We start from the raw sequence: 144179 nt of genomic DNA on the forward strand, positions 1-144179 counted from the left end.
CATCATTATCATCCAGCTTTTACCGTTTAAAGTCGTTTATAGTTTTTGCTGATTCATCAGCATTTTTTCCATTTTCGGAGAACCAATTCGTAGTTCGGAGTGTTTTTCAGAAACTTCACATTCAAATTAAGTCCAGAAGATAGACGTTATATATACACATATAACTGTTGGCGTAGACATGCTGCGAGATTTCAAAATACTGATTGCTAATTTCCAATGATTCGTATGGCAATTCTCATTACAAGATGCGAATGAGTAAATGATGGGGTTTCAATAAATAATTATAATGACTTTTTGGAGAGGCTAAAGTCAAAGGGTAATGAAGTTGTTGGTACATCTGCTAATAATGTGGTGGAATGTAAAAGGTTCCCTGGTAATGATGGTGTATATCTCAAGGTTATAATAAGATTAGTCTGACTGAAAATTCGAAGTTGACTTGCTGGAGTTGTGACAAAACTGGCTACTTTGAATAGGAGTCACAAAGTTATTTTTGCTAATAATGCCAAAGAATCTGACGCGGATACGTTGTTTAAACTTTTACTTTGGTTTCAAGAGTTTTTCGGGTACATAATTGTGGGTAACATGTGGTTGGATCATCATCTCGATTGCTCATCATTCGAAGTGTCTTCAGAAATTTTCGAAGGGTTTGAACACAGATTGTAATCGTTAACATACATTTGATATTCTAACACAGTTTTGAAGTCAAAATATAGCTTGTGAAAGATGTAAGGATCTAAGAGTGATGATTTTGGTCATATCTCAAGTTGAATTTTGAGATTTCAAAATCAGAATATGTAATTAAATTTTGAATGAGTATGGTTGTTTTGATTTCTATAAAAGAATGTATATTGTTGTGAAAGTAGGGAGTATAATGGATGATTTGCTGAATCAGAATCGAAGAATGTAACATATTAATTGTGAATTTATATATCTCTCGGGTATTACCTACCCGTTAAAAAAAATTCACAATTAATATTTTGTACAAAAGAATTTTATTACAGTCTTTATGAAAATATATATATGTATATTTTCTTCAGATGTAACATAGATTTAATGAGTTAATGTTAAATTAAACTCATTTAATTTACGGTTGAAACTAGAATTGAATATTCCCTAAAGGCTTTAAAAAGTACATAACTTTTACGCAGTATTTCTTTAATGACATTGAAATTATGAATCAATACTTCGTTATTTGTTGATGTATGATGTTCGGTTCGTGAAATTCTTGTGAATTTTCGCAAAGTACGAATGATGTTATCTGAAAAGTTTCGGGTACATCGATGATGAAAGTGTAAAATCAAATATATACTTGATTTAATATGAATTGGAATTTGTTGAATTGCGACAGAGATTGTAGTTAACGCTAGTTAAGTTGCGGCAGAAGGACGTTCATTATTGCATATTTGTAATATGAATTAACCGAGTAGTTAAGATTCACACAAAATAGCCTAGCACGGAAAGATTTATTTCAAAATATATATATATATATATATATATATATATATATATATATATATATATATATATATATATATATATATATATATATATATATATAATATACATATAATTTCTTCAGAGGGAATGAGTTAATTCTTCATAACTCGTTGATACAATATACACGTTATTGATTTGTAATGATGTCCACAGTGATTCTTGAACTGGTGGAGTTTGTGATGTTATCGGTGTTGTTGATTCGGATGTTGACTGTACTGACGATGCTGGTAACGCTGACGGTACTGTTGATGCTGTTGGTAAAGCAAGTTTAGCTTGTTAATCACACACCATTTTTGTCAGGGTTTCTACTCTTCCTTCTATCATTTTGGTTCGCTTAACTGATTTATGGTTAGGGCTAGATTAGATAATATCTAAGACTTTAGAGATTACATAATCGCCACGGAATGTTTCTCCAATGAAGTTATGAATTAATACTTCGTCAGTTATTGTTCTTGGCACTCCTTGGTATCTATGATGCGTATGACGTTGATGCTCGTGGGACAGATTGTGAAGTTGAGGTTTACGACGCGGTTGTGGTTGGAGGTGGTAATGGTACTGTTGGCGTTGATGATGGTGGTACTGGTTATGCTGCTGATGCTGCTGCTGGTGTTTGTAATCTCTGCACCATATTCTCCAAAGCTACTACCCGAGCGCGAAGCTCGTTGACTTCTTCTATTACACCGGGGTGATTATCGGTTCGGACGAGCGGATAAATAAAATCTAAAATTTCATCTAATATATAATCATGATGAGATACTCTAGAAATGAGCAAGAACACGGTATTTCGGACAGGTTCGCTGGTAAGTGCTTCAGGTTCTTCGTCAAGAGGGCAATGTGGTGGATGGAAGGGATCACCTTCTTCTTGTCTCCAATGATTGAGGAGGCTACGAACCCATCCCCAATTCATCCAGAATAGGTGATGACTGATTGGTTGATCTATTCCGGTCACACTGCTTTCGGAGCTTGAATGGGATTCCATTTCGGAATCTGAGTGACTTGAACTGATGACGAATTCCATTTCGTACGATTGGATAAAGGATTTTTTTTATATGAAATGATTTTGGCTAACGGATGGTATTCTAATTACATAGAATATATATATATATATATATATATATATATATATATATATATATATATATATATATAGATCAAAAGATTTCCTAGATTACGGAGGACTTTGCGGGATATGTCAGGCAAAGTTTAAAGTAACAGATACGATAAGATATGATTTAGCAGATATGCTAAGATATGAATTTTTGTCTATAAACTATTCATGCAATCAATGCAGCAAGACGTGTCTTAGACTAAAAATGATAAGCAGGTAATTTCCTGAGGATGATAAGTAGTTAATTTTCGACACAAAATGATAAGCAAAACTTTTGACATGCAGACACGGTCGAAGTCCAGACTCACTAATGCATCCTATCGACTTATCAGTTAGACACACTAATGCAGACCTGGTTCGCTAAGACCACCGCTCTGATACCAACTGAAAGGACCCGTTCATATACATTATAAACGATTCACAATAGTTGATTACATTGCGAGGTATTTGACCTCTCTATGATACATTTTACAAACATTGCATTCGTTTTTAAAAGACAATCTTTCTATACATCGAAAATTGACAGGAATGCATACCATTTCATAATATCCACTATCTAATTATAAATTGATTTAATAATAATCTTTGATGAACTCAATGACTCGAATGCAACGTTCTTCGAAATATGCTATGAAAGACTCCAAGTAATATCTTTAAAATGAGCAAATGCACAGCGGAAGATTTCTTTAACACCTGAGAATAAACATGCTTTAAAGTGTCAACCAAAAGGTTGGTGAGTTCATTAGTTTATCATAATCATTTATTTCCATCATTTTAATAGACCACAAGAATTTCATTTCCAGTTCTCATAAATATACGTCCCATGCGTAGAGACAAAAATAATCATTCATATGGTGAACACCTGGTAACCGACATTAACTAGATACATATAAGAATATCCCCTATCATTCCGGGATCCTCCTTCGGACATGATATAAATTTCGAAGTACTAAAGCATCAGGTACTTTGGATGGAGTTTGTTAGGCCCAATAGATCTATCTTTAGGATTCGCGTCAATTAGGGTGGCTGTTCCCTAATTCTTAGATTATCAGACTTTAATAAAAAGGGGCATATTCGATTTCGATAATTCAACCATAGAATGTAGTTTCAATTACTTGTGTCTATTTCGTCAAACATTTATAAAAGCGCATGTATTCTCAGTCCCAAAAATATAAAGGGTAAAAAGGCAAATGAAACTCACCATACTGTATTTCGTAGTAAAAATACATATAACGTCATTGAACAAGTGCAAGGTTGGCCTCGGATTCACGAACCCAAATTAATTATATATATTTATGTGTTGGTCAATATTTGTCTAACAAATTAGGTCAAGTCATAGTGTACCACAATCCTAATGCTCGAGACTAATATGCAAAAGTCAACAAAAGTAAATTTGACTCAAAATAATTTCCAAAAATCTATACATGATTAATATATAGTTTAAATATCGTCATTTTATATTTTTAAATATTTTTAAAATATTTATTAGAGTAAATAATATAATTTATTTATTAATAAATAAAATTTTATATTAAATTTATATAATAAAATATACTTTTATATATATTAAGTAATAAAATTTATAGGGTTCATTTAATATTATAAAGATAATATGATAGGTATTATTAAAGTAAGTTATTACACGTAGTAAAATATGTTTGTATCACATATTTATTTGATAAAATAATATCTATAATGATAGTAAGTAAAAGTTGTATTATTTTGTAATAATAATAATTATTATAAAAATAACAATATTTATAATTACTAAGATGACATTATGATAAAACGATAATTCTAATTATGATAACTTTGATATTTACGATAATTTTTAATATTATCTTTAAAATAATAATTCTATTTAAAATAATAACAATAATGATATTTTATAGTAACAATGACATGTCTATTAAAATGATAATTTTTGTTAAAATGATAGTTTTAATACTAACGATACTTTTAATAATAATAGTAATGATAAAAATAATAAGAACGATAATTTTATCTAAATCAATATCTTATAATATTTAATTTCATCATGATACTCTTACCCATTATTTCCTAATCGTTTTGTTTAATAGCTTTTAATCGTCTTTTATATCGTGTTCATAATAATGATAATAATAGTAATCAAAATAATTAGGTGTTACAAATATTTGTTTTAATTACACTAATATTAATAATGATAGTTACTATAATATTATTAACAATAATACTATTAATTATCTTAATGATAATATAGTAATAATAATAACAATAACAATAACCATTTTTAAATAATGATATATATACCAATAATAATAATAATAATTGGATAATAATAATAATACTAATTATAACTTTAACGATAATAACGATAGTAATAATAAAAAAATAACAATTTTTAATGATAAATCCCTTTTATTGATAAAGATAATAATAATGATAATAATAAGATAAAACTAGAACGACGATAAAAATGACGATAATAATAATCATTTTTAATAAAAATATCGAAACCATTCGATATCGAAAGGAAAAGTTCTTAATTTTTCGCTAGCTTTCCAAGGACATGCATATCTTATACCTTATCTCAACCGCAAGTGTAACTAATTCAAGATTCAACCTAATCTGTCTAAGGGCAATATCAAAAGTACAAGCATTCATAATCCTAAATACTCGAGCACTAGTCAGGGATACACTATTAGTATGTAAAAGTTAAATTATGAGTACTCACGTATCAATATTGAGATTCAATATTGCAGGAAAGGTACGTAGACGCAACGGAAATGATAAACACTATATTGACCTCACGAGCATACCCATGAACCATACTCAATCACCTCCATAGCTATAACCCATAATTTCCTTAATCATATCCCACTCGAAAAACAATTTCGAAATCACTCGGACAGCACTCCGTAGTAATAGTTTATGTATACTAATAATATCTTGAAATAATACGGAGTAAATATATATATGTATATCGATTGAGAGAGTTTAGAGAAAAATATTTTCAAGTTTCTATGAAATAATGAAACCTATTGAATTCTATTTATAATAGATTTTTGAATTATTAAAGTGAATTATTAAAGTATGAATTATTAAAGTGAATTATTAAAGTATGAATTATTAAAGTGAATTATTTAAGTATAAATTATTAAAGTGAATTATTAAAGTGAATTATTAAAGTTAAAGTAAAGTAAAAATAAAGTAAAGGTAAAGTTTAAGTATAGTCAGAGTATAAAACTATGTACGTATAATACGTGTATAAATATATATAATATTAATTTAAATCGTTATATATATTTAATAAAATAAAATATAAATATCGTTATCTTTATCATACTAGTTAAGTAATGAGTTATCAAAGTGGTTCTAGATATTTATAAAAGTTATATACGTTTTAATAATAAAGTTCTTTTTAAACTAAAAACGTTTTTTGTACGTTTGAAACGAAATAGATCAATCGAGTCTTTATGAAATTCAATCTTCCACTATCCTTTGTCTAGTTCTCAATGATTGACAATTTGTTCTTAATAAATCACTTTACCATTTTTTGAATATTGTTAAAATGGAAAGATTTCTCAAATCAACGTGGGCCTTTCAACAGAGACTTGTAATCATAATTCAATATATATGATAATTCAATCATTTAATCTTATCTTCTAATTCCATTGATAAACATTTTGAAACAGATACAATCATATAAAGTATTTAATCTAATATTTTGTTTACGTTTCAAGTTATAATATATATACACATATACATATATAATCATATTCGTTTAATGGTTCGTGAATCGTTAGAACTTAGTCGAGGTTGAATGAATGTATGAACATAGTTTAAAATTCTTGAAATTTAACTTAACAAATATTGCTCAACGTGTCGAAAACATATAAAGATTAAAGTTTAAATTTGGTTGGAAATTTCCGGTGTCGGAAACATATAAAGATTAAAGTTTAAATTTGGTTAGAAATTTCCGGGTTGTCACAACTTCGAGTAGTAGTAGTATGAATGGCAACGTGGTTGTTTGGTGGTGTTTCATTGCAACAGAGAACAATAAAATATGGCGAAAGTGGTGGTGGTTTGTAGGTGGGGTGATCATAGATGGTTGTTGATTAAACCGAAGGTAGTGTTATTGAGTAAAAGCAGAAATGAAAATAGCGGGTATGATGCATCAGTTTAGTTTGGTTTTGGTGACTGTAGAATCAAAGTAGCAGAAGTGACGAGGTGTTAGTTGAAGTTTGTGGGTGATAAGTGTTTTACTTATTTGGATTGATGATAGAAGATGCCAGTTGTTTGTGTGGGTTCATCAAGCCTATCTAATCTTACATATATAGATGTAGATATGTGATAGTATTGATAATAGATTAATGATGGAAATAAAGATCGTGCTAATTGAAAAGGAAAAATATTAAGGCCACAGAAATAATCACATTCATAAAGTTAATCACGTATCAAATAAGTCACTTGTGTCCACATGCAAGTATCAATATATATATTCGAAAGTGATTAGAATTATAACAATGAAAAGGAAATGAATATAATAATAATAAATATAAATATCTTGACTCCATTAAACGTATGACAATGAAATCAATAGTCTCCATTTTATACTAACTGCCGACAGTTTTAACGCAAATGTTATATCGTACAGCGTTGTTAATCAGTGGCGGATAAAAGCTAAATAATTATATAACTCATCTTCAAATCACCGTTTATTTTAAAATCAAATAAGTTCGAATCAAACTTCTCTAAATAATAATCGAAACGTCCAAAGAGTATTACAATCATTAAGTAATTATATTTAATATACTATATACATATATTTATATTTATATGTATATGTATACACTTTTATTTACAAATAATAGTTCGTGAATCGTCAAGAATGGTCGAAGGTCAATTGAATATATGAAACAGTTCAAAAATTTTGAGACTCAGCTTTACAGACTTTGCTTATCGTGTCGAAATCATATTAAGATTAAAGTTTAAATTTGATCGGAAATTTACGGGTCATTACAGTACCTACCCGTTAAAGAAATTTCGTCCCCGAAATTTGATCGAGATCGTTCATAGCTAATAGTAAGAATGTTTTCCTGACAAATATGAGCTGATAAGTAGAGTTTTATTACTGTTGAGTAATAAGGATAAAACAATTTGATTTCTCGAAGCGTACGAATGAGGCTATCACTTAAAGAGTTAATCTAGAAAATAAATCTCGTCTTAACTTTTGACGTTGTCACGTTTGAATCTTCGGAATTCATGGAATTTTAAAGGAAATCTTCTAATCAGAAAGAAAATGAAATATCACGATTTGTTAACAATTTGTTGGAATTACGGAAGAACAGAAATATCATAGGAAATATTTTTGTGATATGCTTAGAGCTTAAGTAGAACGAAAGAGTTATGTAACATGGCGCATGATGACGGTATTGTCTGTGAATCATCACGTTCCATTTAGAAACTCAGCATGACTTACTGTGATATAATCACGTTGATCAAGTGTCATTATATTATACTAACTCATGTATCAGTTCCCAACATTACTTCAATAACATTCATATTTTAAGCTCGAAAGTTTACAGAATATAGAATCTAACAGTTTCTATATGATGTAACACCGATAGCACGAAGAGATTAATGAGTTCAAATAAGAATAGTTATGAAAATATTTTCAGAAATATGAAGGATATTTATAATGAAAGATATGATGATATCTTGGAATTTCTAATATCGAAGGATGGTGAAGAAAATTTATCCTCAAGAGTTTGGAGTCAGAAGCAAGGTATTCGCTAAAGATTTCATCAGGCTTTGAATTATTTGGATTCTTTGAAGTCAAACTTATTCTTTGTGATTTGTCCACGGCTTCCTTCATAGTTTCGCATAATCCGCTTTTCGATACTAAATTTTCTATTGAGTGTTTCTAACTTTCCATTCTTTATCATCAAACTCTTGGCCATCAAGACCATCTAAAACATGCTACTTCGTCAGCATTTTCAAAGTTAACGAATCTGGTTCATCGGTTATCAATTCAAGGTGTTTTCAGGTGTATTGTGTTTTGAGATGATTAAACGCTGATGGTAGTATGGTGGAATATAAAAGGGTTCTCTGGTATCAATAAATGAGCACGCAGATATATCAAGATTTTGATAAGGTTGTTTCGAACGAAAAGTTGAAGTTGACTTGCTGGAGCTGTGACAAAATTGGCCACTTTAAAGAGGGATGGTAAAGTTATTTTCGATAATATCAACGCCAAAGGGGCTAGCACAGATTCGTGTTTATCGTTTACTCAGGTTTCGAGGGTTTTTAGATGCATAGCTATATGCATCGATCTTTTCTTCTGTAAATGAAGTGCGGTTGGTTCATCCTCTAGATTGAGATGTTTTCAAGAATTATGAAAGGTTTGAACGCAGATTGTAATCGCCAAGATACAAATGAAGTTTAAAATGAAATCAAGTGGCAAACTTGAAGAAATGTTTAGTTTCATATGTTATAATCAATATTTTAATTCATTTTAATTGTCCAATATTATTAGTCCACAGTCGTTAGTCCACAGTTAACAGTCCAATAATTCATATATAGTTTAATATATACTATTCGAATTAATTAATACGTTTCGTGACCCGTATACGTCTCAGACTCGATCACAACTCAAACTATATATATTATTGTAGAATCAACCTCAATCCTGTATAGCTAACTCCCGCATTACTGCATATAGAGTGTCTATGGTTATTCCAAATAATATATATAGATGCGTCAATATGATATGTCAAAACCTTATATACGTGTCCCGATATTTAAAGTGCGTAAAAATAAATAACAAAAATTAAATGACGATAAATAAAGTGCGTAAAGTAAATAACAGAAATTAAATGACGATAAATAAAATTGCGAGAATGTAAATTGCGATAAATAAATTGCGATAAATAAAATGTAATCAGTTAGCTAGGAACAATTAGCTAGGAACAGTTAGCGTGGATTCTTAAAAACATTTTTCTCGTAGTTAATTTGTTTGTTTCTAACAAATTTTATTTTGTCCAGTGTTATCTTCATTATGCCACTTGTTTTTTTTTTTGATAAATCAAAATTCAAATATGAAATTGGATGAATATGATTATTCTGCGGTGCATGGATACGTATATCTGTAGATGTAAACAGGATAGTAAATGACTGTTGGATCAGATTTGAAAGAATGTACAGTGTAACTTATTAATGTGAAATCTAAATATTCCTCGGGTATTACCTACCCGTTAAAATATTTTCACCATTAACAGTTTGTACAAAAGAATTATTAATTACATTCTTTATGAAAACATATATACATATATATTTTCTTCAGATGTAATCATAGATTTAATGAGTCAATAAGATATTAAACCCATTTGATTTATCGTTAATACTAGATTACATTTTCTAAAACTTTAGGAATTACGTAATCGCCATGTCAAGTGAAGATAATCGATGTAGAACGATATGTAGAACGATGATAATACTCGAGGTACAGAATGAGATGTCAAAGCTGGTGACGCGGATATTGTTGTTGGTGGTACTAGTGCTGTTGGTGCTGAGGCTGGTGATGTTACTGGTGTTGGTGATACTGATGTTGGTGGTACTGTTAGTGCCGGTGATGCTGCTGGTGCTTGTGAGTTTTGAACCATATTCTCCAAGGTTAGCACTCGAGATCGAAGTTCTTTAACTTCTTCTACTAACCCTGGTTGGTTATCAGTGTGAGGTAGAGATCGGATATCCTCTTTAGTTCCGTTAATGGTAGTCTCAAGACGAAAAATTCTCGCAAAAAGGGTATATACGGTGTTGCGAACAGGTTCGCCGGTGAGCGGGTCGAGTACTCTAAGGTTAGGTGGTAGATTCGGTTCATGATATGGAGTACCTTCTTCCCTCATAGGGTGAGTATGTCGCGAACCCACCCCCATCTTCTCCAGTAATCACGGTAGTTGATTGGTTGGTGTGCTCCCGTCACACTGTCTTCAGAGTCAGAGGAACTTAGACGATTCGTAGAGGCCATCTTTCGCGATCACAGAAAAATATTTTTGGTATGAAACGTTTAGTGACAACAACTGATAGTTGGATGGTATTCTCAATGCATAATATGCATAGATATATATAGTACAAGGATTCCTTAAATTACGGAGAAATTTACGGGAGATATCAGGCAAACTTTAACGTAATAGATACGCTAAGATATGAATTAGCAGATACGCTAAGATATTGATTTGTCGCTACACTATCTATGCAATAAAGGCAGTAGGACGTTTCTAGACTTAGAATGATAAGCAGGTAATTTTTGACACGAAATGATAAGCAAACTTTTGACATGCAGACACGGTCGAAGTCCAGATCCGCTAATGCATCTAAACAACTATCAGCTAGACACACTAATGCAAGGCCTGGTTCGCTAAGACCAACGATCTGATACCAACTGAAACGACCCGTCCTTATCCACCTGGACGAAGTCATCAACATTTGGTCCCATTGCGATGATCGACTCCAAGTAATGTCCTTAAAAAGAGCTAATGCACAGCGGAAGACTTAATTCGTACCTGAGAATAAACATGCTTAAAAGTGTCAACCAAAAGGTTGGTGAGTTCATAGGTTTATCATAACAATAATTTCAATATATTAATAGACCACAAGATTCCATATTCATAAACGTTTTAATAAAAATATTCTAAGTGGTTGAGCACTTGGTAACCATACTTAACATTTAATCAACGTCACATATTCCCTTTATTATGAAATCTCACTACACCGTACCAAGTGAAGTCACGAAACGAAGTACTGTGCAACCGTTGAATACTGGTCGTCCAGTCCGGTTGGGGTTGTCAGGCCTGATAGATCTTGTAGTGACCCGAACTTTTCCATGTTTATATATATATTAAATGAAATTGTTATTTACATGATTAAGTGTTTCCAACATGTTAAGCAATCAAACTTGTTAAGACTTGATTAATTGAAATAGGTTTCATATAGACAATTGACCACCCAAGTTGACCGGTGATTCACGAACATTAAAACTTGTAAAAACTATACGATGACATATATATGGTTATATATATAGTTAACATGATTTTATTATAAGTATGTATCTCTTTAGGTATTTTAACAATGAGTTATATACATAAAAATGAGACTATTAATGTAAGAAACTCAAAAACGATATATATATAACGATTATCATTATAACAACGTCTTACTAGGTACATATGAATCATATTAAGATATTGATACACTTGGTTGATTATGTTAAATGATAAGTAAATATATTATTAAGTGTATTAACAATGAAATACATATGTAAAAATAAGACTATTAACTTAATGATTTCGAAACGAGACATATATGTAACGATTATCGTTGTAACGGCATTTAACTGTATATATATCATACTAAGATATATTATATATCATAATATCATGATAATATAACAATTTAACATCTCATTTGTTATAATAAACAATGGGTTAACAACATTCAACAAGATCGTTAACCTAAAGGTTTCAAAACAACGTTTACATGTAACGACTAACGATGACTTAACGACTCAGTTAAAATGTATATACATGTAGTGTTTTAATATGTATTCATACAATTTTGAAAGACTTCAAGACACTTATCAAAATACTTCTACTTAACAAAAATGCTTACAATTACATCCTCGTTCAGTTTCATCAACAATTCTACTCGTATGCACCCGTATACGTACTCGTACAATACACAGCTTTTAGATGTATGTACTATTGGTATATACACTCCAATGATCAACTCTTAGCAGCCCATGTGAGTCACCTAACACATGTGGGAACCATCATTTGGCAACTAGCATGAAATATCTCATAAAATTACAAAAATATGAGTAATCATTCATGACTTATTTACATGAAAACAAAATTACATATCCTTTATATCTAATCCATACACCAACGAGCAAAAACACCTATAAACACTTTCATTCTTCAATTTTCTTCATCTAATTAATCTCTCTCAAGTTCTATCTTCAAGTTCTAAGTGTTCTTCATAAATTCCAAAAGTTCTAGTTTCATAAAATCAAGAATACTTCCAAGATTGCAAGTTTACTTCCAAGTTTTCTAAATCCATTCCAAGTAATCATCCAAGATCAAGAAACCTTTGTTACTTACAGTAGGTTATCTTTCTAATACAAGATAATAATCATATTCAAACTTTAATTCAATTTCTATAACTATAACAATCTTATTTCGAGTGGAAATCTTACTTGAAATTGTTTTCTTGTCATGATTCTGCTTCAAGAACTTTCAAGCCATCCAAGGATCATTTGAAGCTAGATCTATTTTTCTCATTTCCAGTAGGTTTATCCAAGGAACTTGAGGTAGTAATGATGTTCATAACATCATTCGATTCATACATATAAAGCTATCTTATTCGAAGGTTTAAACTTGTAATCACTAGAACATAGTTTACTTAATTCTAAACTTGTTCACAAATAAAAGTTAATCCTTCTAACTTGACTTTTAAAATCAACTAAACACATGTTCTATATCTATATGATATGCTAACTTAATGATTTAAAACCTGGAAACACAAAAAACACCGTAAAACCGGATTTACGCCGTCGTAGTAACACCGCGGGCTGTTTTGGGTTAGTTAATTAAAAACTATGATAAACTTTGATTTAAAAGTTGTTATTCTGGGAAAATGATTTTTATTATGAACATGAAACTATATCCAAAAATTATGGTTAAACTCAAAGTGGAAGTATGTTTTCTAAAATGGTCATCTAGACGTCGTTCTTTCGACTGAAATGACTACCTTTACAAAAACGACTTGTAACTTATTTTTCCAACTATAAACCTATACTTTTTTTGTTTAGATTCATAAAATAGAGTTCAATATGAAACCATAGCAATTTGATTCACTCAAACCGGATTTAAAATGAAGAAGTTATGGGTAAAACAAGATTGGATAATTTTTCTCATTTTAGCTACGTGAAAATTGGTAACAAATCTATTCCAACCATAACTTAATCAACTTGTATAGTATATTATGTAATCTTGAGATACCATAGACACGTATACAATGTTTCGACATATCATGTCGATACATCTATATATATTTCGGAACAACCATAGACACTCTATATGTGAATGTTGGAGTTAGCTATACAGGGTTGAGGTTGATTCCAAAATATATATAGTTTGAGTTGTGATCAATACTGAGATACGTATACACTGGGTCGTGGATTGATTCAAGATAATATTTATCGATTTATTTCTGTACATCTAACTGTGGACAACTAGTTGTAGGTTACTAACGAGGACAGCTGACTTAATAAACTTAAAACATCAAAATATATTAAAAGTGTTGTAAATATATTTTGAACATACTTTGATATATATGTATATATTGTTATAGGTTCGTGAATCAACCAGTGGCCAAGTCTTACTTCCCGACGAAGTAAAAATCTGTGAACGTGAGTTATAGTCCCACTTTTAAAATCTAATATTTTTGGGATGAGAATACATGCAGGTTTTATAAATGATTTATAAAATAGACACAAGTACATGAAACTACATTCTATGGTTGAATTATCGAAATCAAATATGCCCCTTTTTATTAAGTCTGGTAATCTAAGAATTAGGGAACAGACACCCTAATTGACACGAATCCTAAAGATAGATCTATTGGGCCTAACAAACCCCATCCAAAGTACCGGATGCTTTAGTACTTCGAAATTTATATCATATCCGAAGGGTGTCCCGGAATGATGGGGATATTCTTATATATATGCATCTTGTTAATGTCGGTTACCAGGTGTTCACCATATGAATGATTTTTATCTCTATGTATGGGATGTGTATTGAAATATGAAATCTTGTGGTCTATTGTTACGATTTGATATATATAGGTTAAACCTATAACTCACCAACATTTTTGTTGACGTTTAAAGCATGTTTATTCTCAGGTGAATACTAAGAGCTTCCGCTGTTGCATACTAAAATAAGGACAAGATTTGGAGTCTATGTTTGTATGATATTGTGTAAAAACTGCATTCAAGAAACTGATTTCGATGTAACATATTTGTATTGTAAACCATTATGTAATGGTCGTGTGTAAACAAGATATTTTAGATTATCATTATTTGATAATCTACGTAAAGCTTTTTAAACCTTTATTTATGAAATAAAGGTTATGGTTTGTTTTAAAAATGAATGCAGTCTTTGAAAAACGTCTCATATAGAGGTCAAAACCTCGCAACGAAATCAATTAATATGGAACGTTTTTAATCAATAAGAACGGGACATTTCAGTTGGTATCAGAGCGTTGGTCTTAGAGAACCAGAATTTTTCATTAGTGTGTCTTATCGAGTTTGTTAGGATGCATTGAGTTTGTTAGGATGCATTAGTGAGTCTGGACTTCGACCGTGTTTACTTGAAAAATGATTGCTTAACAAATTTTGTTGGAAACTATATATTTTTAACATGTGAATATTATGTGATATATTAATCTCTTAACGCGTTTGATATTATGTGATAGATGTCTACCTCTAGAACAAGTCCCATTGACTCACCTAATAATAATGAAGAGTCAAATGTAAATTGAAATGATTCGTGGACTGATTCACAAGTTCCCGAAGAGGAACCGGAAGAAGAGTCAGAACCGGAAGAAGAATCAGAACCGGAAGAGGAGGAACCGGAGGAGGAAATAGAACCGGTGGGGGAAATAATAAAACGGTTAAGTAAAAGAAAATCCTCAACCAACCGACCAAGGTTAATTATGGTCAATGGTGTTTCCGCCAAGGAAGCAAAATATTGGGAGAATTACCAATTCTCCGAAGAATCGGATTCCGACGAGAATTCCGATGATGTTATAGAAATTACCCCAACTGAATTTAAAAAGGCAAAAGAAAATAATAAGAGAAAGGGCATAAAAATAGAGAAATCTAATTCCAACCCCGATGAACTTTATATGTATCGTCAACCCCCGAAGCCCTTAAGTTGTAACAATGACCCGGGAACCTCTAAACCACCAGGTTTTTCTAAACCAATGTGGAAAACGACGGCTCGTATTAGGGGAACATCATATATCCCTAGAAACTTGGCAAAACGAACCAAAATCGAAGAAGAAGAAGAAATGAGCGATTCGGAATAAGATAGTTGTATTCGTGTGGTGTAATATATGTAATATAGTGTGCTTATGCTTTATGATATATGTAAAAATTGCTTGTATTAATAAATAATTTGTTTTATGAATCTAACTCTTGTCTATTTTATAGCTTAAAAACACAAAATGGATAGACAACCCAATATTTTAAGAGACCTACCCAGAGACATGATTGATGAAATCTTGTCTAGAGTCGGTCAGAATTCCTCGGCACAACTATTTAAGGCGAAATCAGTTTGTAAGACATTCGAAGAACGTTCCAAGAATGTCTTGATTTATAAGAGACTTTCGTTTGAAAGATGGGGGATATCACATTGGGAAACCCATAAGTTACGATGTGTTTACTTTGACGCATATATTGCGGGGAACCCAAATGCTATTTTACGCAATGGGTTAAGAAATTATTTTGACTCATTGTATCCGAATATAAGACTTCATGATTTAGAAAAAGCGGCTAACATGCAACATAAAGAAGCATGCTATGCTTACGGGTGAGTAATGTTTGTTTCTCACCAAAGTGAGAACAAGAACATCGGGCTACAACTATTAAACAAAACGTTCCCACAAGTAACGGAGTTGGTAATTGGGGTAAGAAATGAGGTTTTTAGATTGTTACGGGACTGTTGGACATTACGTAACCCTCGTCCCTTTGACGACGTTACAACACGCTGTCTTATCAACGGCCATAACGGTTATGTTCCACAAGACCAAGGATGGGAAGTTGTCCTAGTAAAACCAGAATGCATGACTTGTTTCTGGACGTATGAATTACGTGTCTTTATTGCCTTTGCTGAACGACTTGTGTACTAGCTAGAATTATCTTCACAACTATCTTATATCAAAGTTATTGTGTGCTATATTTCATGCTTTATGTAAAATAAGCGGTATTGTAAGTTTGTAAAATATTGTATAAAAGTTTGAACGCAAAATATTATTATAATCAGTTTTTCATATAGAATTGTAGTAGTTGAATTGTATATTAGCTACTAAGTATGAACTTAACGGGTAGGTACTACCCGAATTTAAACTTATAAAATGCTAATATGAAGAAAAATCTTTTATAAATGAGTTCATATTATGCTACGAAATACTATTAACTACTCTTAATATTCTGTATGATTAACTTGTTCCATTTGTCTATTTTGAAGGAAATGGCACCGACTACTCGACAAACCGTGAATATGAATGAAGAGGAATTCCATACTTTTCTAGCTTCAAAGATAGCCGCAGTACACTCTGTGCTACATACCAACAATAACCTTGGATCTAGCAGTACAGGAAATCGTGTAGGATACACCTACAAAGAATTCACTGCCTGCAAACCTTTGGAATTTGATGAAACCGAAGGACCGATCGGATTGAAACGGTGGACCGAGAAGGTCGAATCGGTGTTTGCCATAAGTAAGTGTACTGAAGAGGACAAAGTGAAGTACGCTACGCATACCTTCACAGGTTCTGCGTTAACATGGTGGAATACCTATCTAGAGCAAGTGGGACAAGATGATGCGTACGCACTACCGTGGTCAGCATTCAAGCACTTGATGAACGAGAAGTACCGTCCCAGAACCGAGGTCAATAAGCTCAAGACAGAACTTAGAGGGTTACGAACCCAAGGATTTGATATTACCACGTACGAAAGACGATTCACAGAATTGTGCCTATTGTGTCTGGGAGCGTTCGAAGATGAGGAAGAGAAGATCGACGCATTTGTGAAAGGATTACCGGAAAGAATCCAAGAAGATATAAGTTCACACGAGGCCGCCTCCATACAACAGGCATGTAGAATGGCTCACAAACTAGTGAACCAGATTGAGGAAAGAATTAAAGAACAGACGGCTGAAGAGGCCAATGTGAAGCAAGTCAAAAGAAAGTGGGAGGAAAACGGTGATAAGAATCACCAATACAACAACAACAACAACAATTACAATAATAATCGCAGCAATTATCCCAACAATCGCAACATCAATCGCAACTACAGCAAACGGCCCAACAACAACAACAACAACAACAACAACAACAACAACAACAACAACAACAACAACAACAACAACAACAATAACAACAACAACAACAGCAACTACAATAATCATCCCAACAATAATAAAAACCGCAACAACAACAACAATCAGAAGCAGCTATGCCAAAGGTGTGAAAAGTATCACTCGGGGTTCTGCACCAAATTTTGCAACAAGTGTAAAAGAAATGGTCATAGCGCGGTGAAGTGTGAGGTCTACGGACCAGGGGTTAACAGAACGAAAGGAACAAATGGTGTCGGAACGAGTAATGGCGGAGCAAGTAGTGTCGGAGCAAGTTATGCCAATGTAGTTTGTTATAAATGTGGAAAACCGGGCTACATTATTAGAAATTGCCCGAACCGGGAGAACACGAATGGACAAGCCCGCGGAAGAGTTTTCAATATTAATGCGGCAGAGGCACAGGAAGACCCGGAGCTTGTTACGGGTACGTTTCTTATTGACAATAAATCTGCTTACGTTTTATTTGATTCGGGTGCGGATAGAAGCTATATGAGTAGAGATTTTTGTGCTAAATTAAGTTGTCCATTGACGCCGTTGGATAGTAAATTTTTACTCGAATTAGCAAACGGTAAATTAATTTCAGCAGATAATATATGCCGGAATCGAGAAATTAAACTGTGTAGTGAAATATTTAAGATTGATTTGATACCAGTAGAGTTAGGGAGTTTTGATGTAATAGCTAGCATGGACTGGCTGAAGAAGGTGAAAGCAGAGATCGTATGTTATAAAAATGCAATTCGCATTATACGAGAATAAGGAGAACCCTTAATGGTGTACGGAGAAAAGGGCAACATGAAGCTACATCTTATTAGTAATTTGAAGGCACAAAAACTAATAAGAAAAGGTTGCTATGCTGTTCTAGCACACGTCGAGAAAGTACAAACTGAAGAAAAGAGCATCAATGATGTTCCCGTCGCAAAAGAATTTCCCGATGTATTTCTGAAAGAATTACCAGGACTACCTCCACATCGATCTGTTGAATTTCAAATAGATCTTGTACCAGGAGCTGCACCAATAGCTCGTGCTCCTTATAGACTCGCACCTAGCGAGATGAAAGAACTGCAAAGGCAACTGCAAGAACTATTAGAACGTGGTTTCATTCGACCAAGCACATCACCATGGGGAGCTCCTGTTTTGTTTGTCAAGAAGAAGGATGGTATATTTAGGTTGTGTATTGACTACAGAGAGTTGAACAAACTTACCATCAAAAACCGTTATCCACTGCCGAGAATTGACGACTTATTTGATCAACTACAAGGCTCGTCGGTTTATTCGAAGATCGATTTACGTTCTGGATATCATCAAATGCGAGTAAAGGAGGATGATATTCCAAAAACTACTTTTAGGACGCGTTATGGTCATTACGAGTTTATGGTTATGCCGTTTGGATTGACTAACGCACCAGCTGTGTTCATGGACCATATGAACCGAGTGTGTGGGCCATATCTTGACAAGTTTGTCATTGTTTTCATCGATGACATACTTATTTACTCAAAGAATGATCAAGAGCACGAAGAACATTTGAGAAAAGTGCTAGAAGTATTAAGGAAAGAAAAACTGTACGCTAAGTTTTCAAAGTGTGCATTTTGGTTGGAAGAAGTTCAATTCCTCGGTCACATAGTGAACAAAGAAGGTATACAGGTGGACCCGGCAAAGATCGAAACCATTGAAAAGTGGGAAACCCCAAAAACTCTGAAGCATATACGTCAATTTTTAGGATTGGCTGGTTACTACAGAAGATTCATCCAAGATTTCTCCAAAATTGCAAAACCCTTGACTGCATTAACGCATAAAGGGAAGAAATTTGAATGGAAGGATGAACAAGAAAAGGCGTTTCAATTATTGAAAAAAAAAAGCTAACTACGGCACCTATATTGTCATTGCCTGAAGGGAATGATGATTTTGTGATTTATTGTGACGCATCAAAGCAAGGTCTCGGTTGTGTATTAATGCAACGGACGAAGGTGATTGCTTATGCGTCTAGACAATTGAAGATTCACGAGTAAAATTATACGACGCATGATTTGGAATTAGGCGCGGTTGTTTTTGCATTAAAGACTTGGAGGCACTACTTATATGGGGTCAAAAGTATTATATATACCGACCACAAAAGTCTTCAACACATATTTAATCAGAAACAACTGAATATGAGGCAGCGTAGGTGGATTGAATTGTTGAATGATTACGACTTTGAGATTCGTTAAAACCCGGGGAAGGCAAATGTGGTAGCCGATGCCTTGAGCAGAAAGGACAGAGAACCCATTCGAGTAAAATCTATGAATATAATGATTCACACTAACCTTACTACTCAAATAAAGGAGGCGCAACAAGGAGTTTTAAAAGAGGGAAATTTAAAGGATGAAATACCCAAAGGATCGGAGAAGCATCTTAATATTCGGGAAGACGGAAGCCGGTATAGGGCTGAAAGAATTTGGGTACCAAAATTTGGAGATATGAGAGAAATGGTACTTAGAGAAGCTCATAAAACCAGATACTCAATACATCCTGGAATGAGGAAGATGTACAAGGATCTCAAGAAACATTTTTGGTGGCCGGGTATGAAAGCCGATGTTGCTAAATACGTAGGAGAATGTTTGACGTGTTCTAAGGTCAAAGCTGAGCATCAGAAACCATCAGGTCTACTTCAACAACCCGAAATCCCGGAATGGAAATGGGAAAATATTACCATGGATTTCATCACTAAATTGCCAAGGACTACAAGTGGTTTTGATACTATTTGGGTAATAGTTGATCGTCTCACCAAATCAGCACACTTCCTGCCAATAAGAGAAGATGACAAGATGGAGAAGTTAGCACGACTGTATTTGAAGGAAGTCGTCTCCAGACATGGAATACCAATCTCTATTATCTCTGATAGGGATGGCAGATTTATTTCAAGATTCTGGTAGACATTACAGCAAGCATTAGGAACTCGTCTAGACATGAGTACTGCCTATCATCTACAAACTGATGGACAGAGCAAAAGGACGATACAAACGCTTGAAGACATGCTACGAGCATGTGTTATTGATTTCGGAAATAGTTGGGATCGACATCTACCGTTAGCAGAATTTTCCTACAACAACAGCTACCATTCAAGCATTGAGATGGCGCCGTTTGAAGCACTTTATGGTAGAAAGTGCAGGTCTCCGATTTGTTGGAGTGAAGTGGGGGATAGACAGATTACTGGTCAGGAGATAATACAAGAAACTACCGAGAAAATCATCCAAATTCAACAAAGATTGAAAACCGCCCAGAGTCGACAAAAGAGCTACGCGGACAGTAAAAGAAAAGATATAGAGTTTGAAATTGGAGAAATGGTCATGCTTAAGGTTTCACTTTGGAAAGGCGTTGTTCGATTTGGTAAACAGGGGAAACTAAATCCAAGGTACATTGGACCATTCAAGATTATAGATCGTGTCGGACCAGTAGCTTACCAACTGGAGCTACCTCAACAACTCGCGGCTGTACATAACACTTTCCACATCTCAAATTTAAAGAAATGTCTTGCTAAAGAAGATCTCACTATTCCGTTGGACGAAATCCAAATCAATGAAAAACTTCAATTCATTGAAGAACCCGTCAAAATAATGGATCGTGAGGTTAAGAGACTTAAACAAAACAAGATACCGATTGTTAAGGTTCGATGGAATGTTCGTAGAGGACCCGAGTTCACCTGGGAGCTTGAAGATCAGATGAAGAAGAAATACCCGCATTTATTTCCAGAAGATACGTCAACACCTCCAACTGCTTAAAATTTCGGGACGAAATTTATTTAACGGGTAGGTACTGTAGTGACCCGAACTTTTTCATGTTTATATATATATATTAAATGAAATTGTTATTTATATGATTAAGTGTTTCCAACATGTTAAGCAATTAAACTTGTTAAGACTTGATTAATTGAAATAGGTTTCATATAGACAATTGACCACCCAAGTTGACCGGTGATTCACGAACGTTAAAACTTGTAAAAACTATACGATGACATATATATGGTTATATATATAGTTAACATGATTTTATTATAAGTATGTATCTCATTAGGTATTTTAACAATGAGTTATATACATAAAAATGAGACTATTAATTTAAGAAACTCGAAAACGATATATATAACGATTATCGTTATAACAACGTCTTACTAGGTACATATGAATCATATTAAGATATTGATACACTTAGTTAATTATATTAAATGATAAGTAAATATATTATTAAGTGTATTAACAATGAAATACATATGTAAAAATAAGACTATTAACTTAATGATTTCGAAACGAGACATATATGTAACGATTATCGTTGTAACGACATTTAACTGTATATATATCATACTAAGATATATTATATATCATAATATCATGATAATATAACAATTTAACATCTCATTTGTTATAATAAACAATGGGTTAACAACATTCAACAAGATCGTTAACCTAAAGGTTTCAAAACAACGTTTACATGTAACGACTAACGATGACTTAACGACTCAGTTAAAATGTATATACATGTAGTGTTTTAATATGTATTCATACACTTTTGAAAGACTTCAAGACACTTATCAAAATACTTCTACTTAACAAAAATGCTTACAATTACATCCTCATTCAGTTTCATCAACAATTCTACTCGTATGCACCCGTATTCGTACTCGTATAATACACAGCTTTTAGATGTATGTACTATTGGTATATACACTCCAATGATCAGCTCTTAGCAGCCCATGTGAGTCACCTAACACATGTGGGAACCATCATTTGGAAACTAGCATGAAATATCTCATAAAATTACAAAAATATGAGTAATCATTCATGACTTATTTACATAAAAACAAAATTACATATCCTTTATATCTAATCCATACACCAACGACCAAAAACACCTATAAACACTTTCATTCTTAAATTTTCTTCATCTAATTAATCTCTCTCAAGTTCTATCTTCAAGTTCTAAGTGTTCTTCATAAATTCCAAAAGTTCTAGTTTCATAAAATCAAGAATACTTCCAAGATTGCAAGTTTACTTCCAAGTTTTCTAAATCCATTCCAAGTAATCATCCAAGATCAAGAAACCTTTGTTACTTACAGTAGGTTATCTTTCTAATACAAGGTAATAATCATATTCAAACTTTAATTCAATTTCTATAACTATAACAATCTTATTTCGAGTGGAAATCTTACTTGAAATGGTTTTCGTGTCATGATTCTGCTTCAAGAACTTTCAAGCCATCCAAGGATCCTTTGAAGCTAGATCTATTTTTCTCATTTCCAGTAGGTTTATCCAAGGAACTTGAGATAGTAATGATGTTCATAACATCATTCGATTCATACATATAAAGCTATCTTATTCGAAGGTTTAAACTTGTAATCACTAGAACATAGTTTAGTTAATTCTAAACTTGTTCGCAAATAAAAGTTAATCCTTCTAACTTGACTTTTAAAATCAACTAAACACATGTACTATATCTATATGATATGCTAACTTAATGATTTAAAACCTGGAAACACGAAAAACACCGTAAAACCGGATTTACGCCGTCGAAGTAACACTGCGGGCTGTTTTGGGTTAGTTAATTAAAAACTATGATAAACTTTAATTTAAAAGTTGTTATTCTGGGAAAATGATTTTTATTTTGAACATGAAACTATATCCAAAAATTATGGTTAAACTCAAAGTGGAAGTATGTTTTCTAAAATGGTCATCTAGACGTCGTTTTTTCGACTGAAATAACTACCTTTACAAAAACGACTTGTAACTTATTTTTCCGACTATAAACCTATACTTTTTATGTTTAGATTCATAAAATAGAGTTCAATATGAAACCATAGCAATTTGATTCACTCAAAACGGATTTAAAATGAAGAAGTTATGGGTAAAACAAGATTGGATAATTTTTCTCATTTTAGCTACGTGAAAATTGGTAACAAATCTATTCCAACCATAACTTAATCAACTTGTATTGTATATTATGTAATCTTGAGATACCATAGACACGTATACAATGTTTCGACCTATCATGTCAACACATCTATATATATTTCGGAACAACCATAGACACTCTATATGTGAATGTTGGAGTTAGCTATACAGGGTTGAGGTTGATTCCAAAATATATATAGTTTGAGTTGTGATCAATACTGAGATACGTATACACTGGGTCGTGGATTGATTCAAGATAATATTTTTCGATTTATTTCTGTACATCTAACTGTGGACAACTAGTTGTAGGTTACTAACGAGGACAGCTGACTTAATAAACTTAAAACATCAAAATATATTAAAAGTGTTGTAAATATATTTTGAACATACTTTGATATATATGTATATATTGTTATAGGTTCGTGAATCAACCAGTGGCCAAGTCTTACTTCCCGACGAAGTAAAAATCTGTGAAAGTGAGTTATAGTACCACTTTTAAAATTTAATATTTTTGGGATGAGAATACATGCAGGTTTTATAAATGATTTACAAAATAGACACAAGTACGTGAAACTACATTCTATGGTTGAATTATCAAAATCGAATATGCCCCTTTTTATTAAGTCTGGTAATCTAAGAATTAGGGAACAGGCACCCTAATTGACGCGAATCCTAAAGATAGATCTATTGGGCCTAACAAACCCCATCCAAAGTAACAGATGCTTTAGTACTTCGAAATTTATATCATATCCGAAGGGTGTCCCGAAATGATGGGGATATTCTTATATATATGCATCTTGTTAATGTCGGTTACCAGGTGTTCACCATATGAATGATTTTTATTTCTATGTATGGGATGTGTATTGAAATATGAAATCTTGTGGTCTATTGTTACGATTTGATATATATAGGTTAAACCTATAACTCACCAACATTTTTGTTGACGTTTAAAGCATGTTTATTCTCAGGTGAATACTAAGAGCTTCCGCTGTTGCATACTAAAATAAGGACAAGATTTGGAGTCCATGTTTGTATGATATTGTGTAAAAACTGCATTCAAGAAACTGATTTCGATGTAACATATTTGTATTGTAAACCATTATGTAATGGTCGTGTGTAAACAGGATATTTTAGATTATCATTATTTGATAATCTACGTAAAGCTTTTTAAACCTTTATTTATGAAATAAAGGTTATGGTTTGTTTTAAAAATGAATGCAGTCTTTGAAAAACGTCTCATATAGAGGTCAAAACCTCGCAACGAAATCAATTAATATGGAACGTTTTTAATCAATAAGAACGAGACATTTCAGATCTATCAACAGGATTCGCGTTTACAATACCCATGTAAATATTAGTTACCAAGCTACAGGGAAATATGCCAGTGGTACAACTCAACGTAGAATGTATTTTTAAGTACTTGTGTCTATTTCGTAAATATTTATAAAAGCAGCGTGATCAATCCTTAATTAATGATGTTGCTTAATTACGGATTGAGTGCAATAAGATTATAATGGAGGATGGGATGTTCGATGATTATTTTGGGCCCCGATGATCGTTTTTCACTTTAACTATCAAGTGATCAACCACCCCGACCCGGTCTTCGTTATCGATTAGCATGATTCACCTTAACTCAATGTAAGAAGTCCTTGGGCAAAGTCACAAGTGAAATCTACAAAGGCTTAGGCAAATGGCAGAGAATCAACAACCCATAAATGAGAGACCAAGCTCCCTATTTATAGTATCCGTGATATCCGCGGTCTACGAGATGCTCGGCTCTCCGCGGAAAGTCAGCGGATCAAACCGCAGTTTGGTATTTCAGCGAATACATAACTGCAGTATTTATTTTCAGCGAATATTGCATAACTGTGCCTTATAATCCGCGTAGTTCTGTCCTTAGCTTTTTAGAAAATAAAATATACATATACAATGCTATGTATATGATCAAGTCCCCCCAGTTTATTATGATGCATTTTCGCGAAGCAAATGCATCATGATAAACTCTAAAAATAAAGAAGTGCATCTTAAAATATCTCGCGAACTTTATTATAAATTTTTTACTGTCCATTTATTACCGTTGTTTTAATTAGGCGAAACGCGTAATTACAACGGTAACTTTCGCTATTCTGTCAAATCAGCTTATTTTAACGGCTAGATTTTTACCGTTTTACGCGTCACAGTAATTACAGCCGTTAAAATTCAATGATTACCTTTTCAACTTGCTCGCCCTAATCCCAATTATAAATAGCAGACAACGCCGCACAAAAACTTTACGTTTTCCTTTCCCAATTTCGTATTCAATTTGCAATCTTACAACCGCAATCGTAATTGACAATTAGCCAATTCAGCCTTTGATTTTCTCAATTCGACCTTCAATTTCATCACTTCCATACTCAATTTTTCCTTGCATATTATTAATGGCTGCTTCTGCATCGATGCATACTCCCGGCGGTTTTGTGTCATATATGACAGAGGCCAAACTACAAACCCTTAGAGAGTGGTATCCGCCACTTGGGTATTTTGTTCCAACCGTGCCCCTTCACGAGGACCGAGCCGATACTTCCCCTAAGGGGATGATTACGGTATATGAGGCTGCCATTTTGCAGGGCAACCTCCGTTTTCCTTTAACCGAATTTGTTCGCAGTGTATGCGAACACTACAGGGTTGCGTTAGCACAGCTTCACCCAAATGCGGTGAACAAAATTGTGCTTTTCGAAATGTATTGCCACGCCAATGACAAGCAGCCGTTGTTAACCGTGTTCCGCACTCTTAACAGCTTAATTTTATATGATGTGGGATGGTTCTCATTCCGCAGCAAGTTGGGCAATATGGTTTCTCCTAAAGATTCCATCAGCAATTGGCGCGGTTCGTTTTTCTATATTAATGATACCGCGTATGTCAGTAGCAACATTCCGAGGATGTGGAGCGAGGAGATTAATTCGAAAGTCAATGAGAAGCCGGCGTTGGATGATCTTGAGAACGATGTTCTCAATATTTTTAGGAAGGCGGGCATCATTGTGAGGCCATATTCCAATGTACCGCTGTACATTGGACACGTATCAATCCAGTGGCCATGGAGTGACCATGACGCACTTTTAGTTGATCAAGCCAAGAATGGTATTTCACTTGTCTTTTTTCGCATAACATATTTCACAGTATACATTTTGCCTTGTATAACATTTCGCATTGTTTTTTCGCAGAGATTCCTCTTGACCTTGTTATGAGGACCACTGATGTTAGCAGAATCAGCCCTGCTCGCCGCCCGAAGGAGGGCGAGGGCGATATTATTCTGATTGATGAACCAATCATCAACGAGCTTTTCATCGCCGGCGGCGAGGACCGGGGCAAAAGGAAAATGGTGGAGAGTTCACCGACTCCACGCAAGAAACGACTGCATACTCTTGCAGAACAAGAGACAAGTGCGTAATTTTAATTTTATGACTTCTAATCATATATGCGCATATTATGCATAAATTAGCGATATTTATTAATCTTGTTTCAGTTGTGATTTCAGAGTCTCCCGCTGAAACCAATCCGCGCTACAACATCAGGAGCCACACTCCCACAGATGTGGTAGGAGAGCCTGAGCAAGACCCATCCCTTCCTTCTGACGCAAAGGCGTCCAATCAGGAAGAAGGAGAGGGTGCTGATGAAGAAGAGGCTGTAGCTGATGAGGAAGCCAACAGACTGTATCAGAAACTGCATAAATTTCTTCCTGAGCAAACAAAGGCAAAGTACCGCAGTCTAACTTTGGCTGAATCTGCAAGACAGCGGTTATATAATTGCTATAACTCGCTCTGTCTTACTATGGATAGCATAGAACGGTTCACTGATTTATCAGATGAACATGAACATGCTGTCAAGGTGGCTAACGCTCAGTACTTGAGAGCGGAAAAATTAAAAACGCAGCTGAGGAAAGCGAAGGAAGCAATCGCCCAGCTTAATAGGAGAGCGAACACTGCGGAACATGATTTCGCACAACTTGTTAAGTATCTTCCCGAGTTTGCAGATAAAGTGATGGACTCAAAACCCGTCACTGAAAAATTTCAAGCTTATTCTCAAGCTGCCAAACTTGCCACTCGCTGCGAGTGGTATGACTTACTATGTAAGCTCGGCGATCTCTCCAAACCCCTTCCATCAGACTTAGCCGACGAAATATGTTCAACGGATGATGCTCGCGAAGCATTAAAAGTGGCTAAGAAAGAGGTGGAGAAGGTGAGCATTCCAGCTTTGGAAGAGTTATGTCAGCGTGAAGGCGTGACATTCGCTGACATTAAAGCGCTGAAGCTTTAGTTTATAGTTGGTTTATTTTAATGTATGCGTGCAATTTATGAATTGCTCTTTTGTAACTATATGCGACTTGTTCGCTTTGTTAATATAACATTATTCGCACTTTATTTATCATTCGCAGTTGCAACTTCTTTTATTTATATAGCGCTTTTACTTTAATTATTCATAATTCAGACTTGTCCATTACAATTTCCGCATTCGTTATTGTGCACATAACAAAGCGTACTTTGTGCGAAACAATCTTTTAACATTATGAATCTTCTAAGTCCGACAAAACGATCCTTAGGTAAAATCTAGCATTGCGAAGCATCTAAGTGTTGGCAAGATCAAACACTTAGGAAAATTTATCCTTTCGCAATTTTTATTAACATAAGTGGGCAATTTCATCACTTGGCTTTTCTGCAAAGTCTTTCGCAATACAGTTATGTATTGATATATTATTTTAAGCAGTTCATGTTTAGTGAAAACAATGCCACCTTACTTAAAGCATCCGCAGAGCAAACATTAACTTAGTGTTTCAAAAAGATAAGTATTTGTATTCTGCGAAATAAACACTACGCGTGGCCACACGCAGTGTTTTCACTGTTTAAAGAAACAAGTACTAACACTGAAATTAACTTCGCTTTATTCTTTATTAATTCGCATTACATTATTCAAATCATGAACATAACATGTCTCGCATTAATGGAATTTCAATACAATATTTTGTTAATCATTTTCGCACTAAGCAGGGTTAACTGAATGCCCTTCAACACACATATCCGCACTTGTCATAACCATAGCACATGAAGGCTCCATTTCCGCAGAAATCATCGTGCCAATACCCTTATTAGCAGAAAACTTTAGCATACCATGTATTGTAGATGGTATAGCGCCAAACATGCGTAAAGCTGTGCGGCCAAGTATCATATTGAACCGCGATTGATTCCGCATAATGTACAAATTCAATAACGCTTCACGCCTTAGCGACTCATCGCTATCATCAACCAATTCCATTTGTAATTCCAATTGGCCAACAGGCCATGATGATTCTCCCAAAAAACTAGCCAATGAAACCGCAGTAGGTTTCATCAAAGCCTGAATTTGTGCGGGCAGCTTGAGAAAACATTGCTCGTACATGATATCTACACTGCTACCAGTGTCAACATGTACCTTCATGATTATAATGCCGGTATTAGCAACACGACATGAAATAACCACGGGCTTATCAACATACGCATTCAAACGCGCTGAGGGAAATGTAATAGAGGGACATTTCTAGCTAACAATTTGCGCCGAAATTTGCAGCACTGACATTTCACCGTGCACTTCCACCACATTAATCACTTGTACCCCACGCTGATTTTCTTTCTTATTTACCATCCGTACTCCCAAATTTTTCACCGCAGGAGCTTTTCGCTCAACCGCGTTTGGGGCACTCGAACCATTAGCTTCAGCTGGCATAATGATCGCATTCGCAGTGCTGGATGAGTTCTGTGCCAACAAATGGTCCAACTTACCCTGTTCATACGCTTCCACAATAAATTCCGCTAAATCTCTGCAGCGATTGGTGTCACGACCGTAATCGTCGTGAAAGACACAAAACTTTGATCTGTCACGCCTGGTGTTTTCTCCCAATGGCTGCGGATCAGGGAAATACTTAGCAACTCGCTCTTGCAGTAAGATTTTTTGGGCGTTTTTGTTAGCATCTGAATGATATTTAATGACTCATTATTCCACTTGCGCGTAGAATAGCGGTTATTACAGCCATATGAATGGTTATCGTTCTGACCTTGAAACCTGTCATTACGCTGATATCCACCGTCACCATTTCTTCGCGAAAAGCCTGGAACGCGATAGCTATCGCTGTTACTATCTCTGAAAGAGTCATTGTCATCTCGCCAACTTTTATCTCAACCCCAGCCACATGCAGGGGTAATACTGCTATCTTCTCCTCCGCGAATATAATCATAAGTTTCCTATTGTACTTTTGCGAATGTCTGCGGGACATCTCTTCTTAATCGCCGCACAAGCGTAGGGTGTCGCTGTGGGTTGATAGCATGCAAGAAACCAGAAATTTTCTGATCTTCATTCAACCGCGGAATTTTCTGGCACTCATAAATATACCGCGTAAGTAGCGCACTTAGAGTCTCCTTGTTGCCTTCTTTAATATCGTGACACTCTATATGTGTCTTTTTCTGCGGTAATAAATTTTGAAACTGCAGTAAAAACTTTTCTCGCAGATCCACAAAGCCAACGATACTGCGAGATGGCAAGCTGTGAAACCATTCCCTTGCTGACCCCTGCAAGGCCATAGGAAACACTCTACATGCGACTGGTTCATCCCAGTTGTAAGTGCTTACGACGCCCTCAAAGCGTTGCAGAAAATCCAAGGGATCAGTGAGGCCTGAGTAAACTCCCAACGTCGCCGGCACAATCGGCGGAGAAACAATTGGATAGTCAGAAATGTGCTGGACAAATTTATCTGCAACAGTGGTAATTTCTGTTGCCTTTTTTGCGCGAATGTCTGTGTTATCCGCACAGAATTTGGTAAGCATATCTTGCAGAAAATTTGGCTGATCGAACTTATGCTGCATTGATTTTGGCGCAATGCTTCTGAAAGCATCCGCTAAAAAATTTTGGGCGTTTTCTCTGCGCGCAGCTTCAGACGCTTCACCTTCCTCCCCATAGCGAGGGAAAGGTGTTGGTGGTCGCTTTCGCTTGATATATGGATTTTTAACAAACTCTTCTGCGCTGTCTGAGTCATCAGAAAATTCATCTTCCTGCCTTGGCACTTTCGCCAATCTGGACTTGTGTGCGGAGCGCGCGTGGATTTGATCATCCGTGTTATCACTATCGCTGTCATTGTGCTCAAGAATCAACCGATCACATTGTGATCCTGAACCACTTAATGGCCATAAGTATGTGCGCGGTATGCGAGATTCACAAATATGCTTAGCGTCTCTTTTGGCTTGCTCAATAGCAGTATTAACAATTTTCTCAGTACGTAAACTGGATTTTCCCGATAAGATTTTCGCTCGCTTTCCTTCAGCGATTGATTCTTCACGATTTTGCAATAACGTTCTGCGTGCGATCATTTTTTCAGCGGCAGCTTCAGGCTGTGAATCGTTAGCATTGTTTGCATTAGATTTTTTAGCATTCGTTTCCTGAACCGATTTTCCCGCAGTAACACTTGCATCTGTTTGCATTAGAAATACGATAACGTTCTGCGAATCGTGTAGAGACCCGTCCTAATCCATCCGGACAAAGTCCATATCGATTATAAATGATTCACAACAGTTGATTACATCGCGAGGTACTTGACCTCTATATGATACATTTTACAAACATTGCATTCGTTTTTGAAAAGAGAATCTTTCATTACATCGAAAGTTGATAACATGCATACCATTTCGTAATATATCTTACAATAATTGACTTAATAATAATCTTGATGAACTCAACGACTAGAATGCAACATCTTTTGAAATATGTCATGAATGAATCCAAATAATATCTCTAAGATGAGTAAATGCACAGCGGAAGATTTCTTTCGTACCTGAGAATGAACATGCTTTAAAGTGTCAACCAAAAGGTTGGTGAGTTCATTAGTTTAACATAAATAATCATTTCATAATTTTAATAGACCACAAGATTTCATATTTCCATTTCTCATAAATATACGTCCCATGCATAGAGACAAAAATATCATTCATATGGATTGAACACCTGGTAATCGACATTCACAATATGCATATAAGAATATCCCCATCATTCCGGGATCCTCCTTCGAACATGATATAAATTTCGAATTACTAAAGCATTCGGTACTTTGGATGGGGCTTGTTGGGCCCGATATATCTATCTTTAGAGTTCGCGTCAATTAGGGTGTCTGTTCCCTAATTCTAAGATTACCAGACTTAATAAAAAGGGGCATATTCGATTTCGATAATTCAACCATAGAATGTAGTTTCAATTACTTGTGTCTATTTCGTCAAACATTTATAAAAGCAGCGCATGCATTCTCAGTCCCAAAAATATATATTGCAAAAGCATTTAAAAAGGGAGCAAATGAAACTCACGCATATAAATATTGTAAAAACAGTTAATAAAGCATTTGCATGTATTCTCAGCCTAAAAATGTAAAGAGTAAAAAGGGCAAATGAAACTCACACATATAAATAAATATTGTAAAAACAGTTAATAAAGCATTTGCATGTATTCTCAGCCCTAAAACGTAAAGAGTAAAAAGGGCAAATGAAACTCACGCATATAAATATTGTAAAACAGTTAATAAAACATTTGCATGTATTCTCAGCCCAAAAATGTAAAAAGTAAAGTGGGAATCTAATGAAACTCACCATACTGTATTTTGTAGTAAAAAATACATATGACAACATTGAACAAGTGTAGGGTTGACCTCAGATTCACGAACCTATATCATTTATGTATATATTAACACACATAATTGTAGTCGAACAAATTTATATATTATATCTCAAATTATATATCTTGTATACTTAGTTTGTATATTCATTTAAAATAATAAATATTTAGATAGTTTTATATATAATTACGTGATTAATATTATGTTGAAAATCAATAATTTATTATATGTAAATATTTATATAATTCGTGGTAATACGTTTATTCTATAATTTTATGTAATACTAATATATTATGTAGCAAATATATTTTTATGTATCTAATATTTCTTAGATAATAATAATAATAATAATAATAATAATAATAATAATAATAATAATAATAATAATAATAATAATAATAATAATAATAAATTAAATAACTACCTCAAAGATGTAGTCCTAAAAAAATGCCCGAGTCCGGGTTTAAACCCGCAACCTCTCGTCTACCCGTTTCCTTCCTAAACCACTAAACCACTTATTTCTTTTCTGTTAATACTTGCGTGAAAATTATTTAATATCTACCAAACAGTTTAACCTCTTCATCAACTCGAATCATAATCATACCATGATTTCATGATCATCTTACGATTATCTCATCACTTCATCATCTATCATCACTTTAATATCATCATCTATCACGATTTCATGTGTCCTCATTAACCATAATCATATTAATCATGATCATAATCCTCATTGTTCTCATCATCATCTCCCACGTAACATCATATTATCTATATCATTGTCATCGATGGCCAACTTAAAATATGGATTCTGTGATAATGGGCCGTAGCCCAGTTTAATATTGCAGTCCAATGTTTAATTGTTGGCCCAAGTATAAAATTCAATTCGTTTGCTAAATGAATCCATATCAAAACAGTTCAATACATCACGGCTCAAATGAATGGTAAACTCTCTCATTTCATTTCATACCAAGACCCCACAATAATCTTATAATTAATCATATCTACAAGGAACCCTAGATGTGATCTTGTATCCCTTTTATATGTATATATCTTTCTTTTAAAACTGACAGTATCATCAATCATGGACATCATTATATTATTTTATCTCCATCACTCTCAAGAATTATCCATCACCTTTCCCACTCATCTACTTCATTATCTTTTTGGATAAAAATATACGCAGCAACAGAATAAAATGGATTTTTGAAAATAAGATGAATTGTACCGTGGTCAATTTGATCGGAGGTGGTGATGTTTCTGTAATTGTGTTCGTGAATTAAACAGAAAGAAGAAAAGAGCTAGTGTTTGATAACATCATTAATTAACAAGTGATACAGATTCAAGTGGAGAGGGTGGCGGTTATTTTTGGTGATTCATTGTGGTGTTCGAGAATGAAGGCGGTGGTTAATTGTTTCACGATGGTGATGAGGGATAGTAACGATTCCATGAATTAGAAGTGGTGGTGGGTTGAAGTGTTTTTGGTGACTGTTTACATAAGCAGAATCATAGCATTTGTAGCTGTGAAGGTGTTGGTTGGGTTAAGAATGAAACAGAAGGAGGATAACAGCCATAATAATCATCGATGGTTCTAAGGTTAGGTTGTGATGGTGTTTGTTTTTGGTTTGTTCGAAGGTAAATTAGAAATAGAAGATGTAGCAGGTGGGGTTTTTGTTTGTTATTGAAACAAGATCATAAAGCGAAAGGAAACAGATAGATGGATAATTAAATCAGAATAGAATACCCGGTTGTATCTGATAAATCGGCTAGATGATGAGCAACATATAATGCATTTTCGAGTTGTAGTATTCGATCCAGAAAATAGAAAAACTTGAGTGGATTGTAGAGAGAGGTGGTCTGAGTGTGAGAGAGAGAGAGAGAGAGGTGAGATAGGATGGTGGTTGTTTGTTGGAGATGGTTATTGGTGGTGATGATAGAAGCAGTAGCTGTAGAAGGTGGTTGTCGATAGAGCACGTGGAGGTGGTGGTTTACTTCGGTCCTTAATAGAAACGGATTAGTTGTGGTTGTAATAGGTGTTTGATGAAGGAGTTTATGGTGGTTGTTTATTCGAATTGTAGAGAGAGAGAGAGAGAAGAGAGAGTAGGTGAGGATGATTACTTCCGGTTGCTTGAAATAGAAATAGGAACACGATGGTTTCGATGGTGAAATGATTTGCAAGCTAGGTGATGGTATTTGATGGTTGTTTGTGATTGATAAGGATCGTAGCAGGTTAATTGATTTACATACCAATTGAATTGATCATTTAAATATTAAGTGTGGGCTCAATTTCCTAATCAGACAAAGTAAATCAGAAAATTAAATAAAGGATAGAAGATATCGAATCTGTTTATTACCTAATATGTACTAATGATAATGATATGAATTGGTTGTATGTGAAATTCGATTTTTGACTTGTAAGGCATGAAAGATTCGATATTCAACAACTCCCCTAATTAATTTGACTTTACCGATTTTATTTTCAATTAAAGTTAATAATTAATAATTATTAATAATAATTTTGATAATGCTATAATAATATTAATTAATACTAATAATAATAATAAATACTACTAATATTAATAATAGAAGTAATAATTAAATTGCTGATAATAATATCCAAATAATACCTAATAATAAATACTATAATGATGATAATAATTTTATATAATAATAATCATAATAATAACTAAGATCATAATTTTTACTAATAGTAATGCTATTAATAATGATAACAATAATAATAGTAAATATATTAACAAATTAAATGTATCAAATTCTATATATTTATATATATTTTTATATAAAAAATAATAGTACAAATATAAATGTTACTTTTAATAGTTATAATGAAGGTGATAATAACATTATTAATATAACATTTATGTTTTTAACTTGTAATTACATTTGATACTATACTTTATTAATTATGTAATCATACAATTAATATTTAATATTTATACATTACAATATGGACACTAATTATAATAATAACAATCTATTTAATATTGTTGATAATATTGCTTAATAATAATACTGATATTGATAATAGTATTAATATAATAATTATATTCAACTTGTAAGTTAAGTTTAATATATTACTATTTATTATATAATATTTACCGATTATATAGTTTATTGAATCTTTAATATTTATTAATTATATATATTTATATTACAATAGTACTTATGTATAGATTTCATATATATATAATTACATATTTATTTATACATCCATGTTCGTGGATCGTTGGGAATAATCAAAGGGTAATTGATTCCATGTAAACAGTTCAAAAATTTTGAGACTCACATTACAGACTTTGCTTATCGTGTCGGAAACATATAAAGATTAAGTTTAAATTTGGTCGGAAATTTCCGGGTCGTCACAGTACCTACCCGTTAAAGAAATTTCGTACCGAAATTTGAGTGAGGTGGTCATGGCTAACAATAAAAATGTTCTCATGACGAATATGGGTTGATAAATAGAGTTTTATCATTATTGACTAATATAGATAAAACGATTCGGTTGGGTGAAACGTACGAATGAAGCTGTCACAACAGATTTAGATAGAGATTTAACTTTTGATGTAGTCACGGTGGAATTTAGAAAAAATAAGGTGCGTCTTAAATTTTGGCGTTGTCTTGGTTGAATTCCGGAATTCAAGGGATTTAAAGAAAATTTTGGAAATCTATAAGATCTGATTCGTCGAGATCTATGAAAATTAAGATCTCTTTAATTATATGCGATCATCTATCCCGATTACTTTGTTTGGTATTTTCACTATAAATGAACTTCTTTCGTTCCATTATTCTCACCATTCCTATACTTTCTTTCTTAGTTCATACATCTAAAAGATTGTATAAATGTTTAATCCAGTTCTACTCCTTGATATTCTCCTAATTATCATTTCCGTCTTCCTTCTTTTCAATTATCCACCAGGAAAATCTGTTTACTTCTACTATTACCTTGGGTGATACTATTCTTAATTATACCGTGCCTTTATATTGCTATTCGTATTAATATCCACGGTTTTGTAATTTCTGTGTTGTTGTTGGGTTTTATATCTTCCCTTATATTTCGATGTCCTTGCTTCTGTCTCCTATAATCATTGTCATCCACAGTTAATGCTCTCTCCTATTTGCTGCGATTTATACCCCCTTTCTATTTCGGAGCTTCATGCTTTTGTTTTCTTTTTGCAAGTAACGGTCCAGAATTCATAGGTGTGGAGTTTCGAATGAGCTTAATGTTCTAAACAAGAAAGAACGTAATAGCACGATTTGATTTGTCAAATTACCAGAATCACTGAGAATAGAACTATCAAGAATATATTTTCTTGATGTGTTCAGAAGTTAATCAGAATGAAAGAGTTATGTAACATGACACATGATGATGTTATAATCTGTGAATCATCATGTTCCATTTAGAAACTCAGCATGACTTACTATAATATAATCACGATGATCAAGTGTCATTATATTATACTAACTCTTGCATCAGTTTCCAACACTACTTCAATAACATTCATATTTTAAGCTTGAAAGTTTACAGAATATAGAAACTAACAGTTTCTATATGATGTAACACTGATAGCACAAAGAGATAAATGATTTCAGATAAGAATAGTTATGAAAATATCTTCAAAAATATGGAGGATATTTATAATGAAAGATACGATAATATCTTTGAATATCTAAGATCAGAGGATGATGGAGACTATTGTCCGCAAGGGTTTAGAGTAAGGAGCAAGATATTCGCTAAAGACTTCAGCAGGCATTGAATTATTTGGATTCTTTGAAGTCAAACTTATTCTTTGTGATTTGTCCACGGTTTCCTTCATAGTTTCGCATAATCCGCTTTTTGGTACTAAATTTTCTATTGGGTGTTTCCAATACTCCATTCTTTATCATCAAACTTTCGACGGTTAAGGTCATGATTTGGAGTATTGATTTGTAGACTGTGTACTTTTCAAAATTTCAGAGTGGAAGCTCATAATTCTAAGAGATAAGGATTATATGTATACTTATAACTGTTGATGTAAACAAGTTGCGAGATTTCAAAATACTAATTGCTAATTCCTGGTAGTTGGTATAGTAATTCTCGTTATAAGATGTAAATGAGTAAATGATAGGGTTTCACTGAATATAGTGATTTTTCGAAAAGTCAAAGATCAATGGAGTTGTTGGTAAATTTACTGCTAATGTGGTGAGATATAAACGGTTTCCCGATATCGATGATGAAAGACAACTTATATATCAAGGTTATAATAAGCTAATTTGAGTGAAAAGTTGAAGTTGATTTGTTGGAGCTGTGACAAAATTGGCTAATTTGAAAAGGAATTGCAAAATTATTTTGGATAATAATAACACTAAAGGAATTGGCACAACTACGTGTTAAACGTTTACTCAATTTGTGAGAGTTTTTCAGGTGTATGACTATATGCATCAATCTTTTCTTCCGTAAATGAAGTGCGGTTGGTTCATCCTCTCGATTGAGGTATTTTCAAGAATCATGAAGGATTTGAACGTAGATTGTGATTGTCAAGATACAAATGAGGTTTAAGATGAAATCAAGTGGCAAACTTGAAGAATTGTTTAGTTTCATATGTTATAATCAATATTTTAATTCATTTTAATTGTCCAATGTTGGTAGTCCACAGTTAACAGTTCAATAATTCATATATAGTTTAATATATTATATTCGAATTAATTAATACGTATCGTGACCCGTGTACATGTCTCAGACTCGATCACAACTCAAACTATATATATTATTGTAGAATCAACCTCAACCCTGTATAGCTAACTCCAGTATTACTGCATATAGAGTGTCTATGGTTATTCCAAATAATATATATATAGATGCGTCGATATGATATGTCAAAACATTGTATACGTGTCCCGATATTTAAAATGCGTAAATAACAGTATTTAAATGACGATAAATAAAGTGCGTAAAATAAATAACGAAAATTAAATGACGATAAATAAAATTGCCAGAATATAAATTGGGATAAATAAACTACGATAAATAAATTGCGATAATTAAATTGCGATAAATAAATTTCGATAAAATAAAATGTAATATGAAATTAACAGTTAGCTAGGAACAGTTAGCTAGGATCTTGTTAGCGTGGTTTCTTAACAAAATTTCATATTGTTAATTAGTCTGTTTCTAATCAATTTTTATTGTGTCCATTATTTCTTCATTATGCCACTTGTTGGATTCTGATAGGTCAAAATCCAAATATGAAATTGAATTTGAATGAAAATAATTATTCTTTGATGAACGGATACGTATATAGGTGGTTGTAAATAGGGTAGTAAATGATCGTTGAATCAAATTCGAAGAATGTACAGTGTAACTTATTAATGTGAAATCTGAATATTCCTCGGGTATTACCTACCCGTTAAAATATTTTCACCATTAACAGTTTGCACAAAAGAATTTTTTTTTAATTACAATCTTTATGAAAACATATATACATATATATTTTCTTCAGATGTAATCATGGATTTAACGAGTCAATGTGATATTAAACTCATCAGATTTACAGCTAGAACTAGAGTACATAATCTTTAGAACATTAGAGATTACAAAATCGCCATGAAGGACGAAGATAGTTTGTGTAGAACAATGATTATGCTTGAGGTATAGATTGCGAGGTTGAGACGTGTGATGATGTTGTGATTGTTGGTACTGGTTATGCTACTGGTGCTGCTGATGGTGGTACTGTTGCTGTCGGTGCTACAAGTGTTGTTGGTGCTGAGGTTGGTGAGGATCTTGGTGTAGTAAGTATAGCTTGTAGATCACGCACCATTCTTGTCAGGGTTTCTATCCTACCCTCTATCATTTCTATCCATCCACTCATCTGATTTGATAGATCTTGATTATCAATTCGAAGTTCCCTAACTTCTTCTAATATTCCCCTTCGATTGGTATTCGGAAGTAGAGGTTGAATATTTTCTAAAATTGTAGTAATGCGACCTTCGAGGTGGAAAACTTTAGCAAGAAGGGAGAATACAGTGTTGCGCATAGGTTCACCGGTGAGTACATCGTTTTCTCAGATGTTAGGAGGTAAATTTGGTTCGCGGTAGGACTCGCCTTCTTCATTTCTCCATCGAGTGAGTAAGTCTCGGACCCACCCCCATCTCCTCCAGAAAGAAAAATAGCTAAACGGTGGAGACATTTCGGGTTCATTGACTTCGGAGTCTGCTTCAATATACATCTCGAAATCGCTTCCGGAACTAATGGAATCCAAGCTAGGTGTAGGATCCATCTCTCACGGTCAGTTAAAGGGTTTTGATATGAAATGATTTTCGAATATCGAATGATATTCTAATTATATATTGAATATCTATACATACTTCCAAAGATCCCGTGAATTACGGAGAAAATTAAGGAAACGTGTCGGATAAAGTCTACAGTGACAGATACGCTAAGATATGAATTTTTTCTATACACTATTCGTGCAATCATTGCAGTAAGATGTGTCTAGACTAAGAATGATAAGCAAGTAATATCTTAAGGATGATAAACTTATGATTTCCGACAAAAAAAAGATAAGCAAAACTTTTGACATGCAGACACGGTCGAAGTCCAGACTCACTAATGCATCTAAACAATTATCAGTTAGACACCCTAATGCAAGACCTGGTTCGCTAAGACCACCGCTCTGATACAAACTGTAGAGACCCATCCTAATCCATCCGGATAAAGTCCATATCGATTATAAATGATTCACAACAGTTGATTACATCGCGAGGTACTTGACCTCTATATGATACATTTTACAAACATTGCATTCGTTTTTGAAAAGAGAATCTTTCATTACATCGAAAGTTGACAACATGCATACCATTTCGTAATATATCTTACTATAATTGACTTAATAATAATCTTGATGAACTCAACGACTCGAATGCAACATCTTTTGAAATATATCATGAATGAATCCAAATAATATCTCTAAGATGAGTAAATGCACAGCGGAAGATTTCTTTCGTACCTGAGAATGAATATGCTTTAAAGTGTCAACCAAAAGGTTGGTGAGTTCATTAGTTTAACATAAATAATCATTTCATAATTTTAAAAGACCACAAGATTTCATATTTCCATTTCTCATAAACATACGTCCCATGCATAGAGACAAAAATATCATTCATATGGATTGAACACCTGGTAATCGACATTCACAATATGCATATAAGAATATCCCCATCATTCCGGGATCCTCCTTCGGACATGATATAAATTTCGAATTACTAAAGTATCCGGTACTTTAGATGGGGCTTGTTGGGCCCGATAGATCTATCTTTAGAGTTCGCGTCAATTAGGGTGTCTGTTCCCTAATTCTAAGATTACCAGACTTAATAAAAAGGGGCATATTCGATTTCGATAATTCAACCATAGAATGTAGTTTTAATTACTTGTGTCTATTTCGTCAAACATTTATAAAAGCAGCGCATGCATTCTCAGTCCCAAAAATATATATTGCAAAAGCATTTAAAAAGGGAGCAAATGAAACTCACGCATATAAATATTGTAAAAACAGTTAATAAAGCATTTGCATGTATTCTCAGCCCAAAAACGTAAAGAGTAAAAAGGGCAAATGAAACTCACGTATATAAATAAATATTGTAAAAACAGTTAATAAAGCATTTGCATGTATTCTCAGCCCAAAAACGTAAAGAGTAAAAAGGGCAAATGAAACTCACGCATATAAATATTGTAAAATAGTTAATAAAGCATTTGCATGTATTCTCAGCCCAAAAATGTAAAAATTAAAAAGGAAATCAAATGAAACTCACCATACTGTATTTTGTAGTAAAAATACATATGACAACATTGAACAAGTGTAGGATTGACCTCGGATTCACGAACCTATATCATTTATGTATATATTAACACACATAATTGTAGTCGAACAAATTTATATATTATATCTCAAATTATATATCTTGTATACTTAGTTTGTATATTCATTTAAAATAATAAATATTTAGATAGTTTTATATATAATTACGTGATTAATATTATGTTGAAAATCAATAATTTATTATATGTAAATATTTATATAATTCGTGGTAATACGTTTATTCTATAATTTTATGTAATACTAATATATTATGTAGCAAATATATTTTTATGTATCTAATATTTCTTAGATAATAATAATAAAAATAATAATAATAATAATAATAATAATAATAATAATAATAATAATAATAATAATAATAATAATAATAATAATAATAATAATAATAATAATAATAAATTAGATAACTACCTCAAAGATGTAGTCCTAAAAAAAATGCCCGAGTCCGGGTTTAAACCCGCAACCTCTCGTCTACCCGTTTCCTTCCTAAACCACTAAACCACTTATTTCTTTTCTGTTAATACTTGCGTGAAAATTATTTAATATCTACCAAACAGTTTAACCTCTTTATAAACTCGAATCATAATCATACCATGATTTCATGATCATCTTACGATTATCTCATCACTTCATCATCTATCATCACTTTAATATCATCATCTATCACGATTTCATGTGTCCTCATTAACCATAATCATATTAATCATGATCATAATCCTCATTGTTCTCATCATCATCTCCCACGTAACATCATATTATCTATATCATTGTCATCGATGGCCAACTTAAAATATGGATTCTGTGATAATGGGCCGTAGCCCAGTTTAATATTGCAGTCCAATGTTTAATTGTTGGCCCAAGTATAAAATTCAATTCGTTTGCTAAATGAATCCATATCAAAACAGTTCAATACATCACGGCTCAAATGAATGGTAAACTCTCTCATTTCATTTCATACCAAGACCCCACAATAATCTTATAATTAATCATATCTACAAGGGATCCTAGATGTGATCTTGTATCCCTTTTATATGTATATATCTTTCTTTTAAAACTGACAGTATCATCAATCATGGACATCATTATATTATTTTATCTCCATCACTCTCAAGAATTATTCATCACCTTTCCCACTCATCTACTTCATTATCTTCTTGGATAAAAATATACGCAGCAACAGAATAAAATGGATTTTTGAAAATAAGATGAATTGTACCGTGGTCAATTTGATCGGAGGTGGTGATGTTTCTGTGATTGTGTTCATGAATTAAACAGAAAGAAGAAAAGAGCTAGTGTTCGATAACATCATTAATTAACAAGTGATACAGATTCAAGTGGAGAGGGTGGCGGTTATTATTGGTGATTCGTTGTGGTGTTCGAGAATGAAGGCGGTGGTTAATTGTTTCACGATGGTGATGAGGGTTTCACGATGGTGATGAGGGATAGTAACGATTCCATGAATTAGAAGTGGTGGTAGGTTGAAGTGTTTTTGGTGACGGTTTACATAAGCAGAATCATAGCAACAAGTGTGAAGGTGTTGGTTGGGTTACGAATGAAACAGAAGGAGGATAACAGCCATAATAATCATCGATGGTTCTAATGTTAGGTTGTGATGGTGTTTGTTTTTGGTTTGTTCGAAGGTAAATTAGAAACAGAAGGTGTAGCAGACGGGTTTTCGTTTGTTATTGAAACAAGATCATAAAGCGAAAGGAAACAGATAGATGGATAATTAAATCAGAATAGAATACCCGGTTGTATATGATAAATCGGCTAGATGATGAGCAACATATAATATATTTTCGAGTTGTAGTATTCGATCCAGAAAATAGAAAAACCTGAGTGGATTGTAGAGAGAGGTGGTCTGAGTGTGAGAGAGAGAGGCGAGATAGGATGGTGGTTGTTTGTTGGAGATGGTTATTGGTGGTGATGATAGAAGCAGTAGCTGTAGAAGGTGGTTGTCGATAGAGCACGTGAAGGTGGTGGTTTACTTCGGTCCTTAACAGAAACGGATTAGTTGTGGTTGTAATAGGTGTTTGATGATGGAGTTTATGGTGGTTGTTTATTCGAATTATAGAGAGAGAGAGAAGAGAGAGTAGGTGCGGATGATTGCTTCCGGTTGCTTGAAATAGAAATAGGAACACGATGGTTTCAATGGTGAAATGATTTGCAAGCTAGGTGATGGTATTTGATGGTTGTTTGTGATTGATAAGGATCGTAGCAGGTTAAATGATTTACATACCAATTGAATTGATCATTTAAATATTAAGCGTGGGCTCAATTTCCTAATCAGACAAAGTAAATCAGAAAATTAAATAAAGGATAGAAGATATCGAATATGTTTATTACCTAATATGTACTAATGATAATGATATGAATTGGTTGTATGTGAAATTCGATTTTTGACTTGTAAGGCATGAAAGATTCGATATTCAACAACTCCCCTAATTAATTTGACTTTACCGATTTTATTTTCAATTAAAGTTAATAATTAATAATTATTAATAATAATATTGATAATGCTATAATAATATTAATTAATACTAATAATAATAATAAATACTACTAATATTAATAATAGAAGTAATAATTATATTGCTGATAATAATATCCAAATAATACCTAATAATAAATACTATAATGATGATAATAATTTTATATAATAATAATCATAATAATAACTAAGATCATAATTTTTACTAATAGTAATGTTATTAATAATGATAACAATAATATTAGTAAATATATTAACAAATCAAATGTATCAAATTCTATATATTTATATATATTTTTATATCAAAAATAATAGTGCAAATATAAATGTTACTTTTAATAGTTATAATGAAGGTCATAATAACATTATTAATATAACATTTATGTTTTTAACTTGTAATTACATTTGATACTATACTTTATTAATTATGTAATCATACAATTAATATTTAATATTTATAAATTACAATATGGACACTAATTATAATAATAACAATCTATTTAATATTGTTGATAATATTGCTTAATAATAATACTGATATTGATAATAGTATTAATATAATAATTATATTCAACTTGTAAGTTAAGTTTAATATATTACTATTTATTATATAATATTTACCGATTATATAGTTTATTGAATCTTTAATATTTATTAATTATATATATTTATATTACAATAGTACTTATGTATAGATTTCATATATATATAATTACATATTTATTTATACATCCATGTTCGTGGATCGTTGGGAATAATCAAAGGGTAATTGATTCCATGTAAACAGTTCAAAATTTTTGAGACTAACATTACAGACTTTGCTTATCGTGTTGGAAACATATAGATTAAGTTTAAATTTGGTCGGAAATTTCCAGGTCGTCACAAATCTCCAGGCAATGCATCAGCATTCGCAGAGACGCCAGTTTGTTTTGCATTCGACGTCATGATTGTTAAGCAGATTAACAATTTGCGTATTGGAAAAAACACCTGCAAATCATCACAACAAAAACACTATGTGAAATTAAACCGTTGAATTAATTGTTTAATCGGCGTAAAACAAAAAAATTTCAGTTTAATTTGTAAAACGTGTCCCACGAATGGCGCCAATTGATCAATCCTTAATTAATGATGTTGCTTAATTATGGATTGAGTGCAATAAGATTATAATGGAGGATGGGATGTTCGATGATTATTTTGGGCCCCGATGATCGTTTTTCACTTTAACTATCAAGTGATCAACCACCCCGACCCGGTCTTCGTTATCGATTAGCATGATTCACCTTAACTCAATGTAAGAAGTCCTTGGGCAAAGTCACAAGTGAAATCTACAAAGGCTTAGGCAAATGGCAGAGAATCAACAACCCATAAATGAGAGGCCAAGCTCCCTATTTATAGTATCCGTGATATCCGCGGTCTGCGAGATGCTCGGCTCTCCGCGGAAAGTCAGCGGATCAAACCGCAGTTTGGCATTTCAGCGAATACATAACCGCAATATTTATTTTCAGCGAATATTGCATAACTGTGCCTTATAATCCGCGTAATTCTGTCCTTAGCTTTTTAGAAAATAAAATATACATATACAATGCTATGTATATGATCACAGCGCATGTATTCTTAGACCAAAAATATATATTGCAAAAGCAATTAAAAAGGGAGCAAATGAAACTCACCAAATGTATTTTGTAGTAAAAATACATATAACATCATTGAACAAGTGTAAGGTTGACCTCGAATTCACGAACCTATATCGAGTATATATATATATACATTAACACATATACTTGTAATCGAACGAATTTATATATTATAGTTTAAATTATATATTATATATATAATTTGTATATATTCTTAAAATGATTAATGTTTATGTAATTATACATATATAGCATTTATTATAAGTATTATTTATTAATGTTTTAAAAATAGTATATAGTGTATTAAAATTAATATATATATATCTATATATATATATATATATATATATATATATATATATATATATATATATATATATATTGTGTAACCTAATTAATTTTATATAATTATAGATGCTAACATTTTTATTTAAGAAAATAATATGTACTATTAATCTAGTTATGGTAAATATATTTTTAAGTAAATATCATTTGTTTGTTAAGATAATAATTATAATAAAAATAAAATGATAATAATAATAATAAATATAATCTTAATATTAATATTAACGATGATACTAATTACAATAATAACAATTATGATAATAATATAAATGATAATCATATTACTAATAATCATACTTTTATAAATGATAAAAATCATATTTTTAAGGATGATAATATTATTAGTAATAACAATAATAATTATAATAATAATTATAATAAAAATAATTATAATAAAAATAACAAATAGAGTAAAATTACTACCTCAAATAAGTAGCCCTAAAAAAAATGCTCAAGTCCGGGTTTGAACCCGCGACATCCCGCTAACCCGATAACATCCTTAACCATTATCATTACCATAAGATCTCACTAATATCATCATCTTAATCTTAATCATCTAATATCATAAACGTTTTCTCATCATCATTTATATCACAAAATCATAATCGGGTATCATTTACTATCTTCACCATTCGTCATTAAAATCATCAACTCATGATCATAATCTTATATCGATCAAATCATTATCATGATCATGTAACATCTAACCTTAATCATAATCGACCTCATAATCCTAATTCTTTCCTCATTATAATCGCCACTCCATATCCATCATAAGACTATCATCATTACTCGTGATCATCATTAATCGTGACTATCATTCTCTATCTATGTTTCCCATTTCATAATATCAATACCATAATAATATTCGGTAACAATTACACCTTAATCAAAATCGGGTCTCGGCCCAAAAATAAATCAAAGCCTAATCCTACCATTATCAATAAAACCGTATATCATCATTTTACTTCATCTCGTCACCATGCATCATCAACATGTAATTATCCACATTTTTCCGTGTTTTAATTCCAACAGACACAACTAGCGGTTTCTTTTTGATACTTGATATAAATACGGCCCAATATCATCATTATATGTACGGCCCAATAATAAACTTTTGGCCCAACAAGTGATAGGGTAACGGGTAGCAGGGATTTTTAACAAAAGGTACCGTATGTAAATAAAATAAAATCAAGTGGGTTGTCAAATTGATTAATTGTCGGCCATAATAAGAGAAAAAGAAAAGGAGAACATGCAACAGCATCTTTGAATCGATAACATCATTTGCAACCAGCAGGTTCAAGATCATAGCTGTTGTGTTGGTTGATTCGAAACAAAGACAGTATGCTTGGAGGCCACCGATTAATAATTATGGCAGTGAAGTTGTGTTAGGTTGGGTTGAACGAGACAAGAAGTAGGAGAATAGGATCGAACAATCACTCAGAAACGAGTAGTAGCAACCGGTGGCTGAAGGGTTTTCGAATAGTAATGGGTTTCGATTCATCATCATTCGTTTAACAATAGTAGTATCAGTAATATCGTAGCGTAGCAACCAATCGATGGGTTGGGTTTGTTGAAGATAGTGCCGAATCATGGAGTTTGGTGTACGGTTTGCTACAGTAAACAGAAATACACTTAGCAAGTAAGTCGTGGATACAGTGGTGGATTACTATGGTTGAGAGTGGTGGAATGATTGTTATGATGAAGATGGTGGTTAGAGATGGTTCACGCAAGAAGATAGAAAAATCCTAGAACAAGGAGAGGTGGTAAGGGTGGCTGAGGTGGTGGTTAGCCGATGGTGGCTTTAATGGTGTGGTTGTACGGGTGATTCGAAGGAAAATTTATGTAAATATATATAGAAGTGGCACAGTGACGGCTATGGGTGTTGTTTTGGGTCACTTCGAGTAGTAGTAGTATGAATGGCAACGTGGTTGTTTGGTGGCGTTTCATTGCAACAGAGAACAATAAAAAATGGCGAAAGTGGTGGTGGTTTGTAGGTGGGGTGATCATAGATGGTTGTTGATTAAACCGAAGGTAGTGTTATTGAGTAAAAGCAGAAATGAAAATAGCGGGTATGATGCATCAGATGAGTTTGGTTTTGGTGACTGTAGAATCAAAGTAGCAGAAGTGGCGAGGTGTTGGTTGAAGTTTGTGGGTGATAAGTGTTTTACTTATTTGGATTGATGATAGAAGATGCCAGTTGTTTGTGTGGGTTCATCAAGCCTATCCAATCTTACATATATAGATGTAGATATGTGATAGTATTGATAATCGATTAATGATGGAAATAAAGATTGTGCTAATTGAAAAGGAAAAATAGTAAGGCCACAGAAATAATCACATTCATAAAGTTAATCACGGATCAAATAAGTCACTTGTGTCCACATGCATGTATCAATATATATATATTCAAAAGTGATTAGAATTATAACAATGAAAAGGAAATGAATAAAATAATAATAAATATAAATATCTTGTCTCCATTAAACGTATGACAATGAAATCAACAGTCTCCATTTTATACTAACTGCCGACAGTTTTAACGCAAATGTTATATCGTACAGCATTGTTAATCAGTGGCGGATAAAAGCTTAATAATAATCGAAACGTCCAAAGAGTATTACAATCATTAAGTAATTAAATTTAATATACTATATACATATATTTATATTTATTTGTATATGTATACACTTTTATTTACAAATAATAGTTCGTGAATCGTCAAGAATGGTCGAAGGTCAATTGAATATATGAAACAGTTCAAAAATTTTGAGACTCACCATTACAGACTTCGCTTATTGTTAACACCTATTTTCTTATGAGGTAAGGCTTAGTATGTCAACAAGAGACTAGAAGAGATCTAGCTTTTAGGAGGGCGGAGTGTTGCCGATTGATTTTTACCCTCGGGAAATAATCCCTGCAGACCCGGTACACAAGTGTAAGAACTTGTGGGGTGGCTTAATCAATCTGTCGTCCGTAGAACGTAAGAGTGCTAGCCGGATGACTTCTAGTGAGAGAAAGTAGAGAGAGAAAGAGAAGTGAAGTCTCAGCTCTCAAAGTTGTCAGAATATCTGAACTGTGTAAAATGACTACCCAATGGGTCTATTTATAGTGTCAGATCTACCAGATTTGTTTGGGGACACGTGTCGAATGATGATACGTTCTGTTACATGTGCTCCGAAATTTATGCTAAATGCGGCGCTCTCCGTCCAGGTCTTATGCGCTAGGCGGCCTTCAGGGCTTACGCATGACGGAGCAGCCTGTACAGCGGAGAACGCTGGACGGACAATCTCCACAAAACTGTTGTTTCCAGCCTTCCTGATGCTACTTTTATGCAACCATTATGCCTTTTATATGTGTATACGATAGGATACACCATTAAGTCCCCTCCTTAGACTTAAGCATTTGAAAAATGATTAAGTTGTTAAACTTTTGATAACGCATGCCAAACCAGCCTGTTCATTGCCCACTTGCATCGGAGAAAACATTTTAGGCATTAAATGCAGATGAATTTTACTGACACTGTTATGATTGTCTTCTTACGGCTGAGATCATCCACGCGCCTCCAGTTGTAAAAAGTATTATCTTGCACCCTTCGTTTAAACTCACCCATACACGTGTCTCAATCATGACCATAAAAATTGCTCCGATGAACCCTTATTAAAACCGTCATAACCTTATTACCATCACTTTTTTACCTTTGCCAAGATCCAAAAAGCATATTTCTCCCAAATCTTCCTCGCCTTCTTCAATCTTCAACTTTTTAAGGTTCACCGTCTTCCATGGTCAGTACACTTCATCTTACTGCTATTTTCTTGTTGTTGATATCTGTTACTGTATTATCATGGCTTCTTCACGGAATACTGGCCAAGAACACGCCAAGCCTTCTTCATCAAATACTGCTAACATTCCAGAAGTTAGTACGATGGCTTCATCATTGACTAGTGAATACTTAGATGGATTAAAGATTGCCTTTCGTCATCTCAATCAATACAACCCTGTTCTTCCCACTATCGGACAAACTGCTGACAATCCTCCTGAGGGAAAAATTACTTTATACGCTTTACAAATTACCCACGGCAACCTCCGTGTTCCCCTTACTAACTTTCTTCTTCGCCTTCTTAGATATTACGGGGCCTGTCTTAGTCAGATACATCCCCATGGTCTTCAAAAAATCATCCTTTTTGAAATGTACTGCAATGCTATTAATATAAAGCCTCGCATTAATGTTTTTATCTCTTTGTTTAGAATCCGCACAATTAGCGATTGCTGGCTTACTATTGATAGTAAGAAAAAAAATCATTTTGTTGGTCTAAATAGAGTTTCAAACTTGAAGGACTGGAAAAGTCCATTTTTCTTTGTTGATGAAACTGTTATTCCGGAAGAATACTCCGTTGTCCGGGAGTGGGGTGCTATTGATGCTGGCATAGGAAAGGGTGTTAAAATTTCTCCCGCAGAACAGCGGATAGTAAATAGCTTGAAAGGACTCCGTATTTCACCCAGATCATACGAAAGGTATGAGGGAATCCTTGTGCTGTGCAAAGTGAGCCAAGAATGGCCAAGCAATTCTGTGCCAGTACTTCGTGAGAAAAAATAGGGTAGGATGTGATATGATCATCCTATTATATATATAGATTTTTGTCCACTGTTTGTCATGTGTACTTATATTGCTATTAATGTGTAATCTTTGCAGGCAACTCCGTGATGCAGGTCCGCTCTGCTCTTTTATCCCCTGATCTTGATGATGATGTGGAGGTCACTGCTCGTGACAAAACTGTTGAAGAGCTTGAGGCGGAGAGAGTTGCAGCTGAAGCTAAAGCTACTGCTGATGCTGAAAAGGGGAAAGAAATTGCTGTGAGCAGCTCAGACAGCGAATCCGGGTCTGATCATACAGACACTGAGTGGACAACGGATGACACCACCACCGCCGATCAGCAAACATCGGCATCAATTGACATCACGGGTGAAACCAAACCTACTCCTCCTCCAACCCAAAAGACAAGAAAGAAGAGCATAGGCTCTAAAAGGGTGAAGAGTACTGAGGAGGGCAAAAAGTAAAAACGCAGGAGAAGTATGTCCATTCTGCTCTCTTTTAAAAATGCACATGTTTTTGCTTATAACTGTTATGTTTGTTCATAATACTAATTTGTTTTTGTTAGTAATTTTAGCAGAGTCGGATGATAGCCAAGGGAAGGCTACGGAGGGCGGTGACCGGAGGCCGGAGAGGAATCTTGAAAGTGAAGGAGAGAAGGGCCTGAAAATGCCTGACCCAGACTTTGCTCCCTTCGATGAATCTGAATTTCATGAAGATAGGCCGGAAGGCAACTCTGCTTATGATTCTCCTCTTCCTAATATCACTAACCCTGCTGTCACCTCTTCCAATGTTCAAGAGCCAACTCTTCCTGCTCATGTGAGGGCTTTGCAGGCCATCATTGCAAACCCTGCCACTAAGGATAAAGAATTTGCAACTCTTCTTCAGGTATGAATGATAAGACCATCACATGTATATGCTTGTAATTTATTGATGTGAGCTGTTTGAAATAACTCATAAAATTTTATTGATGTACAGGGTTGTGTTATCCCCGAGCTAAAACCCCAATTCTCTGCTCTCCGTTCTCATCAACTCAGGGAATCAACTATGGCAGCTCATGTACTGCTAACCAACCACCTGAACTCTGTGCTGCAACTGCAGGAACATCAAGAGTCTATTCTTGCCTTTGCTCGTAAAGACATAGCTAAAAGTGCAAATGCTCGTAAAAGAGCTGCTGACGCTGAGCGTGCCTTAAATGATGCACAGAAAATAATAAAGGCTAAAGAAGTTGAGTTAAAAGTGCTCAAGATATTGCTGCTGTTCTGCAAGGGGAAAAGGATGCTGAGCAGGTGAAAGTGGGTGAGCTGGAGAAACAGCTGAGTGAAGAGAGAGAGGTCTGCTGAGCTACTCCGGAGGGCGGGGAAAGGCGAGAGCAATTTTGCTGAGCTTAAGAAAGGTGTGCCAGGTCTGATAGCTAAGGTGCTTGGATCCAGTCTTGTAGGGAATCCTTACAATGATTATGTTAATGCTGCCTGCGCCCATGCTATTGCTGATGTGACCGGCAAGCTGTTCAAACGCCTTGCTCCTAACCAAACGCCTTCTGCTGCCATTGCCAAACTTATGCCTCCTAGTACTCAAGAAAAAGTTGATGAGGCCAAGAACAAATTGATAAATCTGAAGATAAATGTTTATGATGAAGTATGCAGCAAAGAAGACTCTTCTGCTCAAGATGTACTTGGCGTGCAGTTTAATTGATCTTTGTAAAAATTTCAAACAATGTTTTGTAATAAACTTCTTACTGACTTTAACATTATATATATATATATATATATATATATATATATATATATATATATATATATATACTGACTTTATTGTGATGACTATGTGTGCTTATATGCTTGTTGCAAATATTTTTATGCTTAACACTTTAAAACCAATCAATTATGCACCTGAGCATAAAATTTCTATACACAATTGTACAATGTATAATTTGAGCAAATCATTTTGAAAAGTGCATAAGGTAACTCATATGTAAATGCCTTGCAGTATCAACAATACGATGTCTGATTACGCCTTCCATCATAAAATTAATGAGGAAGAATTATGAAGTGTTTTAGAAGAATGACTATAAATCAATAAACTCTCCATCTTACGCCTTCCGTCATAAAGTATATGAGGAAGAATTGCTAATTATTTTGCCTTCATACATAAAATATATAACTTCGTTCTGTGAAGTAATTTTTTATAATGTTTGTCATGACAAGTATGTGAGTCTTGTATCATGCCTCGGTGCGTTCTAGTAAAACTTAAACGTTTTCTAGCCGATCCCTTGTGCCTTTACTGGCCGGCATAAAAGCTTCCGCCATCGGAGGTATTTAAAAATACGATCCTTCTGTGGGCAGGTTATAAATGTAATGTTTTACATTTGTCACGGGCAGCACTTTGTTTAAGAAAAATATAAAATTATTGTTCAGTACTGTGCAATACATAAACGATTGATGATGACTTTTAGGTGGATCAAGCCTAATTAGTACGTCATGAATGTTTAATGTATGCAATTGCTAATGTATGCACTGCAAAATAACCACAATGGTTTACAGTAAGTTTGATAAACGCTGCTTCATCTTATAATTCGAAATGTGTTCTTCAAATGCCAAACAGGCATGAGTACAACGATTGTAAAAGACTGTTTTTATTGAAATGCTAAATGAAACTGCTCTTTATTGAAAAGATAAATACTGTTCTTGATAACTTGTTGACAAATTGCTTCTTCATATACCGAGCGCCCAGGGCTGTCCGGCCTTCACACTTGCTTACGGAATGAAAAACTCCTGAACTTCTTCCTCGCTGAATAACCTATCACGCCTTCTCTGATTCATTCTGCCTTCTGGCCCATTTGCAAACGTTGATCTTTCCCTTGTTGGCTGCACATACTGTGAATGTATGGCTGCGACTCCATTTAGAGTGGGGAATCTGACCTCTGCATGGGCCGTCGATGTTATTGCCCCAAACTTAGCCAAAGCTGTTCTTCCAAAAAGGACATTAAAGCGAGAATTGCCATCTATGATTGTGAAATCAATTGTTTCCATTCTCAACAATGGGAATGTGCCCATAACAACTTCCAAACGAATCTGCCCCATGGCATTTATCGGTGCTCTTGTTAGTCCAGAAACTTTCAACCTCGTTTGCCTAGCTCTGCTCTGCACATGCCTTGGAAAAGTTCTCAGACAATACCAGTAGATGATGTCAGCTTCACTTCCTGTATCTGTGTAGATACAATTGACAAACTTATTTGCTATCTCTGCTGAACTGATCACTGGTTGGACGGACAACGCCCAATTCTGAATTGGCTGAAAGATAATTGGGGCATCTCTCCAGCTGTCCAAATTGCTGTTTGATGATTCACCTTCTTCATAATGACCATCGTTAATCCAAACCATCCTGATTACCACTTCTGGAGTTGTCTCACGCTCTGTGATCCGTTCTCTGTATTGCGGTTGGTTCCGATTATCTCTTCCGCCTTGCTGCTCTTTTCTGTTCTCTCCATGGCGTCCTCTGCTACCATCATTCCTTTGCCACGTAAATTTCCTACGAGGATCATTCCTCCTGTACTGTTTGCCAGGCAACAAATGATTCAATTCTCCTACCTTGATTTTCGCTATAATTTCTCTCATCAAAGATTTGCAATTGTCCGTATCATGGCCCCAAGCCTCATGGAAATCGCACCACAACTCACTCTTTGGGCCCTCCCTTGAAATGTCCCGTTCTTATTGATTAAAAACGTTCCATATTAATTGATTTCGTTGCGAGGTTTTGACCTCTATATGAGACGTTTTTCAAAGACTGCATTCATTTTTAAAAAAAACCATAACCTTTATTTCATAAATAAAGGTTTAAAAAGCTTTACGTAGATTATCAAATAATGATAATCTAAAATATCCTGTTTACACACGACCATTACATAATGGTTTACAATACAAATATGTTACATCGAAATCAGTTTCTTGAATGCATTTTTTACACAATATGATACAAACATGGACTCCAAATCTTGTCCTTATTTTAGTATGCAACAGCGGAAGCTCTTAATATTCACCTGAGAATAAACATGCTTTAAACGTCAAAAAAAATGTTGGTGAGTTAGAGGTTTAACCTATATATATCAAATCGTAACAATAGACCACAAGATTTCATATTTCAATACACATCCCATACATAGAGATAAAAATCATTCATATGGTGAACACCTGGTAACCGACATTAACAAGATGCATATATAAGAATATCCCCATCATTCCGGGACACCCTTCGGATAAGATATAAATTTCGAAGTACTAAAGCATCCGGTACTTTGGATGGGGTTTGTTAGGCCCAATAGATCTATCTTTAGGATTCGCGTCAATTAGGGTGTCTGTTCCCTAATTCTTAGATTACCAGACTTAATAAAAAGGGGCATATTCGATTTCGATAATTCAACCATAGAATGTAGTTTCAAGTACTTGTGTCTATTTTGTAAATCATTTATAAAACCTGCATGTATTCTCATCCCAAAAATATTAGATTTTAAAAGTGGGACTATAACTCACTTTCACAGATTTTTACTTCGTCGGGAAGTAAGACTTGGCCACTGGTTGATTCACGAACCTATAACAATATATACATATATATCAAAGTATGTTCAAAATATATTTACAACACTTTTAATATATTTTGATGTTTTAAGTTTATTAAGTCAGCTGTCCTCGTTAGTAACCTACAACTAGTTGTCCACAGTTAGATGTACAGAAATAAATCAATAAATATTATCTTGAATCAATCCACGACCCAGTGTATACGTATCTCAGTATTGATCACAACTCAAAGTATATATATTTTGGAATCAACCTCAACGCTGTATAGCTAACTCCAACATTCACATATAGAGTGTCTATGGTTGTTCCGAAATATATATAGATGTGTCGACATGATAGGTCGAAACATTGTATACGTGTCTATGGTATCTCAAGATTACATAATATACAATACAAGTTGATTAAGTTATGGTTGGAATAGATTTGTTACCAATTTTCACGTAGCTAAAATGAGAAAAATTATCCAATCTTGTTTTACCCATAACTTCTTCATTTTAAATCCGTTTTGAGTGAATCAAATTGCTATGGTTTCATATTGAACTCTATTTTATGAATCTAAACAGAAAAGTATAGGTTTATAGTCGGAAAAATAAGTTACAAGTCGTTTTTGTAAAGGTAGTCATTTCAGTCGAAAGAACGACGTCTAGATGACCATTTTAGAAAACATACTTCCACTTTGAGTTTAATCATAATTTTTGGATATAGTTTCATGTTCATAATAAAAATCATTTTCTCAGAATAACAACTTTAAAATCAAAGTTTATCATAGTTTTTAATTAACTAACCCAAAACAGCCCGCGGTGTTACTACGACGGCGTAAATCCGGTTTTACGGTGTTTTTCGTGTTTCCAGGTTTTAAACTATTAAGTTAGCATATCATATAGATATAGAACATGTGTTTAGTTGATTTTAAAAGTCAAGTTAGAAGGATTAACTTTTGTTTGCGAACAAGTTTAGAATTAACTAAACTATGTTCTAGTGATTACAAGTTTAAACCTTCGAATAAGATAGCTTTATATATATGAATCAAATGATGTTATGAACATAATTACTACCTCAAGTTTAGTAGGTAAACCTACTGGAAAAGAGAAAAATGGATCTAGCTTCAATGGATCCTTGGATGGCTCGAAGTTCTTGAAGCAGAATCATGACACGAAAACAAGTTCAAGTAAGATCATCACTTGAAATAAGATTGTTATAGTTATAGAAATTGAACCAAAGTTTGAATATGATTATTACCTTGTATTAGAATGATAACCTACTGTAAGAAACAAAGATTTCTTGAGGTTGGATGATCACCTTACAAGATTGGAAGTGAGCTAGCAAACTTGAAAGTATTCTTGATTTTATGAAACTAGAACTTTTGGAATTTATGAAGAACACTTAGAACTTGAAGATAGAACTTGAGAGAGATCAATTAGATGAAGAAAATTGAAGAATGAAAGTGTTTTTAGGTGTTTTTGGTCGTTGGTGTATGGATTAGATATAAAGGATATGTAATTTTGTTTTCATGTAAATAAGTCATGAATGATTACTCATATTTTTGTAATTTTATGAGATATTTCATGCTAGTTGCCAAATGATGGTTCCCACATGTGTTAGGTGACTCACATGGGCTGCTAAGAGCTGATCATTGGAGTGTATATACCAATAGTACATACATCTAAAAGCTGTGTATTGTACGAGTACGAATACGGGTGCATACGAGTAGAATTGTTGATGAAACTGAACGAGGATGTAATTGTAAGCATTTTTGTTAAGTAGAAGTATTTTGATAAGTGTATTGAAGTCTTTCAAAAGTGTATAAATACATATTAAAACACTACATGTATATACATTTTAACTGAGTCGTTAAGTCATCGTTAGTCGTTACATGTAAGTGTTGTTTTGAAACCTTTAGGTTAACGATCTTGTTAAATGTTGTTAACCCAATGTTTATAATATCAAATGAGATTTTAAATTATTATAGTATCATGATATTATCATGTATGAATATCTCTTAATATGATATATATACATTAAATGTCTTTACAACGATAATCGTTACATATATGTCTCGTTTAAAAATCATTAAGTTAGTAGTCTTGTTTTTACATATGTAGTTCATTGTTAATATACTTAATGATATGTTTACTTATCATAGTATCATGTTAACTATATATATATCCATATATATATGTCATCATATAGTTTTTACAAGTTTTAACGTTCGTGAATCACCGGTCAACTTGGGTGGTCAATTGTCTATATGAAACATATTTCAATTAATCAAGTCTTAACAAGTTTGATTGCTTAACATGTTGGAAACATTTAATCATGTAAATATCAATCTCAATTAATATATATAAACATGGAAAAGTTCGGGTCACTACAGTACCTACCCGTTAAATAAATTTCGTCCCGAAATTTTAAGCTATTGAAGGTGTTGACGAATCTTCTGGAAATAGATGCGGGTATTTCTTCTTCATCTGATCTTCACGCTCCCAGGTGAACTCGGGTCCTCTATGAGCATTCCATCGAACCTTAACAATTGGTATCTTGTTTTGCTTAAGTCTTTTAACCTCACGATCCATTATTTCGACGGGTTCTTCGATGAATTGGAGTTTTTCGTTGATTTGGATTTCATCTAAATAGTGAGATCTTCTTTAGCAAAACATTTCTTCAAATTCGAGACGTGGAAAGTGTTATGTACAGCCGCGAGTTGTTGAGGTAACTCAAGTCGGTAAGCTACTGGTCCGACACGATCAATAATCTTGAATGGTCCAATATACCTTGGATTTAATTTCCCTCGTTTACCAAATCGAACAACGCCTTTCCAAGGTGCAACTTTAAGCATGACCATCTCTCCAATTTCAAATTCTATATCTTTTCTTTTAATGTCAGCGTAGCTCTTTTGTCGACTTTGGGCGGTTTTCAACCGTTGTTGAATTTGGATGATCTTCTCGGTAGTTTCTTGTATAATCTCCGGACCCGTAATCTGTCTATCCCCCACTTCACTCCAACAAATCGGAGACCTGCACTTTCTACCATAAAGTGCTTCAAACGGCGCCATCTCAATGCTTGAATGGTAGCTGTTGTTGTAGGAAAATTCTGCTAACGGTAGATGTCGATCCCAACTGTTTCCGAAATCAATAACACATGCTCGTAGCATGTCTTCAAGCGTTTGTATCGTCCTTTCGCTATGCCCATCAGTTTGTGGATGATAGGCAGTACTCATGTCTAGACGAGTTCCTAATGCTTGCTGTAATGTCTACCAGAATCTTGAAATAAATCTGCCATCCCTATCAGAGATAATAGAGATTGGTATTCCATGTCTGGAGACGACTTCCTTCAAATACAGTCGTGCTAACTTCTCCATCTTGTCATCTTCTCTTATTGGCAAGAAGTGTGCTGATTTGGTGAGACGGTCAACTATTACCCAAATAGTATCAAAACCACTTGCAGTCCTTGGCAATTTAGTGATGAAATCCATGGTAATGTTTTCCCATTTCCATTCCGGGATTTCGGGTTGTTGAAGTAGACCTGATGGTTTCTGATGCTCAGCTTTGACCTTAGAACACGTCAAACATTCTCCTACGTATTTAGCAACATCGGCTTTCATACCCGGCCACCAAAAATGTTTCTTGAGATCCTTGTACATCTTCCCCGTTCCAGGATGTATTGAGTATCTGGTTTTATGAGCTTCTCTAAGTACCATTTCTCTCATATCTCCAAATTTTGGTACCCAAATCCTTTCAGCCCTATACAGGGTTCCGTCTTCCCGAATATTAAGATGCTTCTCCGATCCTTTGGGTATTTCATCCTTTAAATTTCCCTCTTTTAAAACTCGAATGGGTTCTCTGTCCTTCCTGCTCAAGGCATCGGCTACCACATTTGCTTTCCCCGGGTGGTAACGAATTTCAAAGTCGTAATCATTCAATAATTCAATCCACCTACGCTGCCTCATATTCAGTTGTTTCTGATTAAATATGTGTTGAAGACTTTTGTGGTCGGTATATATAATACTTTTGACCCCATATAAGTAGTGCCTCCAAGTCTTTAATGCAAAAACAACCGCGCTTAATTCCAAATCATGCGTCGTATAATTTTGTTCGTGAATCTTCAATTGTCTAGACGCATAAGCAATCACCTTCGTTCGTTGCATTAATACACAACCGAGACCTTGCTTTGATGCATCACAATAAATCACAAAATCATCATTCCCTTCAGGCAATGACAATATAGGTGCCGTAGTTAGCTTTTTCTTCAATAACTGAAACGCTTTCTCTTGTTCATCATTCCATTCAAATTTATTCCCTTTATGCGTTAATGCAGTCAAGGGTTTTGCTATTCTGGAAAAGTCTTGGATGAACCTTCTGTAGTAACCAGTTAGTCCTAAAAACTGGCGTATGTGTTTCAGAGTTTTTGGGGTTTCCCACTTTTCAACAGTTTCTATCTTTGCCGGATCCACCTTAATACCTTCTTTGTTCACTATGTGACCGAGGAATTGAACTTCTTCCAACCAAAATGCACACTTTGAAAACTTAGCGTACAATTCTTCCTTCCTCAATACTTCTAACACTTTTCTCAAATGTTCACCGTGTTCTTGGTCATTCTTTGAGTAAATAAGTATGTCATCAATGAAAACAATGACAAACTTGTCAAGGTATGGTCCACACACTCGGTTCATAAGGTCCATGAACACAGCTGGTGCATTAGTTTAACCAAACGGCATGACCATAAACTCGTAATGACCGTAACGTGTTCTGAAAGCAGTCTTTGGAATATCATCTTCTTTCACCCGCATTTGATGATACCCGGAACGTAAGTCAATCTTTGAATAAACAGACGAGCCTTGTAGTTGATCAAATAAGTCATCGATTCTCGGTAGTGGGTAGCGGTTCTTGATGGTAAGTTTGTTCAACTCTCGGTAGTCGATACACAACCTGAATGTACCATCTTTCTTCTTGACAAACAAAACAGGAGCTTCCCACGGTGATGTTGTGAAGACCCGTCCTAATCCATCCGGACGAAGTCCATATCGATTATAAACGATTCACAACAGTTGATTACATCGCGAGGTACTTGACCTCTATATGATACATTTTACAAACATTGCATTCGTTTTTGAAAAGACAAACTTTCATTACATCGAAAGTTGACAGGCATGCATACCATTTCATAATATATCCAACTATAATTGACTTGATAATAATCTTGATGAACTCGACGACTCGAATGCAACGTCTTTTGAAATATGCCATGAATGACTCCAAGTAATATCTATAAAATGAGCAAATACACAGCGGAAGATTTCTTTCGTACCTGAGAATAAACATGCTTTAAAGTGTCAACCAAAAGGTTGGTGAGTTCATTAGTTTAACTTAAACAATCGTTTCCATCATTTTAATAGACCACAAGATTTCAGATTTCCATTTCTCATAAACATACGTCCCATGCATAGAGACAAAAATATCATTCATATGGATTGAACACCTGGTAACCGACATTAACAATATGCATATATAAGAATATCCCCATCATTCCGGGATCCTCCTTCGGACATGATATAAATTTCGAAGTACTAAAACATCCGGTACTTTGGATGGGGCTTGTTGGGCCCGATAGATCTATCTTTAGGATTCGCGTCAATTAGGGTGTCTGTTCCCTAATTCTTAGATTACCAGACTTAATAAAAAGGGGCATATTCGACTTCGATAATCCAACCATAGAATGTAGTTTCACGTACTTGTGTCAATTTCGTAAAACAGTTATAAAAGTTGCGCATGTATTCTCAGCCCAAAAATATAAAGGGTAAAAAGGCAAATGAAACTCACGATACTGTATTTTGTAGTAAAAATACATATGACGTCATTGAACAATGCAGGGTTGGCCTCGGATTCACGAACCTATATCAATTGTGTATATATTAATACGTATAATGTAAGTTACAAAATTTCATTTATTAATATGTATTATTTATATATTATAGTTTTGTAGAATTTATTCTAACCTTTATTTTAAAACGTATACTTATATTATATTTTAAGTTATATTTTATATATATATCGATTTTATGTATATATCTATAATGATTTACGTTTATATAAATAGTGACGTTAATATATTTATATACATATATTTGTGGTTAGTATTGTATTTATGAAATTTTATTAGTTTGTTATGTGAATTATTAATACAATCCTAGTATATACCATAAGTATATATATAGTGTACAAAAGATTTATTTGTTAAAATAATAATTTAGATAATAATGATTTACTAATAATAATAATAATTTTATTAATAATGATAATACTAATAGCAAAAAAAATGAAAATGATAACTGTTAATGATACTAATAATAATAACTCTAAAATAATATTAATACTAATACCATACTTATGTTAATAATAAGGGTTCTAATATTTATAAAATGATAAATGATAATCATAATAATACTAGTAAATATTAATGATGATACTGATAAATATGATATTATTAATTGTAAATGTACTGATGATACTATTATTTATAAACCGGTACAAATTCTAATATTGATGATAATAATATATTTTTATTTCCTTCATAATAATAATAATGATAATCATAATCATAATCCTAATGATGATAAAATACTAAAATGATAAGTTTATTACTAATAATAATATTATTAATACCTATCATAATAATAATAGTAATGTCTATAATACTTTCAAATATGATAACAAGTATGATACTAATAATAACAATAACAATAACAATCAAAACAATCACAATAATAATAATAATACTAATAATAATTAATATATAATAACAATAAAAAAATTAGAAAAGAAAACTACCTCACATGAAAAGAGTTTCAAAAAAAAAAGAAACTACCGTCCTCTGGACTCGATCTCGTGACCACATGCTCACACGCAAACACTCTCGACCATCCCACCAATTCTGATTCTCTGTACTAATATCGAATTTAAATTTTATATATAAACTGTTTTTCTTCTATTCCTCTTCTTCTCCACAAGTCTCATGGATTCAACAAAACATCAATAACCAAAAAAAAATAAAAAATCGGGGTTCCCTTTAAAGCTTCAAAACATTACAGAAAAAATAATAATTTGGGTTCTAAAATAAAAAAAAAAAACACTAAGGCCTACTGCAGCGTCGGTTCTTGGAACAAAACAAAAAAAATTGATTTCGTAATAGATAACATTATAGATAATGTTTATAACACGAAATAGTTTTCTAAACATGTATAAAAACTACTGGAATCGTCAATTTGATCAGAAACATATACACGAACGCGAATTTGTCTCAAGAACAATTGTTGACTTTTTTTAAACTAAACTTTGACTTCAAAATTCAAGATCGATATAAAGATTTGAGAGTTGAGATTTTGCAGATAGATTCAAAGAAAGATTTCTAACCTTTCTGCATTTTTAGATTTTGAAACTTTATTCGAAATTGAATTAAGAGAAAAAAAAATTGGAGCGTGCAGAGAAGAAGAAAACAAAAATATCGCTGTGCTCTTTAATCCCATTGGATTTCCTTTTTATTTGATTTGCAATTATACATAATCATGTTGTAATAATAGAGATCGGTTGATAAAAAATGGAGAAAATGTCAACACAGGTTCACGAGTTGGGAGCAGGAAAGAAACAAAAAAAATAATAATAATAGAGATAAAGGATACAGAGGTCAAGCGTATAATATAGATCCCTACTGCTTTTTTTTTAATTAATAATAATAATATATAATAACAATACTATTAATATCTAATAATATTAATAAAATTAATAATAATGATAAATATAATATTAATGATAATAATAATTGTAAAAATGATAATAATAATAATAATAATAATACCATACTAATTATGATAATATTAATATTTTATCGATAATAATAATATTAGTAATAATAATCTAATTTATACATCCAATTTCATCTTTATATGATATAAAGTGATATTATGAATACAAATATTGATATTTGACGATACAAATAACATTACTACAACAACTATATTTGTATTTAAATTTAATTTATTAATATCATCTATTATTATGTAATATTTAATAATTATGTAATATGTATTGTAACATATACTGAATATTATATATTTATGCATTTTAATATAAATATATTATAATATTTATTTACATACTAATTATATTATACTTATGTATGTAATTATGAAAAATATAAATGTTTTATATATGTAAGTATTATATATATTTATTAAAATAGTACATTATTTCATCATAGATATATTATAAATTTCTACATATACATAATATAATAATTATGTATAAAATCATATATATATATATATATATATATATATATATATATATATAGTTATATTTATGTATATATGTATACTACCATATATATAAAATCATGTTTTAAATGTTGAGTAGATGATTAATTATGTATATTAAACAATTAACTACAAAGTATAACATTGTACATTTAATATTTTGATAACGTTGGTAAAATATGTTTGAATCATTTATATACAATATACTATATATATTCAAAATGAAAATCTTTAGTTATTAAATGTTATCTTTTATAATAACAAAATTACTTAATAGTTCATTAATACTAATATAATTAGTTTTATATATAATTATTTATATTTACATTCTTAGTTACAATTAAAGGTTCGTGAATCGTCGGAAATAGTTAAAGGTCAAATGTTATCATGAAATAGTTCAAACATAATGAGACTCGGTTTAATAGACTTTGCTTATCGAGTCGAATCATATAAGATTATGTTTAAATTTGGTCGGAAATTCCCGGGTCATCACAGTACCTACCCGTTAAAGAAATTTCGTCCCGAAATTTGAGTGAGGTCGTCATAGCTAACAATAAATATGTTTTCCTGACGAATATGAGTTGATAACTTGAGTTTTATCATCATTGAGTAATATGGATAAAAATAATTCGATTATTCGAAGAGTGCGAATGAAGCTATTCACAAAAGGATGAAATGAGAAACAAAGATTTGTTTTTAACTTTTGACGTAGTCAGGTTTGAATTTAGAAAATAAGGCGCGTCTTAACTTTTGACATTGCCTTGGTTGAATTCCGGAATTTAAGGGATTTAAAGAAAATCTTGAAGATCTATAAAATCTGATTCTTCGGGATTTATGGAAATTAAGATCTCTTTAATTAAATACGGTGATCTGCCCCGATTACTACGTCTGATATTTCCAGTATAAATTAAGCTCTTCCTTTCCATTATTCTCACCATTCTTATACTTTCTTTCTTAGTTCATACATCCAAAAGATTCTGAAAATGATTAATCCAGTTCTGATCCTTGTCCTCATCCTTACTATCGCAACAATCATTCTCCTTTTCCAACTTCCACCAGAGGAATCTGCTTTCTTCTACTTCGCCCTCGGGATTATAATGTTTTTAATTCTCCCGTGTCTTTATGTTGCGATAAACATTGATATACACGGTTTGTAATTTATGTGTTGTTATCGGACTTTATATTCTCCCTTATATTTCAAAGCTCTATGCTTTTGTTTTCTCTTCCCGACTTCAAGTCAAGCGAATAATGGTCCAGAATTTATAGATATAGAGTTTCGAATGATTATAATGTTCTAAGCATGAAGGAACGTGATAGCACGATTTGATTTTCAAATTTATCAACATCACGGAAGATAGAACCATCAAGAATACATTTTCTTGATTTGTTACGGAGTTAAGTAGGATGAAAGAGTTATGTAACATGGCACATGATGACGTTATGATCTGTGAATCATCACGTTTCATTTAGAAACTCAGCATGACTTACTGTAATATAATCACGTTGATCAAGTGTCATTATATTATACTAACTCATGCATTAGTTCCCATCATTACTACAATAACATTCATATTTTAAGCTTGAAAATTTACAGAATATAGAAACTAACAGTTTCTATATGATGTAATACTGATAGCACGAAAAGATTAATGATTTCAGATAAGAATAGTTATAAAAATATCTCCAGAAATATGGAGGATATTTATAATGAAAGGTACGATAATATCTCAGAATATCTAAGATCATAGGATGATAGAAACTATTGTCTGCAAGGGTTTAGAGTAAGGAGCAAGTTATTCACTATAGACTTTAGCAGACATTGAATTATTTGGATTCTTTGAAGTCAAACTTATTCTTTGTGATTTATCCACGGCTTTCTTCATAGTTTCGCATAATCTGCTTTTCGGTACTATATTTTCTATTGAATGTTTCCAATATATTGATACACAGGAAGCACGAAGAGGTATATAATTTCGGACGAGAATATTTATGAAAATATCCTCAGAAATATCAAAGATATTGATGATGATATTTTGAAATTTCTAAGTTCGACGGTTGATGGAGAAAGATTTTCCGCAAGATTTTAACATGACTTCGGAGCAAGATATTCTCTAAAGATTTCAACGGATCCAGAATTACCTGAATCCTTTGAATATAGGATTTGGTCCTTGTATTTGTCCTTGGTCTCCTTCATGGGTAACTCAATCTGTTTTTCAATACCCAATTTTCTATCGAGCGTTCCTAACACTCCTTTCTTTATCATCAAACTTTTGTCCGTTTAGACCATCTACCATTTTTCTGTTTCCTCTGCATTTAATGCTATGATATCTGAATCATCGGTTATTAATCCGAGGTGGTTTCAGGAGAATTGTGTTTTTAGATGATTAAACGCTGATGGTAATATGATGAAATATGAAAGGTTACCTGGTAACAATAAAAGAGCACGCGTATATATAAACGTTATAATAAGGTTGTTTCGTACGAAAAGTCGAAGTTGACTTGTTGGAGCTGTGACAAAATTGGCTAATTTTGAAAAGGGATCGCAAAGTTGTTTTTGTTAATAAATGCCAAAGGATCTGACGCGGCTACGTGTTGAACTTTTACACAATTGCCGAGAGTTTCTCAGGTGCATAACTATATGCATAAATCTTTCCTTCCGTAGATAAAGTGCGGTTGATTCATCCTATCGATTGAGGTGTTTTCAAGAATCATGAAAGGTTTGAACGCAGAATGTAATCGTGAAGATACAAATGAGGTTTAAGACGAAATCAAGTGGCAAACTTGAAGAATTGTTTAGTTTCATATGTTATATTCAATATTTTAATTCATTTTAATTGTCCAATGTTATTAGTCCACAGTCGATAGTCCACAGTTGACAGTGCAATCATTCATATATAGTTTAATATATAATATTTGAATTAATTAATACGTATCGTGACCCGTGTACATGTCTCAGACTCGATCACAACTCAAAGTATATATATTATTATAGAATCAACCTCAACCCTGTATAGAGAACTCGATCATTACTGCATATAGAGTGTCTATGGTGATTCCAAATAATATATATAGATGTGTCGATATGATATGTCAAAACCTTGTATACGTGTCCCGATATTTAAAGTGCGTAAAATAAATAACAGAAATTAAATGACGATAAATAAAGTGCGTAAAGTAAATAACAGAAATTAAATGACAATAAATAAAATTGCGAGAATATAAATTGCGATAAAATAAATTGCGATAAATAAATTGCGATAAATAAATTGCGATAAATAAAATGTAATACGGAATTAACAGTTAGCTAGGAACAGTTAGCTAGGATTTTGTTAGCGTGGTTTCTTAATAAAATTTAATATTGTTAATTAGTCTGTTTCTAATCAATTTTTATTGTGTCCATTATTTCTTCATTATGCCACTTGTTGGATTCTGATAGGTCAAAATTCAAATATGAAATTGAATTTGAATAAAAATAGTTATTCTTTGGTGAACAGATAAGTATCCCGGTGGTTGTAAATAGGATAGTGAATAACTGTTGAATCAGATTCGAAGAATATACAGTGTAACTTATTAATGTGAAATTTAAATATTCCTCGGGTATTACCTACCCGTTAAAATATTTTTATTATTAACAGTTTGTACAAAAGAATTTTTAATTACAATCTTTATGAAAACATATATACATATATATTTTCTTCAGATGTAATCATGAATTTAATGAGTTAACATGATATTAAACTCATTTAGTTTTCAGTTGGAACTAGAATAAATAATCTCTAAAACATTAGAGATTACATAATCACCATGTCGAACGAAGATAACTGATGTAGAATGTCATGTAGAATGATGATTATACTCGAGGTATAGATTGAGATGTTGAGGCATGTGATATTGAAATTTGGGTTGTTGGTGGTACTGTTGGTGCCGGTGATTTGGATGAAGCTGGTACGTTTTGCACCATATTTTCCAAGACTACAACTTATGCGCGAAGTTCGTTAACTTCTTCTATTACACCGGGATGATTGTCGGTTCGGACGAGCGGATGAATGAGGTTTAGAATCTGAGATAGTATATGATCGTGATGAGATACTTTGGAAATGAGAGAGAAAATGGTGTCTCGAACAGGTTCGCCGGTAAACGTTTTAGGTTCATTGTCAAGAGGTGAATTTGGTTAGTGGAAATGATCGCCTTCTTCGCGTTTCCATTGATTAAGTCGACTACGAACCCATCTCCAATTCATTCAGAATAGATGATGGCTAATTGATCGATTCATTCCGGTTACTCTGCTTTCGGAGCTCGAGTGGAAATCCATATCGAAATAGCTGTCGGAATAACTATCGAAATAGCTATCGAAATCTGATGGACTCGAACTGGTTGAGGGATTCATCTCGTACGATCAGATGAAGGATTTTCGATAAGAAATAGATTATAGGATGTAGATTAGTACCCTGCAATACATAATTTACATATGCATATATAATACTAAAATCCCATAAGCTATGGAGGAATCTACGGAAGCTGTCAGGCAAAGGTAACAATAACAGATACGCTAAGATATGAATTTAACTATACACTGTCTATGCAATAAAGGCAGTAAGACGTGTCTTAGACTTTAAGGATGATAAGCAAATAATTTTTCGACACTAAATGATAAGCAAAACTTTTGACATGCAAACACGGTCGAAGTCCAGACTCATTAATGCATTCTAACGACTATCAGTTAGACTCACTAATGCAAGACCTGGTTCGCTAAGACCACCGCTCTGATACCAACTGTGAAGACCCGTCCTAATCCATCCGGACGAAGTCCATATCGATTATAAACGATTCACAACAGTTGATTACATCGCGAGGTACTTGACCTCTATATGATACATTTTACAAACATTGCATTCGTTTTTGAAAAGACAAACTTTCATTACATCGAAAGTTGACAGGCATGCATACCATTTCATAATATATCCAACTATAATTGACTTGATAATAATCTTGATGAACTCGACGACTCGAATGCAACGTCTTTTGAAATATGCCATGAATGACTCCAAGTAATATCTATAAAATGAGCAAATACACAGCGGAAGATTTCTTTCGTACCTGAGAATAAACATGCTTTAAAGTGTCAACCAAAAGGTTGGTGAGTTCATTAGTTTAACTTAAACAATCGTTTCCATCATTTTAATAGACCACAAGATTTCAGATTTCCATTTCTCATAAACATACGTCCCATGCATAGAGACAAAAATATCATTCATATGGATTGAACACCTGGTAACCGACATTAACAATATGCATATATAAGAATATCCCCATCATTCCGGGATCCTCCTTCGGACATGATATAAATTTCGAAGTACTAAAACATCCGGTACTTTGGATGGGGCTTGTTGGGCCCGATAGATCTATCTTTAGGATTCGCGTCAATTAGGGTGTCTGTTCCCTAATTCTTAGATTACCAGACTTAATAAAAAGGGGCATATTCGACTTCGATAATCCAACCATAGAATGTAGTTTCACGTACTTGTGTCAATTTCGTAAAACAATTATAAAAGTTGCGCATGTATTCTCAGCCCAAAAATATAAAGGGTAAAAAGGCAAATGAAACTCACGATACTGTATTTTGTAGTAAAAATACATATGACGTCATTGAACAATGCAGGGTTGGCCTCGGATTCACGAACCTATATCAATTGTGTATATATTAATACGTATAATGTAAGTTACAAAATTTCATTTATTAATATGTATTATTTATATATTATAGTTTTGTAGAATTTATTCTAACCTTTATTTTAAAACGTATACTTATATTATATTTTAAGTTATATTTTATATATATATCGATTTTATGTATTTATCTATAATGATTTACGTTTATATAAATAGTGACATTAATATATTTATATACATATATTTGTGGTTAGTATTGTATTTATGAAATTTTATTAGTTTGTTATGTGAATTATTAATACAATCCTAGTATATACCATAAGTATATATATAGTGTACAAAAGATTTATTTGTTAAAATAATAATTTAGATAATAATGATTTACTAATAATAATAATAATTTTATTAATAATGATAATACTAATAGCAAAAAAAATGAAAATGATAACTGTTAATGATACTAATAATAATAACTCTAAAATAATATTAATACTAATACCATACTTATATTAATAATAAGGGTTCTAATATTTATAAAATGATAAATGATAATCATAATAATACTAGTAAATATTAATGATGATACTGATAAATATGATATTATTAATTGTAAATGTACTGATGATACTATTATTTATAAACCGGTACAAATTCTAATATTGATGATAATAATATATTTTTATTTCCTTCATAATAATAATAATGATAATCATAATCATAATCCTAATGATGATAAAATACTAAAATGATAAGTTTATTACTAATAATAATATTATTAATACCTATCATAATAATAATAGTAATGTCTATAATACTTTCAAATATGATAACAAGTATGATACTAATAATAACAATAACAATAACAATCAAAACAATCACAATAATAATAATAATACTAATAATAATTAATATATAATAACAATAAAAAAATTAGAAAAGAAAACTACCTCACATGAAAAGAGTTTCAAAAAAAAAAAAGAAACTACCGTCCTCTGGACTCGATCTCGTGACCACATGCTCACACGCAAACACTCTCGACCATCCCACCAATTCTGATTCTCTGTACTAATATCGAATTTAAATTTTATATATAAACTGTTTTTCTTCTATTCCTCTTCTTCTCCACAAGTCTCATGGATTCAACAAAACATCAATAACCAAAAAAAAATAAAAAATCGGGGTTCCCTTTAAAGCTTCAAAACATTACAGAAAAAATAATAATTTGGGTTCTAAAATAAAAAAAAAAAACACTAAGGCCTACTGCAGCGTCGGTTCTTGGAACAAAACAAAAAAAATTGATTTCGTAATAGATAACATTATAGATAATGTTTATAACACGAAATAGTTTTCTAAACATGTATAAAAACTACTGGAATCGTCAATTTGATCAGAAACATATACACGAACGCGAATTTGTCTCAAGAACAATTGTTGACTTTTTTTAAACTAAACTTTGACTTCAAAATTCAAGATCGATATAAAGATTTGAGAGTTGAGATTTTGCAGATAGATTCAAAGAAAGATTTCTAACCTTTCTGCATTTTTAGATTTTGAAACTTTATTCGAAATTGAATTAAGAGAAAAAAAAATTGGAGCGTGCAGAGAAGAAGAAAACAAAAATATCGCTGTGCTCTTTAATCCCATTGGATTTCCTTTTTATTTGATTTGCAATTATACATAATCATGTTGTAATAATAGAGATCGGTTGATAAAAAATGGAGAAAATGTCAACACAGGTTCACGAGTTGGGAGCAGGAAAGAAACAAAAAAAATAATAATAATAGAGATAAAGGATACAGAGGTCAAGCGTATAATATAGATCCCTACTGCTTTTTTTTTAATTAATAATAATAATATATAATAACAATACTATTAATATCTAATAATATTAATAAAATTAATAATAATGATAAATATAATATTAATGATAATAATAATTGTAAAAATGATAATAATAATAATAATAATAATAATAATACCATACTAATTATGATAATATTAATATTTTATCGATAATAATAATATTAGTAATAATAATCTAATTTATACATCCAATTTCATCTTTATATGATATAAAGTGATATTATGAATACAAATATTGATATTTGACGATACAAATAACATTACTACAACAACTATATTTGTATTTAAATTTAATTTATTAATATCATCTATTATTATGTAATATTTAATAATTATGTAATATGTATTGTAACATATACTGAATATTATATATTTATGCATTTTAATATAAATATATTATAATATTTATTTACATACTAATTATATTATACTTATGTATGTAATTATGAAAAATATAAATGTTTTATATATGTAAGTATTATATATATTTATTAAAATAGTACATTATTTCATCATAGATATATTATAAATTTCTACATATACATAATATAATAATTATGTATAAAATCATATATATATATATATATATATATATATATATATATATATATATATATAGTTATATTTATGTATATATGTATACTACCATATATATAAAATCATGTTTTAAATGTTGAGTAGATGATTAATTATGTATATTAAACAATTAACTACAAAGTATAACATTGTACATTTAATATTTTGATAACGTTGGTAAAATATGTTTGAATCATTTATATACAATATACTATATATATTCAAAATGAAAATCTTTAGTTATTAAATGTTATCTTTTATAATAACAAAATTACTTAATAGTTCATTAATACTAATATAATTAGTTTTATATATAATTATTTATATTTACATTCTTAGTTACAATTAAAGGTTCGTGAATCGTCGGAAATAGTTAAAGGTCAAATGTTATCATGAAATAGTTCAAACATAATGAGACTCGGTTTAATAGACTTTGCTTATCGAGTCGAATCATATAAGATTATGTTTAAATTTGGTCGGAAATTCCCGGGTCATCACAGATGTGCTTGGTCGAATGAAACCACGCTCTAAAAGTTCTTGTAATTGGCTTTGTAGTTCTTTCATCTCGCTGGGTGTGAGTCTGTAAGGAGCACGAGCTATTGGTGCAGCTCCTGGTACAAGATCTATTTGAAATTCAATGGATCGATGTGGGGGTAATCCCGGTAATTCTTTCGGAAATACATCGGGAAATTCTTTTGCAATGGGAACATCATTGATGCTCTTTTCTTCAGTTTGTATTTTCTCGACGTGTGCTAGAACAGCATAGCAACCTTTTCTTATTAGTTTTTGTGCCTTCAAATTACTAATAAGATGTAGCTTCGTGTTGCTCTTTTCTCCGTACACCATTAAGGGTTTTCCTTTTTCTCGTATAATGCGAATTGCATTTTTGTAACAAACGATCTCTGCTTTCACTTCTTTCAACCAGTCCATACCGATTATCACATCAAAACTCCCTAACTCTACTGGTATCAAATCAATCTTAAATGTTTCGCTAACCAGTTTAATTTCTCGATTCCGACCTATATTATCTGCTGAAATTAATTTACCATTTGCTAATTCGAGTAAAAATTTACTATCCAAAGGCGTCAATGGACAACTTAATTTAGCACAAAAATCTCTACTCATATAGCTTCTATCCGCACCCGAATCAAATAAAACGTAAGTAGATTTATTGTCAATAAGAAACGTACCCGTAACAAGCTCCGGGTCTTCCTGTGCCTCTGCCGCATTAATATTGAAAACTCTTCCGTGGCCTTGTCCATTCGTGTTCTCCTGGTTTGGGCAATTTCTAATAATGTGGCCCAGTTTTCCACATTTATAACAAACTACATTGGCATAACTTGCTCCGACACTACTTGCTCCGCCATTACTCGTTCCGACACCATTTGTTCCTTTCGTTCTGTTAACCCCTGGTCCGTAGACATCACACTTCACCGCGCTATGACCATTTCTTTTACACTTGTTGCAAAATTTGGTGCAGAACCCCGAGTGATACTTTTCACACCTTTGGCATAGCTGCTTCTGATTGTTGTTGTTGTTGCGGTTATTATTGTTGTTAAGATGATTGTTGTGGTTGCTGTTGTTGTTGTTGTTGTTGTTGTTGTTTTTGTTGTTGTTGGGCCGTTTGTTGTAGTTGCGATTGATGTTGCGATTGTTAGGATAGTTGTTGCGATTATTGTTATAATTGCTGTTGTTGTTGTATTGGTGATTCTTATCACCGTTTTCCTCCCACTTTCTTTTGACTTGCTTTACATTGGCCTCTTCAGCAGTCTGTTCTTTAATTCTTTCTTCAATCTGGTTCACTAGTTTGTGAGCCATTCTACATGCCTGTTGTATGGAGGCGGGCTCGTGTGAACTTATATCTTCTTGGATTCTTTCCGGTAATCCTTTCACAAACGCGTCGATCTTCTCTTCTTCATCTTCGAATGCTCCCGAACACAATAGGCACAATTCTGTGAATCGTCTTTCGTACGTGGTAATATCAAATCCTTGGGTTCGTAACCCTCTAAGTTCTGTCTTGAGCTTATTGACCTCGGTTCTGGGACGGTACTTCTCGTTCATCAAGTGCTTGAATGCTGACCACGGTAGTGCGTACGCATCGTCTTGTCCCACTTGCTCTAGATAGGTATTCCACCATGTTAACGTAGAACCTGTGAAGGTATGCGTAGCGTACTTCACTTTGTCCTCTTCAGTACACTTACTTATGGCAAACACCGATTCAACCTTCTCGGTCCACCGTTTCAATCCGATCGGTCCTTCGGTTCCATCAAATTCTAAAGGTTTGCAGGCAGTGAATTCTTTGTAGGTGCATCCTACACGATTTCCTGTACTGCTAGATCCAAGGTTATTGTTGGTATGTAGCGCAGCCTGTACTGCGGCTATGTTTGAAGCTAGAAAAGTACGGAATTCCTCTTCATTCATATTCACGGTGTGTCGAGTAGTCGGTGCCATTTCCTTCAAAATAGTTAAATGGAACAAGTTAATCATACAGAATATTAAGAGTAGTTAATAGTATTTCGTAGCATAATATGAACTCATTTATAAAAGCTTTTTCTTCATATTAGCGTTTTATAAATTTAAATTCGGGTAGCACCTACCCGTTAAGTTCATACTTACTAGCTAATATACAATTCAACTACTACAATTCTATATGAAAAACTGATTATAATAATATTTCGCGTTCAAACTTTTATACAATATTTTACAAACTTACAATACCGCTTATTTTACATAAAGCATGAAATATAGCACACAATAACTTTGATACAAGATAGTTGTGAAGATAATTCTAGCTAATACACAAGTCGTTCAGCAAAGGCAATAAAGACACGTAATTCATACGTCCAGAAACAAGTCATGCATTCTGGTTTTACAAGGATTACTTCCCATCCTTGGTCTTGTGGAACATAACCGTTATGGCCGTTGATAAGACAGCGTGTTGTAACGTCGTCAAAGGGACGAGGGTTACGTAATGTCCAATAGTCCCGTAACAATCTAAAAACCTCATTTCTTACCCCAATTACCGACTCCGTCACTTGTGGGAACGTTTTGTTTAATAGTTGTAGGCCGATGTTCTTGTTCTCACTTCTTTATGTTGCATGTTAGCCGCTTTTTCTAAATCACGAAGTCCAATATTCGGATATATTGAGTCAAAATAATTTCTTAACCCATTGCGTAAAATAGCATTTGGGTTCCCCGCAATATATGCGTCAAAGTAAACACATCGTAACTTATGGATTTCCCAATGTGATATCCCCCATCTTTCGAACGAAAGCCTTTTATAAACCAAGGCATTCTTGGAACGTTCTTCGAATGTCTTACAAACTGATCTCGCCTTAAATAGTTGTGCCGAAGAATTCTGACCGACTCTAGACAAGATTTCATCAATCATGTCTCCGAGTAGGTCTCTTAAAATATTGGGTTGTCTATCCATTTTGTGTTTTTATACTGTAAAATAGACAAGAGTTAGATTCATAAAAAAAAATACTTATTAATACAAGCAATTTTTACATATATCATAAAGCATAAGCACACTATATTACATATATTACACCACACGAATACAACTATCTTATTCCGACTCGCTTGTTTCTTCTTCTTCGGTTTTGGTTCGTTTTGCCAAGTTTCTAGGGATATATGATGTTCCCCTAATACGAGCCGTAATTTTCCACATTGGTTTAGAAAAACCTGGTGGTTTAGAGGTTCCCGGGTCATTGTTACAACTTAAGGACTTCGGGGGTTGACGATACATATAAAGTTCATCGGGGTTGGAATTAGATTTCTCTATTTTTATGACCTTTCCCTTATTATTTTCTTTTGCCTTTTTAAATTCATTTGGGGTAATTTCTATAACATCATCGGAATTCTCGTCGGAATCCGATTCATCGGAGAATTGGTAATCCTCCCAATATTTTGCTTCCTTGGCGGAAACACCATTGACCATAATTAACCTTGGTCGGTTGGTTGAGGATTTTCTTTTACTTAACCGTTTTATTATTTCCCCCACCGGTTCTATTTCTTCATCCGGTTCCGATTCTTCTTCCGGTTCCGATTCTTCTTCCGGTTCCGACTCTTCTTCCGGTTCCTCTTCGGGAACTTGTGAATCAGTCCACGAATCATTCCAATTTACATTTGACTCTTCATTATTATTAGGTGAGTCAATGGGACTTGTTCTAGAGGTAGACATCTATCACATAATATCAAACGCGTTAAGAGATTAATATATCACATAATATTCACATGTTAAAAATATATAGTTTCCAACAAAATTTGTTAAGCAATCATTTTTCAAGTAAACACGGTCGAAGTCCAGACTCACTAATGCATCCTAACAAACTCGATAAGACACACTAATGAAAAATTCTGGTTCTCTAAGACCAACGCTCTGATACCAACTGAAATGTCCCGTTCTTATTGATTAAAAATGTTCCATATTAATTGATTTCGTTGCGAGGTTTTGACCTCTATATGAGACGTTTTTCAAAGACTGCATTCATTTTTAAAAAAAACCATAACCTTTATTTCATAAATAAAGGTTTAAAAAGCTTTACGTAGATTATCAAATAATGATAATCTAAAATATCCTGTTTACACACGACCATTACATAATGGTTTACAATACAAATATGTTACATCGAAATCAGTTTCTTGAATGCAGTTTTTACACAATATGATACAAACATGGACTCCAAATCTTGTCCTTATTTTAGTATGCAACAGCGGAAGCTCTTAATATTCACCTGAGAATAAACATGCTTTAAACGTCAACAAAAATGTTGGTGAGTTATAGGTTTAACCTATATATATCAAATCGTAACAATAGACCACAAGATTTCATATTTCAATACACATCCCATACATAGAGATAAAAATCATTCATATGGTGAACACCTGGTAACCGACATTAACAAGATGCATATATAAGAATATCCCCATCATTCCGGGACACCCTTCGGATATGATATAAATTTCGAAGTACTAAAGCATCCGGTACTTTGGATGGGGTTTGTTAGGCCCAATAGATCTATCTTTAGGATTCGCGTCAATTAGGGTGTCTGTTCCCTAATTCTTAGATTACCAGACTTAATAAAAAGGGGCATATTCGATTTCGATAATTCAACCATAGAATGTAGTTTCAAGTACTTGTGTCTATTTTGTAAATCATTTATAAAACCTGCATGTATTCTCATCCCAAAAATATTAGATTTTAAAAGTGGGACTATAACTCACTTTCACAGATTTTTACTTCGTCGGGAAGTAAGACTTGGCCACTGGTTGATTCACAAACCTATAACAATATATACATATATATCAAAGTATGTTCAAAATATATTTACAACACTTTTAATATATTTTGATGTTTTAAGTTTATTAAGTCAGCTGTCCTCGTTAGTAACCTACAACTAGTTGTCCACAGTTAGATGTACAGAAATAAATCGATAAATATTATCTTGAATCAATCCACGACCCAGTGTATACGTATCTCAATATTGATCACAACTCAAACTATATATATTTTGGAATCAACCTCAACCCTGTATAGCTAACTCCAACATTCACATATAGAGTGTCTATGGTTGTTCCGAAATATATATAGATGTGTCGACATGATAGGTCAAAACATTGTATACGTGTCTATGGTATCTCAAGATTACATAATATACAATACAAGTTGATTAAGTTATGGTTGGAATAGATTTGTTACCAATTTTCACGTAGCTAAAATGAGAAAAATTATCCAATCTTGTTTTACCCATAACTTCTTCATTTTAAATCCGTTTTGAGTGAATCAAATTGCTATGGTTTCATATTGAAATCTATTTTATGAATCTAAACATAAAAGTATAGGTTTATGTTGGGATTTAACAAGTTCATAATATACTTAAACCATTTTAAGAATTAAGAAAGCGGAAGCATGTTAATTACCAATTTTAGACTTGTTAAACTTTAACCAATTAAAGTTAAATCCCAATTAGGATCAAGTTGTGATATATACTTACAAACTACAAGCAAGTAAAGAGATTATACCTACTCCAAGCTTGCTAGTAAATGATGAAGATGATGATGATGAATGGAGCTCCAAAAGTGTGAAACCTCAAGTTGTTATACCCCAAACTTATCACCAACACTTTGTACTTTGGTTAGGATTTAATCAACACTTGAAATTAAGCTTGCTCAAAGAAAAATGAACCTCTTTTTCCCCTTGTAAACCCACGGCTGTTTCAGCTACAAAGAGAGGAGTGTGCAGTTTTTTTCTTGCTTATTTTTAAGTGTATTGCATGTATTTTTAGGTCAAAACCTTGGTTAACCTCTTAAGCATGTGCCTAAGGAATTGTGTTGTCTTAAAAGTGACAAAACAAGCATGGGGTGACTCCTTGAAACCCCAAAATCTGCACATGTATATTTTATAACCAAGCTTATATTTTATAAGACTTGTTGTATAAAACTTTGCAATTTTATAAAACTTGTTATATATATACAATGTGCATTTGTTAAGTCATATATTTTATAAACCAATCTTATAAAATATAACACAACATAATTATTTAAACCTATAAATAATTAAATACAAATTATCCAAATAATTTATTTCAAGCAATAACATTTCAGAAAACCGATTTTCTAAAGTTCAAGTGTCGCGTATTTATTCAACGATCCAGTCGTTAAGATTAAATACATATAAAGTGTTGGTAAGTTTGTTATTGGGTATGACCCGACTTGGATCATAACATGTTAGCCACGTTAATTTAATATGTCTCTCGGGCATACGAAATACCTTCAATCTCCCACTTGCACGAGAAACATAAGAAATTAATGCAAGTGATGGATACAGCCTAACACACCGTCCATCACCCCTAATATGTTATGACTTTGTGCCATTCAATAACATCATCCCTTTCGAGTTCCCATTTCGAATATGATTAGGTGAATCTTTCATTATTTCCTTTCGTCCTAGATGTCATGTTAAATCCAAGAGATACAGAGTGATCACTCTCTTATAGATTTAACTTTTCAGGCCTTAGACATCTGACTCTCAACGAATAAGAGGGACAAATTCCATCTTGACTACATACGTCCTAGATATACACTTTGTAATATACCTGAGTTCTTCCTTATGTACTACCATGTTTCAGAATAGCGAAGGAAAGAATCAAGGCATAATACTCGGTGAATGTCAGAACCCAATATGTATCTCAGGTCAGAGGATACAATGATATTCTCCTTTACTCAAGATTACATGTGATCAACCACAAAAGTTCTATACAGTAATTCTTGAGAGCGGGTCTTCCAATATTTGTTTCCCACAAATATCTATGAACCTTGGTTGCAACCTTGCCCCACATTCAACCTATGAATGTATACCAATCCGAGTTCATAATAGTCTAAACCTCACACTTGTTCCCACAAATGTGATCAACTACGGAATTTAGAATAATAGTTTATTCATGGATGAAATATGCTAAATTGGAACATGACTCATAATTAAATTAATACCATAATTATATTAATGAGTTTGAACTAATTCGTTCCGTTACAATACATAAAGTAGATCAATTCCAATCACTAGAATATCGAAGCCCTAACGCACAAACATGTCCCTCATGTTTTGGCCCATGTAAAAGCTTCGTGAGTGGATCCGCAACATTATGATCTGTGTGAACTTTGTGAATACATATCTTTCCCTTTTCAACCTCATCCCTGATGTAGTTGAATCTCCGCTCAATGTGACGAGTCTTTTGATGAGCACGAGGTTCCTTGATTTGAGCAATCGCACCCTCGTTGTCACAAAAGATCTCAAGAGGGTCCTGAATGGAAGGGACCACTCCTAAGTCATCGATGAATTTCTTCATCCATGCAGCTTCCTGAGCTGCCAGTGAGGCGGCAATGTACTCCGACTCTGTAGTGGATAACGCAATAACCTTCTATTTCGAACTCTTCCAAGAGACCGCACCACCATTTAACATGAAGACATAACCGGATTGTGATCGAGAGTCATCTCGATCAGTTTGGAAACTCGCGTCCACGTAACCTTTTACGGCGAGTTCCTCCTCACCAGACCCATATATTAGAAACATATCCTTAGTTCTCCTAAGGTATTTCAATATACTTTTAACAGCAATCCAATGACTATTTCCTGGGTTATTCTGGTATCTACTTGTCAAGCTTAGAGCGCATGACACATCCGGTCGAGTACATATCATCGCATACATGATAGACCCAATAGCAGATGCGTATGGGACTTTCTTCATTCTCTCTTGTTCATCTTTCGTGGTAGGACACTGAGATGAATTGAGAACGGTTCCTCTTTGAATAGGTACCAAACCTTTCTTAGAGTTTTCCATCTTGAACCTTTTCAAGATTTTATCAATGTATGTACTTTGACTTAAACCTATCAATCTCTTGGATCTATTCCTATAGATCCCTATCCCCAATATGTATTGTGCGTCTCCAAGATCCTTAATGGAGAAGCAACTCTTTAGCCAAGTTTTGACTCCTTGCATTGTGGTAATATCATTCCCAAATAATAATATATCATCCACATATAGCACAAGGAACATTATAGAGCTCCCACTAGCCTTCTTGTACACACAAGCTTCATCGCCATTTTTAATGAAGCCAAATTTCTTTGCCTCTTCATTAAAGCGATGATTCCACATTCTAGATGCTTGTTTCAATCCGTAGATTGATTTCTTCAACTTGCATACCTTTTTAGGATTTTTCGGATCAACAAAACCTTCGGGCTGTACCATATAGACATCTTCCTCAAGATATCCATTTAGGAAAGCGGTTTTTACATCCATTTGCCATATTTCATAGTCATAGTGAGCAGCAATGGCAAATAATATCCTAATAGACTTTAGCATTGCCACTGGCGAGAAAGTTTCATCATAATCAACCCCTTGAGTTTGAGTGAAACCTTTTGCTACAAGTCTAGCTTTGTATGTATCCAAGTTTCCATGTATGTCGGTTTTCTTCTTGAAAAGCCATTTGCAATCAACTAGCTTGGAGCTAGGAGGTTGCACAACAAGTTCCCAAACTTGGTTTTCATACATGGATTGCATCTCGGCGTTCATGGCTTCCTGCCATTTATCTTTATCAATTCTTGATAAAGCATCTTTGTAGTTTGTCGGTTCATCCAAATCAACCGTATAGCAACCTTCCACGAGAAACCCATATCTCTCGGGAGGATTACTAATCCTACTAGATCTTCGAACGTCTTGTGTACCTTGATCATCCACTTGATCATTTTCAACATCCTCATGTTGAGTACTAGTGCCAACCAATTGTGTATCATCGGCTTGATCTTGTACCTCTACAAGATCTATCTTCCTTTCACCATCACCTTCCATAAGGAACTTGGTTTCAAGGAATTCCGCTTTCCGAGCAACAAATACGGTTTGCTCGGATGGATCATAGAAGTAATATCCCATGTCATCTTTGGGATATCCTATGAAGATACACTTTGTGAATCGAGCATGTAGCTTATTTGCTACATAACGCTTAGGATAAGCTTCACATCCCCATACTTTCAAGTATGAAAGAGAAGGAGGTTTTCCAAACCACATCTCATGAGGAGTTCGTTCCACCTTCTTGGTTGGGGCCATATTTAAAATACGAGCCGCGGAGCATAGACAATAACCCCAAAATGATAGAGGCAACGAGCTTCTTGCCATCATAGATCGAACCATATCCATTAGGGTTCGGTTCCTCCTTTCGGAAACTCCATTAAGTTGGGGTGTTCCGGGTGGAGTAAGTTGTGAGATAATCCCACAACTCCTAAGATGATCTTGGAAGGCATCGCTTAGGTATTCACCTCCTCTATCGGTACGTAGTACCTTAATTGTCTTATTGAGTTGATTTTGTACTTCGTTTTGATATTCTTTGAATGCTTCAAACGTTTCGTCCTTGTGTCTTAATAAGTAGACATATCCGAAACGACTAAAGTCATCAATGAAAGTAACAAAGTATCTTTCACCTTTCTTAGTCATGGGTTTAAAGGGTCCACATACATCCGAATGTATTAATCCCAATAAATCTTTAGCCCTTTCATAGGTCCCTTTGAAAGGTGCTTTAGTCATCTTGCCTTGTAAACAAGATTCACATACTTCAAACGAATCCATTTCATTTGATTTCAAAAGTCCATTCTTTTAAAGTGTATGTATTCGGTTCTTGTTTATGTGACCAAGGCGACAATGCCATAAGTAGGAATCACTCAAATCCCTTTTGAGTTTCTTGGTGCTTGTATGGTACATTGAGCTACTAGATGATGTGTCATCATGAACCAATTCATAAATTCCATTTGAAGGCGAAGCCTTGAAATAGAATACATTATCTTTAGAAACATGAATATCATCATCAATAAAATTAACAACGTAACCACATTGTTTTAAGCGAGAAATAGAAATAATGTTTCTACACAAATCCGGAGCATACAAAACATTTTCTAAAATAAGTTCCAATCCGCTTGGAAGCTTCAAAATAAAATCTCCTTGAGCTTTAACATGCACCTTTGCACCATTGCCCATATAGAGACTTGATGTTCCCGCCTTATGATCACTTCTTTTGAACCCCTGCAAAGAATTGCAAATATGAGTTCCACATCCAGTGTCTAATACCCATGTATTAGAAGAAGTAATACTTAGCTCTATATATACCATATATATATTACCTGAGGTTTTCCCTGCATCCCTCTTGTCCTTCAACTCCTTAAGGTAGACCGGACAGTTTCGTTTCCAATGACCCATCTCACCGCAACCGAAACATGGGTCTTCCTTGGGGTTTGCCTTCTCGGTGACCTTTTGCTTCTTGGCCTTGTTGATGGTTGGGGTAACCATCTTCCCCTTCCCTTTGCCTTGATAGGCGGGTCCTTTTCTCTTAGCCACCTTTGGCTTAGAGGTGTTACCTTTGGACCCACCTTGATCGATTGCTAACACGGGTAAAGCCCTTTTACCCATGCTAGTTTCCGCCGTTCTAAGCATACCGTGAAGCTCACCTATGCTCTTATCCATCCCATTCATATTGTAATTAATTACAAATTGATCAAACCTTTTTGATAGGGAATTAAGGATAAGATCGGTGGCTAACTCATTTGATATGTTTAGGTTAAGACGGTTAGCACGATCAATAAGGCTCTTCATTTTGAGGACATAAGAGGAGACGGATTGGGTGTCATCCATACGACATGCATGTAGCGCTCGAACCGTTTCGAAGCGCTCGACACGTGCTTGTTGAAGGAACATCTCCTTCAATTGCGTAATCATGTCATATGCACTATGATGTTCGAAATCCTTTTGGAGTTCGGGTATCATAGTCCCAAGCATTAGACAAGCGACTTGCACCGAATCGGCGCAATACTTGTCATAATAAGCCATGCCCTCTATATCTTCCTCATCCGGTTGGTCGGGAATAGGGTCCTCCAACACATACGCTTTGTCCTCAAGTTTGAGGACAATCCTAAGATTACGGAACCAATCCATAAAGTTCGTATGGTTGAGTTTGTCTTTCTCGAGGAGAGACCTTAATGATAGGTTGTTTAGGTTAAGTGGTGCATTTTGCATGTTGTTGTTATTTGCGGCCATCTACAAAATTTAACAAAGTCCTTTTAAGTATCGATTTTAAATTTAATAAACAATATCCTTTTATTTTTAATTGTTTTATTAAATCTTAGAATCCAACGGTAAATCAAATTTAAGTTAGATGACCTTTATCCCGTTATTTGATTTAGCTAGGTAGTCATTTATGTGACAATTGCAATCCTTTTGCAACTTCTAAGTTATGGGATCATGCAATCCTTTTGCATGGCATATTTATCCCATCAACGCCTATTTGTTCCTCATGCTTCGGTGACCCTAAGTTCATGATTCCTAAATCAAGTCGTCCTACTTGTGTAAACATGTAGACTTAACATACAAGTGGTTAGGTGACCTTTATCCCACATGTATGCGAAGTGTACCTTATTCATATTAGTTCACTCATGACGGTTAGGTGACCTTTATCCCATCAAGAGATTCCTAATATGTCTAAGTGTTTCCACAAAAGGATGGCGTTTAACTTGTTTACCTTGTTTTAGTTAAGGGATTTTAAGTTTTCATAAATTCTAGTTTAAGAAAACATTTGCCATACACCAACATGCATTTGGTGTATAGTTCATTATGAAAAGCCAATTTCATGTCTATAAACCATTTTATATATATGATCCTAATCATGATCTTAATAACCGTTTATTAATGTCCTTTTAGCCATTTTTAATTCAACCAATTAAATTGTCGTTTTGCATGTCGTTAATTAATGTATAATTTAACCAATTAAATTTCCATTTTGCTTGTTGTTAACTTGTGTGATTAACTTGTAGCATACAAACATACAATCCACAATCATACAATAAACAACCATGCATGCAAAACAAATATGTTCACAATCAAGCCATTTTGGTAGACATTTGTTTAGCCGAAAACAAATGCCACCGGATAAGGGGTAATTACACAAAGTAGGAGATTTCAAATCTCCCACTTAACCTTGCATCCAAATGCTTCTTCATGTGTTCTTCAAGTCTTCATCATTCTTCATCATTTTACAAAATATATCCTAATACATTTTGTCTAAAAATGAAATTACAACCTAATCTATTTTACATACCAAATATAAAATAAATTACATAACCAAATGAATTATTACATGCCAAATGAATAAATATTATTACAAACCAATTGAATAAATATCAATCAACCATGCATGCAACCAAACACAAGGTCAAGGCTTAGATTGTGAACATCATCAACATAAGTGATAGGCAATACAGAATCACAAGTGATTGGAAACACAGAATCACAAGTGATCTGCAACACAGAATCACAAGTGATTGGCAATACAGAATCACAAGTGATCGGCAACACAGAATCACAAGTGATTGGCAGTACAGAATCACAAGTGATTGGCAGTACAGAATCACAAGTGATTGGAAACACAGAATCACAAGTGATCTGCAACACAGAATCACAAGTGATTGGCAATACAGAATCACAAGTGATCGGCAACACAGAATCACAAGTGATTGGCAGTACAGAATCACAAGTGATTGGCAGTACAGAATCACAAGTGATTGGCAGTACAGAATGCAGAATCACAAGTAATTTTGGCCAAAATGACAACCACCCAAAACCGAAAATTTTACATTCTACTTCATGCATGTTCATAGAATGCAAAATTATAGTGGGTTTAATAACCATCTCGAAGCATATTTCAACAACTTCGGCTCTAGATACCATTGTTGGGATTTAACAAGTTCATAATATACTTAAACCATTTTAAGAATTAAGAAAGCGGAAGCATGTTAATTACCAATTTTAGACTTGTTAAACTTTAACCAATTAAAGTTAAATCCCAATTAGGATCAAGTTGTGATATATACTTACAAACTACAAGCAAGTAAAGAGATTATACCTACTCCAAGCTTGCTAGTAAATGATGAAGATGATGATGATGAATGGAGCTCCAAAAGTTTGAAACCTCAAGTTGTTATACCCCAAACTTATCACCAACACTTTGTACTTTGGTTAGGATTTAATCAACACTTGAAATTAAGCTTGCTCAAAGAAAAATGAACCTCTTTTTCCCCTTGTAAACCCACGGCTGTTTCAGCTATAAAGAGAGGAGTGTGCAGTTTTTTTCTTGCTTATTTTTAAGTGTATTGCTTGTATTTTTAGGTCAAAACCTTGGTTAACCTCTTAAGCATGTGCCTAAGGAATTGTGTTGTCTTAAAAGTGACAAAACAAGCATGGGGTGACTCCTTGAAACCCCAAAATCTGCACATGTATATTTTATAACCAAGCTTATATTTTATAAGACTTGTTGTATAAAACTTTGCAATTTTATAAAACTTGTTATATATATACAATGTGCATTTGTTAAGTCATATATTTTATAAACCAATCTTATAAAATATAACACAACATAATTATTTAAACCTATAAATAATTAAATACAAATTATCCAAATAATTTATTTCAAGCAATAACATTTCAGAAAACCGATTTTCTAAAGTTCAAGTGTCGCGTATTTATTCAACGATCCAGTCGTTAAGATTAAATACATATAAAGTGTTGGTAAGTTTGTTATTGGGTATGACCCGACTTGGATCATAACATGTTAGCCACGTTAATTTAATATGTCTCTCGGGCATACGAAATACCTTCAGTTTATAGTCGGAAAAATAAGTTACAAGTCGTTTTTGTAAAGGTAGTCATTTCAGTCGAAAGAACGACGTCTAGATGACCATTTTAGAAAACATACTTCCACTTTGAGTTTAATCATAATTTTTGGATATAGTTTCATGTTCATAATAAAAATAATTTTCTCAGAATAACAACTTTAAAATCAAAGTTTATCATAGTTTTTAATTAACTAACCCAAAACAGCCCGCGGTGTTACTACGACGGCGTAAATCCGGTTTTACGGTGTTTTTCGTGTTTCCAGGTTTTAAATCATTAAGTTAGCATATCATATAGATATAGAACATGTGTTTAGTTGATTTTAAAAGTCAAGTTAGAAGGATTAACTTTTTTTTGCGAACAAGTTTAGAATTAACTAAACTATGTTCTAGTGATTACAAGTTTAAACCTTCGAATAAGATAGCTTTATATATATGAATCAAATGATGTTATGAACATCATTACTACCTCAAGTTTAGTAGGTAAACCTACTGTAAAAGAGAAAAATGGATCTAGCTTCAATGGATCCTTGGATGGCTCGAAGTTCTTGAAGCAGAATCATGACACGAAAACAAGTTCAAGTAAGATCATCACTTGAAATAAGATTGTTATAGTTATAGAAATTGAACCAACGTTTGAATATGATTATTACCTTGTATTAGAATGATAACCTACTGTAAGAAACAAAGATTTCTTGAGGTTGGATGATCACCTTACAAGATTGGAAGTGAGCTAGCAAACTTGAAAGTATTCTTGATTTTATGAAACTAGAACTTTTGGAATTTATGAAGAACACTTAGAACTTGAAGATAGAACTTGAGAGAGATCAATTAGATGAAGAAAATTGAAGAATGAAAGTGTTTGTAGGTGTTTTTGGTCGTTGGTGTATGGATTAGATATAAAGGATATGTAATTTTGTTTTCATGTAAATAAGTCATGAATGATTACTCATATTTTTGTAATTTTATGAGATATTTCATGTTAGTTGCCAAATGATGGTTCCCACATGTGTTAGGTGACTCACATGGGCTGCTAAGAGCTGATCATTGGAGTGTATATACCAATAGTACATACATCTAAAAGCTGTGTATTGTACGAGTACGAATACGGGTGCATACGAGTAGAATTGTTGATGAAACTGAACGAGGATGTAATTGTAAGCATTTTTGTTAAGTAGAAGTATTTTGATAAGTGTATTGAAGTCTTTCAAAAGTGTATAAATACATATTAAAACACTACATGTATATACATTTTAACTGAGTCGTTAAGTCATCGTTAGTCGTTACATGTAAGTGTTGTTTTGAAACCTTTAGGTTAACGATCTTGTTAAATGTTGTTAACCCAATGTTTATAATATCAAATGAGATTTTAAATTATTATATTATCATGATATTATCATGTATGAATATCTCTTAATATGATATATATACATTAAATGTCTTTACAACGATAATCGTTACATATATGTCTCGTTTAAAAATCATTAAGTTAGTAGTCTTGTTTTTACATATGTAGTTCATTGTTAATATACTTAATGATATGTTTACTTATCATAGTATCATGTTAACTATATATATATATCCATATATATGTCATCATATAGTTTTTACAAGTTTTAACGTTCGTGAATCACCGGTCAACTTGGGTGGTCAATTGTCTATATGAAACATATTTCAATTAATCAAGTCTTAACAAGTTTGATTGCTTAACATGTTGGAAACATTTAATCATGTAAATATCAATCTCAATTAATATATATAAACATGGAAAAGTTCGGGTCACTACATCCCTTTCTTCCATAGGTGCTGGAGCATTGAAAGTGGTCCGAATTGGTTCAGTGAAGAGGATCTCTTTCGGAGTTTTGGTAAGCGCCATAATCAACGGGTGCCTTTCTATTGGCTTTCTGTTGTGGTGAAAATCATTAGGGTGATTGTTTCCTCTCCATCCTCCATTTGAATTGTCATTCCTTCTCTGATTTCTGTCAAAATACCGTCCTCCGTTGTGAGACTTGCTACTACTGCCAGTATCAAACTTGTTCAACCCACACTCACCAGCTCGAACATGCCTCTGTGCAACCTCCAAAGCTTGATGCAATGTTTTTGGCAAGTCATACTGTAATGCATGAACAAGTGCACTAAACCGTCGCTGGTCCAAACAGAAAATGAAACCAGATACAAGCTGTGATTCTGGACAATCAGGAATCTTTTGTGCTTCAAGTGTATAACGCTTCATAAAATTGCTTAAAGATTCGTTATGATGCATTGTGATCTCGTGTGCATCAAGATGTGTCAGAGTACAGCTCCGTAGATTTTGGTATTGCATCACAAATTTTGCTCTCAAATCAAGAAAACTGGTAATACTCCTTGGCGGCAAACTAGCAAACCATTCGCGTGCCATTTTCTGCAATACCATAGGAAACATATGGCACGCAGTTTCATCCTCCCAATGCTGCAACCTCATAACACCTTCAAACATAGTCAGAAAATCTTCCGGATCCGTTGTGCCATCATAAACTCCAATTGCTGGTATAGCAAGATTTCTGGGCAATGGATAATTAGCAATTCGATCAATGAAACACTGCGTTGATTCTGCCATGGCTGGTGGCTTGGTGGCTTGCTCTCCAGTAATGAGGGCAAAAAAGTTATCCACTGCCACAGCACGGACGGCGGGCTGCGCTAAGCGTTGCTTGTATTTTGCTGGAGCTGTCTGCTTAAGAATGTCATTGAAAAGCAACACTGCATGCTTTTCTGACATGAACTCATCTTTGTCAATTTCATCATCAGAGTCATTATTATCACAACTCAGGTCATTATCATCCCCAGAATCATCAATAAGACTGCCCAGCTTGTCAAGTAGCCTGGATAACTTGTATTTTGATATAGATTGCCTTTTCATTATCTGCTTGTCTTTGCCATCCGCCATCCGCCGAAAAGGTATAAATGACGGACATCGCCGTGGTTGCATCAATGGTCGTCGCTCTGGATTAGTAACAAAATTTGGAAGTCTTTCTGCACTTTTAGCTGTCACTTCTTCGATTACTGGCCTTTTCTCCGAATTAGTTGCCAAATGTTTAAGCCTCTCTGTAGTTTCAGCAACTATTTCTTCAATCGTACCATCTAGTGGTGAAATAGGTACATCTTCAACAGTGACCATGTCGTCGGTTGATGGATGATTGACTGCTTCAAGTACAAATGGAGCTTCAGCTGCTTTCGTTCCTTTTCCGTTTCGTGTGTTCTTTGCATTAGTGGATGGCGCCATTGTTAACAATTATTTCCTTATGAGGTAAGGCTTAGTATGTCAACAAGAGACTAGAAGTGATCTAGCTTTTAGGAGGGCGGAATGTTGCCGATTGATTTTTACCCTTGGGAAATAATCCCTGCAGACCCGGTACACAAGTGTAAGAACTTGTGGGGTGGATTAATCAATCTGTCGTCCGTACAGCGTAAGAGTGCTAGCCGGATGACTTCTAGTAAGAGAAAGTAGAGAGAGAAAGAGAAGTGAAGTCTCATCTCTCAAAGTTGTCATAATATCTGAACTTCTGTAAAATGACGACTCAAGGGGTCTATTTATAGTGTCAGATCTACCAGATTTGTTTGGGGACACGTGTCGAATGATGATACGTTCTATTACATGTGCTCCGAAATTTATGCTAAATGCGGCGCTCTCCGGCCAGGTCTTATGCGCTAGGCGGCCTTCAGGGCTTACGCATGACGGAGCAGCCTATACAGCGGAGAAAGCTGAACGGACAATCTCCACAAAACTGTTGTTTCCAGCCTTCCTGATGCTACTTGTATGCAACCATTATGCCTTTTATGTGTGTATACGATAGGATACACCATTACTTATCGTGTCGAAATCATATTAAGATTAAAGTTTAAATTTGATCGGAAATTTACGGGTCATTACAGCACAGAATGCACATACTTCTCCTGCGTTTCTGTTTTTTGCCCTCCTCTGTACTCTTCGCCCTTTTAGAGCCTATGCTCTTCTTTCTTGTCTTTTAGGTTGGAGTAGGAGTGGGGTTAGTTTCACCCGTGATGTCAACTGACCTCGACGTTTGTTGATCGGCGGTGGTGGTATCATCCGCTGTCCGCTCAATGTCTGTATGTTCAGACTCGGATTCACTGATTTAGCTGCTCACAGCAATTTCTTTCCCCTTTTTAGCAGCAGCAGCAGCATCAGCAGCAGCTTTAGTTTCAGCTACAACTCTCTTCACCTCTAGCTCTTCAGCAGTTTTGTCACGCGCAGTGACCTCTACCTCATCATCAAGATCAGCGGATAAAAGAGCAGAGCGAACCTGCATCACAAAGTTGGCTGTAAAAATTACACATAAACAGCAATATAAGTAAACATGACAAACAATAGACACAAATCTATATATATAATAGGATGATCATATCACATCCTACCCTGGTTTTTCTCACGAAGTACTGGCACAGAATTGCTTAGCCATTCTTGACTTACTTTGCACAGCACAAGAATTCCCTCATACCTTTCGTATGATCTGGGCGGAAGACGGAGCTCTTTCAATTTATTTACTATCTGCTGCTCTGAGGGAGAAATCTTAACGCCCTTTCCTATACCAGCATCAATAGCACCCCATTCCCGGACAACGGAGTCCTCTTCCAGAATAACGGTCTCATCAACAAAGAAAAATGGACTTTTCCAGTCCTTCAAATTTGAAACTCTATTCGGACCAACAAAATGGTTATTTTTCTTACTATCAATAGTAAGCCAGCAATCACTAATTGTGCGAATTCTAAACAAAGAGATAAAAACTTTAATGCGAGGCTTTATATTAATAGCATTGCAGTACATTTCAAAAAGGATGATTTTTTGAAGGCCGTGGGGATGCATTTGACTAAGACTGGCCTTATAATATCTAAGAAGGCGAAGAAGAAAGTTAGTAAGGGGAACACGGAGGTTGCCGTGGGTAATATGTAAGGCGTATAAAGTAATTTTCCCCTTAGGAGGGTTGTCAGCAGTTTGTCTATTGGTGGGAAGAACAGGGTTGTATTGATTGAGATGGCGGAAGACAATCTTTAAGCCATCTAAATATTCACTTGTCAATGATGAAGCCATCGTGCTAACTTCTGGAATGTCAGCGGTATTTGACGAAGAAGGCTTAACGTGCTCTTGGCCAGTACTCCGTGTAGAAGCCATGATAATACAGTAAAAGATATCAACAAGAAGAAAATAGCAGTAAGATGAAGTGTACTGACCTTGGAAGACGGTAAACCTTAAAAAGTTGAAGATTGAAGAAGGCGATGAAGATTTGGGGGAGAAATATGCTTTTTAGATCTTGGCAAAAGTAAAAAAAGTGATGGTAACAGGGTTATGACGGTTTTTATAGGGGTTCATCGGTGCAATTTTTATGGCCATGATTGAGACACGTGTATGGGTAAGTTTAAACGAAGGGTACGAAATAGCACTTTTTACCGCTGGAGGCGCGTGGATGATCTCATCCGTAAAAAATTAATCATAACAGCGTCCGTAAAACTTGTCTGCATTTAATGCCTAAAATGTTTTCCCCGATGCAAGTGGGCAATGAACAGGCTGGTTTGGCATGCGTTTTCAAAAGTTTAAAGACTTAATCATTCTTTAAATGCTTAAGTCATTAAACTGGGGGGACTTAATTGTGTATCCTATCGTATACACACATAAAAGGCATAATGGTTGCATAAAAGTAGCATCGGGAAGGCTGGAAACAACAGTTCTGCGAAGTTCTCCGTCCAGCGTTCTCCACTGTACATGCTGCTCCGTCATGCGTAAGCCCTGAAGGCCGGCTAGCGCGTAAGCCCTGGCCGGAGAACGCCACCTTCAGCATAAATTTCGAATCACGAATAACAGAACGTATCATCATTTGACACGTGTCCCCGAGCAATCTGGTGGATCTGACACTATAAATAGACCCCTTGGGTAGTCATTTTACACAGTTCAGATATTCTGACAACTTTGAGAGCTGAGACTTCACTTCTCTTTCTCTCTCTACTTTCTCTCACTAGAAGTCATCCGGCTAGCACTCTTACGCTCTACGGACGACAGATTGATTAAGCCACCCCACAAGTTTCTATACTTGTGAACCGGGTCTGCAGGGATTATTTCCCGAGGGTAAAAATAAATCGGCAACACTCTGCCCTCCTAAAGCTAGATTACTTCTAGTATCTTGTTGACATACTAAACCTTACCTCATAAGGAAATAGGTGTTAACATCAAGAAAATATTTTTCTTGATGATTCGGTCTTTTCTGGGATATTCTGGTAATTTGACAAATCAAGATTTTGCCATTACAATTCCCTCCTTAGAATACTAACTATGTTCAATTCAAAATTCATACTTACGAATTCTGGACCATTACTCGCTTTACTAGAGATCGAGAGGAGAATAAAAAGGCAAAGAGATTCGAAATATAAGGGAAGATATAAAACCCAACAACAACCCAGAAATTACAAACCGTGCATATCAATACGTATTGCCACGTAAAGGCACGGGAAAAATTAAAAAAAACACTACAACCCCAAAATAATAGTAGAAGTAAATAAAATCCTCCGATAGTAGATGAAAGAGAAGAATGACAGATATGAAAGTTAGAAGTATATTAAAAATCAGAACGGGATGGAGCATTTTGAAGAATGCTTTAAAGTATAAATTGAGGAAGAAAGAATAGAAGATGTGAGATATGGAAAATAAGGAAAAGAAGGGGGTGGATTTATAGTAAAATATTCGACAGTTCAATCGAAACAGATTATTGTATTTAATCAAAGAAGATCTTGATTTCATTAATTGCCGAAGAACCAAATTTTATTATGAAGATTTTCTATAAATTCCTTGAATTCCAGAATTCAATCCTGTCTACGTCAAAAGATATGACGAATCTACATTTACTCATTTCACTCTTTCATGATAGCTTCACTCGTACCCTTCGCATAAACGAAATGTTTTATCCATACTACTCTATGATGATAAAACTCTATTTATCAACTCATATTCGTCATAAAAACATTTTTATTGTTAGCCATGACCACCTCACTCAAATTTCGGGATGAAATTTCTATAACGGGTAGGTACTGTGATGACCCGGGAATTTCCGATCAAATTTAAACTTGATCTTTATATGTTTCCGACATGATAAGCAAAGTCTATTTAATTGAATCTCAAAAATGTTGAACTGTGCTCATTTATACAATTGACCTTTGGCTATTCCCGATGATTCACAAACAATTGTTTGTAGATAAATATATATACATATATATATATATATAATATATAAATTCTATACATAAGTAATAATATATATATATATATATATATATATATATATATATATATATATAATTAATAAATATTAAAGATTCAATATATCATATAATTAGTAAATATGACATGATTAATAAATTATAATATATAATTATAAGTTTGAATATAATTGTTATATTAATATTATTATCATTACTTTCATTGTTATTATTAATGTTAATAATAAATATTTGTATTATTAATATTTTTATTTCTAATATGAAATTTGATATGTATAAGTTATTATATTATTATTATTATTACTCTTGTTATTATTATTTATTATTAGTCACAAATAATATTATTATTACTATTTTTATTAATTATTATTATACTCTTGAAAATTATCATTATAGTTATTATTAATATCATCATATTATTATTATCATTATTTTTAAATTTATTATTTGTACCTTCTCAATAATAAAAAATATTGTTATTATTAATATAATTATTATTAATAGTAGTATGTTTATTCTTATTAAAAATAAATGATATTCTTGAAATTAATAATGGATTTATGTAGTTAAGTAATATTACAAAAGTTAATATGTTATATACATATATACATACACAGATAGATATCAGATCAGATATATACTAAAATACAAATACTGTTATATAGATAAATACATATATAAATACAGTATATACACATCTAAATATAGGATAGATACGTAATCCGTTTAATATCATTATCAATCGGTAAAGGATTTTGGATTCTGTTTTTAGAATTTGAAGTAGAACTATTTCAGTAGTAGTAAACTTCAAATTCAGTTTGCCATCCCTCTCAACTTTTTATTATTTTTCAATATTTCTGTACTAGCTCAATATTCTGTGACTATTTGGAAAAGCTCTTGTCGACTTCCAATCAGAAAATCCCAAAAATCTGTTGCACGTATCCATCTGTAATCTCTCTTTTCTTCTTCTGATTGACACTTGTGTACTTCTTGTCCGTAATATTGTTATACGTCGATATTTGGCTCGCTGCAGTCCAATTCCAAATCAAATCCTAATACAGCAACAATCTAATTTCATTACACTCTATAAAGTTGCTGCTTGTTGTAAAATAAAGGAGAAAATATCAAATAACCATCACTTAACCACCATTCCTCGACCAAGCCACCCTACAACACAACCATGGAAAACCACCCTCATCATCACCACAACATTCGAAACTGTTCCATTTTGTTGTTGTTGTTTGTTGCTGTCGTGGTCAACCAAAACCGCCACCTATCTACAACACCACATAATGTTCTCGTTTCTATTTCTTGTATACATCCGAAAGCTATAAACACGGCCCTCTTCAAAGCACCACCTTGCAACTGCCATTAATTTTGTTTCTGCTCAATACCATGACTAACGTAAATCACCATTGCTTTTACTCTTTCTCTCTTCTTGAACCATAAATGCCACTCACTCACTTGTATATGTTCCTATTAAAATTTATATAAAGAAACCGATGCTTTCCTTTTCCTTTTTGCCCCATATGGTAATATATGTATCTGTTTCAATCTCAACCTACCCCAAAACCAAACACATTCGGCTATTTATCTTGCATGATTGGTGTAACGACCCGGAAAATTTCGACTACTTTTGAACCAAACTCTCGATACGATTTAATATTTTTGACATGATAAGAAAACTCTATTAGGATGAATCTTAAAAATCTTTGAACTGTTTCATATATTCAATTGACCTTCGACTGTTCTCGACGATTCACGAACAATTATTTGTAAATAGATATATATATATATATATATATATATATATATATATATATATATATATATATATATATATATATATATATATATATATATATATATATATATATATATATATATTATTTGTAAATAGATATATATATATATATATATATATATATATATATATATATATATATATATATGTGTGTGTGTGTGTGTGTGTGTGTATACATGAATGTTAATTGTAAACATATTTATTTGAAAATATATATATTTAGTTATATAATAAAACCTGATATTAAAATGTATTTATTTATACATATGGTATATGGAAAATAAATGATTTTGAGCCTAATTAGTAAACGTCAGTGACACTCGGTTGACGTTTCGTTAGTTTTAAAATAGATATAATACATGTTTATGAAAGATTAAAATAAAAATTGGAGTGTAAATTGATTACGAAGATTCTAGATTTGTTAAAAATATTTTTATCTTTTTAGTTTAAATTTTAGTACTCCGTACATATTAATTGGTACATAAAATAAATAATTTCCGAACCTTTTTGATCAGGTTTTAAACAGTTAATGAGTGAAATGATTAAATATATTTAATCTAAAATTTGGGATTTTTAGGAGCACTTTTATACGTTAACTGTTTAGCAATGGACACGATATAATCATTCGTGGAAAAATCGTCGGTAGAATGCTCCTAAAATCACGGACTGCTTCACTATACTTAATTGAGAGAATTATTGGTTACTGTTTCTTCATTGAATTTAAGTATTATCATATTATTAACATCTTATTCTATATATATACATAAACATATTACATAATCATTCATCACCACTATGTTTTCCTTTGATGGCTGCAGACAACCATCAAACTAAACCCACAAACCTCTTGTCTTCCACTGCACTACTCGTTGTGTACTAGTGTTTGTTCATTTTCAATTGCAACCCATGAACCACAACCGAAGCCATTATCTCCGTTTATCACAACAACCCCCGAGAACACCATCGAGCACTACTCCATCGTAACCCAAATCTATCACCACTCGCACTTTGAATCACCATAACCGCCACCATCTCTCTAGCCTCTCTCTCATTCTCTCTATCTCTCACACCTATATTGTTTCACTCGATGCTGCTGCTGTCTTTAATCACTCCAAGCCGCCACCATAACAACCCATGATAACCACCTTGTTGAACCACCCATCAACCGGTCACTTGACACCACGGCTTAACCACATCGAACCCCAAACACCTATTAATGTCTATTATACGAAAATCACCCAACACTTCAACAATGAGCAAACCCAAACACCGTTTTACTCGAACCCTGTTACAAACCCAAACCATTAGCGATGCCATGTTCCGTTCGGTTAACCACCCAAACAAATCACCACCACTTCCTCTCTCTATCTCTCTCTCCTATTCTTCTTTGTGAAACCAATAAACCGACACACTTTAATCCACCCAGCTACCGTTACGTGGTTGTTTTATTTTCGTTTTCCTGTTTTGAACTCGAACAACCACCAATGTGACGAGAACTACTAATGTTGCAGCTCGTATTTCTGTTAACTTCACAACCCAATCACCATTTCACGTCACCATCATAATTCGCCACCCTACACCACCCTTGATAAACACCGCTACCCTAGGCCATCTTCAATCACCACCACCAAAATATCCGTCACTTTGTTGCTATTCGTGTTTACTTTTCGAATCACATAACCATAAACCATAACCCCATCACACCTCGGTTACCTATTATTTTCTGTTTACTATTGAATCACCACCCCACATCACCGCTACATAGCTTACGTTTTATTTTTCAAACATTGCAAACCCCCACAACCCAACTAACATCGCTGCCATGATGTGTTTTCCTGCTGCAACTGGACTGCTACAGCAGTCCCATTTATTTATGCGTAATCAACAGACTTAATTGTGGAAGCATTACAAAAACCACCTTTAACCTCACACCTGCAAGAGATTTCAAAAAACCATGGAAAAGATCTACGCGATTATATTTTTTTTTATGCGTATTCTATTATTGCTTGATGGGTAGTTCATTCCAAACTCACCACATATCTTTTGAGGGTCACATACTCAATAAAAAAAAAATCATTTGAAGAGTTGCAAGTGGGAGGTGATACATATTGGCCGACACTTTTATTAATGGGGGAGGATAGCCAACTTTTTCTCATATTTTTTTAATGGGACGATTTTGTTTTAAGATTTAAGTCAAACATAAAGCCACCAAATCCCTTTTTCTAATAAACCGTATGAATTAGTGGAGAGTGGGCCGAATTATATTGTGCATTGGATTCGTTAAGTGGGGTTGTAACAAGTTATTCTTGGTGTTTTCTAAGATGAAAATCGATGATGACTTGATTATGATACATGGCATACGATTGTGATGATAATAAAAATCCATAACCATGATGGATAATGATAATTGTCGATGATGATGAATAAGATAGTTGTTATGATAATAACGGGTTAAAAGAATAAATGGTATGAATTAAAACAGAAAATAAGTAACGAAGCATTAGTTTCAGAGTATTATCGGGTTAGCGGGACGTCGCGGGTTCAAACCCGGACTTGGGCATTATATTTAGGGCTACTTCCTTAAGGTATTATTTATCTATTTATTATTATTATTATTATTATCATTATTATTGTTATTACTATTATTATTAAAATTATTATTAATAATACCATTAATATTATTATTAGTATCATTTTTATTAAAAACTATTATTTATATTAAAAGTATCATTTTTACTATTATTATTATCATTATTAGAGAAATTATCATCTTTATCAAAATTATTATTATTACTATCATTATTATTATTTTGACATTAATATTATTTTATTATCAATATTATTATCATAATAACTATTATTATTATTATTGTAAAATAAGACAACTTTTATTTTTTATTATTATCAATATTATTTTATTAAATAACTATCAGTTATATGAAACTATATTTACTACATATAACATAACTAGATATTAATAAGTATAATTAATAAGGTTATTAATGAAAAACCTAATTAAAATAACAATTAAATCTCTAATAATATATAAATTCGTTCGATTACCATTTTACGTGTTAATATACATAATTGAATATAGGTTCATGAATCCAAGGTCAACCCTACACTTGTTAAATGATGTCATATGTATTTTTACTACAAAATACAATTGGTGAGTTTCATTTGCTCCCTTTTTAATTGCTTTTGCAATATATATTTTTGGGCTGAGAATACATGCGCTGTTTTTATAAATGTTCACGAAATAGACACAAGTACTTAAAATATATTCTACGTTGAGTTGTACCACTGGCATATTTCCCTGTAGCTTGGTAACTACTATTTACATGGGTATTGTAAACGCGAATCCTGTTGATAGATCTATCGGGCCTGACAACCCCAACTGGACTGGACGACCAGTATTCAACGGTTGCACAGTACTTCATTTCGTTACTACACTTGGTATAGTGTAGGGAGATTTCATAATAAAGGGAATATGCGACGTTGATTAAATGTTAAGTATGGTTACCAAGTGCTCAACCACTTAGAATGCTTTACATACACTTGCGAGTGTATTATGTTTATGATTATGAAATCTTGTGGTCTATTAAGATATTGAAATGATTATTATGATAAATCTATGAACTCACCAACCTTTTGGTTGACACTTTAAGCATGTTTATTCTCAGGTACGAATTAAGTCTTCCGCTGTGCATTTGCTCAATCTAAAAGATATTACATGGAGTCGTTCAAGGCATATAGAGTTCAGTACCTCGCAATGGGACCATATGTTGAAGACTTCGTCCAGGTGGATAAGGACGGGTCTTTACAATTGGTCAATAAACTAATGATAATACATATTCTATTTTTCATTAGTGGACGACAAAAGAAATAACACTCACTTGTCCACTTGTTCATGCAAGTTGATTTCGACGCAATAGATAACGAATAAGAAAACGTTTTGGTGATAAGGACAATTAACAAATGTTTATCATTGCTTCTATGCTGCGTACTTTTCTTTCCCTTTCCCTATTCGATTAACAATTGATAAGGAATCCAAGGAAAAATGAATTTTTCATTTACTTTCACAACTCATTTGCAGACAAGTGCCGAAATAATTAAAAGAAAAGTAATGGATTTGGTGAGAATTTAGTGGGATTACTTTAAACAATCAATGATTAATTAATTCACCTTGGCTCCTGATCGAAATAATGATGAAACTGGGGTTTCGATTTTCCTTTTAACAAATCGGATATGCATGGGCCGAAAATGAATATGGGTCGAGGCCTGTTTAATGCTTTAGTTAAGAATACTATGCCGGGTTAAATAGAATTGAAGCTGGGATATAATAGATAAATTGAAACAGACAAATGGTTACGCTTTGGTGTTGTTGAGCAAGGGGTTGCGGGTTCAATCCCTGCCACTGGCTGTTTCTATATTTTTGAAGCTTGTCTCCTTTTAAAGGTAGTATTATTATTTTTATTATTATTATTATTGTTATTATTATTATTATTAGTATTATTTATTATCTATGATTGATTGTTAAAGGGGTTAAATGAAAGTAATTCATGAATTAACCCAGGAAAACAGAAATAGAGTAGTTGGTTAGGAGTGGTTATGTGTGAACGGGAGGTCGCGAGTTCGAGCCCGAGCTGAGGCAAATTTTTTTAGGAACACATTCTCAAAGGTAGTAATATATCTATTATTATTATTATACTTATTGTTATTAGTATTAGTATTTTAATTATTTATATTATTACTGACATAAGTATAAGTAATAACTATCATTTTTGTATTATTATTATTATTATGATTATAGTTACAATTATAATTATTATTATTATCAGTAATTATTAATTAATATTATCATTAGAATCAAATACAACTTTTATTACTATTATTAGTATTATTTTACCAAATAAATATTATGTATATATAACTATACTTATAAGGAATATTACACATAAGTATGTATTAATCATATTAACAAACTTTTATAAATATTCATATATAACAAATTAGGTATTTTAGAATAATATCAATCAAAAATATATATTAATATAACTATATAAATATTAATCAATTTAAATATATATATAAAATATAATTTAAAATATAATAAATGAATTTGTCAATTACGATTATATGTATTAATATATATATATATATATATATATATATATATGTATATATATATATATATGTATATATATATATATATATGTATATATATATATATATATATATGTATATATATATATATGTATATATATATATATGTATATATATATATATAAATGATATAGGTTCATGAATCTGAGGCCAACCCTGCATTGTTCAGTTCAGTCGTATGCATTTTTACTACGAAATCGTATCGTGAGTTCATTTGATTCCCTTTTACTCTTTACATTTTTGGGACTGAGAATACATGCGCTAGTTTTATAACTGATTTATTAAATGCTTTTGAAATACATTTTGAACTGCGAATACATGAAATGCTTTTATAAATGTTTAAAGAGATAGACACAAGTAAAACATTCCTCGAATGAATTATGTGGACGTGATAATTGCCACCATTGAATTATGTGGACGTGATAATTGCCACAATTGATATGAATATTTTTTCCCTGATTATTATTGCTTGGTAACCTAAGAATTAGGGAACATCACTAATTTTGAGAATTAGTGCACGCCTAATTGACGCGAATCCTAAAGGTAGCTACCGGGTTTAACACCCCCACCAGAATGTTCACTAGACGGAAGGGCTAGTGAGCGTGGTGTTTAGTACTTCGAAGTTTATATGATTATTATACAGACGAGATGTTCTGTTTTGGGGATATTATTATGCGCATTATATGTTAAGGTCGGTTACCAAGCCAAGCTATGAAAGCAATGAAAAGTGAATGTTATGTATCGAGAGAATGATTTTATACACAGGTTATGTGTATGTTATTTTTGTGCACGAGATATGTATACGGTTACTAAGATTTATGAAAGATGATTTCGTACACGAGAAAAGTGTACTGTATTTAAAAGATATCTCATGTACATTACAGGTGGATATAGGATTCGAGCCCATTTGTACCATGCAGCATTTAAATCTTGTGGTCTATCAAAATGATGAATTTTGTTGTTTTAAGATAAACCTATGAATTCACCAACCTTTTGGTTGACACTTGAAAGCATGTTTATTCTCAGGTATGAAAGAAATCTTTCGCTGTGCATTTGCTCATTTTAGAGACATTACTTGGAGTCGATCATCGCAATGGGACCAGATGTTGGTGACTTCATCCAGATGGATTAGGATGGGGTATGACAACGTATATTTATGAGAAATGGAAATGAAATTCTTGTGGTCTATTAAAATGATGAAAATAAATGATTATGATAAACTAATGAACTCACCAACCTTTTGGTTGACACTTTAAAGCATGTTTATTCTCAGGTACAAAAGAAATCTTCCGCTGTGCATTTGCTCATTTTAGAGATATTACTTGAAGTCATTCATGACATATTTCAAAAGACGTTGAATTTGAGTCGTTGAGTTCATCAAGATTATTATTAAGTCAATTATAGTTGGATATATTACGAAATGGTATGCATGCCGTTAGCTTTCGATGTAATGAAATTTGTCTTTTAAAAAAGAATGCCATGTTTGTAAAATGTATCATATAGAGGTCAAGTACCTCGCGATGTAATCATATGTAATGTATTCGTCCTTATGGATTAGGACGGGTCGTCTCATCTGGCATCAGAGCTGGTATAACGCCGTCCATGTATGGCGGGTTAGTCCTAAAGGAGGTTCTCACAGTGTTACCTGTGACGAAGCATTGGCTCTTACTTCTTGCGATCCCTTACGAGGGTTGGCAGTAGCCGAGAGGCAGGCCCTAAAATCAGTATCTGAGGTACACTCAGTGGTCACCAGGCGGTTAGTTGGGAAGGCACTGGGTGGGACGGTGGTTGTCCCCACTGTATCTACAGTTGGTATCAGAGTGAAATGTCCCGTTCATATTGATTATAAACGTTCCATATTAATTGATTTCGTTGCGAGGTTTTGACCTCTATATGAGACGTTTTTCAAAGACTGCATTCATTTTTAAAACAACCATAACCTTTATTTTATCAATAAAGGTTTTAAAAACATTACGTAGATTACATAATGGTTTACACACGACCATTACATAATGGTTTATGTAACAACCCAAACCAACCCTCGACCAAACCACGCGAAAATACAAAATAAAAAAAAATTTCATGTGCAGCATACCCGCGCGGCGCGCCAGGTAGGGGCGCGGCGCGCCAAAGTGGTCTGTCCGGAAAGTTTTAAAATGCGAAAAAGATCGGCTAGTTCCCGACATTTTTAGACGACACGCTTTTGACCAAACATTCAAATATGTAAAACTATCACGATTCAAACATAAAAATGATGTTTTATAAGTGGGTCCACATCGGCCGTTTTACGAGTTTAATACAATTTACGAGTTTAATACAATTTACGAGTTTCGACCACCAAAAAGTTTAAGTTCCAAACTACACAATGAGCATGGCGTTTGGGATTAAACTACCCAACTATCGGTCAAACTCCAAGAGCTACTAAAGCCAAAAGCGTCCCCTAGCCTCAAGCGGGATCTCTAGTCTAAAACGATGCCCTTACCCTTGTCCAAAACCGAACCTATAAAATGGTAAACAACGAGAGGTTAAGCAAAGCTTAGTGAATGCAATAATTATACGAATACATATATAATTATACCTACTTTCATACACTTACACACCAAATCGCAAACACGCTAGCATACACATTTAGCTTATCGTCACAATAGCAAGCTATAAATCTCCAATACCACAAGCTAGCATAACAACCGCATAGGAATATAACTCGAATAATATAATATGCTTACAACATAAATAACCATGGTTAACCAATAGTACAAGGGAACGGTGCTCGCGAAAACGCCATCGGTGTTCACAACATCCGTTAGGGCACTTAACACCTCGCACCACTAACCCCTAGGGTGGCACCTTAACACCTCGGCACATCACCCCGAGTGGCATCTAAACACCTCGATGCATCACTCATTATTTTACGAAGTGGTGTCTTAACACCTCGACACTACACTCCTAGGTGGCATCTTAACACCTCGATGCTACACCCGAGTGGCATCTTAACACCTCGATGCTACACTCTTCACGTGAAACGTGGTGTCTTAACACCTCGACACTACACCTTTCACGCTACAACAAATAGATACATTATATACATACGCATATAATAATTCCACTCACCTCAAAGTCTTGTGAAAAGATACCCGAGCTTGCAAGACCTCAAAGTTCATATTATACACATCATCAAACGCAAACTCAAGTCGGTCAACCAAACCCTTTCACCATTCTAAGCCATTTTGACCCAATGGTGCAATTTCAACCCATTTGCACCCTTAACCCTAAATTGGGTCAACACACACCAAAACCCTAATCATTCGTCAAGATGGGTTTAAAACACATTTAGGTCACAAGGCTAACTAGTTTTCATAATTGCTAGGCACTTAGGTCATTAAAGACTCATTTGACCCATTTCAAGGTCAACACACCCATTTGGGTCATCCATACCCAATAACACCCATTTACATATTATTAAAGTGTTCTAGCACTAACTAACTAAATTTAAGACTCAAAAGTCCAATTAACACATTCAAACCCTAGGTTAGTCATCAATGAGCCTTCATAACCCATATTCACCCAAAATCTCCAAAATACTAACAAAATGGGTCTTTGGTCCATCACTAGCCCAAACCCTAACCCTTAAAGCAATTAAAGTAAGAAATTGGGTTTTATAACTTACCAACACAATCACCACGTAGCTATCGACTAGATGAATGACTTTATAACTTGCACCGAGACCCGATTCAACCTCTTTCACCCTTTAATGGAGCTTTCACTCTCAAGGATTGCACTCTCTCTCTAGAGTTTAATTGGAGAAGATGAGGTTGTTGTGGGAGTAGTAAATGAGCTCCCCAAAACTGATCTAGGGTATTAAATTCGGTCCCAAAGTGAAATTACACAATTGCCCTCAAAATATCTATTTTAAAAAGAAGAAAGGAATCTGTCGCAGACAGATGGCGCGGCGCGCCACCTAGCCGCGCGGTGCGCGACCTCCCAGTTCAGCATCTTTTCTCTTTTTAATTATGTACAACCAAAACCCCAAAACTTGAGTAACTTATATACACACGTGTACACTACAATTTTTCGGGTCTTACAACTCTCCCCCACTTATTCGGATTGCGTCCTCGCAATCCAAGCCGCATGACACGAGGGAATATAAACCAACACGAACTCTTCGGGCTCCCAAGTGAACTCGGAACCTTTACTTCGTCGCCATTGAACCTTAAAGGTCCTCACCTCTTTATTCCTCAACATTTTCACCTTCTCGTCAAGGATAGCAATCGGTTCTTCGACATATTCTAGCTTGTTGTTTAGCTCGATCTCGTCTAAAGGCATCCATGAGGAATCATCTGCAAGACACTTACGGAGGTGGGAAACATGAAATGTATTATGGATCCCCGCAATCTCTTCGGGTAATTCTAATCGATATGCAACTTCACCAACACGAGCTAAAACCTTGAACGGTCCAATAAACCGAGGAGCTAACTTTCCCCGTTTTCGAAATCGAATAATACCCTTCCATGGCAAAACCTTAAGCATCACCATATCGCCTTCTTGGGACTCAATCAATCGCCTACGTCTATCGGCATACGACTTTTGCCTATCTTGAGCCTTCTTCAAATGTTCCCGAATCAAATCGATCTTGCTATTAGTCTCTAAAACCAAATCGGTACTCCCGATCTCTCTTTGACCCACTTCTCCCCAACAAACGGGAGTTCGACACCTACGCCCATAAAGCATTTCGTAAGGTGGCATCCCGATACTAGTATGATAACTATTATTGTACGAGAATTCCACCAAAGGCAAATGCTCATCCCAACTACCACCGAAGTCAATGATGCACGCTCGTAGTATATCTTCCAAAGTTTGATTCGTACGTTCGGTTTAACCGTCCGTTTGAGGATGATACGCCGTGCTCAACTTCAATTGCGTACCCATATCTTCATGAAACTTTTCCCAAAACTGAGATGTAAAACGGGTATCTCGATCCGAAATAATAGATATAGGAACCCCATGTCGCGAGACCACTTCCTTGATAAACAACTTAGCCAAGGTCTCCGACGATATCGCTTCTTTAATGGGAAGAAACAAAGCGCTTTTTGTCAATCGGTCAACTATAACCCAAATCGAATCGAATTGGGTTCTCGCCGTTTTAGGTAACTTTGTAATGAAATCCATGGTAATGTGCTCCCATTTCCATTTCGGGATTTCTAACGGTTGCAACTTACCATACGGCTTTTGGTGTTCGGCTTTTACTTGTAAACACGTGACACATTGCTCAACATACTTCACAACATCACGTTTCATGCCCGGCCACCAATAATCTTTCTTCAAGTCATGATACATTTTTGTCGCGCCCGGATGAATGGAATATTTTGACTTATGTGCTTCATCAAGTAGCACCCGTCGGTAATCACCCATCTTAGGCACCCACACCCTTCCTTGAAAAGACAACAAACCACGCGGGCCCATAGTAATGAACTCCGATTGGCCCACGATTCGTTCCACATGCTTATTATGAACATAAGCCTCTATTTGAATCTCGCCAAGCTTCTCAAGAAAATCGTTGGAAATAATCAAACGTAACGACCCCACTTTTATCGCCGGATGTTGACTCTTTCGACTCAACGCATCCGCGACAATATTTGCCTTACCCGGATGATAAAGTATTTCACAATCGTAGTCTTTCACCACATCCATCCACCTACGTTGGCGATAATTCAAATCTCGTTGATTAAAGAGATGTTTCAAACTCTTATGATCCGAATAAATCGTACACTTGACACCATACAAGTAATGACGCCAAATTTTCAACGCATGCACTACCGCCGCCAACTCAAGATCATGAGTCGGATATCTCGTTTCGTGTTCCTTTAATTGTCGAGAGGCATAAGCGATGACTTTACCTCTTTGCATTAGAACACACCCAAGCCCATTTAGCGAAGCATCACAATAAACCGTCATATCTTCCACACCTTCCGGTAATACTAACACCGGAGCTTGACACAACTTCTCTTTTAACAATTGAAAAGCAATTTCTTGTTCGTTCTCCCAATTAAACTTAGCATTCTTCCTCGTCAACTTCGTTAATGGAGAAGCAATCTTAGAAAAGGCTTGGATAAACCGATGATAATAACCGGCCAATCCGAGAAAACTTCGGATTTCCGTAGGCGTAGTCGGTCGTCCCCAACTCTTCACCGTCTCTATCTTCCCCGGATCTACTTGAATACCGTCTTTGTTCACATTATGACCAAGGAATTGGACTTCCCTTAGCCAAAATTCACATTTGGAGAACTTAGCATACAACTTCTCCTTTCGTAAAGTCTTCAATACTTCAAGCAAATGACGTTCATGTTCGTTCATACTTTTCGAGTAGACTAGTATGTCGTCAATAAACACAATAACCGACTTGTCCAACATAGGTTGGCACACCCGGTTCATAAGATCCATGAATGCCGCCGATGCATTCGTAAGACCAAAAGGCATAACCACGAATTCAAAATGCCCATAACGTGTTCGAAAGGCCGTTTTCTCGATGTCTTCCTCACGGACCAGCATTTGGTGATAGCCGGACCGTAGGTCGATCTTTGAGAAATACGTCGCACCTTGGAGTTGGTCAAACAAATCGTCAATACGAGGCAATGGATAACGATTCTTGATCGTCACTTTATTCAACTCCCGATAATCGATGCACATCCGCATACTTTCATCTTTCTTTTTCACAAATAATACCGGAGCGCCCCATGGTGAAGCACTCGGTCGAATAAAACCCTTCTCAAGCAACTCTTGGGTTTGATTTAACAACTCTTGCATTTCCGTTAGTGCTAAATGATAAGGAGTTTTAGCAATGGGAGTAGCTCCCGGAACCAACTCAATACGAAACTCAACTTGTCTTTCCGCCGGAACACCCGGTAATTCGTTCGGAAAAACGTCTTCGAATTCACTAACAACCGGAATTTCACGAATAGGTGGTGGCTCATTTCGAGTATCAACAACATGAGCAAGGAAAGCCATGCCACCACTAACAACAAAACGACGTGCACGTGCAAAAGTGCATATCGGCACCGGTCTCCTTCGCTTATCACCATGAATAATTAACTCTCCCCCCCTTAGGGTCTTCACACGAATACACTTATCATGACATGCAATATCGGTTCTATAACAATCGAGCCAATCCATACCAACGACAATATCAAAGTCGCCCAAGGTCATTGGAATAAGATCAATTTTAAAGGTTTCGGCACCAAAAACAACATCACAATTTTCACACACATCAACCACTAGCACCGTCTTGCCGTCCGCTATTTCGACTTCTATCGGACGACTTAACTTAGCTAACGGTCTATTAAGTTTAGGCACAAATTTAGGAGACACAAACGACAAATTTGCACCGCTATCGAAAAGAATCCTTGCCGGATTAGAATTAACCATGTAAGTACCTGAGACAACTTCGTGCGATTGTTTGGCTTCATCATTGGTCATCAAATAGTTGTGACCCCTAGTCGTACCCTCCGCCCTCTCTAACCGCTTCACATTGTCGTTTCGCCAGTCGGGACACTCCGGATTCTTATGCCCTTCTTTGCCGCAATTAAAACAAGTGACTTTGTTTCCGGAAGATGGTTTCGGACACTCACGAGCCATATGACCCGGTTGCCCACAATTCTAGCACGTATAAGAAAACCCACCGGTAGTGCCCTTCTTTACACTATTGACACTTTCGGCCCCCCTCTTGCCCTTGCTCTTCTTGCTTGAGGCGTTAGAGTAACTAAAACCTTCGAACTTTCTTTTGGAAAACATGAAATCACTCTTTCTTCGAACCTCCGGCTCAAAACCCCGAGCCAACTCGAACAATTCATCAAAAGACTTAGCCATACCCCGAATAATCTTCCCCTTGTACTCATCATTCAAAGTACGGTAGAAATCCTTCATGAGCTTATGATCATCACCAACATATTCCGGGCAAAAACGAGTCTTTGCCAAGAATGTGGACTTGAAGGTAACCAAATCCATGGAACCTTGTTGCAAATGGTGCAACTCGTCCCGGATTCCATAGAGGTCGGAAGAAGTTCGGTATTCTTTGAAAAATTCTTTCTTGAACTCTTCCCAAGTCAAGCCCATACATTGTTCTTCGCCATATAAGTTGATCTTATCGTCCCACCACAACTTAGCTTCCTCCTACAACATGCTTGAACCAAACCTTGTTTTCTTCTCAGGAGGGCATTCCGCGGTACGGAAAGCTCCCTCGATATCGGAGACCCAACATGTACTCTTCAAAGGATCTCGCACCCCATTAAACATCGGGGGTTGAGTGTCCTTGAAATTCTTATAATGGTAGTCCCGCCTTCCCTCACCTCCTCCACCGCGAGGATAAATGTTTCTAGCATCAAGGGCCTCTTCGATAGTGGCCTTCATTCGTTCATTTATCAAATCGGTCACTTGCCCATCGACCGAATCTTGGAAGACTTTTCGGACGTCCGTAAGAAAATCCGCTTTTAACTTTTTAAAGACGGCCTCAACCTTGGTCGAAAACTCGGCGTCCTCACTTGTACTTCCGTTATCATGATCGGGTCCGTTTCTCGTCTTCATACTATAAAACGAAGTAGGTTAGGCGGCGAAACAAAAGGACATAACACGTATGTATATACATATAGACCACACTACCCCATCTTGCTCAACAATCGTCGTACATTGCTTGTTCGACACGATTTGCGCCCGTAACAATGGTAGCTAATCATTGTTACGCGAGCACGTCGCATTAACTTGCTAGTACAACGTCATCTCGCTCGATGCTCGCTAAACATACATAACAAATAGCGCATGATTAGTTTACATAAACCTATGCACAAACCAATCCCGATCCGACCCAAATTCCTACAAGTCCCATAGCGCACACACAAAAAGTCTATGTCTAGGCGCCTATCTCAAGTCACCTAAATCCCTTAGACCATGCTCTGATACCACTTGTAACAACCCAAACCAACCCTCGATCAAACCACGCGAAAATACAAAATAAAAAAAAAATTTCCTGTGCAGCATACCCGCGCGGCGCGCCAGGTAGGGGCGCGGCGCGCCAAAGTGGTTTGTCCGGAAAGTTTTAAAATGCGAAAAAGATCGGCTAGTTCCCGACATTTTTAGACGACACGCTTTTAACCACACATTCAAATATGTAAAACTATCACGATTCAAACATAAAAATGATGTTTTACAAGTGGGGCCCACATCGGCCGTTTTACGAGTTTAATACAATTTACGAGTTTCAACCACCAAAAAGTTTAAGTTCCAAACTACACAATGAGCATGGCGTTTGGGATTAAACTACCCAACTATCGGTCAAACTCCAAGAGCTACTAAAGCCAAAAAGGTCCCCTAGCATCAAGCGGGATCTCTAGTCTAAAACGATGCCCTTACCCTTGTCCAAAACTGAACCTATAAAATGGTAAACAACGAGAGGGTAAGCAAAGCTTAGTGAATGAAATAATTATACGAATACATATATAATTATACCTACTTGCATACACTTACACACCAAACCACAAACACGCTAGCATACACATTTAGCTTATCGTCACAATAGCAAGCTATAAATCTCCAATACCACAAGCTAGCATAACAACCGCATAGGAATATAACTCGAATAATATAATATGCTTACAACACAAATAACCATGGTTAATCAATAGTACAAGGGAACGGCGCTCGCGAAAACGCCATCGGTGTTCACAACATCCGTTAGGGCACTTAACACCTCGCACCACTAACCCCTAGGGAGGCACCTTAACACCTCGGCACATCACCCCGAGTGGCATCTTAACACATCGATGCATCACTCATTATTTTACGGAGTGGTGTCTTAACACCTCGACACTACACTCCTAGGTGGCATCTTAACACCTCGATGCTACACCCGAGTGGCATCTTAACACCTCGATGCTACACTCTTCACGTGAAACGTGGTGTCTTAATACCTCGACACTACACCTTTCACGCTACAACAAATAGATACATTATATACATACGCATATAATAATTCCACTCACCTCAAAGTCTTGTGAAAAGATACCCGAGCTTGCAAGACCTCAAAGTAACGTACCTATCATATTATACACATCATCAAACGCAAACTCAAGTCGGTCAACCAAACCCTTTCACCATTCTAAGCCATTTTGACCCAATGGTGCAATTTCAACCCATTTGCACCCTTAACCCTAAATTGGGTCAACACACACCAAAACCCAATCATTCATCAAGATGGGTTTAAAACACATTTAGGTCACAAGGCTAACTCGTTTTCATAATTGCTAGGCCACTTAGGTCATTAAAGACTCATTTGACCCATTTCAAGGTCAACACACCCATTTGGGTCATCCATACCCAATAACACCCATTTACATATTATTAAAGTGTTCTAGCACTAACTAACTAAATTTAAGACTCAAAAGTCCAATTAACACATTCAAACCCTAGGTTAGTCATCAATGAGCCTTCATAACCCATATTCACCCAAAATCCCCAAAATACTAACAAAATGGGTCTTTGGTCCATCACTAGCCCAAACCCTAAGCCTTAAAGCAATTAAAGTAAGAAATTGGGTTTTATAACTTACCAACACAATCACCACGTAGCTATCGACTAGATGAACGACTTTATAACTTGCACCGAGACCCGATTCAACCTCTTTCACCCTTTAATGGAGCTTTCTCTCTCAAGGATTGCACTCTCTCTCTAGAGTTTAATTGGAGAAGATGAGGTTGTTGTGGGAGTAGTAAATGAGCTCCCCAAAACTGATCTAGGGTATTAAATTCGGCCCCAAAGTGAAATTACACAATTGCCCTCAAAATATCTATTTTAAAAAGAAGAAAGGAATCTGTCGCAGACAGATGGCGCGGCGCGCCACCTAGACGCGCGGCGCGTGACCTCCCAGTTCAGCATCTTTTCTCTTTTTAATTATGTGCAACCAAAACCCCAAAACTTGAGTAACTTATATACACACGTGTACACTACAATTTTTCGGGTCTTACAGTTTACAATAGAAATATATTACATCGACATATGTTTCTTGAATGTAGTTTTTACACAATATCATACAAATATGGACTCCAAATCTTGTCCTTATTTTGGTATGCAACAGCGGAAGCTCTTAGTATTCACCTGAGAATAAACATGCTTTAAACGTCAACAAAAATGTTGGTGAGTTATAGGTTTAACCTATATATATCAAATCGTAACAATAGACCACAAGATTTCATATTTCAATACACAACCCATACATAGAGATAAAAATCATTCATATGGTGAACACCTGGTAACCGACATTAACAAGATGCATATATAAGAATATCCCCATCATTCCGGGACACCCTTCGGATATGATATAAATTTTGAAGTACTAAAGCATCTGGTACTTTGGATGGGGTTTGTTAGGCCCAATAGATCTATCTTTAGGATTCGCGTCAATTAGGGTGTCTGTTCCCTAATTCTTAGATTACCAGACTTAATAAAAAGGGGCATATTCGATTTCGATAATTCAACCATAGTAGTTTCACGTACTTGTGTCTATTTTGTAAATCATTTATAAAACCTGCATGTATTCTCATCCCAAAAATATTAGATTTTAAAAGTGGGACTATAGCTCACTTTCACAGATATTTCCTTCCTCGGAAATAAGACTTGGCCACGGATCGATTCACGAACCTATACAAATATGTACATATATATCAAAGTGTGATCAAAATATAATTACAACCATTTTTATAATGTTTTAAAGATTTGAGTGTATTAAGTCAGCTGTCCTCGTTAATAACCTACAACTAGTTGTCCACAGTTAGATGTACAGAAATAAATCGATATATATTATCTTGAAATCAATCCACAACCCAGTGTATACATGTCTCAGGCTAGATCACAACTCAAAGTATATATATTTTTGGAATCAACCTCAACCCTGTATAGCTAACTCCAACATTACTGCACATAGAGTGTCTATGGTTGTTCCAAATAATATATATACATGGGTCGATATGATATGTCAAAACATTTGCATACGTGTCTATGGTATCCCAAGATTACATAATATATTAGAATACATGTATAATACAATATAAGTCAGCTAGGATATGATTTGTATAGATTTGTTAAACATTTACCGTAGCTAAAAAGATCAAAAATATCCAATCTTGTTTTACCCATAACTTCTTCATTTTAAATCCGTTTTGAGTGAATCAAATTGCTATAGTTTTATATTGAACTCTAATTTAAGAATCCAAACAGAAAAAGTATAGGTTTATAGTCAGAAATTTAAGTTGCATGTCAATTACTAAAGAGGTAGTCATTTCCGTCGAAAGAACGACATCTTGATGACCATTTTGAAAAACATACTTTCACTTTGAGTTTAACCAAGATTTTTGGATATAGTTTCATGTTCATATGAAAAATCATTTTCCCAGAAGAACAACTTTTAAATCAAAGTTTATCATAGTTTTTAATTATCCAAACCAAAACAGCCCCCGGTTTCACTACGACGGCGTATATCCGATTTTATGGTGTTCATCGTGTTTCCAGGTTTTAAATTATTAAGTTAGCGTATCATATAGATATAGAACATGTGTTTAGTTGATTTTAAAAGTCAAGTTAGAAGGATTAACTTTTGTTTGCGAATAAGTTTAGAATTAACTAAACTATGTGATCAATCCTTAATTAGCGATGTTACTGATCAATCCTAGATTATCCAATTACGGTTAATCAAGGATTGAGTGCAATGAGGGGGTATAATGGATGTCAATTATAGTTTTGGGACCTTATTGTCATATTTCGTTAAGTGCTAAACGATCAACAACCATGTCCCGGTCTTCGTAAATTACCTTAACCAAATAATGATTTAGTCTCGGGCAAAGTCACGAGAGAAATCAATATGGCTAGGGCAACCCTTCCAGAATTAACAACCTAAAATGAGAGGCCAAGCTCCCTATTTATAGGTCCAGGAGTTACGTGGAAGTAAGTTGTGCGGGCACTTAGGCATTTCACACAAATACTGCGAGAAGCCTTCGCACTCTTTAATGTTCTGCGCAATCCTACCACATTATACCGCGATTTATCTGTCTTGTGCGTTCACCTCTAAAAGGCCTTCCGCACTAAAAATATACATATACATAAGTATGTATATGATCAGTTACTTAATTACGGATTGAGTGCAATAAGATTATAATGGAGGATGGAATGTTTGATGATTATTTTGGGCCCCGATGATCGTCTTTCACTTTAACTATCAAGTGATCAACCACCCCGACCCGGTCTTGATTGTTAATTAGCATAATTCACCTTTGCTCGATGTAAGAATCCCTTGGGCAAGATCACAAGTGGAAATTACAAAGGTCTGGGCAAAATGGTAGAGAATCAACAACCTATAAATGAGAGGTCATGCTCCCTATTTATAGTATTCAAGATATCCGCGGTCTGCGAATTACCTAACCATCCGCGGAAACACAGCGGATTAAACCGCAGTCTCTTATTAACGTGGATACATAACTGCTGCACTTTATTTTCAGCGAATATTGCATATCTTGGCTTTAGGGTCCGCGTAATTCTGCTCTTGGCCTGTAGCAAATAAAATATACATATACAACGCTATGTATATGATCAAGTCCCCCCAGTTTATTATGATACATTTTCGCGAAGCAAATGTATCATGATAAACTCTAAAAATAAAGAAGTGCTTATTAAAATATTTCACAAGCAATATTTTATAATTTTTACCGTCCATTTATTACCGTTGATCATATACATGGCATTGTATATGTATATTTTATTTGCTAAAGGCCAAAAGCAAAACTACGCGAATTATAAGGCAAAGCTATGCAATATTCGCTGAAAACAAGTACAGCGGTTATGTTTCCGCATTAATGCAAGACCGCGGTTTAATCCGCTGAGTTTTCGCGGATAGTTAACTAACTCGCAGACCGCGGATATTCCAAATACTATAAATAGGGAGCTTGGCCTCTCATTTATGGGTTGTTGATTCTCTGCCATTTTGCCCAAGCCTTTGTAATTTCCACTTGTGATCTTGCCCAAGGGATTTTTACACCGCGCAAAGGTGAATTATGCTAATTAACAATCAAGACCGGGTTGGGGTGGTTGATCACTTGATAGTTAAAGTGAAAGATGATCATCGGGGCCCAAAATAATCATCAAACATTCCATCCTCCATTACAATCTTATTGCACTCAATTCGTAATTAAGTAACATCATTAATTACGGATTGAGCAATTGGCGCCATCCGTGGGACACGTTTTACGAATTAAACTGAAATTTTTTGTTTTATGCCGTTAAACAATTAATTCGACGGATTAATTTCAATCGTGTTTTTGTTGTGATGATTTGCAGGCAAATACGTTTGAAATTGGCGGTAAGTTGCTAGATTACTTAAAACAATGAGTAACATTGGAAACGATAGTGATAAAGCGGTCGCTGTGCGAGCGAATGCCCAAAAAAGAGGAAAAAAGCGAAAATCCGCTAAAATGTATCATAATTGGCAACTTGCGCTAATTACTTTCCTGAAAATGCAGAGTGATGATTTTTCTGAAATGCCGATAGTAGTATCGTGCAAAATCGCGGACGCTGACATTACAGTCATGAAAGTTCATGTTGACAATGGTAGTAGCGTCGATATTATTTACGAACAATGCTTCGCTCAATTGCCAGAAAGTATTAAAACAAACCTGCAAACTGTAGTGACCCGAACTTTTCCATGTTTATATATATTAATTGAGATTGATATTTACATGATTAAATGTTTCCAACATGTTAAGCAATCAAACTTGTTAAGACTTGATTAATTGAAATAGGTTTCATATAGACAATTGACCACCCAAGTTGACCGGTGATTCACGAACGTTAAAACTTGTAAAAACTATATGATGACATATATATGGTTATATATATAGTTAACATGATATTATGATATGTAAACATATCATTAAGTATATTAACAATGAACTACATATGTAAAAACAAGACTACTAACTTAATGATTTTGAAACGAGACATATATGTAACGATTATCGTTGTAACGACATTTAATGTATATATATCATATTAAGAGATATTCGTACATCATAATATCATGATAATATAATAATTTAAAATCTCTTTTGATATTATAAACATTGGGTTAACAACATTTAACAAGATCGTTAACCTAAAGGTTTCAAAACAACATTTACATGTAACGACTAACGATGACTTAACGACTCAGTTAAAATGTATATACATGTAGTGTTTTAATATGTATTCATACACTTTTGAAAGACTTCAAGACACTTATCAAAATACTTCTACTTAACAAAAATGCTTACAATTACATCCTCGTTCAGTTTCATCAACAATTCTACTCGTATGCACCCGTATTCGTACTCGTACAATACACAGCTTTTAGATGTATGTACTATTGGTATATACACTCCAATGATCAGCTCTTAGCAGCCCATGTGAGTCACCTAACACATGTGGGAACCATCATTTGGCAACTAGCATGAAATATCTCATAAAATTACAAAAATATGAGTAATCATTCATGACTTATTTACATGAAAACAAAATTACATATCCTTTATATCTAATCCATACACCAACGACCAAAAACACCTACAAACACTTTCATTCTTCAATTTTCTTCATCTAATTGATCTCTCTCAAGTTCTATCTTCAAGTTCTAAGTGTTCTTCATAAATTTCAAAAGTTCTAGTTTCATAAAATCAAGAATACTTTCAAGATTGCTAGCTCACTTCCAATCTTGTAAGGTGATCATCCAACCTCAAGAAATCTTTGTTTCTTACAGTAGGTTATCATTCTAATACAAGGTAATAATCATATTCAAACTTTGGTTCAATTTCTATAACTATAACAATCTTATTTCAAGTGATGATCTTACTTGAACTTGTTTTCGTGTCATGATTTTGCTTCAAGAACTTTGAGCCATCCAAGGATCCATTGAAGCTAGATCCATTTTTCTCTTTTCCAGTAGGTTCATCCAAGGAACTTAAGGTAGTAATGATGTTCATAACATCATTCGATTCATACATATAAAGCTATCTTATTCGAAGGTTTAAACTTGTAATCACCAGAACATAGTTTAGTTAATTCTAAACTTGTTCGCAAACAAAAGTTAATCCTTCTAACTTGACTTTTAAAATCAACTAAACACATGTTCTATATCTATATGATATGCTAACTTAATGATTTAAAACCTGGAAACACGAAAAACACCGTAAAACCGGATTTACGCCGTCGTAGTAACACCGCGGGCTGTTTTGGGTTAGTTAATTAAAAACTATGATAAACTTTGATTTAAAAGTTGTTATTCTGAGAAAATGATTTTTATTATGAACATGAAACTATATCCAAAAATTATGGTTAAACTCAAAGTGGAAGTATGTTTTCTAAAATGGTCATCTAGACGTCGTTCTTTCGACTGAAATGACTACCTTTACAAAAACGACTTGTAACTTATTTTTCCGACTAGAAACCTATACTTTTTTTGTTTAGATTCATAAAATAGAGTTCAATATGAAACCATAGCAATTTGATTCACTCAAAACGGATTTAAAATGAAGAAGTTATGGGTAAAACAAGATTGGATAATTTTTCTCATTTTAGCTACGTGAAAATTGGTAACAAATCTATTCCAACCATAACTTAATCAACTTGTATTATATATTATGTAATCTTGAGATACCATAGACACGTATACAATGTTTCGACCTATCATGTCGACACATCTATATATATTTCGGAACAACCATAGACACTCTATATGTGAATGTTGGAGTTAGCTATACAGGGTTGAGGTTGATTCCAAAATATATATAGTTTGAGTTGTGATCAATACTGAAATACGTATACACTGGGTCGTGGATTGATTCAAGATAATATTTATCGATTTATTTCTGTACATCTAACTGTGGACAACTAGTTGTAGGTTACTAACGAGGACAGCTGACTTAATAAACTTAAAACATCAAAATATATTAAAAGTGTTGTAAATATATTTTGAACATACTTTGATATATATGTATATATTGTTATAGGTTCGTGAATCAACAGTGGCCAAGTCTTACTTCCCGACGAAGTAAAAATCTGTGAAAGTGAGTTATAGTCCCACTTTTAAAATCTAATATTTTTGGGATGAGAATACATGCAGGTTTTATAAATGATTTACAAAATAGACACAAGTACGTGAAACTACATTCTATGGTTGAATTATCGAAATCGAATATGCCCCTTTTTATTAAGTCTGGTAATCTAAGAATTAGGGAACAGACACCCTAATTGACGCGAATCCTAAAGATAGATCTATTGGGCCTAACAAACCCCATCCAAAGTACCGGATGCTTTAGTACTTCGAAATTTATATCATATCCGAAGGGTGTCCCGGAATGATGGGGATATTCTTATATATGCATCTTGTTATTGTCGGTTACCAGGTGTTCACCATATGAATGATTTTTATCTCTATGTATGGGATGTGTATTGAAATATGAAATCTTGTGGTCTATTGTTACGATTTGATATATATAGGTTAAACCTATAACTCACCAACATTTTTGTTGACGTTTTAAGCATGTTTATTCTCAGGTGAATATTAAGAGCTTCCGCTGTCGCATATTTAAATAAGGACAAGATTTGGAGTCCATGCTTGTATGATATTGTGTAAAAACTGCATTCAAGGAACTTATTTTGTTGTAACATATTTGTATTGTAAACCATTATGTAATGGTCGTGTGTAAACAGGATATTTTAGATTATCATTATTTGATAATCTACGTAAAGCTTTTTAAACCTTTATTGATGAAATAAAGGTTATGGTTTGTTTAAAAATGAATGCAGTCTTTGAAAAACATCTCATATAGAGGTCAAAACCTCGCAACGAAATCAATTAATATGGAACGTTTTTAATCAATAAGAACGGGACATTTCAGTTGGTATCCGAGCGTTGGTCTTAGAGAACCAGAAAATTTGCATTAGTGTGTCTTATCGAGTTTGTTAGGATGCATTAGTGAGTCTGGACTTCGACCGTGTTTTCTTTAAAAATGATTGCTTAACATTTTTGTTGGAAACTATATATTTTTAACATATGAATATTATGTGATATATTAATCTCTTAACGTGTTTGATATTATGTGATAGATGTCTACCTCTAGAACAAGTCCCATTGACTCACCTAATAATAATGAAGAGTCAAATGTAAATTGGAATGATTTGTGGACTGATTCACAAGTTCCCGAAGAGGAACCGGAAGAAGAGTCGGAACCGGAAGAAGAATCGGAACCGGAAGAAGAATCGGAACCGGATGAAGAAATAGAACCGGTGGGGGAAATAATAAAACGGTTAAGTAAAAGAAAATCCTCAACCAACCGACCAAAGTTAATTATGGTCAATGGTGTTTCCGCCAAGGAAGCAAAATATTGGGAGGATTACCAATTCTCCGATGAATCGGATTCCGACGAGAATTCCGATGATGTTATAGAAATTGCCCCAACTGAATTTAAAAAGGCAAAAGAAAATAATAAGGGAAAGGGCATAAAAATAGAGAAATCTAATTCCAACCCTGATGAACTTTATATGTATCGTCAACCCCCGAAGTCCTTAAGTTGTAACAATGACCCGGGAACCTCTAAACCACCAGGTTTTTCTAAACCAATGTGGACAACGACGGCTCGTATTAGGGGAACATCATATATCCCTAGAAACTTGGCAAAACGAACCAAAACCGAAGAAGAAGAAACGAGCGAGTCGGAATAAGATAGTTGTATTCGTGTGGTGTAATATATGTAATATAGTGTTCTTATGCTTTATGATATATGTAAAAATTGCTTGTATTAATAAGTATTTTTTTATGAATCTAACTCTTGTCTATTTTACAGTTTAAAAACACAAAATGGATAGACAACCCAATATTTTAAGAGACCTACCCGGAGACATGATTGATGAAATCTTGTCTAGAGTCGGCCAGAATTCCTCGGCACAACTATTTAAGGCGAGATCAGTTTGTAAGACATTCGAAGAACGTTCCAAGAATGTCTTGGTTTATAAGAGACTTTCGTTTGAAAGATAGGGGATATCACATTGGGAAACCCATAAGTTACGATGTGTTTACTTTGACGCATATATTGCGGGGAACCCAAATGCTATTTTACGCAACGGGTTAAGAAATTATTTTGACTCAATATATCCGAATATTGGACTTCGTGATTTAGAAAAAGCGGCTAACATGCAACATAAAGAAGCATGTTATGCTTACGGATTAGTAATGTTCGCTTCTCACCAAAGTGAGAACAAGAACATCGGGCTACAACTATTAAACAAAACGTTTCCACAAGTGACGGAGTCGGTAATTGGGGTAAGAAATGAGGTTTTTAGATTATTACGGGACTGTTGGACATTACGTAACCCTCGTCCCTTTGATGACGTTACAACACGCTGTCTTATCAACGGCCATAACGGTTATGTTGCACAAGACCAAGGATGGGAAGTAGTCCTAGTAAAACCAGAATGCATGACTTGTTTCTGGACGTATGAATTACGTGTCTTTATTGCCTTTGCTGAACGACTTGTGTACTAGCTAGAATTGTCTTCACAACTATCTTGTATCAAAGTTATTGTGTGCTATATTTCATGCTTTATGTAAAATAAGCGGTATTGTAAGTTTGTAAAATATTGTATAAAAGTTTGAACGCGAAATATTATTATAATCAGTTTTTCATATAGAATTGTAGTAGTTGAATTGTATATTAGCTACTAAGTATGAACTTAACGGGTAGGTACTACCCGAATTTAAACTTATAAAACGCTAATATGAAGAAAAAGCTTTTATAAATGAGTTCATATTATGCTACGAAATACTATTAACTACTCTTAATATTCTGTATGATTAACTTGTTCCATTTAACTATTTTGAAGGAAATGGCACCGACTACTCGACACACCGTGAATATGAATGAAGAGGAATTCCGTACTTTTCTAGCTTCAAACATAGCCGCAGTACAGGCTGCGCTACATACCAACAATAACCTTGGATCTAGCAGTACAGGAAATCGTGTAGGATGCACCTACAAAGAATTCACTGCCTGCAAACCTTTGGAATTTGATGGAACCGAAGGACCGATCGGATTGAAACGGTGGACCGAGAAGGTTGAATCGGTGTTTGCCATAAGTAAGTGTACTGAAGAGGACAAAGTGAAGTACGCTACGCATACCTTCACAGGTTCTGCGTTAACATGGTGGAATACCTATCTAGAGCAAGTGGGACAAGATGATGCGTACGCACTACCGTGGTCAGCATTCAAGCACTTGATGAACGAGAAGTACCGTCCCAGAACCGAGGTCAATAAGCTCAAGACAGAACTTAGAGGGTTACGAACCCAAGGATTTGATATTACCACGTACGAAAGACGATTCACAGAATTGTGCCTATTGTGTCCGGGAGCATTCGAAGATGAGGAAGAGAAGATCGACGCATTTGTGAAAGGATTACCAGAAAGAATCCAAGAAGATATAAGTTCACACGAGCCCGCCTCCATACAACAGGCATGTAGAATGGCTCACAAACTAGTGAACCAGATTGAAGAAAGAATTAAAGAACAGACTGCTGAAGAGGCTAATGTGAAGCAAGTCAAAAGAAAGTGGGAGGAAAATGATGATAAGAATCACCAATACAACAACAACAACAATCGTAACATCAATCGCAACTACAACAAACGGCCCAACAACAACAACAACAACAACAACAACAGCAACTACAACAATCATCCCAACAACAATAATAACCGCAACAACAACAACAATCAGAAGCAACTATGCCAAAGGTGTGAAAAGAATCACTCGGGGTTCTGCACCAAATTTTGCAACAAGTGTAAAAGAAATGGTCATAGCGTGGCGAAGTGTGAGGTCTACGGACCAGGGGTTAATAGAACGAAAGGAACAAATGGTGTCGGAACGAGTAATGGCGGAGCAAGTAGTGTCGGAGCAAGTTATGCCAATGTAGTTTGTTATAAATGTGGAAAACCAGGCCACATTATTAGAAATTGCCCGAACCAGGAGAACACGAATGGACAAGGCCGTGGAAGAGTTTTCAATATTAATGCGGCAGAGGCACAGGAAGACCCGGAGCTTGTTACGGGTACGTTTCTTATTGACAATAAATCTGCTTACGTTTTATTTGATTCGGGTGCGGATAGAAGCTATATGAGTAGAGATTTTTGTGCTAAATTAAGTTGTCCATTGACGCCTTTGGATAGTAAATTTTTACTCGAATTAGCAAATGGTAAATTAATTTCAGCAGATAATATATGTCGGAATCGAGAAATTAAACTAGTTAGCGAAACATTTAAGATTGATTTGATACCCGTAGAGTTAGGGAGTTTTGATGTGATAATCGGTATGGACTGGTTGAAAGAAGTGAAAGCGGAGATCGTTTGTTACAAAAATGCAATTCGCATTATACGAGAAAAAGGAAAACCCTTAATGGTGTACGGAGAAAAGGGCAACACGAAGCTACATCTTATTAGTAATTTGAAGGCACAAAAACTAATAAGAAAAGGTTGCTATGCTGTTCTAGCACACGTCGAGAAAGTACAAACTGAAGAAAAGAGCATCAATGATGTTCCCATTGCAAAAGAATTTCCCGATGTATTTCCGAAAGAATTACCGGGATTACCCCCACATTGATCCGTTGAATTTCAAATAGATCTTGTACCAGGAGCTGCACCAATAGCTCGTGCTCCTTACAGACTCGCACCCAGCGAGATGAAAGAACTACAAAGCCAATTACAAGAACTTTTAGAGCGTGGTTTCATTCGACCAAGCACATCACCGTGGGGAGCTCCTGTTTTGTTTGTCAAGAAGAAAGATGGTACATTCAGGTTGTGTATCGACTACCGAGAGTTGAACAAACTTACCATCAAGAACCGCTACCCACTACCGAGAATCGACGACTTATTTGATCAACTACAAGGCTCGTCTGTTTATTCAAAGATTGACTTACGTTCCGGGTATCATCAAATGCGGGTGAAAGAAGATGATATTCCAAAGACTGCCTTCAGAACACGTTACGGTCATTACGAGTTTATGGTCATGCCGTTTGGTTTAACTAATGCACCAGCTGTGTTCATGGACCTTATGAACCGAGTGTGTGGACCATACCTTGACAAGTTTGTCATTGTTTTCATTGATGACATACTTATTTACTCAAAGAATGACCAAGAACACGGTGAACATTTGAGAAAGGTGTTAGAAGTATTGAGGAAGGAAGAATTGTACGCTAAGTTTTCAAAGTGTGCATTTTGGTTGGAAGAAGTTCAATTCCTCGGTCACATAGTGAACAAAGAAGGTATTAAGGTGGATCCGGCAAAGATAGAAACTGTTGAAAAGTGGGAAACCCCGAAAACTCCGAAACACATACGCCAGTTTTTAGGACTAGCTGGTTACTACAGAAGGTTCATCCAAGACTTTTCCAGAATAGCAAAACCCTTGACTGCATTAACGCATAAAGGGAAGAAATTTGAATGGAATGATGAACAAGAGAAAGCGTTTCAGTTATTGAAGAAAAAGCTAACTACGGCACCTATATTGTCATTGCCTGAAGGGAATGATGATTTTGTGATTTATTGTGACGCATCAAAGCAAGGTCTCGGTTGTGTATTAATGCAACGAACGAAGGTGATTGCTTATGCGTCTAGACAATTGAAGATTCACGAACAAAATTATACGACGCATGATTTGGAATTAGGCGCGGTTGTTTTTGCATTAAAGACTTGGAGGCACTACTTATATGGGGTCAAAAGTATTATATATACCGACCACAAAAGTCTTCAACACATATTTAATCAGAAACAACTGAATATGAGGCAGCGTAGGTGGATTGAATTATTGAATGATTACGACTTTGAGATTCGTTACCACCCGGGGAAGGCAAATGTGGTAGCTGATGCCTTGAGCAGGAAGGACAGAGAACCCATTCGAGTAAAATCTATGAATATAATGATTCATAATAACATTACTACTCAAATAAAGGAGGCGCAACAAGGAGTTTTAAAAGAGGGAAATTTAAAGGATGAAATACCCAAAGGATCGGAGAAGCATCTTAATATTCGGGAAGACGGAACCCGGTATAGGGCTGAAAACATTTGGGTACCAAAATTTGGAGATATGAGAGAAATGGTACTTAGAGAAGCTCATAAAACCAGATACTCAATACATCCTGGAACGGGGAAGATGTACAAGGATCTCAAGAAACATTTTTGGTGGCCGGGTATGAAAGCCGATGTTGCTAAATACGTAGGAGAATGTTTGACGTGTTCTAAGGTCAAAGCTGAGCATCAGAAACCATCAGGTCTACTTCAACAACCCGAAATCCCGGAATGGAAATGGGAAAACATTACCATGGATTTCATCACTAAATTGCCAAGGACTGCAAGTGGTTTTGATACTATTTGGGTAATAGTTGATCGTCTCACCAAATCAGCACACTTCCTGCCAATAAGAGAAGATGACAAGATGGAGAAGTTAGCACGACTGTATTTGAAGGAAGTCATCTCCAGACATGGAATACCAATCTCTATTATCTCTGATAGGGATGGCAGATTTATTTCAAGATTCTGGCAGACATTACAGCAAGCATTAGGAACTCGTCTAGACATGAGTACTGCCTATCATCCACAAACTGATGGGCAGAGCGAAAGGACGATACAAACGCTTGAAGACATGCTACGAGCATGTGTTATTGATTTCGGAAACAGTTGGGATCGACATCTACCGTTAGCAGAATTTTCCTACAACAACAGCTACCATTCAAGCATTGAGATGGCGCCGTTTGAAGCACTTTATGGTAGAAAGTGCAGGTCTCCGATTTGTTGGAGTGAGGTGGGGGATAGACAGATTACGGGTCCGGAGATTATACAAGAAACTACCGAGAAGATCATCCAAATTCAACAACGGTTGAAAACCGCCCAAAGTCGACAAAAGAGCTACGCTGACATTAAAAGAAAAGATATAGAGTTTGAAATTGGAGAGATGGTCATGCTTAAAGTTTCACCTTGGAAAGGCGTTGTTCGATTTGGTAAACGAGGGAAATTAAATCCAAGGTATATTGGACCATTCAAGATTATTGATCGTGTCGGACCAGTAGCTTACCGACTTGAGTTACCTCAACAACTCGCGGCTGTACATAACACTTTCCACGTCTCGAATTTGAAGAAATGTTTTGCTAAAGAAGATCTCACTATTCCGTTAGATGAAATCCAAATCAACGAAAAACTCCAATTCATCGAAGAACCCGTCGAAATAATGGATCGTGAGGTTAAAAGACTTAAGCAAAACAAGATACCAATTGTTAAGGTTCGATGGAATGCTCGTAGAGGACCCGAGTTCACCTGGGAGTGTGAAGATCAGATGAAGAAGAAATACCCGCATCTATTTCCAGAAGATTCGTCAACACCTTCAACAGCTTAAAATTTCGGGACGAAATTTATTTAACGGGTAGGTACTGTAGTGACCCGAACTTTTCCATGTTTATATATATTAATTGAGATTGATATTTACATGATTAAATGTTTCCAACATGTTAAGCAATCAAACTTGTTAAGACTTGATTAATTGAAATAGGTTTCATATAGACAATTGACCACCCAAGTTGACCGGTGATTCACGAACGTTAAAACTTGTAAAAACTATATGATGACATATATATGGTTATATATATAGTTAACATGATATTATGATATGTAAACATATCATTAAGTATATTAACAATGAACTACATATGTAAAAACAAGACTACTAACTTAATGATTTTGAAACGAGACATATATGTAACGATTATCGTTGTAACGACATTTAATGTATATATATCATATTAAGAGATATTCGTACATCATAATATCATGATAATATAATAATTTAAAATCTCTTTTGATATTATAAACATTGGGTTAACAACATTTAACAAGATCGTTAACCTAAAGGTTTCAAAACAACATTTACATGTAACGACTAACGATGACTTAACGACTCAGTTAAAATGTATATACATGTAGTGTTTTAATATGTATTCATACACTTTTGAAAGACTTCAAGACACTTATCAAAATACTTCTACTTAACAAAAATGCTTACAATTACATCCTCGTTCAGTTTCATCAACAATTCTACTCGTATGCACCCGTATTCGTACTCGTACAATACACAGCTTTTAGATGTATGTACTATTGGTATATACACTCCAATGATCAGCTCTTAGCAGCCCATGTGAGTCACCTAACACATGTGGGAACCATCATTTGGCAACTAGCATGAAATATCTCATAAAATTACAAAAATATGAGTAATCATTCATGACTTATTTACATGAAAACAAAATTACATATCCTTTATATCTAATCCATACACCAACGACCAAAAACACCTACAAACACTTTCATTCTTCAATTTTCTTCATCTAATTGATCTCTCTCAAGTTCTATCTTCAAGTTCTAAGTGTTCTTCATAAATTTCAAAAGTTCTAGTTTCATAAAATCAAGAATACTTTCAAGATTGCTAGCTCACTTCCAATCTTGTAAGGTGATCATCCAACCTCAAGAAATCTTTGTTTCTTACAGTAGGTTATCATTCTAATACAAGGTAATAATCATATTCAAACTTTGGTTCAATTTCTATAACTATAACAATCTTATTTCAAGTGATGATCTTACTTGAACTTGTTTTCGTGTCATGATTTTGCTTCAAGAACTTTGAGCCATCCAAGGATCCATTGAAGCTAGATCCATTTTTCTCTTTTCCAGTAGGTTCATCCAAGGAACTTAAGGTAGTAATGATGTTCATAACATCATTCGATTCATACATATAAAGCTATCTTATTCGAAGGTTTAAACTTGTAATCACCAGAACATAGTTTAGTTAATTCTAAACTTGTTCGCAAACAAAAGTTAATCCTTCTAACTTGACTTTTAAAATCAACTAAACACATGTTCTATATCTATATGATATGCTAACTTAATGATTTAAAACCTGGAAACACGAAAAACACCGTAAAACCGGATTTACGCCGTCGTAGTAACACCGCGGGCTGTTTTGGGTTAGTTAATTAAAAACTATGATAAACTTTGATTTAAAAGTTGTTATTCTGAGAAAATGATTTTTATTATGAACATGAAACTATATCCAAAAATTATGGTTAAACTCAAAGTGGAAGTATGTTTTCTAAAATGGTCATCTAGACGTCGTTCTTTCGACTGAAATGACTACCTTTACAAAAACGACTTGTAACTTATTTTTCCGACTAGAAACCTATACTTTTTTTGTTTAGATTCATAAAATAGAGTTCAATATGAAACCATAGCAATTTGATTCACTCAAAACGGATTTAAAATGAAGAAGTTATGGGTAAAACAAGATTGGATAATTTTTCTCATTTTAGCTACGTGAAAATTGGTAACAAATCTATTCCAACCATAACTTAATCAACTTGTATTATATATTATGTAATCTTGAGATACCATAGACACGTATACAATGTTTCGACCTATCATGTCGACACATCTATATATATTTCGGAACAACCATAGACACTCTATATGTGAATGTTGGAGTTAGCTATACAGGGTTGAGGTTGATTCCAAAATATATATAGTTTGAGTTGTGATCAATACTGAAATACGTATACACTGGGTCGTGGATTGATTCAAGATAATATTTATCGATTTATTTCTGTACATCTAACTGTGGACAACTAGTTGTAGGTTACTAACGAGGACAGCTGACTTAATAAACTTAAAACATCAAAATATATTAAAAGTGTTGTAAATATATTTTGAACATACTTTGATATATATGTATATATTGTTATAGGTTCGTGAATCAACAGTGGCCAAGTCTTACTTCCCGACGAAGTAAAAATCTGTGAAAGTGAGTTATAGTCCCACTTTTAAAATCTAATATTTTTGGGATGAGAATACATGCAGGTTTTATAAATGATTTACAAAATAGACACAAGTACGTGAAACTACATTCTATGGTTGAATTATCGAAATCGAATATGCCCCTTTTTATTAAGTCTGGTAATCTAAGAATTAGGGAACAGACACCCTAATTGACGCGAATCCTAAAGATAGATCTATTGGGCCTAACAAACCCCATCCAAAGTACCGGATGCTTTAGTACTTCGAAATTTATATCATATCCGAAGGGTGTCCCGGAATGATGGGGATATTCTTATATATGCATCTTGTTATTGTCGGTTACCAGGTGTTCACCATATGAATGATTTTTATCTCTATGTATGGGATGTGTATTGAAATATGAAATCTTGTGGTCTATTGTTACGATTTGATATATATAGGTTAAACCTATAACTCACCAACATTTTTGTTGACGTTTTAAGCATGTTTATTCTCAGGTGAATATTAAGAGCTTCCGCTGTCGCATATTTAAATAAGGACAAGATTTGGAGTCCATGCTTGTATGATATTGTGTAAAAACTGCATTCAAGGAACTTATTTTGTTGTAACATATTTGTATTGTAAACCATTATGTAATGGTCGTGTGTAAACAGGATATTTTAGATTATCATTATTTGATAATCTACGTAAAGCTTTTTAAACCTTTATTGATGAAATAAAGGTTATGGTTTGTTTAAAAATGAATGCAGTCTTTGAAAAACATCTCATATAGAGGTCAAAACCTCGCAACGAAATCAATTAATATGGAACGTTTTTAATCAATAAGAACGGGACATTTCACAAACAACCGCAGTTTCGCTAACCGGTTTTGCAGGAGAATCTTCATAACCTATAGGTGTTTTGCCATTAAACATCGAGTTAGCTGATGTTAATGATGACGCTTTGGTGCGACAAGCGCGATTAGATTTTCATGTTATGCGAGCCTCATCTCGCTATAACATGTTGCTGGGAAGAACCGCTATAAATAAATTTGGAATTGTCCCGTCCACAATTTATGGCATGATTAAGTTTCCACCATATAAGGGAGTCGCCACAATATGTTCAATGAGCATTATACCTATTTGTGCGGCTGTTAACATAAAAACCGCAGGGCAAGAACCTGTTGATGGTGCGGATGCTATGGGAATAATTAATCCCGCATATCCAGAGCAGAAAATCAAAGTAGGACGCAATGTTAGCTCAGATACTAGGAAGCAAATTGTACAATTACTTGCCCAGTATATGGATGTTTTTGCCTAGTGCGAAAATGATATGACTGGTGTTCCACATCATATTACGGAACACGGACTCAATGTAAATCCAGCTCTAAAGCCTGTAGTGCAAAAGCGAAGGGGTATGGCTCCAGAATGCGTAACATGGCTGTGTGAAGAAGTCACAAAATTGGTGCGAGCTGGAATTTTGCGCGAAGTCCAATACCAATCTTGGATTGCGAATCCAGTGTTGGTGAAAAAACCTGATGGTTCCTGGAGAATGTGTATTGATTACAAAGATTTGAATAAAGCGTGCCCCAAGGATAACTATCCGCTTCCAGAAATCGATTTAAAAGTAGAATCTTTACATGCTTTTCCATATAAATGTTTTCTGGACGCGGCAAGAGGTTATCATCAGATTCCTATGGCGCAAGAAGACGCAGATAAAACCGCATTTCATACAGGCAAAGGCATATATTGCTATATAATGATGCCTTTCAGTTTAATCAATGCGGGTGCGACATATCAACGGTTGATTGATACCGCGTTTGATAAACAAATAGGGCATAATCTTGAAGGTTATGTAGATGATTTAGTCATCAAAAGCACGACGCAAGAGCGAATCATTGAAGATATGCGCGAAACATTTGACAAGTTGCGAAAAATAAACATGAAGCTTAATCCGCTAAAATGTAGTTATGGCTAAACGAAGGGGAAATTTTTGGGATATCTTGTTACAGAACAAGGTATTCAAGCTAATCCAAAAAAGATCGCGGCCATAGAAAATATGACCGCGCCAAAAACGGTTAAAGAGGTGCCAAGTTTGATGGGAAAACTAGCCGCATTAACGCGTTTCTTGTCTAAAGCCGCTGAAAGGCAGTTGCCATTTTTCAAAACCCTAAAAGGTTGCTTGAAGCAAAAGAATTTTGTTTGGTCCAGCGAAGCAGAATCTGCGTTTCAAGAGATGAAAAAGTTGTTAAAAACTTTGCCTACACTAACAGCGCCGGTTCATGGCGAAACTCTTTATCTTTATATCTCAGTAGCAAACGAAGCTTTTGGCTCAGTTTTGATCGCGGAAAGGAACAAAATACAAAAGCCAGTGTATTTTGTTAGTAAAGCTCTTACGGGAAGTGAAATAAACTATGCGCCGATTGAAAAGTTTGTGTATGCGCTCATTTTAACAACGCGAAGGCTACGAAGATATTTTCAAGGGCATCCGGTGCATGTATTAACTAATCTGCCAATCAGGCAAGTCTTAACAAAACCAGAGATATCTGGTAGACTCGCATTATGGGCAGTAGAATTAGGTGCTTATCAAATATCTTACCTTCCGTGTAGCGCTAAAAAGGACAAGTTATGGCGGATTATCTCGCTGAACTGTCTGGAGAGTTGGAGGTGATTAACGAGCGCACCGCACTAAAACCTGAACACGGAGAAACTTGGGATTCATTTACTGATGGTGCTTCGTGTGTAGAAGGTGCAGGTGCGGGTTTAGTTTTGGCAAGTTCCAGCGGTGAGGAGCATACTTATGCTCTGCGGTTTAATTTTGACGTGACAAACAATGAGGCAGAGTATGAGGCATTGCTCGTAGGCTTAAATATTGCGCGAAAAATGAATATTGTTAAGTTGCGTGCATTTACGGATTCGCAGCTAGTAGCGAATCAGTTTAGCGGATCTTTTGTAGCACATGATCCTTCTATGAAAAAGTACTTGCAGCTATTAAAGGAAGCTGCAGTGCGTTTTGAACATTTTGAACTCGCGCAAGTGCCAAGAAGTCAAAACAAGAAAGCGGATGCTTTAAGCAAATTAGCCGCTTTAACTTTTTCGCATTTTCAAAAGCAAGTATGGGTTGAAGAATTGCCAAGTAAGTCGATAGATAGTGACTTGATGGTTGCATCTGTTATAGAAGAATAGCCAAACTGGATGGAGCCAATCCTACAATATATCCGCAGTAATATTCTGCCAGAAGATAGTCACGAAGCTCGTTTAGTGCGAGAGCGAGCGCCAATGTATATCATTCAAGATGATATCTTATATAGCAAATCATACTGCGGACCAATGATGCGATGTGTTGGCCCAATCGAGGCAGAAATGATTGTTGAAGAAGTACATAATGGTACTTGTGCACTGCATTCTGGTTACAAAACTATCGCAGCAAAAATTATCCGGATGGGATACTTTTGGCCATCCCTATACCGCGATGTAGCTAAAATTGTTAAACGCTGTAAAAGTTGCCAATGGCATGCTCCGCAGAATCGAATGCCGCGACATGACATGATTCCCGTTAATTCGCCGTGGCCATTTAATAAATGGGCGATTGACATTGTAGGGCCATTTCCTGCAGGGCCCGACAATGTTAAATTTCTCATTGTTGCAATCGATTACTTTACCAAATGGGTTGAAGCTAAGGCAGTTCGCACTATTACTGGTGTGCAAGTGCGAAATTTTGTTTGGGAGTACACTGTTTGCAGGTTTGGTATTCCGCGAGAATTGGTTAGCGATAACGGTGCACAAATAGCGAAAGATCCTTTCAATACATGGTGCGCTGATCTAAATATAATACAAAAGTTTACGTTAGTGGCGCACCCGCAAGCCAATGGACTGTGTGAAGTAACCAACCGCGATATTGTCAGTGATATTAAAAAGAGGTTATGTGAAAGGCGAATTGGTTGGGTAGATGAATTACCCAATGTGTTATGGGCACATCGCACTACTTTCAAAAAGAGTACAGGCGAAACACCTTTTAGTTTGTTGTATGGTTCTGAGGCAGTAATCCCCGCGGAAATTCTGGTACCAACGCATCGAATTGCTAACTTTGATGACGAAGCAAATGATGCTGCGTTGAGCGAAAATCTAAATTTCTTAGAAGAGCGGAGATTAATGGCGGCTATCAGATAAGCGAATAATAAACAGCAAATCGCTAAATATTATAATAAAAGAGTGCGTGCTTTATCCTTCGCTATAGGTGAATGGGTACTGCGAAATAATGAAGCAAGCAGAGCAGAAAAGCCTGGTAAATTGGGTCCTAATTGGGAAGGCCCTTATCAGATTGTGGCAATTAATGCGGCAGGATCATATAAGCTCGCAGATATGGAAGGGCGAACTTTACCTAATGCATGGCATGCTGTTTTGTTAAAGCGATATTATGCATAGTTTTGCGGAAACTATCAGATATATATGTATAAAGTGTGAAATTGGATACAAGGCATATGGCTAATGTACTTATTAAGTGTTCTTGTTTTTAATTTTTTGCAAGTCTTGATCACACTTGACGAAATTTCAAAAATAAACACTTATAAAAGTATGCGAAAAGCTTATATATGAAACGCGAATAGTTATGAAACGTTTTGCAATCTGTTTCATAATGTTATAGTATTTCGCAGTGTTTAAAAAGCAAAGTGATGAAATTGCCTACTTTAGCATGCAAATTATTGCGAAATGAGTGATATATCCTAAATATTTGATCTTGCCAATATTTAGATGCTTCGCAATGCTAATTAATAGCCTAAGGATCGTTTCAGCGGACTTAGAAGATTCATAACGTATAAGCATATACGCATACAGATTGTTTCGCAAAAGTACGCATTTATTATGTGCACAATAATATATGTTAGAAATTGCAAAGGACAAGTTTGTGTTATGAATATTGATGATAAAATCGCTATATAAATAAAGATTACTCGCGAATAAATATAAAAAAATAAAGTTGCATTGATAACGGCGCAGAGATAGCTACGCGCTAATTTCTACAATATTTTATTCTAGCTTAGACATGTCAAGATCAAAGATGTCTTTTAAAGTGGCATCATCTTGTTGACTTATTGCAGTAACTTTGTCGATTGGAATATCCGCTAAGCTTGCTTGTGCAGTAGCAGCTGCTTCGCGTGCATCTGCAAGTGAACAAACGCGATCTCCAATGGCGGGAGGTAGTGGATCTGGTATGGTGCAATGTGGAGCAATTTCATCCAGAAACTCTACTCTCTCGCGCAGTTGTAAAGCAGCTGCATAAGTGGAAAACAGAACATTCGCGGGACGTGAATTGAGAACCTTTTTAGCAAACTCCGGTAAGTGTTGGCGGAGTTGCGTGAACTCAAGCTTCGCGGAAGCTGCTGCGACCACAGCGGTGTCTCTCTCTGCAGTAAGCCTTGAAACCTCCTCTTGCAATGAAGAGATTGTGGTTTCAAAATTCTTTTGTTTGTCAGCTGCAGTAGACACCTGTAGTTTCAATTCATCTACCGCAGTTTTGGCTGCGGTAAGCTCGTAGGAAAGGTCAACACAGCGTTTCTTGCTGTTTTCAGGGCTTTATCCTCTCAGCATTGTACTTTTGCTGTTCAGCTCCAAGCACATTGAAAAATTGTTCTTGCCGGCATATCATATCGTACGCCGAGTTGAAGCATATATAGAAGTTTTGCACGAAACTGTTGTGCGCATCAAGCGCCGAAAGTTTGGAGAATTCGCGGTGAAGCTCGCCGGGAATTGCTAATTTCATTTGCTGACGCTGATCCAGAGCAGCGCTAGCAGATGCATAGGTATAACCGGATAGGCCGTCAATCCGCACTCCATAAGAATCAGGGGGAGTACGGAGTAGCTCTGTGATTTGTGCCGCAGAATCTGGGCTAGGAAACACCGGGTTGAAGGGCGAGTCTCCTGCAAAAAATGAAAATCTTATATACATAAACGTACATGTTTCATAAGATGATATGCGCTAAAAATGATTGATTCATATCAGTCTGATGGCCGCCTTCATAATCCGATATGACCGGATTATCGTATAAAGGAGTGCTTTGCTTAAGCTTCTTGCTCTGCGTTGATGGCGGTGTTTGAAATGGTCGTTTTGCAGAGTCTGGTTGTGATGACGGTGACTTCGTCGTCAAATCAACAAGGGGAATGGCCTGTTTTTCCTGTTTGATTTGATGACCTGAAGATATCGCCGATTTAGCCTCCGGACTAGTTAGCAATTTGTTAATCAAGGCCTTAGGGTCTACCTTGCGATCGACTTCGTCAATCTTCATTTTTAATTAAAAGTGGAGAGGTTGTGATTGAAGAATTCATCAGGGTTAAGCGTGAAGGTATGTAATGGTGTACCTTACGGTCTACATGCATAAAATGAAAAATGTGGAGCTCTGAGTTACGGACGTTTTGGCTTTTGAATCACCTAAATCGGAGTTCGTATGAGAAAGTTATGCCCAAATTAGTGAAGATATGCAAGTTATTGGGCTTTCCCATTAATTAAGCCCAAGAAGCTTCCCACTAGCCCAAACTTTGCCTATAAATAGAAGAGCTCCCCACCTCATTTGACACAAGAAAAGAGGAGCAGCCATTTCACTTTCTCTCTCACACACTTACTCTTCACTCTCCACTCTCCACGGCATGACTTCTTCCTCCCAGCTTCATGGCATGACTTCATCCGCCCAGATCCATGGCATGACTTCATCCGCCCAGATCCAGGGCATGACTTCTTCCTCCCAGCTCCATGGCATGACTTCTTCCTCCCAGCTCCATGGCATGACTTCATCCGCCCAGCTCCATGGCATGACTTCATCCGCCCAGCACCAGGGCATGACTTCTTCCTCTCAGCTCTAAGACATGACTTCATCCGCCCAGCACCAAGGATACAAGCAGAACATACGTAAGCCCTATTTTAAGATTGACTTAAGCCACGCCATGGTTTTAGACCATGATCCGCGTCTGCAGGGATTCGTCTCGAGAGTAAACGTCAATCGGCAAACTACTCCTCACATGGCTCATTCTACTTTGCACTAGTACGTATGTACTTACTCTCTAGTAGAGAAATACGTACTATCATATGGCGCCGTCCGATTCTATGACTAGAAGCAAAAAAGTTAGAATATACAATATAGTTGTCCGTCATTCGGACTGCAAAAATTGTTACATTCTGACTTATAAAAATTATTCCGTCATCCGTGCAAATTGCAAAAATTATCTATAGACGACTCCAAATCTTCATGATTCATTACCACGTGGGACGCAAACAGAGAATTTGCTATTCATTATACGGATTGCAACAAATTATCTAGAGTCTTACTTCAATCTTCGTGATTTATCACTGTGTGGGACCAAACAAAAATGTGTCATTCATCAGATTGTAGCAATTTTGGATGAGTCCTACACACTACATAGTACACAACCATCCCATATCCATGGGACCCGCGACAAAAAGAAAACTCAAAGAAATTCAAGATAGAATATAATTAACTTGAAACGAATGACTCTAATCCTTAGCCGTTTACAAACATGTACATACTTATGGACTACGTGGCCATTTTAAGTGCCAAGCATTTTATGTGGTTGGCAAGACATTTGGCAAAATAAGAAAAATACACCAAACAATCTACTCTTTGTACGATCAACCTTGCCATACATTGATTTGAAGACACCTTCGTTTGACTTTTTTAAAAAAAAAATTCTCTCCGTACTCCGTACTCCGTCATCAAACCACCAAACTTTGATCACCTATTTAAAGCAAATTCAAACTTCCAACAACTCCGGTTTTCCTTTAACTGTTTAGCAAAACGAGTCATCCGTCCTCCGTTCAAGATCCAATTTTCAAGCTACTTCCGTTCTCCGTCAAGCTACTGGGCAAGCTACTTCCGTTCTCCGTTTTGCTATTGGTCAAGCTCTTTCATGTGGACGATGATTACATTACAAGTAGCGGGCAACGTTGTGTTTAAAAACATAAGTCTCTTTTGGGTACTTGCATATGGAAATATGATTCAAATTGTTATAAAAGGAGTTTCTTCCCATGTCGAGTTCCAAACAAAAGATAGCACTTCCACTTCCACATAGTTAACAACTGGTTACTTATTCATTTTTTACCGGAAACCGTCTACCGAACACCAGTAGAATATTTTACTCATGCCTTGGAGATAGTGGGAATAATATTGTATCACGGATATAGCTGCTTGTTACAGTCAAATATGACTATTGAGTCTCCAGGAAATGAAACAGATTGCGTCTCAAAGAGCATATTTTCTACTCCAACAATGATGTATTCCGAACCCCAATGTTCAAACAAGACGATTTCAAGCACCATAACCAATTCACAAAAAGTGGAAGAAATTCTATGCTCTGTACACTTTCGTTTTGCAGAAGGAAGAGAAATAGTCTGCATCCGTCATCCGTTAGGCGGTTTGCATCTATACAATTTTAAATATGCGCTTGAATCTTCTTTATAATACTAAGTAATTAACTAATAGCTTAGATATACCCATTACTTATACCAATACACCTAATAAAGTACTGCCTGAAGTAATCTGTTTAGTTTGTGTTGTATGTATGCATTATCAATAAAATATCAAATTCACTCACTTTCCCATTCTATTTCATCATAGACAAATAGGGTCTTGTACAATATGATCGCCAAATCAAGAGGCTTTTTATTTACATGATAACTTAATCTTGTTTATGTTTTGAGTTACTAAAAAATAAACGGATACATCAGAAGATTTGCATTGTGTGTGACGCGTGGAGCGAGTAAACATGATATAATCTTTCACGTGGATTTAGTATAACAATCGGTCAATTATTTTCTTTGATGACGTACACATCCATAATATTATATAATACTTTTATTTGTTAGTCAGTTTATGGGATGAAGCAAAAAATTCACAAATAATTATATGCAATTCGGATTAACTTCTATGATTTGTTTTTGCGAGGAAATATTTCGTGCGTCTTGACATCTCTACAACTAAGTGGGGATACATACTTTACTTCGAGATGTGATTAAATGAGATTCCAGCTGACACAATACCGTGGTTCATCTTTCGATCATGAATTTGTCTTCCGGCCACCGTCCACTGCCCACCAATACAACAACATTACAGATTGTATTGGATATATATTCATCTGCATCTGGCCAGCGTTTAGCAAACAAAATACAAATCATCGTTTGAACATAAAGAAAGGAATTACAGCAACAAATAACCACATCTTTGAAGATCATTTTGACATCCGTGCTTCATCTTATTCATTGGCGTGCCCTAACGTTTCAAGTTATTTTTGATCATAGTATCGGCATCCTACAAGAAAAAAATGAAGGAAACATATGTGACGTTGGCAAGTTTTACAAGTGAGCCGTCCTGGTCTGAAGGAAGTATTCTGCTTGAAGTAACCTTGGGCAAGCCACCCCTAAGACGCACAGCCAACATTGAGTTCTTGGTGGTCAAAGCAAATTCACAGTACAACACAATTTTGGGAAGAATTGCTTTAATGACGTTTGTTGCTGTAACATCAACTGTACATGGTATGATGAAGTTTCCAACGCCAGGCGGAGTAGCAACGTTATATGCAGAACGGCAGAAGTCAATTGAGTGTTCTCAAGTAACAAAGGCAGTAATTAAGCCAATCATACACGATGATGGGTCAATTTCACCAAATCTTAAATTTCCAGATCAGAAAATCATAATTGGTCACACGTTGTCCGCCGAATGCAAAGAAAAATTATACAATATTTTGACAACAAATCTAGACGTTTTTACATGGCAGCCGTCTGATATGACTGGTGTTCCAAGGAAAATTGCAGAGCATAGGCTAAACGTGAATCCCAACATAAGAAGTTGTCAGATGTGTGCATAGGCTAAACTCCCGAACATTTGTCAGATGTGTCGATATCAATGGTGACTCATTATTTCGATGAATCATTTCTTCGGACAGAAGAAGATTCAGAAAAAGCGTGGCATGGCGCCAGAAAGAAGCAAATTCCTCCGTGATGAGGTACGAAGTTTGGTGGATGCTGAGATCTTGCGAGAGGTCAAATATCAGACATGGGTAGCCAATCCGGTCATGGTTAGGAAGCCGGACAACTCATGGCGGATGTGTGTGGATTTCACGGATATCAATAAAGCATGTTCAAAGGACAATTATCCTTTACCTGAAATTGATTGGAAGGTTGAATCATTGGCAGGATATCGATTCAAATGTTTCTAGATGCAGCTAAGGGATATCATCAAATCCCAATGGCTTTAAAAGATGAATACAAAACGGCTTTTCACACGACGGAAGGCATATTCTGTTACATGAAAATGCCTTTTGGTTTGAAGAATGCAGGAGCAACATATCAACGACTTATTGATATGGCGTTTACGGATCAAATTGGGCGAAACTTAGAAGCTTATGTTGATGACATTGTCATCAAAATTCATACTGAAGAAAAGATGTTACGAGATATACATAAAACTTTTGCATCTCTGCGAAAAATTAACATGAAATTAAATCCCAAGAAGTGCACGTTTGGTGTGGAAGAGGGAAAATTCTTAGGTCATATTGTCACAGAACGTGGAATTAAAGCTAATCCTAAGAAAATTCAAGCAATTGAAGATATGAAGTCACCAACTAACAAGAATGATGTTCAACGGCTACATGGATGTCTAGCAGCATTAACAAGATTCTTGTCCAGAGCAGCTGAAAAGTCACTTCCATTCATGAAGGTGTTAAGGGGCTGTTTAAATAAAAAAGATTTTGTGTGGACGGCGGAAGCCGAAAATGCATTCCAAGAGATCAAGCAGTTGTTAAAAACATTACCTACATTAACAGCACCAAAAGAGGGGGAAACCCTAATTTTATACTTAGCTGTCTCAAAGAAAGCAATAAGTTCTGTCCTAATCGCAGAACGGAACGGCGTGCAAATGCCTATATATTTTGTTAGCAAGGTGTTGCAGCTTAGTGAAACAAATTATCCACCACTTCACCACATGGTTTATGCCCTTGTGCATACTGCACGACGTTTACGAAGATATTTTCAAGGTCATCCCATCTTAGTGTTAACAGATCAACCATTGAAGCAAATACTCCGGCGTCCAGAATCATCTGGCCGTTTAGCAAAATGGGCCATCGAGTTGGGGGAGTATGAAATCAATTTTGCTACCCGAAATGCAGTTAAAGGACAAATTTTGGCAGATTTCCTCTTGGAGACAAATGAAAAAGTAGAGTACGACAAAAAAATGGCACCATCACAGCATGAGTGGGAGTTACACACTGATGGGGCATCCAGTGAAGAGGGAACAGGTGCGAGACTAGTTTTAACAAGTCCAGATGGTGAAGAGTATACTTATGCATTGAAATTTTGTTTTTATGCTTCCAACAATGAAGCAGAGTATGAGGCATTACTCTCCGGCCTCCGCATAGCGGTAGAAATGGGCATAACAAATTTACGAGCATATGTTGATTCTCAAATTCTCATCCGGCAGGTTAATGGAACATTCGATGCAAGGGATACATCCATGAGGCAATATGTAAAGTTGGTGGAGTCAATTTCAAAGAAATTTGATAACCTTGAAGTCGTGCAAATCCCTCGAAATAAGAACAAAAAAACTGACGTCTTGAGCAAGTTAGCTACTTTAACCTTTGATCATTTGCACAAACGAGTGTTGGTGGAAGAACTTAAGGAGAAATCAATACATGGAAAACCAATTATTGCAATAGTTGAAGGAGCTAAGGAAACTTGGATGACTTCGTATTTGAGATATTTGCATGACGGATGGTTACCTGTTGATAAGGCGGAAGCAAGAAGAATAAGAGTGATCGCACCAATGTATGAAATTGTTAGTGGTGTCCTTTATCGAAAATCATACAATGGTCCGTTGTTAAGGTGTTTAACCGATGATGAAGCATTAAAAGTGGTCAAAGAAATGCATGAAGGAGTTTGTTCTCAACACTCCGGTTTCCGTACTGTGGCATCACGGATCATGTAACATGTGATGACCCGGAAATTTCCGATCAAATTTAAACTTTAATCTTTATATGTTTCCGACACGATAAGCAAAATCTGTAATGTTGAGTCTCGAAAGTTTTGAAATCTATATTCATGTAATCAATTACCCTTTGACCATGCCTGACGATTCACGAACATTTATGTGTATATAGATATGTATATATAATATATACTTATTAATTGAAAACGTTAAGATATTAGATGTATAATACTTTACATAAACGTGTTTGTTTCAATATTTGTTCAATATAGTTATTGATGGAATTAAAAGATAATATCATATGATTGAATTATCAGATACATTGAATTATGATTACGAGTCTCTGTTACGAGGCCCACGTTAATTTGAGAAATCGTTTCTTTTTAACGATATTCGGAATAAATGGTAAAGTGATTTTCAAATGAGAACAAAGAATCGCTTATCTAGTGTCAGACAGAAGTTAATGGAGAATTGAATTTCATAATACTTTATTGATCTATTTTCAAACGTGCGAAAACGTTTTTTGATATAATAAAACTTGTTTATTAAAATGTCTTTGTTTATATAACGTAAGTTGGGATATTGGTGGTTAGATATATACATAATTAATATGATATATATTGTAATTTATAAATATTAAAGATTCAATAAGTTATATAATTGATAGTACTATATTTGTAATATTAATATCATTACCATTAATTTCACTATTAGTATCAATATTGGTATCAATAATATGAAATTTGACATAAGTTATTATATTATCAAAATTATTAATATTATTATTATCAACAATATTATGATAAGTAGTATTATTATTAGTATAAATAAACCTATTATTATCGTTTTATTTTGATTATTATTAGTAAACTTATTAAAGTTATAAATTTTATGATTCTTAATAATACTACTAATAATTATTATCAATACAATTATTATTATTATTGATATTATTATCATTATTATTATTTTTATTATCATTATTATATTTATTAGTATTGTTATTAGATTTTATTATTAATATTATCAATAAGAACTATTATTATTATTATTAGAATTATTAATTATTTTTATCATTAAAATTTTTATATTATTATTTATCATTTATTATACTTGTCTATTAATAATAATATTATTATTATTAGTAATATTATTAACTATATTGGTATTTCTAGTACTTCTATTATTATTAATCAGTATTATTATTTATTATTACTAATATATCTTGTAATTATTATATAATTAAAAAAAATAGAAAAAGGATACCAGTATGTTACACATAGCCATCGAGAATGTATATGATTTTGTTTCATGTCGGATGTTGTTACAAGTCTATTTCAATCACAATAATCATTCAGTATATCTATTCATCCACAATTGAGAGAGAACTAAAACAAATAAATTTAGAAAAACAAGTCGTGCTCTGTTCTTGGTTCAATTTAACAAAAGCTCGATTTCAAGTGAATTCTCAAAATCTAATTATGCAGTGTCGTTAGGAATGATCTAATCAAACTATCTGTAAGTTTTCAATCCTCAATTCTTTCTATTAATCTCTAATTTGAGAGTCAAAGTTTTGGGTTTTAAAAGTCAACTAAGTGTTCTTGAATCAAATTCGAGTTTGTTTTGATATCTCCAGTTAATTTGATGATCCATAAAGAATATAGGAATGATTTGCAACACAATTCATGTTGTAATCATAACCTATAACACTCTTAATCTAAAAATCAATTTTTGATTTCTTGAGTTCTTCACAGTAATATACACTAACGTAAATTCGAAACAAATTTCAAAAACTAAAAATGCAGAGTTGTTAGGAATCATTTACTTAAACTTTCTGCAAAATCTCAAGTTCCAATTCTTAATAACGAATTCGAATTTGCGAGTCAAAGTTAAATTGTCAAAAGTCAACTGTTTTGTTCTTGGAGAAATTAGAGCTTGTTTTGATGTTTTAAGTTCAATTGACGATTTCAATAGTTTTTAGGAATGATTTGAAACATATTTCATGTTGTAAAGATTGTCCAAAACGAACTCAAAATTGAAAACATTTTTTTTTTTAAATGAGTTACGAGCTTCAGCAGTAACTTTTTTTTAGTTTTTTATGAATTTTTTAAATACAAGAACACTTTTTTTTTTTTTGTTTCATGTTGTTTACAAGTCATAAATGAAAACCCGAATGCGTTATTTTGATTTTTTGAAGTTCCATGGTTGAATTGATTTAAGGTAGAAGATGAAGAAGATGATTCAAGTTGAAATAGATATTAGATATATATATTTGGGTTGCATAATAAATAAGAAAGACATGAATGGCAGAATGGTTAAGGGTGTTGGTGGGTGAGCGAGAGGTCTCGGGTTCAAATCTGGTTCGGGACATGTTTTTTTTAGAAAGGCTTTTGAAGGTAGATTTCATTACCAAAATTTTTATTATTATTATTATTGTTATTGTTACTAAAATTATAATCTTTATCATTATCATTATTACTAATATATGTATTATTACTCTCATTATGATTAGGATTATTATTATTATCAAAATAACATAAACTATTATTATTATTATTAATATTAGTATTATTATCATTATGTACTTATTAGTATTATTAGAATCATTATTAACATATGTACTATCATTATTATCATTATCATTCTTATTATTAGTATTATCATCATTAATAAAGTTATTATTAGTAGACTATTATTAGTAAAATCATTAATATCAAAACTATCATTTTTAACAAATAGATATTTGGTACATAAAACCTACTTATTATATATACTACAACTATATTAATAATCTATATAACTATATACAAAACATATTAACATTTCTTATATAAATACCGACATACAACAAATTCGATATTTTTAATATAATACTAAATATATACATGGATATATTAATATAACTAAATGTATAGATTCTAATCATTTTAAATATATATACAATAAATATATATAACGTATACTTTAAGATATAATATAAGTATATATTTTTAAATTGAATTTAATATACATTATATAAACTACAAACACATAAATAATATATAATTAATAAAGGAAATTATGTGATTTCCATTATATGTTTTAATAGATATACAATTGATATAGGTTCGTGAATCCGAGGCCAACCCTGCATTGTTCAGTTGTTTAATGTCGTTATATGTATTTTTACTACAAAATACATTAGGTGAGTTTCATTTGTCTTTTTACCCTTTATATTTTTGGGCTGAGAATACATGCAGGTTTTATAATTGATTTACAAAATAGACACAAGTACGTGAAACTACATTCTATGATTGAATTATCGAAATCGAATATGCCCCTTTTTATTAAGTCTGGTAATCTAAGAATTAGGGAACAGACACCCTAATTGACGCGAATCCTAAAGATAGATCTATTGGGCCTAACAAACCCCATCCAAAGTACCGGATGCTTTAGTACTTCGAAATTTATATCATGTCCGAAGGAAGATCCCAGAATGATGGGGATATTCTTATATGCATATTGTTAATGTCGGTTACCAGGTGTTCAATCCATATGAAAGATATTTTTGTCTCTATGCATGGGACGTATGTTTATGAGAAATGGAAATATGAAATCTTGTGGTCTATTAAAATTATGAAATGATCATTTATGTTAAACTAATGAACTCACCAACCTTTTGGTTGACACTTTAAAGCATGTTTATTCTCAGGTACGAAGGAAATCTTCCGCTGTTCATTTTCTCATCTTAGAGATATTACTTGGAGTCATTCATGACATATTTCAAAATACGTTGTATTCGAGTCGTCGAGTTCATCAAGATTATTATTAAGTCAATTATAGTAAGATATATTACGAAATGGTTGTCAACTTTCGATGTAATGAAAGATTGTCTTTTCAAAAACGAATGCAATGTTTGTAAAATGTATCATATAGAGGTCAAGTACCTCGCGATGTAATCAACTGTTGTGAATCGTTTATAATAGATATGGACTTCGTCCGGATGGATTAGGACGGGTCTCTACAGTTGGTATCAGAGCGGTGGTCTTAGCGAACCAGGTCTGCATTAGTGTGTCTAACTGATAAGTCATTAGGATGCATTAGTGAGTCTGGACTTCGACCGTGTTTGCATGTCAAAAGTTTTGCTTATCATTTAGTGTCAAAAATTATTTACTTATCATCCTTAAAGTCTAGACACGTCTTAATGCCTCTATTGCATAGACAGTGTATAGATAAGTTTATATCTTAGCGTATCTGTTATTGTTACCTTTGCCTGACAGCTTTCGTAGATTCCTCCGTAATTTATGAAATTTTAGTATTATATATGCATATGTAAATTATGTATTTCAGGGTACTATTCTACATCCTATAATATATTTCTTATTGAAAATCCTTCATCTGATCGTACGAGATGAATCCCTCAAGCAGTTCGAATTCCTCGGATTCCGACAGCTATTCCGATATGGAGTTTCACCTATCAGCGTCACCGGAATGAATCAATCAATCAGTCATCCCCAATTCATCTGATGGGTTCGTAGTCGACTTAATCAATGGAGACGCGAAGAAGGCGATCCCTTCCATCAAACGAATTCACCTCTTGACAATGAACCCGAAGCGTTTACCGGCGAACCTGTTCGAGACACCATTTTCTCTCTCATTTCCAGAGTGTCTCATCACGATCATATACTATCTCAGATTCTAAACCTCATTCATCCTCTCGTTCAAACCGACAATCATCTTAGTATAATAGAAGAAGTCAACGAGCTTCACGCCCGAGTTGTAGCCTTGGAAAAGATAGTACAAAATTTACCAGCTTCAGCAACATCACCGGCATCAACAGTACCATCAATAACAGTACCAGTACCATCAACAATCCATGCCTCAACATCTCACTCTGTACCTCAAGTATAATCATCGTTCTACGTATCGTTCTACATCAATTATCTTCGTTCTTCATGGCGATCAAGTAATCTCTAATGTTTTGGAGATTATATATTCTTGTTCTAACGGTAAATCAAATGAGTTTAATATCATATTAACTCATTAAATCCATGATTACATCTGAAGAAAATATATATGTATATATGTTTTCATAAAGATTGTAATTAAAAATTCTTTTGTGCAAACTGTTAATGGTGAAAATATTTTAACGGGTAGGTAATACCCGAGGAATATTTAGATTTCACATTAATAAATTACATTGTACATTCTTCAAAACTGATTCAACAGTCATTTACTATCCTACTTACAACCACCGATATACGTATCCGTTCACCACAGAATAACCATATTCATCCAAATTCATATTGGGATTTTGATTTATCAGAATTCAACAAGTGGCATAATGAAGAAAACATTGGACAAAATAAAACTTGTTAGAAACAAACAATTTAACTATGAGAAGAATTTTGTTAAGAATCCACGCTAACTGTTCCTAGCTAACTGGTTACATTTTATTTATTGCAATTTAATTATCGCAATTTACATTCTCGCAATTTACATTCTCGCAGTTTTATTTATCGTCATTTAATTTATGTTATTTATTTTACGCACTTTATTTATCATCATTCTGTTATTTACGCATTTTAAATA

This window comes from Rutidosis leptorrhynchoides, chromosome 1, assembly GCF_046630445.1.
Source record: "Rutidosis leptorrhynchoides isolate AG116_Rl617_1_P2 chromosome 1, CSIRO_AGI_Rlap_v1, whole genome shotgun sequence".
Lineage (NCBI taxonomy): Eukaryota > Viridiplantae > Streptophyta > Magnoliopsida > Asterales > Asteraceae > Rutidosis > Rutidosis leptorrhynchoides.